Source organism: Homo sapiens, chromosome 16, assembly GCF_000001405.40.
Source record: "Homo sapiens chromosome 16, GRCh38.p14 Primary Assembly".
NCBI classification, from domain to species: domain Eukaryota; kingdom Metazoa; phylum Chordata; class Mammalia; order Primates; family Hominidae; genus Homo; species Homo sapiens.
Window position 1 is genome coordinate 32,365,250 of NC_000016.10, and position 144,179 is coordinate 32,509,428.

General features: G+C 38.6%; 4 pseudogenes; 1 reads left to right on the forward strand and 3 right to left on the reverse strand.

The window, feature by feature from the left end:
* Positions 13,378-15,218, reverse strand: ACTR3BP3 (ACTR3B pseudogene 3; annotated as a pseudogene).
* Positions 22,882-71,116, forward strand: SLC9B1P5 (solute carrier family 9 member B1 pseudogene 5; annotated as a pseudogene).
* On the reverse strand, positions 73,388-75,329 carry PABPC1P13 (poly(A) binding protein cytoplasmic 1 pseudogene 13; annotated as a pseudogene).
* Positions 109,574-110,558, reverse strand: ABCD1P3 (ATP binding cassette subfamily D member 1 pseudogene 3; annotated as a pseudogene).

The following is a 144,179-nucleotide window of genomic DNA, read 5'->3' on the forward strand; positions in this document are numbered from 1 at the left end:
ATCATTTGAAGCCAAGAGTGTGAGGCTAGCTTGGGCAACATAGTGAGATTTCATCTCTACAAAATAAAAACATTTTAAAATTAGCTAGGCATTGTGGTGTGTGCCTGTAGTCCCAGCTACTCAGGAGGCTAAGGCAGAGGTTCCCTAGAACCCAGGAGGTCAAGGATGCTGTGAGATATATGATCGTGCCACTATTCCAACCCAGGCAACAGGGCAAGACCTTGTCTCCTTAAAAATAATAAAATAAAATAAAAGCTGCTTGGGCAAACTGTTAAACGTTTGCTTCTATTCCTGAGATACCCAACTGGTCCAGAATTATTTTAGAATACATTACTAGATTTACTATTATTTTATTTTAGATGTTTGTATCTAAGCTTAGTTTGGCCTCCAATTTTCTTGGATTATAATGATCTTAAATATTTATATTGCATTTATGTTAGCCTCACAAAATGAATTGAAGGTGTTCCCTCTTTTTCCATACTCTGAAATTATTTTGATATGATAGTGCTTATTTATATGTTCTTTGAATGTTTGGTAGAACTTTCATATTAAAGTATCTCATACTAGTGGGTGTTTTCTATGAGAAAGTATTTACTGATTGAATTTTTAAAAATAGATACATGAATATTCATGTGTCCCATTTCTTCTTGACTAAGTGTTTATAAGTTATAGTAGCCAACGAAGTTGTTCATTTCACTTATGTTTTTAGACTGTTGTCATATAGTCATTTATAGTATTCACTTTATTATTTTTTCACTCATATTTTATCTTACACTTCATTTTTTATTCCTAATATTGCTTATTTACACCTTCTCTTTTTAATTAATCAATGTTACCAGAAGAGTGCCTATTTTATTATTCTTTTCAAAGAATCAGCATTTGGTTTTGTGAATCTTGCCTATTGTTTCTTTGTTTTATAGTTTATTAATGTCTATTTCTACTTTTAGCCTTATTTCCTTTAATTTATTTTATTTAGGTTTACTCCAATTTTTTTTTTTTTTTTTTTTTAGACAGAGTCTTGCTCTGTTGCCCAGGCTGCAATGCAGTGGCCCAATCTCGGCTCACTGCAACCTCTGCCTCCCTGGCTCAAGCAATTCTTCTGCCTCAGCCTCCCGAGTAGCTGGGATTATAGGCACCCACCACCACACCCAGCTAATTTTTGTATTTTCAGTAGAGACAGGGGTTTCACCATGTTGGCCAAGCTGGTCTTGAACTCCCGACCTCAGGTAATCCGCCCTCCTTGACCTCCCAAAGTGCTGGGATTACAGGCCTGAGCCACCATGCCCAATCTCTTTTTCTCTTTCTAAACTTCCTAAGGTGGACACTTAACTAATTTTCAGCCTATTTTTCAATATAAACATGTAAACATATAAATTACCCTTTCAGTACTGCCTCAGCTCTATCTCAGAAGTTTTGTTATGTAGTATTTCACATCCAAATATCTTCTGATTTTCATTTTCATGTCTTCTTTGACTGAAAAATTATTTAAGGTATGCCTTTAGTTTGAAGATGAAAGAAATTTACATTTTTTTCTCTAATAAATTGCATTTTGGTTACAGAGTATAGGCCACATGTTATAATGTTTGTTTATTTGTTGTGATTTGATTCATAGGCTAGCATAGGTTCAGTTCTCCTAAGACTTTATCAGGCTTCAAAGTATATATATATTCTCTAATTTGAGCATACAGCAGTCTATATATTTCCTTTACATTAAGCTTTTTAAATACAGTGGTAAAAATCTGAGATAATCTTACTACATTTTGATTATCATTGACTCAGAGGTTTAAGTTTCTTCAAAGTTGAGGATTTAGCCATTTTTCTTTGTAATTCTGCCAATTTGTGCTTCATATATTTTACGGTTGAATTGTTACATGCATACATGTCTTTACATAATGACTTTTATTCCTCAGAATGTTTTTTTGTCTTAAATTATAGTTTTTGATATGAAAATAGCTATATCAGCCATATATTGGTTAATATTTGTTTTATTTATCATTTACTCATCTCATACCTTCAGAATTTTGTGTCTTCATGTTTTTAACTATTACGGGTTATACCTGGATTTTCACATTTTTATCCAGTCTTCAAGTGTCTGTCTTTAACTAATTTAGATGATTTAAGTTTATTGTGGTTATGGATAAATTTATATTTACTTCTGTCATCATATATTGTGCTTTCTGTTAACCATATTATTTCTCCAATTCTTTTCCCCAATGCATTCTATTAGATTGATCAAGGTTTTTCCCCTTTATTTGTTTAAAAGTTGTATGTTCTAGTTCTATTCTATTCACAATTACCCTTGAAATGTAATATGTGTACTTGAATTAACAAGTAATTTAAAAAACTAATTGTAAAATTAAAATCACTAGTTTCATCTTGAAGGATGCATTAATTTTGATCACCCTCATTCATCCCCAACTTACTGTTTTCCAGTACTTTTGTTCCAATTTATATTTTATCAGCTTTTTTGAGGTATAATACACAGCGCACAAAATTTATTTATTCTAAATGCACATTTCGATGAGTTTTGGCAAATTTATAGAGTTGTACAACAATTACAAAAATTCAGTTTTTGAATACTTACATAATCTCAAAAAGTTTCCTCTGCTTATTTGCATTAAATCCTCACTCCCACCTACCCAAGTCCCAAGTAACAAATGATCTGCTTTCTTTATAGATTTGCCTTCCATGAAAAGTTACATAGATTGGCTGGGCACAGTGGCTCATGCCTGTAATCCTAGCATTTTGGGAGGCCAAGGCGAGCAGATCACCTGAGCCCAGGAGTTCAAGACTAACCTAGGCAACATGGTGAAACCCCATCTCTACTAAAAACACAAAAATTAGCTGGGCATGGTGGCGCACCTGATAGCTACTCGAAGGCTGAAGTGTGATGGATTACGTTAATTGATTTGCGTATATTGAACCAGGCTTGCATCCCAGGGATGAAGCTGACTTGATAGTGGTGGATAAGCTTTTTGATGTGCTGCTGGATTCGGTTTGCCAGTATTTTATTGAGGATTTTTGCATTGATATTGATATTGGTCATCAGGGATATTGGTCTAAAATTCTCTTTTTTTTGTTGTGTCTCTGCCAGGCTTTGGTATCAGGATGATGCTGGCCTCATAAAATGTGTTAGGGAGGATTCCCTCTTTTTCTATTCATTGGAATAGTTTCAGAAGGAATGGTACCAGCTCCTCTTTGTATCTCTGGTAGAATTCGGCTGTGAATCCATCTAGTCCTGGACTTTTTTTGGTTGGGAGGCTAATTAATTATTGCCTCAATTTCAGAGCCTGTTATTGTTCTATTCAGGGATTCGACTTCTTCCTGGTTTAGTCTTGGGATGGTGTATTTGTCCAGGAATTTATCCATTTCTTCTAGATTTTCTAGTTTATTTGTGTAGAGGGGTTTGTAGTATTCTCTGATGGTAGTTTGTATTTCCATGTGATCAGTGGTGAAATCCCCTTTATCATTTTTTATTGCATCCATTTGATTTTTCTCTCTTTTCTTCTTTATTAGTCTTGCTAGTGGTCTATCAATTTTGTTGATCTCTTCAAAAAACCAGCTCCTGGGTTCATTGATTTTTTGAAGGGTTTTTTGTGTCTCTATCTCCTTCAGTTCTGCTCTGATCTTAGTTATTTCTTGCCTTCTGCTAGATTTCGAATTTGTGTGCTCTTGCTTCTCTAGTTCTTTTAATTGTGATGTTAGGGTGTCAATTTTAGATCTTTCTTGTTTTCTCTTGTGGTTATTTAGTGCTACAAATTTCCATCTACACACTGCTTTAAATGTGTCCCAGAGATTCTGATATGTTGGGTCTTTGTTCTCGTTGATTTCAAAGAACATCTTTATTTCTGCCTTCATTTCGTTATTTACCCAATAGTCATTCAGGAGCAGGTTGTTCAGTTTCCATGTATTTGTGTGGTTTTGAGTGAGTTTCTTAATCCTGAGTTCTAATTTGATGGCACTGTGGTCTGGGAGACAGTTTGTTGTGATTTCTGTTCTTTTACATTTGCTGAGCAGTGTTTTACTTCTAACTATGTGGTCAATTTTGGAATAAGTGAGATGTGATGCTGAGAAGAATGTACATTCTGTTGATTTGGGGTGGAGGGTTCTGTAGATGTCTATTAGGTCTGCTTGTTGCAGAGCTGAGTTCAAGTCCTGGAAATCCTTGTTAACATTCTGTCTCATTGATCTGTCTAATATTGACATTGGGGTGTTAAAGTCTCTCATTATTACTGTGTGGATGTCTAAGTCTCTTTGTAGGTCTCTAAGGACTTGCTTTAAGAATATGGGTGCTCCTGTATTGGGTGCATGTATAGTTAGGATAGTTAGATCTTCTTGTTGCATTGATCCCTTTACCATTATATAAAGGCTTTCTTTGTCTCTTTAATCTTTGTTGGTTTAAAGCCTGTTTTATCAGAGACTAGGATTGCAATCCCTGCTATTTTTTTCTTTCCATTTGCTTCGTAGATCTTCTTCCATCCCTTTATTTTGAGCCTATGTGTGTCTCTGCACGTTAGATGGGTCTCCTGAATACAGCACACTGATGTGTCTTGACTCTTTATCCAGTTTACCAGTCTTTGTCTTTTAATTGGGGCATTTAGCCCATTTACATTTAAGGTTAATATTGTTATGTGTGAATTTGATCCTGTCATTATGATGTTAGCTGGTTATTTTGCTCATTAGTTGATGCAGTTTCTTCCTAGGATTGATGGTCTTTACAATTTGGCATGTTTTTGTGTGGCTGGTACTGGTTATTCCTTTCCATGTTTAGTGCTTCCTTCAGGAGCTCTTGTAAGGCAGGCCTGGTGGTGACAAAATCTCTCATCATTTGCTTGTCTATAAAGGAGTTTATTTCTCCTTCGCTTATGAAGCTTAGTTTGGCTGGATATGAAATTCTGAGTTGAAAATTCTTTTCTTTAAGAATGTTGAATATTGGCCCCCACTCTCTTCTGGTTTGTAGGGTTTCTGCCAAGAGACCTGCTGTTAGTCTGATGTGCTTCCCTTTGTGGCTAACCCGACCTTTCTCTCTGGTTGCTCTTAACGTTTTTCCTTTCATTTCAACCTTGGTGAGTCTGACAATTATGTGTCTTGGTGTTGCTCTTCTTGAGGAGTATCTTTGTGGTGTTTTCTGACCCTAACATCACAATTAAAAGAACTAGAAAACCAATAGCAAACACATTCAAAAGCTAGCAGAAGGCAAGAAATAACTAAGATCAGAGCAGAACTGAAGGAAATAGAGACACAAAAAACCCTTCAAAAAATTAATGAATCCAGGAGCTGGTTTTTTGAAAAGATCAACAAAATTGATAAACTGCTGGCAAGACTAATAAAGAAGAAAAGAGAGAAGAATCAAATAGACACAATAAAAAATGATAAAGGGTATATCACCACTGATGCCACAGAAATACAATCTACCATCAGAGAATACTACAAACACCTGTACACAAATAAACTAGAAAATCTAGAAGAAATGGATAAATTCCTCGACACGTACACCCTCCCAAGACTAAACCAGGAAGAAGTTGAATCTCTGAATAGACCAATATCAGGCTCTGAAATTGTGGCAATAATCAATAGCTTATCAACCAAAAACAGTCCAGGACCAGATGGATTCACAGCCGAATTCTACCAGAGGTACAAGGAGGAACTGGTACCATTCCTTCTGAAACTATTCCAATGAATAGAAAAAGAGGGAATCCTCCCTAACTCATCTTATGAGGCCAGCATCATCCTGATACCAAAGCCTGGTAGAGACACAACCAAAAAAGAGAATTTTAGACCAATATCCTTGATGAACATTGATGCAAAAATCCTCAATAAAATACTGGCAAACAGAATCCAGCAGCATAGCAAAAAGCTTATCCACCATGATCAAGTAGGCTTCATTCCTAGGATGTAAGCCTTGTTCAACATATGCAAATCAATAAATGTAATCCAGCATATAAACAGAACCAAAGACAAAAACCACATAACTATCTCAATAGATGCAGAAAAGGCCTTTGACAAAATTCAGCAACACTTCATGCTAAAAACTCTCAATAAATTAGGTATTGATGGGACATATCTCAAAATAATAAGAGCTATCTATTACAAACCCACAGCCAATATCATACTGAATGGGCAAAAACTGGAAGCATTCCCTTTGAAAACTGGCACAAGACAAGGATGCCCTCTCTCACCATTCCTATTCAACATAGTGTTGAAAGTTCTGGCCAGGGCAATTAGGCAGGAGAAGGAAATAAAGGGTATTCGATTAGGAAAAGAGGAAGTCAAATTGTCCCTGTTTGCAGATGACATGATTGTATATCTAGAAAACCCCAGTGTCTCAGCCCAAAATCTTCTTAAACTGATAAGCAACTTCAGCAAAGTCTCAGGATACAAAATCAATGTACAAAAATCACAAGCATTCTTGTACACCAATAACAGACCAACAGAGAGGCAAATCATGGGTGAACCCCCATTCACAATTGCTTCAAAGAGAATACAATACCTAGGAATCCAACTTACAAGGGACATGAAGGACCTCTTCAAGGAGAACTACAAACCACTGCTCAATGAAATAAAAGAAGATACAAACAAATGGAAGAACATTCCATGCTCATGGGTTGGAAGAATCAATATTGGAAAAAAACTACTTTAAAGTTCATATGGAACCAAAAAAGAGCCCACATCGCCAAGTCAATCCTAAGCCAAAAGAACAAAGCTGGAGGCATCACACTACCTGACTTCAAAGTATACTACAAGGCTACAGTAACCAAAACAGCATGGTACTGGTACCAAAACAGAGATATAGATCAATGGAACAGAACAGAGCCCTCAGAAATAATGCCGCATATTTACAACTATCTGATCTTTGACAAACCTGACAAAAACAAGCAATGGGGAAATGATTCCCTATTTAATAAATGGTGCTGGGAAAACTGGCTAGCCATATGTAGAAAGCTGAATCTGGATCCCTTCCTTACACCTTATACAAAAATTAATTCAAGATGGATTAAAGACTTACATGTTAGACCTAAAACCATAAAAACCCTAGAAGAAAACCTAGGCAATACCATTCAGGTTATAGTCATGGGCAAGGATTTCATGTCTAAAACATTCTCCCCATCACTTTCAAGTACACCAATCAAACTTAGATTTGGTCTTTTCACATAGTCCCATATTTCTTGGAGGCTTTGTTCATTTCTTTTTACTCTTTTTCTCTAAACTTCGCTTCTCACTTCATTTCATTTATTTGATCTTCCATCACTGATACCCTTTCTTCCACTTGATTGAATCAGCTACAGAAGCTTTTGCATGCATCATTTAGTTCTTGTGCCATGGTTTTCAGCTCCATCAGGTCATTTAAGGTCTTCTCTATGCTGTTTATTCTAGTTAGCCATTCATCTAATCTTTGTTCAAGGTTTTTAGCTTCCTTGCAATGGGTTCGAACATCCTCCTTTAGCTCAGAGAAGTTTGTTATTACTGACCTTCTAAAGCATACTTCTGTCAACTCATCAAAGTCATTCTCCATCCAGCTTTGTTCCATTGCTGGCAAGGAGCTGCAATCCTTTGGAGGAGAAGCGGCGCTCTGTTTTTTTGAATTTTCAGCTCGTCTGCTCTGGTTTCCCCCCATCTTTGTGGTTAGATCTACCTTTGGTCTTTAATGATGGTGACCTACAGATGTGGTTTTGGTGTGGATGTCCTTTTTGTTGATGTTGTTCCTTTCTGTTTGCTAGTTTTCCTTCTAACAATAAGGACCCTCAGCTGCAGGTCTGTTGGAGTTTGCTGGAGGTCCACTCCAGACCCTGTTTTCCTGAGTGTCACCAGTGGAGGCTGCAGAACAGCAAATATTGCTGCCTGATCCTTCTTCTGGAAGCTTCATCTCAGAGGGACACCTGGCTGTATGAGGTGTCAGTAAGTCCCTACTGGCAGCTCTGTCCATTCTCAGAGTTCAAACTCCATGCTGGAGAACCACTGTTCTCTTCAGAGCTGTCAGACAGGGATGTTTAAGTCTGCAGAAGTTTCTGCTGCCTTTTACTCAGCTATACCCTGCCCCGAGAGGTGGAGTCTACAGAGGCTGCCAGGCCTCATTGAGCTGCAGTGAGCTCCACCTAGTTCAGGCTTCCCAGCTGCTTTGTTTACCTACTCAAGCCTCAGCAATGGTGGACGTCCCTCCCCCAGCCCAGGCTGCCACCTTGCAGTTCGATCTCGGACTGCTGCACTAGCAGTAAGCAAGGCTGTGTGGGCATGGGACCTACCAAGCCATACATGGGATATAATCTCCTGTGTGCCGTTTGCTAAGACCACTGGAAAAGCACAGTATTAGGGTGGGAGTGTCCAGATTTTCCAGGTACCGTCTGTCACGGCTTCCCTTGGCTAGGAAGGGAAATCCCCGACCACTTGTGCTGCTTCCCAGATGAGGCAACGCCCTGCCCTGCTTTGGCTCACCCTCTGTGGGCCGCACCCACTGTCCGACCCGTCTCAGTGAGATGAACCAGGTACCTCAGTTGGAAATACAGAAATCACCTGTCTTCTATGTCAATTATCCTGAGAGCTGCAGACAGGAGCTGTTCCTATTCGGCCATCTTGGAACGATCCTCTCTTTTCATTTATTTAAGAAATATTTGAAAAGCAAAGATTTCATCATTTTGGTGAAGTCCAATTTATCTGTTTTTCTTTTATGGAACATGTTTTTGATATTATATCTAAGAAACCTTTTCTTAGTCTGAGGTCATAAATATTTTCTCCTATTTTTTTTTCCTAGAAGTTTTACAGTTTTAGCTCATACAATTAGGTCTATGATCCATTTTAGTTAATTTTCGTATATGACCTAAGGATCTAGGTTTAGTTTTTGTAAATGAATAACCAGTTCTTATAGAATCATTTGTTGAAAGAACATCTTTCTCCTATTGAATTGTCTTAGCATCTTTGATGAAAATTAATTGACTATTTATGTGGGTTGGATTCTGAACTCCACTTAGTTCCATTGATCTATCTATCTCTCTTAATGTGGATTCTACACTGTCTTAACTACTGTTGCTTTACACTGAATTTTAAAATAAGGCAGTATTAAGTACTCTAACTTCATTCTTACTTAGCAAGATTGTTTTGGCTATTCTAGGTATTTTTGTATTTCTATATAATTTTAAAATCAGCGTGTCAATTTTTCCAATCTTTCTAGACTTTTGGCAGGAATTTCAGTTAATTTGTAGATCAATTGACATCTAACAATATTGAGTCATCTAATCCATTAACATGATATATCTCTCCATTTATTTAGGCATTTATCTGAGTGATGTTTTTTAGTTTTCAGTGCAAAGGTTTCACACTTATTTTGTTAAATTTATTCCTAATTATTATTGCTATAGTTTGAGTGTCTCTACCAAAACGCATGTTGGAACGCTTAAGAGGTAGGGCCTATTGGGAAGTGTTTGGGTCTTGGGAGCTCTTCCTTTGTGGGAAGCTTGGTACTATTCTTACACTGGTGAGTGAGTTCTCACTCTTGTGAGATTAGTTCTCTCAGGAATGGATTAGTTACCATGAGAATGAATTGCTATACGGTGAGGTCAGGCTTCATGCTTGGCCTCCTGGTACTTGCCTACTCCCCTTTGACCTTATTCTAACATGTTGTGACACAACACTAAAGCTTTCACCAGAACCCAAGCAGATGCCAGTGTCATTCTTTCCAGCCTGCAGAACTGCAAGCCAAATATACCTCTTTATAAATTACTCAGTCTCCGGTATTCTGTTACAGCAACACAAAACGGACTAAGACAGAAAATTGGTACTGAAAGTGGGATGTTGCTATTTAGATTTTCAAAAATGCAGAAGCATCATTGGAACTGGGTAATGCGCAGAAGTTGGAAAAGTTTGAAGGAGCAGACTAGAAGAAGACTGTATTGCCATAAACAGAGCATTAAGGATAATTTCAGTGAGGGCTCAAAAGACAACAAAAAGATGAGAGAAAGTTTAGAATTTCTCAGAGATTGGTTAAGTAGTCATTACCACAATGCTGATAAAAATATGGACAGCAAAGGCCATTCTAATGAGATCTCAGATAGAAATGAGGAACAAGGTATTAGGAACTGGAGACCAAGTCATCCTTGTTAGACCATAGCAAAAATTTGGCTGTGTTGTTTCTAAGGCTTTGTGCCCTAAGGTTTTGTGGAAGGCCAAACTTAAGAGTGATGAACTAGGGTACCTGGCAGAAGAAATTTCTAAGCAAAATATAGAGCAGCTATGTAGTTACTCCTTACTACATTCAGTGAAATGCAAAATGACAATGGAAGCAAACACAAAAATTTGAAAATTAATAGCCTGGCCATGTGGAAGAGAATGAAAGAGCATTTTCAGGTGAAGAATCCAAGGGTGCAGCAGAACAACCAATACTAAAGAGATTAGCACTGAGAGAAGAAAACCAGTTGACAATTATTGAGACAATTTTTTTAAAGGCCCTGAAGACATTTCAGAAATTTTTGAGGTTGCCTCTCCAGAGGTCTAGGAGGACAGAATGGTTTTAAGAGACAGAACCCATGCATCACTGCCCTGTGCTGTTTTGAGATCCTGCTCCCCAAATTCTGGCACAGCCCTCAGCAGCCACCCAACCCATGGCACAATCATACTCAGGTGTGGCTCAGGCTGCCATTCCACAAGATACAAACCATAAACCTTGGTGACACACAGTCATGGATCAAGCAGCCTCAGATACAGCTCATGACAGCACTCTGGAGGGTGCAAGCGGTAAGCCTTGATGGCTTTTACAACCTTGTGGTACTATTTTTGCAGATGTGCAGAATACAAGAGAAGTGGAGGCATGGTGGCTGCCACCTAGATTTTAAGGAATGTACTGAAAAGACTGGGAGCTCAGGTGGAGACTTGTTGCAGGGCCAGAGCCACTGCAGTGTACCTCCCCTAGGGCAAAGCTGAGGAGAAATGTAGGGTTGGAGCTGCCACAAAGAGTCTGTACCAGGGCAATGCCCAGTGAATCCACGAAGTGGACCACCACTGGGACTCCAGAACTATAGAGCCATTGCCACCATGCAACCTCAGCCTGGAAAGGCCACAGGTATCCAACTCCAACCAGTGAGAGTAGCCATGTGGCTATGCCCAACAAAGCAATGGAGGTGGGGCTGCCCAAGGCTTTAGGGATAAAAACTCCCCACTGTGCCCAGGAGGTAGCACATAGAGTGGAGAATTATTCTGGAGCTTTAAGATTTAGTGTATGCCCTGCTGAGTTTTGCACTTGCTCGAGGTCTGTCACCTCTTTCTTCTTTTGGCTTATTTCTCCCTTTTGGAATGGGACTGTCTGCCATATGACTATTCCACCATTGTATCTTGGAAGTAAATAACTTGTGTTTTTTTATTTTTATTTTTATTTTACAGGCTCATAGCTAGAAGGAATTTGCTTTGAGTCTTATATGAGACTTTGGGCTTTGACCTTTAAATTGTTACTGGAATAAATTAACACTTTGGGGACCATTGAGATTGAATAATTACATTTTGTAGTGTAAGAGGGACATGAGTTTGGGGTTCCAAGGGTGAAATGCCATGGTTTCCGTGTTTCTGTCAAAAATCATGTTGGAACCTTTAAGAGGTAGGGCCTAATGGGAGATGCTTGGGTCATGCGGGCTCTGCCATTTTAAGCAGCTTCGTGCAGTCCTCATATAGTGAGTGAGTTCTTGCTCTCATGAAACTGGATTGGTTCCTGTGGAAATAGATTAGTTGCCCTGAGAATGGATTGTTATAAAGCAACCCATTGTACAAGGTTGTACCTTGTGTTTGGCCTCTTGGCACTTTCCCACTTCCTCTTTGGTCTTCTGCCATGTTGTGATGCACTGCTAAAGCCCTCACCAGAAGCTAAGCAGATACTGGTGCCATGCTTCTTGAACTTCCCAGTCTGGAGAAACATGAGCTAAATAAACCTCTTCGTACAGTCTCAGGTATTCTATTATAACAACATAAAACAAACTAAGACATTTATTTTTGATGCTATTGTGATTGGAATTGTTTTCTTTATTTCATCTTTGTATTGTTTGTTGCTACTATATATATAACCAATTTTTGTATATTGATCATATACTCTACAAACTTACTAAGCCCCCCTCTTAGTTCTAGTAAGTCTGGGAGGGGGTGTGGTATGTGGGTGTGTGTGTGGGTGTGTTCCTTAGGATTTTCTGCATACAAGGCTAACAATAAAAAGAGTTGTCTTTTTTCCATACCTTTTTTCCTTGACTATTGCACAAACTAAGACCTGTGGTGCATTGTTAAATAGAAGTGGTAAACACAGATATCTTTGCATGTTTCCTAATCTAGAGGGAAGCACATTCTTACCATTAAATATGTTGGCTATAGGCTTCTGGTAGATGCCTTGATCATTTGAAGAAGTTCCCTTCTATTCATAAGTTGATGAGATTTTTTTTAATGTATGATTGTTGAATTCTGTCAAATGCTTTTCTGCATCTATTGAGGTGATCATATGGTTTTGTCCTTTATTCTGTTAATATAGTTTATTACATTGATTTTCGGATGTTAAGTCAACCTCACATTCCTGAGATAAACTTCATTTGATTATGGTATAAAATCCTTTTCATATGTTGCTCAATTACATTTGCTAATATTTGGTTAAGAATTTTTATGTCTAGGTTCACAAGGGATATTGGTATATAGCTGTGTTTGCTTGTAATGTCTTTGTCTTGTTTTGATATCAGGGTAATATTGATATCAAATGAAATAAGGTTAGTTGGGAAGTTTCCTTCATCCTCTATTTGCTGAATAAAGTTTTTGTAACATTGGTATTATTTCCTCCCTTAGTAGTTTGATAGAATTCACCAGTGAAGTATATTTTTTCTCTATAGGAAGATTTGAAATTACTGATGCAATTTCTTTACTTGATATTGGTATTTGTTTTTTTTTCTTTTTCCTTGAGTCAGTTTTGGTAATTTGTGTCTTTCAAGGAATTGTTCTATTTTATCTAAGTTGTCAAATTTTTTGCCTTAAAGTTATTATGCTATTTTCTTAACATCCTTTTAAGGGTAGGGTCTGTGGTGATATTTCTCTTTGATTCTTGATTTTGGGATTAGTGTCTTCTTTCTTTTTTCTTGGTCAATTTAACTAAATATTATTTATCTTCTTGACTTTCTGAAATAAGCAATTTTGGGTTTCTTTGGTTGTTTTTAACGTTATCCTGTTCTGTATTTCTCGTTTTCCACTGTGACATTTTTATTTCATACATCCTACTTACTTTCGGCTTGGTTTACTCATCTTTTTCTAGAGTCTTAAGATGGAAGTTTTGATTATCAATTTTAGATTATTTTTTCTTTCTGTTTTTAAAGCTATACATTTTCCTCTATACTCTGCTTTAATTGCATCCTGTAAATATTGCTATGTTTTTGGTTTTTTGTATTTTAAGTTTATAACATTTTATTTATAAAAATAGGCTGGGGGAAAAGGATTTATACCACTGCATTCTTTCCTGGGGGAGAACTATTTTGGGCCATTTTTGAAATTTTTTTTCCTCTTAACAATTTTCAGAGTCACATTTGAATTCCTTCAGAATGGTATTTGTCAACAAAAAAGTTCAAGTGAAAAGGAGGAGGGAAACTGGGGAAGCATGAAGAAAGGGAGTGAGAGAAGAAGGAGTGGGCATACAACAGTCAACACATAAAGAAATGGTTTTTACTGAAATGACTCTGCCCTGTGCCTCATGCACTAGGTGATGCAAGCATGCTGCTCAGACATCAACACCAAATGTCATTTAGAAATGGTAGTCTTCTCTGGGTTCTGAAGGACACTCATTCCCCAACATGACACTATTAAATGATGCTTTCAAGGCAGACACTAAGACATTACTCCAAAGAGAAGGCTCTGGTGGCAGATGCTGGGGCCATATTCTTTATAGTCCTTCTTGGTGTGACAGACCTGAAATAACTCCAGAGTTGAGGCTAGCATTAAGCTTCCAAACCATAAGGCATAGTGCTGCATGTGACGGATTACCACCCGGACCTCTGTAAGCTTAGGTTTGATTATCCTGCCACTGAGCTCCTTACTGAGTTTTAATCTGGCATGTACCACTCTTCAAATCTCTCTGTAGTTGAGATTCATATCCCTGAATATGGCCAAACCCCTTGAAAGAACAACATTCTTATACAGTGGACAATGCACATCAATGGGACAGTTTTGTATTCATCAACAATATTCAAGATGGATTCCATAAAGTCTGGGTTGGCAAACTCTGGGTAAAAAAATATTTCAGGTTGCAGGAGCCTTTTGTAACCAACGTCTATTATGAACTTCTCCTGGTTGATCACATTGATACCTGTGTACTGTTTGATCCACTTCCAGGGATCCACATCATACTTAGCAAATTCCTTGACTATATCAGGGCAAAAGTAACAGTATTTCTCCTTAATGGCTTTTGTGGTCTCCAGTGACTGCTCAAGAGGGATTCCTACCTCCCTCTCCCTTAGCAGTTGTTGAATGAAATACACAGTATCACCTACAATCAGGATGTGATTGATGCAGCTCTCAATTACATAACCTTCTACAACTGGGAGAACAAGGGTGACTCCATCTCCTTTGTCAATGACTGTACTCATTAACATATATTCACCCACTTGTTGAGATGTCCAAGATACTTCCAAGGCTAGTACATCCTGAACTGCAATGTAGAATCCTGGTACATTAAATAGTTCAAACATAATTTCTGCAAAAATGCTCTGTATTTTCTAGTGTATTCAGTGGAAGTTCTGTCATTAAAAAATAATGGTCCTCAGATTCTGCTCAAAGATATTTAAAAACCACTTGCTCCATGAACCTTTCCATAATATCCCAGTCTTCAGTGATTCCATGTCATATTGACCACTTTGTAGCATACATATTTATCAATGGCTTCATCCTGTATGAAAAAGTCAAGGTCATCAACTCCCTTCAACATTCTCCCTTGGGCTTTGTCAACTACCTTTGCTGACTCTCTGATAGAAATGCATAAAAGAATAGTAAACTATGGCTCAGTGTTGCCTGCATAGCCAAGCTCAGAATATCTACTGAGGTGATCACAGGGCTGAGACCCAGAGCAGTGGGTACAACTCAATCTCCAGGTGTGGGCTGGATGTCAGGGGCTGAGAGCAAGGCAATGGAGGAGCCAGGGTGGGCACTGAGTGGCTCTTACCTGATGCCACAGTCTGCCACACAGGAAGGCAGGAACCCCGCCATGCTTGGAATACACAACACTTAGCCCCACTGGCCACCCTGGAGCACCCTGCCACCATCCACTTGGCAACCCACTCACCCCATACACCCTGTCTCCTGTGTGTTTCCACTTTTATTCATTTTAAGATATATTGTAGATAGGTGCAGCAAACCACATGGCACGTGTATACCTATGTAACAAACCTGCACGTTCTGCACATGTATCCCAGAACTTAAAGTACAATAAATTTTAAAAAAGGAATATTTTAAAGGATCAACCTACTATTTGGCAGTCATGGAAATAGTGAATGGGAATTAAAGGGAAAAAATAAGTAAGCAAAGGAAGGGAGGAGGAAAGGGAAAAAGAAAGGAAAGAAAAGGAAAAGGGAAATACAAGAAAAGGAGACAAATAAATAAATAAATAAACAAATAAGTGACTGAAAGTCTGAGAGTCGGCAAATACTATTCAGACAACACCGACAAAATAGGCCTCTTGCTAAAAATAGCAGAATGCACAAAGTACAGGAGCATCCTGTCTGTCCTGAGAGGCTGGGGAGGTTTAGGAAAAGAGGCTGGGGAGATTTGAGACAGGTCTGAAGTATGTAGTCAGTTTTTGCTTAGTGGAAAAAGTAATCATGGGTGATTCAGAAAAAGGAAGATACTTACATAATAATTGTTTTGTACCTTTTTTTAGTCTTCTATTACTTTCATAAAATTATCTTTGCATCAAAAATTATTAACACTTTCAGGACTCCTTGTATGCAAAATTCTTTGAATTGCATTTCTTAATTTGTGATCACACTGGTAATTTATCTAGCACAATGAACTGAATGTGTGTCTTTACGTTTAAAGGGAAAAATAAAATTCAAAACAGCATATTTGATATAATTTATGATTAGATAATAGAGAAATATAAATTTTAATATAATTTTTAGAAAGTAAAACTTAGACCAGTCACGATGGCTCCTGCCTGTAATCCCAGCACTTTGGGAGGTTGAGGCGGGTGGATCACCTGAGGTCAGGAGTTCAAGACCAGCCTGACCAACATGGAGAAACCCTGTCTCTACTAAAAATACCAAATTAGCCAGTACTAACGATTCATGAGAAATCTGCCCCCATGATCCATTCACCTCCCAGCAGGACCTATCTCCAACTTTGGGGATTACAATTCAACATGAGATTTGGGCAGGGACACATATCCAAACTATATCAACAGAGTTTCATTGTGTTGCTCGGGCTAGTCTCAAACTCCTAGCCTCAAGCAGTACTTCTATCTCAGCCTCCCAACTACCTTTGGGGATTATAATAATCAATCATCTTCACTTTTTACAATCTACTTTGGTTTAGTAATTTTTACTTAATTCCAGTGTTATATAGCAACTTTGATCAATGTATCTCTTATATGCTATGAACTCAGCAGTATTGTTATAGTTATTGCCTATAATAATCAGATGATTTTTTTAAAAAAAGAGATGAAATCAGAATACACACACACACACACATACAATCTTTTTTTTTTTTTTTAAGACGGAGTTTCGCTCTGTCGCCCAGGCTGGAGTGCAGTGGCGCGATCTCGACTCACTGCAAGCTCTGCCTCCCGGGTTCACGCCATTCTCCTGCCTCAGCCTCCCGTGTAGCTGGGACTACAGGCACGCGCCACCATGCCCGGCTAATTTTTGTATTTTTAGTAGAGACGGGGTTTCACCATGTTAGCCAGGATGGTCTCGATCTCCTGACCTCGTGATCCGCCCGTCTCGGCCTCCCAAAGTGCTGGGATTACAGGCGTGAGCCACTGCGCCCGGCCCACATACAATCTTTTATACTTACAAATTTATTTACCATTTCCCGTGCCATTTATTCCTTATAGGTTCAAGTTGCCATCTGGTGTCATATCCTTTTATCTTAAAAGCATTTTCTTTAGTGTTTCTTTAGCAAGGATAAGTTCTCTTTATTTTTATTTATCTGGAAATGTCTTTATTTCAGCTCCATTTTTGAAGGATCATTTAAATGGATACAGAATTTTTAATTGACAGTTATTTTTCCCTCCACTTTTGAAATGTCGCTTCATAAGGCCTCCATTTTTTTCAGATAAAAATGCCAGTATTGATAATATTATTGTTCCCCTGTATGTGATAAGTCATCCCTTGCTACTTTCATGATTTTCTTATTATCCTTGGTTTTCACCAATTTGACAAGGATGGCTCTAGGTGTGAATCTCTTTGTGTTTATCCTACTTGAGATTTGTTGGACTTCTTATATCTGAAGATTAATGTTTTTCGTAGCATTTTTGAAGTTTTCAGACATTATGTTTTCAAATATTTTTCTGTCCTCTTATCTCTCTCTTCTCCTGGAATTCCCATTATGCATATGGTAGTGCTCTTGATGGTATCCCATAAGTTTCTGAGGATCTCTTTATTATCCTTCATTCTTTTTTCTTTTTGTTCTTCAGATTGATTAACCTCTACTGGTCTATCTTCAAGTTCACTGATACTTTCTTTCACAAGGTCAAATATGCTATTGAACCTCGTTAGTGATTTTTTCACTTTAACTGTTGTACTTTTCAATTCTAGATTCTATTTTTAAACATATTCTGTCTCCTTATTCATATTCTCTATTAGACAGCACATTATCATATTTTTAATTTGAACATATTTATAATATATACTTTCAAAACTTTCTTTCTAAATCCAATATCTGAATTGAGACAGTTTCTATTCACTGCTTTTTTTCCAGAGTATGAGCCATATTTTCCTGTTTCCTTACATGTCTGATAATTTTTAATTGAAAACTAAACACTTTAATTACACATTATAGCAAATCTGGATTTGGTTTTTATTTGTTATTGTCTTTGTTGTTGTTATGTTTTGGTAATTGGCCTATACTTGTGCTGTGTAATCCTTCTGCCCAGTGGTTTTCAGCATTGATGTCTTTTATATTGTGTTGTTGTTGTTATTGTTGTTTTAGCCTGTCTTTCTAGGGATTTCCTTTGTGTCTGTTGCATAGCTTGATTTTTGAGAGACATTATATTAAAGCTAGTAAGGCTTCCACTCTCTGCCAAATAATCTGTGGGTGGGTGGGTGAATGCATTCAAAGTTGCAATTAATACTCAAGTCTTACTTCATTTTTACTTTTTGTCATACTATCTTGAGTCTTTCCTGCACTTCCATACTTTTCCAATCGGCAATACGTGTGGAGAACTTTTCTCAAACTTTTTATGATTCTCTCCTTTCCAGGATTTCTCTCTCTCTCTCTTTTTTTTTTTTTTTTTAGTAATACTCAGGTTTTTAATTTATTATAGTGAATGGATACAAAGCAAAATTAGCAAAGGGAAAAAGTTGTATGTGGTAAAGTCTGGAGGATACCAGGCATGAGCTTCCTGGAATCATCTCCTGTGGAGTTACAAGGATGTGTTTCTCTTTCCCAGCATGAAATTTTGACAGCACATGTGCAATGTCATCTACCAGGACCAGAGTCTCATTAGAGACTCAGTTCTCAGGATTTTACGGAGGTTACTCTCCTTCACATGTACCAGAATTCCAGACTCTCAGAGGAAAAGCAGCTGTTCAGAGTAAACCACATTGTTTGTATAAACAGTTTAGGCATAGTGAGCCACTCTTCTCAGTGAGAGAATTGGAACTTGGAACTGGAAAACTCTAGCCTAGCATGTGGGTCTTTCTTTTCTTTCTTTCTTTCTTTCTCTTTCTTTCTTTCTTTCTTTCTTTCTTTCTTTCTTTTTTCTTTCTTTCTTCTTTCTTTCTCTCTTTCTCTCTCTCTCTTTCTTCCTCTTTCTTTCTTTGTTTCTTTCTCTCTTTCTTTCTTTCTTTCTTTCTTTCTTTCTTTCTTTCTTTCTTTCTTTCTTTCTTTCTTTCTTTCACTTTGAGTTCCAGGATACATGTGCAGAACATTCAGGTTTGTTACACAGGTATACATGTGCCATGGTGGTTTGCTGCATCTATTGACCCTCAGGATCTCTCACTTAAATTTTTGTCTTGTCTTCCACTTCCCCAGTTGAAACTGCAACCTCAGACTAGCAAATCTGCAATTCTCTCTGTTCATTCCCAAACCACTCTGCTATATTTAACTGGCAAAACCATTGATTTCTTCCCTCTGCTCCATACCAAATCCACCCGTGCCCCCAGCCCTAACAGGAAAGCTGCTGGGTTTTACATCCAGCTTCAAACTGGTAAAACTACAGTTTTCCCCAACTGAGCTTGGGGGTGAGAAGAGAGATGGGAGTGTATTAGTCTGTTTTCATTCTGCTAATAAAGACATACCCAAGACTGGGAAGAAAAAGAGGTTTAACTGGACTTATAGTTCCAGGTGGCTGAGGAGACCTCAGAATCATGGCAGGAGGTGAAAGGCACTTCTTACATGGTGGTGGCAAGAGAAAATGAGGAAGTTGCAAAAGCGGAAACCCCTGATAAAGCCATCAGATCTTGTGAGACTTATTCACTACCACGAGAACAGTATGGGGGGGAACCACCCCCATGATTCAATTATCTCCCACGAGGTCCCTCCCACAACACATAGGAATTATGGGAGTATAATTCAAGATGAGATTTGGATGGGGACACAAAGCCAAACTATATCAGGGAGAAACCCCCGTCAGGAAGGGCTCAGACTTTTACCAATCCTACCCAAAACCCTAACACTTTTTTCAAGAATAAATGCTTCTTAAATTTGATAACTGCCTTTGATGAGTTTTCAGGGTCCTGAAATTATTGTTTTTGGTATTTCTGCAATTTTTGGGGGGAGTTTTGGTGTGGAAATAAATTGCCAACCTTTTCATGTCACTTCCCAACCTTATCTTTATATCCTCTGATTAACAATTTTCATTAGTAATGTGTTACACAACAAATACTTGTTTAGACTAACCTACATTTTACCAATTTCTTTGCACATTGTTCCATCTTTTCTGGTTCTATGTCATATTTCTAAAGCATATCTTTCAGTAGATTTTTCCCTGGTAAAAAATGGCATATGTTCTTAAATGTATTTGTTTGACAATATCTTTCATTTGTCTTTTGTTCGAGTGACAGTTAACTGGCTACAGAATTCAGCACTGAATGTTTTATTTATCTCTGTACTTTGAAGACTTTATTTAATTATCTTCCAACTTCTATTGTTGCTAAGAATTGAGAATCTGCTCTATTGTTTATTCAATTATGATTAATCTCTCTTTCTCTGTCTAGATTATTTAAGATTTTATTTTTGCCTTTGGTAGTCTATAGTTTCTCAACATTTTATCTAAGTATCTATTTTTACTTAATCATGATTAGAACTCATTTGACTTCCTGTGTCCAAATCAATAAAAACCCTAATCAATTCTGTAAAATTTGAAGCCAGTTTTCTTCTCAAATATTATATCTTCTTCATTCTTTCAATGGATGTTTCTGAAACTACCATTAGTTGTGTTTTAGATCTTTTCCATAATCTAAATCTCTCATTTTCCACCTCGTTTTTTTGTGTGTGTGCTATGCTCTTAAATAATTTCCTCATATCTACTACTTTGCTGTGTTCTCTCTTCAGCTTTGCCTAGATTGCTATTTGGGTACTTAGTGGGTTTTTTTCAGTTGAGTAAATTTTAAAGTTTTTTCTAGATGTTCTATTTAATTATTTTACAATACTTTCAAGTAATTTCTTCTTCTCATGTCTCCAATTTTTAAAAATTTTCTCTAGTCCCTTAGAAAATACATATTTTATAGTGTCTATCTAGTGGTTCTATTAGCTGAGGTTTTTAGACATCTAATCCCATTCTTTATTGTATCTGTTAACTTTTGCTCATGGGATATTTCTTCTTATTTTAAGTTCAGATTCACTTGGCTTTACCTTTGAGACTTTATGCAGTCTGGGATCAGGTGTGTCTATTAGAGATTTTTTGAATTAGCATCTACTAAGTTTTCTAGGGATACTTCAATGCAGGGACACTTTTATGGTAGGTTTAGAACTTTGGGATCCCTAACCTGTGCACGTAATGTAATTTGAGCCCTACGCATAAGTTGGATGAGGCCAGTTTTACATATGAATTCTCAAAAAAGACTTTGCCACCCAGAGACCAGCTAAGACAAACTGCCTTGTCTTCTCAATTTGTCAGTAGGATGACATTTTCTGGTCCGTGTTTTTTATTTTTGTTTTTTGTTTTGTTTTGTTTTCTTGAGATGGAGTTTTGCTCTTGTTACCCAGGCTGGAGTGAAGTGGCGCCATCTCAGCTCACTGCAATGTCCGCCTCCTGGGTTCAAGCAATTCTCCTACCTCAGCCTCCCAAGTAGCTGGGATTACAGGCATGCACCAACAGGCCAGGCTAATTGTCTCTATTTTTAATAGAGACGGCTTTTCACCGTGTTGGTCAGGCTCATCTTGAATTCCTGACCTCAGGTGATCCACCCGCCTCGGCCTCCCAAAGTCCCGGGATTACAGGCGCGAGCCACCATACCCAGCCTGGTCCATTATTTTAGTAAGAGTTTAGCTCTCCAAGGCTTCCAGTTTTGCAGGATGACAATAATCAGAGGGGAGGAGGAAAAAAACTTTGTTCTAACTTTCTGCCTGGAGTGAGTCAAAATCCTCCTCCTCTACCCTGGCAAATTCTATACAGCCAGAAAGGGTCCATAGCTAAAAAGTTCATGTAAGCTGTTTTAAGAATATTAAAAGCATTAGCAATTATGATTCATAGCAAATAAAGGTAGCCATTTAATTAGCAAATGGAAATTTACCATGTTATTGTCTGTCCTTTACAGAAACCTGTGGATTCCTCAGTGAGTAGCACCTAGTTGTCAGAAACAAGATGTCTAGTAACTTATACCTACTCATCTTAATCTACCTCTACCTCCTACACATAATCTAAAATACTTTATATTTATTCCCACAAAATCTAGGTTCATTTCTTCCAGCCATTTCCTCCTATAATACATTTATGCCAAATATCAGTTGAATTATCCTTTCAATAAAAAGATTTAGCAGGTTCCTGTTAAAAGATTTGGCACCTTGACACTGTGATCTTCAATAATGTTGTGAATTCTTATCACAGCCAATCATCCTCTTATTTTCCATCCTGATGAAAAAGCTATTTTAAAATATAAAATGAAGTAAATCTCATCATATTGCCATGATGTTTTTAACTATCATATATTATAAGTTAACATTTTCAAGAGTTCACATATAGGTTTTTTTAAATTTTTTTAATTTTTTTATTGAGACTGAGTCTCACTCTGTCACCCAGGCTGGAGTGCAGTGGCACAATCTTGGCTCACTGCAACCTCCACCTCCTGGGTTCAAGCAATTCTCCTGACTCAGCCTCCCATATAGCTGGGATTACAGGCACGCACCACCACGCCTGGCTAATTTTTGCATTTTTAGTAGAGACGGGATTTCACTGTGTTGGCCAGGCTGGTCTCAAACTCCTGACCTCATGTGATCCAGCCCACCTCAGCCTCCCAAAGTGCTGGGATTAAGGCGTGAGCCACTGCACCTGGCCCACATATAGTTTTTAAATATTTTTAAAGTGAAAACACTTTGTTTAAAACCTACTTCATAAATTGACAGGTTATTTGGAATATATGTTAAGCAGATATCTCTTTCACCAAACTAGTAAGCAATGTTGATCTATACCATGTATCATTTTATAGAACTGGCTATTAGTATATATGATAAAAGAGAATTGATCATTTGTTTGTATACATCTATGTGTATATAGATATATAGCTGTACACTTTTTTGTATTTCAGGAGTTACACTGTTTGTGATATGGTGTATGACCTGGTCAATCTTAGGCTCTGAAGCTCTCCCTAGTGGAAATTTATTTGGATTGTTAATTATTTTTTATAGTGCCATTATTGGGGGAAAAATTTTACAACTCATTAGAATACCTTTAGTGCCTCCACTTCCACCTCTTCTTGGTAAGTATATAATTAGCTCTCTTTTCTTTATTATTGATTATATGCAAATTTTGAACATTTTCTTGTTGAATTAGTTATAATTCAGAAATATTTCAATGTAGTATGTTTTATATAGTTTCTTCATGTGTGTATTTGCTGTATGTGTGTGTGTGTGTGTGTGTATAGCTCTTTTATAGGGGCATTTATTTCTCTCTCTGTCTACATATATACACACACAAGTTTTATCCAAAATTTATTTTAAAAATAAATTTAATATCCTTAGTACATTATTCCTGTTGCTTTATTGTTTAATAGAATCTTTAAAAATTTTAGATTCACGGAGTACATGTGCAGGTTTGGTACATGGATATGTTGCATAATGGTGAGATTTGGGCTCTAGTGAACCCATCATCAAACAGTGAATACTATACCCAATAGGAAATTTTTCAACCTTAACTCTCCAACCCTCTCTCCTTTTGGACTCCTCAGTGTCTATTATTTCCATCTTTATGTCCATATGTACCCATTGTTTAGCTACCACATATAAGTGAGAACATGTGGTATTTGAGTTTTCTGTTTCTGAGTTATTTCACTTAGGATAATGGTGTTCAGCTCTATCCATGTTGCTACAAAGGATATGATGCCATTCTTTTTTATGACTGCATAGTATTCCATGGTGTATATGTAACACATTTTCTTTATTTAGTCATTTAAGTTGATTCCATGTCTTTTTATTGTGAATAGTGCCACAATGAACATATGTGTGTATATGTCTTTATGGAAGAATGATTCACATGTTGAACCATCCTTGTATTTCTGGAGTAAAACCCACTTAACTATATTATCTCTTTGATGTACTATTGAATTGATTTTGCTAGTTGAGAATTTTTGCATCTCTGTTCATCAGGGATATTGACCAGTAGTGTGTGTGTGTGTGTGTGTGTGTGTGTGTGTGTGTGTGTGTGGCTTTGCCTGATTTGGGTATAATTGTGATACTAGATTCGTAGAATGTGTTAGGGAGGGAGTCCCTCCTTGATTTTTTTGGATTAAGTTTCAGTCACCTTTGACCCTGAACTAGTATTCTAGTGGATTGTACAATGACCCTGAACTAGTGGATTGTACAATGAATAAATGAATGAATATAAATTATTGCAAAATAAAATTTTGTTAAGTATATGATAACCATACAAATGCAAGACAATAAACAATGTGATGTGAAAACTCTCAGCCAGCCTACCATATTTGTGTTTGTTTTTGAACTGTATAGTGGGAGGAGGTGCTCCTTACAATTTTCACTTTGTAAACATTTATTCTTTGATTTTAACCATCACTGCTATAACCACCGTCACTCGTGGATTCATCAAAAATTAAGTAAAGAATTATCTTATTTATTTTATAAAACTTTGTAAAATGTATGTAGAGCTCAAATTTATTTCATTGTTTAATACTAGAAGTGTTTTGGATCTTTATTTAGAAGTTTGATGATGTTTTGTGACCAGAAATATGCTGTAGGAAATTGACTCTTGTTCATATCATTTAGACTATGCTAAAATTGGTTTTATTATATACCATTTTACTCAAAGTTGCCATTTCCAATCACCTATCGACGATGCTGAGTGAGAACTTACTGTATTCAAATATATCTAAATATTCAGTACAGTGGGCCAGGCATGGTGACTCATGCCCATAATCCCAGCAGTTTGGGAGGCCAAGGCAGGAGGATCACCTGATCCCAGGAGTTCAAAACCAGCCTGGGCAACATAGCAGACCTTGTCTTTACAAAATATTAAAAATTTTTCTGGGTCTCAGCTACTCAGGAGGCTAAGGCAAGAGGATCACTTGACCTCAGGAGGTTAAGCCTACAGTGAGCCATGTTTGCATCACTGCACTCACCTTGGGCAACAGAATGAGACCCTGTCCCCAAAAATAAATATATATTCAGTACACTGTCAGTAGAGATAATCTCTACATCTTATCCCTGCTGTCCCTTCTGTATCCACAGTTTTCTTGCAGCACCTTCTAAGTATTTATTGAATCATTTTCCTCCTCTCCAAACTTTCTCTTTTGCTCTAGCTTAGGCTATTTGTTTCCAACTTTTGCGTGGACTGTGACGGAGCCTTCAATTTGGTCTCTGTCTCCAGTTTTATCCCTAACTAATTCACCAAGACCCTCATATAAAAATCGCAAGACTCATTATATTACTTCCTGCCTAAAACCTTCCCATGGTGCCTTACTTTGCCAAAGTGGGGGGAGACCTTTCTATGATCTGGCCCACCAAGCTCATTCTCCTCCCTCCTTTCCTTGCCCTGTATGTTCCAGCAACACTAAATTACTTGTTGAACCCCATTTAGGTGTATTGTTTATCGCCATTCCTTTATTCATGCTGCCTTCTCTACTTGCTTGTAACCTGCCCTTTACCAAAATAATGAGAGACATAGTGCATTAGAAAATAAAGTAAACATTTCTGTTTTCTTTCTCAGAAAAATGAACTGTCATGTATGTTTATTTTCTTTCTTTTAAGGGATGTTACTGGCTGGATTTACAATTAGGAATGTTCCATTCATCAGTGAACACGTCCATGTTCCTAACGCATGGTCTTCAATTTTAAGAAGCATTGCCCTTAACATTATTCTAATACGAGCTGGGCTTGGACTCGATCCACAGGTAGATTTACAATTACAAATCGAGTAAGGTTATTTCAAATATTAGAGGATGGTGAGAAAGAAAAAGAAGCAAAAATTGTATTTACCTGTTCCAAGTGGAGTCTGTAAACAAACCTAAGATAAAGAAAAAAAGGCCGGGCATGATGGCTCATGCCTGTAATCTACAAAAATTAGCCGTGCATGGTGGCATTTACCTGGTAATCCCAGCTACTCGGGAGGCTGAGGCAAGAGAATCGCTTGAACCTGAGTGACAGAGGTTGCAGTGAGCTGAGATAGTGCCACTGCAATCCAGCCTGGGGGACAGAGTGAGACTCCGTCTCAAAAAAAAAACAAAACAAACGTTTTATAAGAAAAACTTTATACAATTCTTTTTCTTTTTTTAGGGAGATTAAGGATTTCAGTAATTTTTTATGACGTTTTCTCTACAGGATTATGTTCCTGATTATCTTTGCATTATTGTAAAATCTAATCTTTTAAAGCATTTCTTAAAATATTACATGCTAGGGATCATAAATCCCATCTATAAGAAGATGACTATTCATGAATGTGACAGCCACTCAAATAAATGTGGCAAATGTGGTTTAATAGAAATAGCTCAAGAGCATAAATAATTATAGCCAATGAGATTATATTCTCCAGCAGAAAGTATGAACCAAGGAGAAAATTGAAAAGTTCTCCCTTTTAAAATGAATTATGCAGTTTTTAAGTTATTTTCTTTGGCATGTTAGTGTTGTATTTATACTTATTAAGTTAATCAAAGAGTTCATATCAAAAAGTTAATGGGAAAACACTACAAGGACACTATTATTATACTATGTATTAGGAAAGTTCAGGAAGGTAGCATTAGCTATTTAATCACAGTAAAATTAATATTTTAATAATTAAAATACAATAATATTTTATAAAAGATGAAATTGTTTATAATCCAACATATGATGACTTATAAAATATAATAGAGATCAAAGTCCAGTGGGGCAATCTGTTGAAATGAGATTTTGTTTAGTGAAAGCTTCTTATGAAAAAAGACTTTATAGTCCAACATTTGTTAAAATAATTTTCTTGTTGGCCACTGTAAATGCATCAAATGTGACTGTTTTGTGTTTCAGGCTTTGAGACATTTGAAGGTGGTTTGTTTCAGATTGGCTGTAGGTCCATGCCTTATGGAGGCAAGTGCAGCTGCTGTTTTTTCCCACTTCATTATGAAATTTCCCTGGCAATGGGCAATTCTATTAGGGTAATTTCTTTCTCATTTTTTCTTATGAAAATATTCAATTAAGGATGCTTGTTTAAAACTGTTAAAACATTCAGAATATTGTATAGAAAATCTCTATTAAAATTCATTTCACAGTGTTAAAATCCTTGGAAAGCAGTTGATTAAAAGCAGAGAATGTCCCAAATTGCACGAAATTTTTTTAACAAACATTCATAGCCCCTAAATGTTTATCATAAAGAAAATTCACGTGATCAATTTATTCCTTTTCATCTGTATTATAACATATCTGTATGTTTTAGTCTATCTAATGGCCTCTTCCTCATAGCTATATGTAAATACAGTTGCACATTTCATATATATGTATGTGTGTATATATATATTTGAGAAACATTTTATATAGACATAGGTGTATAAATATAAACTCTCCCATTTTAAAGAAAGCAAGCAAACAAAATCTCTTGCCGTATATCCAATGCCCCATCCATCTTTATTTACCATCCATTTATCTTATGTTTGAATTCCTCAAAATAAGTCTATAACTACTGTCTCTAGATCCTAACTCCTTTTCATTTCTTAATTCATCAACTTTTGTCTCTGCTTATCCATTCCAATGACACTCATAGCAAAGTTCATCCATTACATAGTTACTACAAAATCCAGTGAATTTTTAAATTAATGTTTATGATTAAATACTCAAATGCACTTTTATTTTAAAAATTAGAACTTTATAAATAAAGGAGGAATGACCTTAAACTATGCCTTCAAATCATAATGCCTGTAACTCTACCCAAAGTGACAACTCTTAGGAGTTTTTTTCTTCTCCAATTTTTATTTTGGCTCAAGGGGTACATGAGCAGGCTTGTTATATGGATAAATTGCATGTCACAGGGATTTGGTATGCAGATTATTTTGTCACCCAGGTTGTAAGTATAATACCCAATAGGTAGTTTTTCTATTCTCCCCCTCCTTCCACCCTCCACCCTCAAATTCACCTAGTGACGATTGTTCCCTTCTTTCTGTCCATGTGTACTCAGTGTTTAGCTCCCACTTATAAGTGAGAATATGGGATATTTGGTTTCCTGTTCCTGTGTTAATTCACTTTGCGTATTGGCCTCAACTCCATCCACGTTGCTCCAAAGGACATGATCTCGTTCTTTCTTATGGCTGTGTATTATTCTATGGTGTATATGTGCCACATTTTCTTTATCTAGTTCACCATTGATGGGCATTTAGGTTGATCTCTTGTCTTTTTTATTTTTTTCATTAGTTTTTAAGGAACAGGTGGTGTTTGTTTACATGGAAAATATTTTTAGTGGTAATTTCTGAGATTTTGGTGCACCCATCACCAGAGCAGTGTACACTGCACCCAAGGTGTAGTCTTTTATCCCTCACCCTCCTCCTACTCTTCCCCCTAAGTCCCCAAAGTCCATTGTATCATTCTTATGCTTTTGCATCCTCATAGCATAACTCCCACTTATAAGTCAGAACATACAATGTTTGGTTTTTTCATTCCTGAATTACTTCACTTAGAATAATGGTGTCCAACTCCTTCCAGGCTGCTGTGAATGCCATTATTTCATTCCTTTTTATAGCTGAGTAGTATTCCGTCCATGGTCTGTGTGAGTATATATATACACACATACACACATATACACACATATATATGTGTATATACACATATATACATATATACACATATATGTGTGTGTGTATATACACATATATATATACACCACATTTTCTCTATGCATTCATTGATTGATGGGCATTTGAGCTAGTTCCATATCTTTCACAATTGCAAATTTTGCTGCCAAAAACGTGTGTGCAAGTGTTTTTTTCATATAATGACTTCTTTTCCTCTGGGTAGATACCCAGTAGTGGGATTGCTAGATCAAATGGTAGATCTACTTTTAATTATTTAAGAAATCTTCATACTCTTTTCCATAGTGGTTGTACTAGTTTACATTCCCCCCAGCAGTGTAAAAGTGTTCCCTTTTTACCACATCCATGGCAACATCAATTTTTTTTAATTTTTTGATTATGACTCTTCTTGGAGGAGTGAGATGGTATCGCATTTTGGTTTTGTTTGCATTTCCCTGATAATTAGTGATATTGAGGATTTTTTCATGTTTCTTGGCCATTTATATCTTCTTTTGGGAAGTGTCTATTCATGTCCTTAGCACACTTTTTGATAGGATAAATTGTTTTTTTCTTGCTGATTTGAGTTCCTTATAGATTTTGGATATTAGTACTTTGTTGGATGCATAGTTTGTAAAGATTTTCTCCCACTCTATAGGTTGTCTTTTTACTCTGCTGATTATTTCTTTTGCTGTGTAGAAGCTTCTTAGTTTAATTAAGTCCCATCTATTTATCTTTGTTTTTGTTGCCTTTGCTTTTGGGTTCTTGGTCATGAAGTCTTTGCCTAAGCAAATGTCTAGAAGGGTATTTCCAATGTTACCTTCTAGAATTTTTATAGTTTTAGGTGTTAGATTTAAGTCTTTGATCCATCTTGAGTTGATTTTTGTATAAGGTGAGAGATGAGGATGCAGTTTCATTCTTCTACATATGGCTTGCCAAATATCCCAGCACCGTTTGTTGAATATGGTGTCCTTTCCCAACTTTATGTTTTTGTTTCCTTTGTTAAAGATCAGTTGGCTTAAGTATTTGGCTTTATTTCTCGGTTCTCTATTCAGTTCCATTAGTCTATGTGCCTATTTTTATACCAGTATTATGCTGCTTTGGTGACTATAGCCTTATAATATAGCTTGAAGTCAAGCAATGTGATGCATCCACATTTGTTCTTTTTGCTTAGTCTTACTTTCATTATGCGGACTATTTTTGGCTTCCACATGAATTTTAGGATTGCTTTTTCTAGCTGAGGGAAGAGTGATGATGTAGATTGCTTTTGGCAGTATGGTCATTTTCACAATATTGATTCTACCTATCCATGAGCATGTGATGTGTTTTTATTTGTTTGTATCATCTATGATTTCTTTCTGCAGTGCTTTGTAGTTTTCACTGTAGAGGTCTTTCACCTCCTTGGTTAGGTATATTCCTAAGTTGGTTTGCTTGGGGTTTTTTTCTTTGGTTTTGTTTGTTTGTTTTGGTTTTTTTGTAGCTGTTTTAAAAGGGGTTGAGATCTTGATTTAATTCTCAGCTCAGTCACCGTCAGTGTATACCAGTGCTACTGATTTGTGTACATTGATGTTGTATCCTGAAACGTTACTGAACTCATTTATCAGATCTAGGAGCTTTTTGGATGAGTCTTTAGGGTTTTCTCATTATATGATCATATCATCAGGAACAGCAACAGTTTGACTTCCTCTTTACTGATTTAGATGCCCTTTATTTCTTTCTCTTGTCTGATTGCTCTGGCTAGGACTTCCAGTACTATGTTGAATAGAAGTGGTGAAAGTGGGCATCCTTGTCTTTTTCCAGTTCTCAGGGGAATGCTTTCAACTTTTCCCCGTTCAGTATAATGTTGGCTGTGGGTTTTTCTTTCTTTCTCTTTCTGTATTTTTTTTTTGAGATGGAGTCTTGCTCTGTTGCCCAGGCTAGAGTGCAATGGCCCAATCTCAGCTCACTGCAACCTCTGCCTCCCAGGTTCAAGCAATTCTCATGCCTCAGCCTTCCAAAGACCTGGGAGTAGCTCCCCAAACTCGCCAGCATCTATTACTTTTTGACTTTTTAATAATAGCCATTCTGCCTCCTGTGAGGTTGTATCTCATTGCACTTTTGTTTTGCATTTCTCCAATGATTAGTGATGTTGAATATTTTTTCGTATACTTGTTGACTACGTGTTTGTCTTCTTTTGAGAAGTGTCTTGTCCTGTCCTTTGCGCATTTAATGAGGTTGTTAGATTTTTGCTTGTTGATTTTTCTAAGTTCTTTTTGGATTCTGGATATCAGACTTTTGTCGAATGCATGGTTTGCAAATATTTTCTTCCATTCCATAGGTTGTTTGTTGATGATATCTTTTGCTGTGCAGAAGCCCTTTAGTTTAATTAGGTCCCATTTGTCAATTTTTGTTTTTGTTGCAATTGCTTTTGGCATCTTTGTCATAAAGTGTTTTCCAGAATTGAAATTTCCTAGGATATGTCCAGAATGGCCTGTATCCAGAATGGTATTTCTTAGGCTATCTTCCAGGGTTTTTATAGTTTTGGGTTTTACACTTAAGTCTTTAATCTACCTTGAGTTGATTTTTGTAAACAGTGAAACGTATGGAGTCCAGTTTCAATTTTCTGCATACGGCTAGCCAGTTATCCCACCACAATTTCCAAGTAGGGATTCCCTTCCCCATTGCTTGTTTTTGTCAAGTTTGTTGAAGAGTAGATGGCTATAGGTGTGTGGCTTTATTTCTGCGTTCTGTAACTTGTTCCACTGGTCTATGTCTGTTTTTGAGTTCCTTATAGATTCTGGATATTAGTACTTTGCTGGGTGCATAGTTTGTAAAGATTTTCTCCCACTCTATAGGTTGTCTTTTTACTCTGCTGATTATTTATTTTGCTGAGCATAACCATGCTGTTTTGCTTACTGTAGCATTGTAGTACAGTTCGAAGTCAGGTAGTGTGACGCTTTTGACTTTGTTCTTTTTGCTTAGGATTGCTTTGGCTATTTGGGCTTTTTTTTTTTTTTGGCTCCAAATGAATTTTAGAATGCTTTTTTTTTAATCCTGTGAAAAATGTCATTGGTGTTATGATAGGAATAGCATTGACTCTGTAAATAGCCTTAGACAGTATGGCCATTTTAACAATATTGCTTCTTCCTATCTGTGATCATGGAATGTTTTCCTTTTGTTTCTGTTGTCTCTGATTCTTTGAGCACTCGTTTGTAATTTTCATTTTAGAGATTTTTCACCTCCCTGCTTAGCTGTATTCCAAGGTATTTTGTAGTTTTTTTTGTGGCTACTGTGAATGGGATTGCATTCTTGATTTGGCTGTCAGCTTGGATGTTGTTGCTGTATAGAAATGCTACAGATTTGTGTACATTAATTTTTGTATCCTGAAACTTTGCTGAAGTCATTTGTCAGATCTGGGAGCTCTCGAGAGGCTACTATGGGGTTTTCTTGGTATAAAAGTGTTTCACCCAAGAAGAGGCATAGTTTGACTTCCATTCTTCGTATTTAGATGTCTGTGTTTCTTTCTCTTGCCTAATTGCACTGGCTAGGACATCCAGCACTATGTTGAATAGGAGTAGTGAGAGTGGGCATCCTTGTCTTGTTCCAGTTCTCAAAGGGAATATTCCAGCTTTTTCCCATTCAGTATGAAGTTGGCTGTGGGTTTGTCATAAATGGCTTCAATTATTTTGAGGTATGCTCCTTCAGTAACTCATTTGTTGAGGGTTTATATCAAGAAGGGATGTTTTTATTTTTAGTTCTATTTTATGATGAATCACATTTATTGGTTTGTATATCTTGAACCAAACTTGCATCCCAGCAATAAAGCTTACTTGATCATAGTGGACTAGCTTTTTGATATGCTGCTGGATTCAGTTGGCTTGTATTTTGTTGAGGATTTTTGCATCTATGATTATCAGTGATAACTGTCCTGAAGTTTTCTTTTTTGCTGTGTCTCTGCCAGGTTTTCATATCTGAATGATGCTGACCTCATAAAATGAGTTAGGGAGGGATCCTTCCTCCTCATTTTTTCAGAATAATTTCAGTAGCATTGGTACCAGCTCTTCTTTACACTTCTGGTAGAATTTGTCTGTGAATCTGTTGGGTCCTGGGCTTGCTTTTTTTTTTTTTTTTTTTTTTTTTTTTGGCTCAGAGACTTTTTATTACTCATTCAGTTTCAGAACTCATTTTTGGTTTGTTCAGGATTTCAATTTCTTCCTAGTTCAATCTTGGGAGGTTGTATGTTTCCAGAAATTTACCCATTTCTTGTAGGTGTTCTACTTTGTTTGCATAAACATGTTCATCTTAGTCTCTGAGAGTTTTTTGTATTTCTGTGTGGTTGGCGGTAATGTCCACTTTACCATTTCTGATTGTGTTTTTTGTATCTTCTCTTTTTTTTTCCTTATTGGTCTAGCTAGTGACCTATCAAATTTATTTATTCTTTCGAAGAACCAGCTTTTAGTTTCATTTATCTTTTGTATGGCTTTTCATGACTCAATTTCATTCCATTCTGCTCTGATTTTGGTTATTTATTTTCTTCTGCTAGCTTTGGGTTGGTTTCCTCTTGTTTTTCTGTTTCCTTTAGGTATGATATTAGGTTGTTAATTTAAGATCCTTCTAACTTTTCAATATGGGCATTTAGCACTATAAACTTTTCCCTTAACACTGCTTTGCCTGTGTCTTAGAGAGCCTAGAATATTGTATCTTTGTTTTAATTAGTTTCAAAAAATATATTGGTTTCTGCCTTAATTTCATTGTTTACCCAAAAGTCATTCAGGCACAGGTTGTTTAATTTCCATGTAATTTTATGGTTTTGAGAGTTCTTCTTAGTGTTGACTTCTATTTTTGCTACACTGAGCGGTCCAAGAGTGTGGTTGGCATGATTTCAGGGGCTTCTTTTAATTTATTGAAAATAATTTTAGACTGATAGTGTGATCAATTTTACAATATATGCCATGTACAGATGAGAAGAAGATATATTCTGTTGTTGTTGGGTGGAGTGTTCTGTAGATGGCTGTTAGGTCCATTTAGCCAAATGTTGACTTCAAGTCCTGAATATCTTTGTGCATTTTCTGTCTCTATGATCTGTCTAGTACCATCAGTGAGATGTTGAAGTCTCCCACTATTATTCTGTGGTTATCTAAGTCTCTCTATAGGTCTCTATGAACTTGTTTTACAAATGTGAATGCTCCAGTTTTGAGCACATTTATCTTTCAGACAGTTAAGTCTTCTTGTTGAATTGAACCCTTTATCATTACATAGTGCCCTTCTTTGTCTTTTTGATTGTTGTTGGTTTAAAGTCTATTTTGTCTGAATTAGAATAACAATGCTTACCCTTTTTTGTTTTGCATTTGCTTGGTAGATTTTTTTCCATCCTTTTACTTCAAGCCAATGGGTATTGTTGCATATGAGCTGGGTCTCTTGACAACAGATACAGTTGGGCTTTGCTTCTTTATCCAACTTGCCATTCTGTGAGTTTTAAGCAGGGCATTTATACTGTTTACATTCACAGTTAATATTGGTATTTATAGCTTTGGTCCTGCCATTATGTTGTTAGCTGGTTATTATGGAGACTTGATTGTGTAGTTACTTTACAACGTCAATGGTCTATGTACTTAAATGTATTTTTGTGGTGGCCATTAGCAGTCTTTCACTTCCACGCTTAGCACTCCCTTAAGGACCTCTTGTAAGGCATGTCTGGTGGTAACAGATTCCGTTAGCATTTGTTTGTCTGAAAAGGATCTTACTTCTCCTTCACATATGAAGTTTAGTTTGGCTGGATATTAAGTTCTTGGTTGAATTTTTTTTTTTTTTTTTTTTTTTTGCAACAGAGTCTTGCTCTGTCCCCAGGCTGGAGTGCAGTGGTGCTATCTTGGCTCACTGCAACCTCCACCTCCTGGGTTAAGTGATTCTCTTGCCTCAGCCTCCCGAGTAGCTGGGACTACAGACATGCACCACCATGCCCAGGTAATTTTTGTATTTTTATTAGAGATGAGGTTTCACCATGTTGGCCAGGATGGTCTTGATCTCTTGACCTTGTGTTCTGCCCCCCTCAGCCTCCCAAAGTGCTGGGATTACAGGCATGAGCCACCATACCCGGCCAAGTATTTTTTTTTTTTTAAGAATGCTGAAGGCTGGGCGTGGTGGCTCACACCTGTAATCTCAGCACTTTGAGAGGCTGAGGTGGGCAGATCACGAGGTCAGGAATTTGAGACCACCCTGGCCAATATGGTGAAATACTGTCTCTACTAAAATTACAAAAAATTGCCAGGTGTTGTGGTGTGCACCTGTAGTCCCAGCTACTTGGGAGGCTGAGGGAGAAGAATTGCTTGAACCCGGGAAGTGGAGGTTGCAGTGAGCTGAGATAGCACCAGTGCACTCCAGCCTGGGCAACAGAGTGAGACTCCGTCTCAAAAAAAAAAAAAGAATGTTGAATATAGGCTCCCAATTTCTTTTGGATTGTAGAGTATCTTATAGTTCCACTGTTAGTCTGATGGGATTCCCTTTGTATGTGACCTGCCCCTTCACTTTAGCTGCCTTTCATATTTTTTTATTTCATGTTGACCTTGGGGAATCTGATGACTCTCTGTCTTGGGGATGGTCATCTTGTATAGTATCTCACAGGATTCTCTGCATTTCCTGGATTTAAATGGTGACTTCTCTAGCAAGATTTGGGAAATTTTTGTGGGCAGTATCCTCAAATATGTTTTCCAACTTGCTTGTTCTTTCTCCCTTTCTTTGAGTGATGCCTTGAGTCATATGTTTGGTCTCTTTACATAATCTCAGATTTCTCAGAGGTTTTGTTCATTCTTTTTTGTTGTTTATTGCCATATGACTGAGTTGATTCAAAGAAGTGGTCTTTGAGATCTGGGATTCTTTCCTCAGCTTGGTCCGTTCTACTGTTAGTACTTGTTATTGTATTATGAAATTCTTGAGGTGCATTTTTCAGCTCTATCAGTTTAGTTTGGTTCTTTCTTAAAATGCCTATTTCATCTTTCAGCTCTTATGTCATCTTATTGGATTCCTTAGATTATTTGGATTGGATTTTGACTTTCTTCTGAATCTCAATGATCTTTGTTTCTATCCAGATTCTGAAATCTATGTCTGTCATTTAGTCCTGGTTAACAACCATTGTTGGAGAGTTAGTATGATTGCTTGAAGACAGGAAGACATTCTGGCTTTTTACATTGCCAGAGTTCTTGCACTGGTTCTTTCACATCTGTGTGGGCTAAGGTTCCTTTAATGTTTTGACTCACTGTCCTTTGGATGGAATTTTTTCCTTTTTTATATTCTTTAATGCCCTTGAGGGTTTGACTGTGGCACAAGGTAGTTTCAGTCAAATGGCTTCATTTCTGGAAGATTTCAGGGGGCAAAGGCTCAGCTCAGCACTCCTGAACTGCATGCTCTAACTTTGCAAGGCTGGTACCATACCCACAGATTTGTTGTCTGGCCCTTCAATGTTAAGCACTAAGGTGTTCCCAGTCCACTGGCAACAACACTCTGATGGGGTGTGCCAGCCAAAGTGCTTCACTGTAGTGATTGTAGCAAGGTCCCCACTCACACATATGTGCCAGCAGCAGCAGCACACAGCAGGTATGCATGTGTTGGCAGGGGTGCAGTGCCGACAGGAGTGGGATGGGGGTGTTCTGCATACTTGCACATGCCAGCCGGGGCAATGGTGCTGTGGGGTGCACTCATGTGCCGCTGGAGCCAGAGTGGCAGCATCTTCATGAGTTTTATGTTATCATTCCAGAGCTTTAAAAATAATGTTCTGGACTTCTAACAAATGTATTTGTGAACCCAGAGAAAAAGAGTATTATTTTGTGCATTTTTACGTAATCATACCCAAGAAAATTTTACTTTACAATTTGTTCTTTTCACTCAACAGTAGTCTCGAGGTTTATCCATCTCAAGATGGATACACATGTAGTTGATTCCTTTTAATTGTATAAGATTACATTGTATGTCAACAGCAGATTTTATTTACAATGTTATAACAAAAATGGCATTTTATTTGTCTCATTTTACATAAATATAAGTTTGTCTAGAATAGTTACCTGGGTTACATACATTTTTAGTTTGATGTATACAGCCAAAATCCTTTCGGTATGGCCACTTTAATTTGCCCTAATACCAGTAGCTTATGAGCATACCTGTTGTTCCTGAAAATCCTTGCAAATCCTTGATATTATTACATTTTATAATGTTTTCCAGTCTGATAATTGAAAAAATGGCATATTTTTGTTATTTTAATTTGCATTTCTGTGATTATTCACAAGCTTGAATATCTTTTATATATGTGTTGTCCTTCAGCTTTTCCTTATCTGTAACTAGCCTGTTCATATCTTTGTCCATTTTTTTGTTGAGTTGGTCTTCTGTATTAATTATATCTGTTATATGCATTTGTAAATTATATGTACTGCAAATATCAGTAGATATTTAATTTTGTTTGTGATGATTTTTTTCACTCTAAGAAGTGTATTTTGTTATTTTCAACAGACAGAATTGCGAATACACAACACCGTTCACTTGACTTTGAAAATGAAAAAGAGAAAAAGGGGGAGAAAGAGCAGAATTGCTTTTGAAGTAGTACTTTATTATAGTAGTTTTGAAGTTGCTTTTGAAGTACTACTTTAATATAATTGAATGTATCAAAATCTCTTTTTATGTCTAATGCCTTTGTATGTATCATTCAAAAGGTCCTTTTTACCTCATGATCACAAATATATTATTCTACATCTTTTTGTTGTTGTTGTTCAGAGTCTTGCTGTCACCCAGGCTGTAGTGCAGTGGCATGATCTCAGCTCACTGCAACCTCCACCTCCCAGGTTCAAGTGATTCTCCTGCCTCAACCTCCCAAGTGGCTGGGACTACAGGCATGCACCACTGCACCCAGCTATTGGTTTTGCCATGTTGGCCAGGCTGGTCTCAGATTCCTGATCTGTCCGCCTCAGCCTCCCAAAGTGCTGGGATTACAGGTGTGAGCCGTCACGCCTAGCCCACTACATTTTCTTATTACTACTTTTCCTTTTGAGCTTTTAACAGTTATTATGTGTAAGGATCTATCTATATTCCTTTCCACATAAATAGTTATCTCAACACCATTTGTGAAAGATTTCTTTCTTTCTCCCACTGATTTAAAATACCAATTTATGATGTAACAAATCCCATAGATTTGTTTCCACACTTTGTATTCTCTTTTCTTCCAATTTATTTTGTCTATTTATATGTCACTATTATTCAGTTTTAACTATTTCACCTTTACAAAAACAGTATCTGGTTTTCTTAAGTTTACTTGATCTTTCGTTCTAAGGTCTTATTCTTCCAAATGAATTTTATAATCAGCTTGTCAAGCTCAGTAACAATCCCTGCAAAGATTTTGATTGGTGTATCTCTGATTAATTCATTTGGGGGAGAGATTACATCTTTATATTATTGAGGCTTTGGCTGGGCATGGTGGCTCACACCTATAATCCCAGCACTTTGGGAGGCCAAGGCAGGCATATCACCTGAGGTCAGGAGTTCAAGACCAGCCTGGCCAAAATGGCGAAACACTGTATCTACTAAAAACACAAAAACTAGCCAGGCGTGGTGTTGGGCAATGGTAAAATTGGGGCTTTTTAGTTCACACTTGTGAAATGTCTCTCTAAGTATTCAGGTATTATCTTAATTATTATATTATTATATTCACAATTTTTATAAAAGTATAGACTGTCTTCACAGTTTTGTTCTTAGATACTTTATGTTTTTAATTGATGTTGTGGATTAAATTCTCTTTGATCACTTATTCCTGGGGAAGCCAGCTGCCATGTCCTGAGGCAGCCCTGTGGAGAAAACCCCATTGGAAAAAACTGAAGCCTGCAATGGCTACATGAGTAAACTTGGAAGCAGATCTTCTCCACCCCACCCTACCTCATGGGAAAACTTAAGTCAAGGCATACAGCTAAGCCATGCCCAGATTCCTGACCCACAGAAGCATAAGACAATAAATATTTGTTGTTTTAAGCTGCTATGTTTGGGGATGACTTGTTAAGCAAAATGAGAAAAATAATACAACAGGTGATTACAATGTGCAGCAGAGTTCAGGAACCACTGAACTAGACCAGTATGTGGTCTTAGAGAAGTCTAGTCTCTTCTTGAGCCCACAGGGAAATCTGTAGCATAAACTGTGCCATAGAGTTGTACAGCCGGAAGCAAATCTCACATCAGTCCGTCATTGGCAGATGCTGCCTGGAGGGAAAGTAGAGGGGTGCACAACCTCTCTAGTATTCCCAGGTAGGTGCTTGTCAGCAGGACAAGGGTTCTAGAAACCTGCAGATAATAGCAGCCAACAAGAAGCACTGGGAGATGTGTTCATTGACCTGGTAAATGGATTCTGGCAGGAGCACCAAAAGCATTTTTACACAGGATATACTTCACACTTTATAAAGTAAATGTAGAAGAGATGAGGTGAAATTCTGGATAAGATATGCCAATAGAAGGTATTCTGAGCAGGAGCCTCCCCATTCCTCATGGGTGTCATCAACCACTCCAGAAATGTTCTCATTTGCCTTTGTAACTTAGGTGGCCACACTTGTTTTTTTGGGCAGACAACTCTGTTCCTTCCTTCCTTACTTACTTATTTACTCAAGAGGTAGGAAATGTGTGGAAGGTAGATTTGTCTGACCATTCTTACAGTGCTACTCCAAATAATCAACTATTTGGTTTCCCCGGAGGTCTCTCCTGCTCCCAGCATCTGTCATTTCAGGGCTTGGACCACTTTTAGAAGCACATGTATCTTTTGAGGCAATCTTATTTACACACATTTTGGTTTATGGTTTCCTTTTTTCAATGCTAAATTGTCTGTCACTTATCTTTCTGGCATATACTTAGTTTCTTGTCCATTGATGATTCACCTTTTGCTTTCTAGTTAGGTTATGAATTTTTCTATGACTTTACATCTTCACTTCAAAGGATTTAGGAATGGAGGGAGAGGCTGCAACCTGTGCTCAGCCCAACATTTTAAACCACGTCTGTATAAAATTTTAGCCAGCACTAAACAATGCATGAAAAGTTTTATCACCATTAAATTGCATTCACTCAAATTTGAAATTCTTCTAAACAATGTTTGTTATACATTTATTATAAACTACTTGTACTTATAAAACACTACTTGATTAAAAAGATGCTTTTAAATTAATTTTCATTCTTTCTTTCAGTTTTGTTCTAGGTGCTGTCTCTCTTGCTGTTGTTGTCCTTTACACGATGGTGTTGCAAGAAAATGGATATGGTGCTGAGGAAGACATTCCAACCTTACTAATGGCTGCTAGCAGTATGGATGACATTCTGGTTATCACTGGATTCAATACATGCTTGAGCATAGTCTTCTCCTCGGGTAAACAAGAAAATATAACAACCACCAGATCATTCATGACCTTTTTTGTTAGTTCTTTAAACAGGGTTTCTGGCTTTGCTTCTTCATTTATTAACCAAGACTGTTCAATTTAACATCTTTTTAATCTCCATAGAAAGCTCATTCCAGACCAAGGAAGATATTTCAGTGGCTTAAGATACCACTACTTAACACACATGATCTCACTTTAATAATCATGTGACAATTAATTTGATAAACCATATTATTACTATTTATCTGCTTATGTTGCTTTTGAATTTTATCAGTTCTCACTAGAAAAAATTAAGCAGCAGTATTATTTGTACTACTAATATTTTAATAGGCATTTTTGAAATGTGCCTTTTTGGCCATCCTAATAAACAAATGGTTGCTCTATTATAAGACGACATAAACATACAGAGCTGGGACAACCATATGCCTTTTTAGTAGTGTTAGGACAAGATCCTGCACCAGTTCTGATTCCCAAGGTGATATCTGGTCTTGAATATCACTACAGAAATTGTGAAACTAAATATTTCCACATTAAGTAATGCTTTAATTATCTGCAATGTTTGAGTCTTCTGTATTATTGAAGCACTAAACTATTTTTAAGTTGAAAAGTAATATATATAGTTTTATAGTTTCTCTTAAAATAAGAAAATATAAATAAATAAGAAAAAGAGGAAAAGTTAAAAATCAAATCTGCAATAGTCACATCCAGAAGAAAAGAATCATTTCCTTCTGAACCTTTTGATATAAACCCACCCATATTCCCTTCCCTTCCCTTCTTCCCTTCATCCCTTCCCTTCCCTTCCCCTCTCCTCCCCCTTCCCTTCCCTTACCCCTCTTTCTCTGTCAAATATTCTTATAAAAATCAGTGAATATTGACCAATATGTTCTTTTATTTTTTTTTTTTTGAGGCGGAGTCTTGCTCTGTCACCCAGGTTGGAGTGCAGTGGCACAATCTCAGCTCACTGCATGCTCTGCCTCCCGGGTTCATGCCATTCTCCTGCCTCAACCTCCCAAGTAGTTGGGACTACAGGCGCCCACCACCACGCCCGGCTAATTTTTTGTGTGTTTTTAGTAGATCCAGGGCTTCACCGTGTTAGCCAGGATGGTCTTGATCTCCTGACCTCGTGATCCACCTGCCTCGGCCTCCCAAAGTGCTGGGATTACAGGTGTGAGCCATCACACCCAGCCTAATATGTTCTTATAACCTGAATTGTTTTACACTTAACTGTATATCACAAACATGTTTCTTTTCAGTAAATGTATTTGTATATCATTTTAAATAGTTGTTTAGCTTAATGAAAGAGTATTCAATGTGCTGCATCATGATTACTCATCCTGTTCAAAATTAAAGTTAACTCCAATATTTACTATTAAAATAATGCTTAGTTGTGCTGCTATAAAAATATTTTTTTAAATTAAAAAATTGGCCGGGCATGGTGGCTCACACCTATAATCCCAGCATTTTGGGAGGCCAAGAAGGGTGGATCACTTGAGGTCAGGAGTTCAAGACCAGCCTGGCCAACCAACATGGTGAAACCCCGTCTCCACTAAAAATACAAAACTTAGCCGGGCATGGTGGTGGGCATCTGTAATCCCAGCTACTCAGGAGGCTGAAGCAGAAGAATCACTTGAACCCAGGAGGCGGAGGCTGTAGTGAGCTATCCAGCCTGGGCAACAGAGTGAGACTCTGTCTCAAAAAGTTTTTTTTACTTAAAAAAATAATACTTAGTTGAACATATAGAGAAATATTTGTACCTAATCTTCATATTTTCTTAAGCTTAAAAGTGCAATTGTTGATCTAAAAGGTGTATATGTTTATGAGTGTTCTGAAACATATTGCCACAATATCATGTCCTACCAGGGTACATAAACTTGTCATTTCCTCTCACCTCTCTTCAAAACTTGGTATTACTAGCCTTTTTCATCTTTGCTAATTTGATAGGTGAAGGAGGGATCTCTGTAAATGAAGTACTTTGAATACTAGTGATGTTAAATATCCATGTTTATTAGTCATTGGCATTTTGTAAACTGCTTTTCTTGAAAGTTTTTTGCCTATTTCTTTTAGGTGGGTTCACCTTTTTTTCTTTTTGATTTGTCAAGATTCTGCATTAAATTGAGAATGAAAACCTTTGTTTTATATACTTTAGTTTTTTCAATTTGTAATTTGGCTTTTAATTTTCTCACTCTTTTTACCATTCAGAAGTTAAAGTTTTTTATTGTCATTTGTCAAAATCTTTTCCTTCATGATTGGTATCTGTCATTCTTTCAAAAAATATTGTTATCAGTCATGTTTCAAAAAAATATTTCCAGGCTGGGCCCAATGGCTCACGCCTATAATCCCAACACTTTGGGAGGCCAAAGCGGGTGGATCACTTGAGGACATGAGTTCAAGACCAGCCTGGCCAACATAGCAAAGCTCCATCTCCACTAAAAATACAAAAAGTTAGCTGGGTATGGTAGCACAGGCCTGTAATCCCAGCTACTCAGGGGGCTGAGGCACAAGAATCACTTGAACCCAAGAGGCAGAGGTTACAGTGAGCCAAGATCACACCATGGCACTCCAGCCTGGGTGACAGAGGGAGACTGTCTGAAAAAAATAAAAAAAAAAAAATCCTCTTCCTTTTGCTGGCTACTATGCCAAACACTGAGAATGAACAGTAGACAACAACATTAGCTTTTATTGAATACTTGCTTGGCTCTTGTTCTAAGTTCCATATATGTCACCACTCATTTACAGGTAAGGAAACTGAGAAAGATGTTAAGTAATTTACTCAAGGACAGAGATCCAATAAGTAGGGGAGCCAAGATGCAAATCTGACAGTCTCACTCCACACCCACACATTTAACTCTTCTCTTCTCCACTGCCTCCCAACACAACAGAGAGACAAGATCAAATGGTGCATGTTCTCAACGAGCTTGTATATTAAAGAAAAATTACAAATGGGATGAATATTACATTGTGAAGTTTAATATTAAGTAAGTGTCAACTTGATTGGATTGAAGGATCCAAATTATTGTTCCCGGTTGTGTCTGTGAGGGTGTTGCCAAAGGAGATTAACATTTATTTAGTGGACTGGGAAAGGCAGATCCACCCTCAATGTGGGTGGGCACCATAAAATCAGCTGCCAGCATGGCTCGAATAAAGCAGGCAGAAGAAGGTTAGGAGAAGCTGACTTGCTGAGCCTTCTGGCCCTCATCTTTCTCCCATGCTGGATGCTTCCTGCACTCAAATATCAGACTCCAGGTTCTTTGGCTTTTGGACTCTTGGACTTACTCCAGTTGTTTTCCAGGGGCTCTCAGGCCTTCATCCAGAGACTCAAAGCTGGCCTGTCGGTTTCCCTACTTTTGAGGTGTTGGGACTCGGACTAAGCCAATACTAGATTCCTTGCTCCTCAACTTGCAGACGGCCTGTTGTAGGACTTCACTTTGTGATGGTGTGATTCAATTCTCCTTAATAAACTCCCTTTCATATATATATATATATATATATATATATATATATATATATATATATATATATATATATATATATATATCTCCTACTAGTTCTATCCCTCTAGAGAACCATGACTAGTACAGATTTTGATACTGAGGTAATGGAGTATTGCTATAAGATACCTGAGAATGTGGAAGTGACTTTGGAACTGTGTAATGTGCAGAGTTTGGAACAGTTGAGAGGACTCAGAAGAAGACCAGAAGATGTGGGAAAGTTTGGAACTGCCTAGAGACTTGTTGAATGGCTTTGACCAAACTGCTGATAGTGACTTGGACAGTGAAGTCCAGGCTGAGGAGGTCAGAGATGGAGATGAACAACTTGTTGGGAACTGAAGTAAAGGTCACTCCTGCTATGCTTTAGCAAAGAGAATGGTGGCATTTTGCCCCTGCCCTACAGATTTATGGAACTTTGAAAATGAGAGAGATGACTGAGGACATCTGGTAGAAGAAATGTTTGTTGTTGTTGTTGTTGTTGTTATACCTTAAGTTCTAGGGTACATGTGCACAACGTGCAGGTTTGATACATAGGTACACATGTGCCATGTTGGTTTGCTGCACCCATCAACTCATCATTTACATTAAGTATTTCTCCTAATGCTCTCCCTCCCCCAGCCCTCCACCCCCCAACAGGCCCCAGTGTGTGATGTTCCCAGCCCTGTGTCTAAGTGATCTCATTGTTCAATTCCCATCTATGAGTGAGAACATGTGGTGTTTGGTTTTCTGTCCTTGTGATAGTTTTGCTGAGAATGATGGTTTCCAGCTTCATCTATCTCCCTGCAAAGGACATGAACTCATCCTTTTTTATGGCTGCATAGTATTCCATGGTGTATATGTGTCACATGTCTTAATCCAGTCCATCATTAATGGACATTTGGGTTGGTTCCAAGTCTTTGCTATTGTTAATAGTGCCACAATAAACATACATGTGCATATGTCTTTATAGTAGCATGATTTATAATCCTTTGGATATATATCCAGTAATGGGATTGCTGGGTCAAATGGTAATTCTAGTTCTAGATCCTCGAGGAATTGCCACAATGTCTTTCACAATGGTTGAACTAGTTTACACTCCCACCAACAGTGTAAAAGCATTCCTATTTCTCCATATCCTCTCCAGCATCTGTTGTTTCCTGACTTTTTAATGATTGACATTCTAACTGGGGTGGGATGGTATCTCATTGTGGTTTTGATTTGCATTTCTTTGATGACCAGTGATGATGAGCTTTTTTTCTTGTGTTTGTTAGCTGCATAGATGTCTTCTTTTGAGAATCGTCTATTCATATGTTTGCCCACTTTTTGATGGGGTTGTTTTTTTCTTGTAAATTTGTTTGAATTCTTTCTTTGTCAAATGGGTAGATTGCAATTTATCTCCCATTCTGTATGTTGCCTGGTTCATTCTGATGGCAGTTTCTTTTGCAGTACAGAAGCTCCTTAGTTTAATTAGATCCCATTTGTCAATTTTGGCTTTTGTTGCCATTGCTTTTGGTGTTTTAGTCATGAAGTCCTTGCTCATGCCTATGGCCTGAATGGTATTGCCTAGGTTTTCTTCTAGGGTTTTTATGGTTTTAGGTCTAACATTTAAGTCTTTTATCCATCTTGAATTAATTTTTGTATAAGATGTAAGGAAGGGATCCAGTTTCAGCTTTCTACATATGGCTAGCCAGTTTTCCCAGCATCATTTATTAAATAGGCAATCCTTTCCCCATTTCTTGTTTTTGTCAGGTTTGTCAAAGATCAGATGGCTGTAGATGTGTGGTCTTATTTCTGAGGCCTCTGTTCTGTTCCATTGGTCTATATATCTGTTTTGGCACCAGTACCATGCTGTTTTGGTTACTGTAGTCTTGTAGTATAGTTTGAAGTCAGGTAGTGTGATGCCTCCAGCTTTGTTCTTTTTGCTTAGGATTGTCTTGGCAATGCAGGCTCTTTTTTAGTTCCATATGAACTTTAAAGTAGTTTCTTTTTCCAATTCTGTGAAGAAAGTCATTAGAAGCTTGATGGGGATGGTATTGAATCTATAAATTACTTTGTGCAGTATGGTCTTTTTCATGATATTGATTCTTCCTATCCATGAGCGTGGAATATTCTTCCATTTGTTTGTGTCCTCTTTTAATTCATTGAGCAGTGGTTTGTAGTTCTCCTTGAAGAGGTCCTTCACAACCCTTGTGAGTTGGATTCCTAGGTATTTTATTCTCTTTGTAGCAATTGTGAATGGGAGTTCACTCATGATTTGGCTCTCTGTTTGTCTATTAATGGTGTATAGGAATGCTTGTGATTTTGGCACGTTGATTTTGTATCCTGAGACTTTGCTGAAGTTGCTTATCAGCTTAAGGAGACTTTGGGCTGAGATGATGGGGTTTTCTAAATATACAATCATGTCATCTGCAAATAGGGACAATTTGACTTCATCTTTTCCTAACTAAATACAATTTATTTCTTTCTCCTGCCTGATTCCACTTTTCAGAACTTCCAACACCATGTTGAATAAGAGTGGTGAGGGAGGGCATCCTTGTCTTGTGCCAGTTTTCAAAAGGAATGCTTCCAGTTTTTGCCCATTCAGTATGATATTGGCTGTGGGTTTGTCATAAATAGCTCTTATTATTTTGAGATACGTCCCATCAATACCTAGTTTATTGAGAGTTTTTAGCATGAAGGAGTGTTGAATTTTGTCAGAGGCCTTTTCTGCATCTATTGAGATAATCATGTGGTTTTTGTCTTTGGTTCTGTTTATGTAATGGATTACATTTATTGATTTGCATATGTTGAACCAGCCTTGCATCCCAGGGATGAAGCCCACTTGATCGTGGTGGATAAGCTTTTTGATGTGCTGCTGGATTTGGTTTGCCAGTATTTTACTGAGGATTTTCGCATCGATGTTCATCAGGGATATTGGTCTAAAATTCTCTTTTTTTGTTGTGTCTCTGCCAGGCTTTGGTACCAGGATGATGCTGGCCTCATAAAATGAGTTAGGGAGGATTCCATATCGTTCTTTTTTTTTTTTTTTGGATGAAGAAAGAACTGTTTAATTTTTTTGATGTTTTCAATGTTGATATTTTTTCCAAGAATTAGAGAAATATCTCTGGATGGTTATCTAAAATTTATAATTTTTGTACAGATATGGTATGTAGGAGAGTGTCATAGTTTTTCTATTATTATACTTTAAGTTCTAGGGTACATATGCACAATGTGCCGGTTTGTTACATATGTATACATGTGTCATGTTGGTGTGCTGCACCCATTAACTCGTCATTTACATTAGATATATCTCCTAATGCTATCCCCCCTCCCCCCACTCCATGACAGGCCCCAGTGTGTGATGCTCCCCACCCTGTGTCCAAGTGTTCTCATTGTTCAATTCCCACCTATGAGTAAGAACACATGGTGTTTAGTTTTCTGTCTTTGCGATAGTTTTCTCAGAATGATGGTTTCTAGCTTCATCCATGTCCTTACAAAGGACATGAACTCATCCTTTTTATGGCTGCATAGTATTCCTTGGTGTATATGTGCCACATTTTCTTAATCCAGTCTATCGTTGATGGACATTTAGGTTGGTTCCAAGTCTTTGCTATTGCGAATAGTGCCGCAATAAACATATGTGTGCATGTGTCTTTATAGCAGCATGATTCACAATCCTTTGGGTATATGCCCAGTAATGGGATGGCTGATTGAAATGGTATTTCTTGTTCTAGATCCTTGAGGAATTGACACACTGTCTTCTACAATGATTGAACTAGTTTACACTCCCACCAACAGTGTAAAAGCATTCCTATTTCTCCATATCCTCTCCAGCACCTGTTGTTTCCTGACTTTTTAATGATCGCCATTCTAATTGGTGTGAGATGGTATCTCATTGTGGTTTTGATTTGCATTTCTCTGATGGCGAGTGATGATGAGCATTTTTTCATGTGTCTGTTGGCTGCATAGATGTCTTCTTTTGAGAAGTGTCTGTTCATATCCTTTACCCAATTTTTGATGGGGTAGTTTGATTTTTTCATATAAATTTGTTTAAGTTCTTTGTAGATTCTGGATATTAGCCCTTTGTCAGATGGGTAGATTGTAAAAATTTTCTCCCATTCTGTAGGTTGTCTGTTCACTCTGATGGTAGTTTCTTTTGCTGTGCAGAAGCTCTTGAATTTAATTAGATCTCATTTGTCAATTTTGGCTTTTGTTGCCATTGCTATTGGTGTTTTAGTCATGAATTCCTTGCCCATGCCTATGTCCTGAATGGTATTGCCTAGGTATTCTTCTAGGGTTTTTATGGTTTTAGGTCTAACATTTAAGTCTTTAATCCATCTTGAATTAATTTTTATATAAGGTGTAAGGAAGGGATCCAGTTTCAGCTTTCCACATATGGCTAGCCAGTTTTCCCAGCACCATTTATTAAATAGGGTATCCTTTCCCCATTTCTTGTTTATGTCAGGTTTGTCAAAGATCAGATGGTTGTAGATGTGTGGTATTATTTCCGAGGGCTCTATTCTGTTCCATTGGTCTGTATCTCTGTTTTGGCACCAGTACCATGCTGTTTTGGTTACTGTAGCCTTGTAGTGTAGTTTGAAGTCAGGTAGCGTGATGCCTCCAGATTTGTTCTTTTTGCTTAGGATTGACTTGGCAATGCAGGTTCTTTTTTGGTTCCATATGAACTTTAAAGTTGTTTTTTTCCAATTCTGTGAAGAAAGTTATTGGTAGCTTGATGGGGATGGCATTGAATCTATAAATTACCTTTGGCTGTATGGCCATTTTCACGATATTGATTCTTCCTTTCCATGAGCATGGAATGTTCTTCCATTTGTTTGTGTCCTCTTATTTTGTTGAGCAGTGGTTTGTCGTTCTCCTTGAAGAGGCCCTTCACATCCCCTGTAAGTTGGATTCCTAGGTATTTTATTCTCTTTGAAGCAATTGTGGATGGGAGTTCACTCATGATTTGGCTCTCTGTTTGTCTGTTATTGGTGTATAAGAATGCTTGTGATTTTTGCACATTGATTTTGTATCCTGAGACTTTGCTGAATTTGCTTATCAGCTTAAGGAGATTTTGGGCTGAGATGATGGGGTTTTGTAAATATACAATCATGTCATCTGCAGACAGGGACAATTTGACTTCCTCTTTTCCTAGTTGAATACATTTTATTTCATTCTCTTGCCTGATTGCCCTGGCCAGAACTTCCAAGACTATGTTGAATAGGAGTGGTGAGAGAGGGAATCCTTGTCTTGTGCCAGGTTTCAAAGGGAATGCTTCCAGTTATTGTCCATTCAGTATGATATTGGCTGTGGGTTTGTCATAAATAGCTCTTATTATTTTGAGATACGTCCCATCAATACCTAGTTTATTGAGAGTTCTTAGCATGAAGGGCTGTTGAATTTTGTCAGAGGCCTTTTCTGCATCTATTAAGATAATCATGTGGTTTTTGTCTTTGGTTCTGTTTATATGATGGATTACGTTTATTGATTTGCATATGTTGAACCAGTCTTGCATCCTAGAGATGCCAACTTGATCATGGTGGATAAGCTTTTTGATGTGTTGCTGGATTCAGTTTGTTACTATCTTATTGAGGATATTTGCATCAATGTTCATCAGGGATATAGGTCTAAAATTCTCTTTTTTTGTTGTTGTGTCTCTGTCAGGCTTTGGTATCAGGATGATGTTGGCCTCATAAAATGAATTAGGGAGGATTCTGTCTTTTTCTATTGATTGGAAAAGTTTCAGAAAGAATGGTACCAGCTCCTCTTTGTACCTCTGGTAGAACTCAGCTGTGAATCCATCTGGTCCTGGACTTTTTTTTGGTTGGTAAGCTATTAATTATTGCCTCAATTTCAGAGCCTGTTATTGGTCTATTCAGAGATTCAACTTCTTCTTGGTTTAGTCTTGAAAGGGTGTATGTGTCCAAGAATTTATCCATTTCTTCTAGATGTTCAAGTTTATTTGTGTAGAGGTGTTTATAGTATTCTCTGATGGTAGTTTTTATTTCCCTGGGCTCAGTGGTGATATCCCCTTTGTCATTTTTATTGCATCTATTTGATTCCTCTCTCTTTTCTTCTTTATTAGTCTTGCTAGCAGTCTATCAATTTTGTTGATCTTTTCAAAAAACCAGCTCCTGGATTCATTGCTTTTTTGAAGGGTTTTTTGTGTCTCTGTCTCCTTCAGCTCTGCTCTGATCTTATTTTTTGCCTTCTGCTAGCTTTTGAATGTGTTTGCTCTTGCTTCTCTAGTTCTTTTAATTTTGATGTTAGGTGGTCAATTTCAGATCTTTCCTGCTTTCTCTTCTGGGCATTTAGTGCTATAAATTTCCCCCTACACACTGCTTTAAATGTGTCCCAGAGATTCTGGTACATTGTGTCTTTGTTCTCATTGGTTTCAAAGAACATCTTTATTTCTACCTTCATTTTGTTATTTACCCAGTAGTCATTCAGGAGCAAATTGTTCAGTTTCCATGTAGTTGTTCAGTTTTGAGTGAGCTTCTTAATCCTAAGTTTGAATTTGATTGCACTGTGGTCTGAGAGACAGTTTGTTGTGATTTCTGTTCTTTTACATTTGGTGAGGAGTGCTTTACTTCCAATTATGTGGTCAAATTTAGAATAAGTGAGATGTGGTGCTGAGAAGAATGTATACTCTGTTAATTTGGGGTGGAGAGTTCTGTGGATGTCTATTGGGTCTGTTTGTTGCAGAGCTGAGTTCAGGTCCTGGATATCTTTGTTAACCTTCTGTCTTGTTGATCTTTCTAATATTGACAGTTGGGTGTTAAAGTCTCCCATTATTATTGTGTGGGAGTCTAAGCCTCTTTGTAGGTCTCTAAGGACTTGCTTTATGAATCTGGGTGCTCTTGTATTGGGTGCATATATATTTAGGATAGTTAGCTCTTCTTGTTGCATTGATCCCTTTACCATTATGTAATGGCCTTCTTTGTCTCTTTTGATCTTTGTTGGTTTAAAGTCTGTTTTATCAGAGACAAGGATTGCAACCCCTGCCTTTTTTTGTTTTCCATTTTCTTGGTAGATCTTCCTCCATCCCTTTATTTTGAGCCTATGTGTGAATTTGCGCATGAGATGGGTCTCCTGAATACAGCACACTGATGGGTCTTGACCCTTTATCCAATTTGCCAGTCTGTGTCCTTTAATTGGGGCATTTAGCCCATTTACATTTACAGTTAATATTGTTATGTGTGAATTTGATCCTGTCATTATGATATTCGCTGGTTATTTGCCCATTAATTGATGCAGTTTCTTCCTAGCATTGATGGTCTTTACAACTTGGCATGTTTTTGCACTGGGTGGTACCAGGTGTTTCTTTCCATGTTTAGTGCTTCTTTCAGGAGCTCTTGTAAGGCAGGCCTGGTGGTGACAAAATCTCTCAGCATTTGCTTGTCAGTAAAGAATTTTATTTTCTCCTTCACTTATGAAGCTTAGTTTGGCTGGATATGAAACTCTGGATTGAAAATTATTTTCTTTAAGAATGTTGAATATTGGCCCCCACTCTCTTCTGGATTGTAGGGTTTCTGCCAAGAGATCAGCTGTTAGTCTGATGGGCTTCCCTTTGTGGCTAACCTGACCTTTCTCTCTGGCTGCCCTTAACACTTTTTCCTACACTTCAACCTTGGTGAATCTGACAATTATGTGTCTTGGAATCGCTCTTCTCAAAGAGTATCTTTGTGTTGTTCTCTGTATTTCCTGAAGTTGAATGTTGGCCTGCCTTGCTAGGTTGGGGAAATTCTCCTGGATAATATCCTGAAGAGTGTTTTCCAACTTGGTTCCATTCTCCTCATCACTTTCCGGTACACCAATCAAATATAGATTTGGTCTTTTCACATAGTCCCATATTTCTTGGAGGCTTTGTTCATTTCTTTTTACTCTTGTTTCTCTAACCTTGTCTTCTCACTTTATTTCATTTATTTGACTTCAATCACTGATACCCTTTCTTCCACTTGATTGAATCGGCTATTGAAGCTTGTGCATGAGTCATAAAGTTCTTGTGCCATGGTTTTCAGCTCCATTGGGTCACTTAAGGTCTTCTCTACACTGTTTATTCTTGTAAGCCATTCGTCTAATCTTTTTCAAGGTTTTTAACTTCCTTGCAATGGGTTCCAACATCCTCCTTTAGCTCGGAGAAGTTTGTTATTACCAACTTTCTGAAGCCTACTTCTGTCAACTCATCAAAGTCATTCTCTGTCCAGCTTTGTTCCATTGCTGACAAGGAGTGGTGATCCTTTGGAGGCGAAGAGGTGCTCTGATTTTTAGAATTTTCAGCTTTTCTGCTCTGGTTTATCCCCATCCTTTTGGTTTTATCTACCTTTGGTCTTTGATATTGTTGACCTACAGATGGGGTTTTGGTGTAGATGATCTTTTGTTAATGTTGACACTATTCCTTTCTGTTTTTTAGTTTTCCTTCTAACAGTCAGGACCCTCAGCTGCAGATCTGTTGGAGTTTGCTGGAGTTCCACTCCAGACACTGTTTGCCTGGGTATCACCAGTGGAGGCTGCAGAACAGCAAATATTGCAGAATAGCAAATAGTGCTGCCTGATCCTTCCTCTGGAAGCTTTGTCCAAGAGGGGCAGCTGCCTATATGAGGTGTCTGTCAGCCTCTACTGGGAGGTGTGTCCCAGTTAGGCTACACAGGGTTCAGGGACCCACTTGAGGAGGCAGTCTGTCCATTCTCAGAACTCAAACGCCATGCTGGAAAAACCACTGCTCTCTTCAGAGCTGTCAGACAGGGACGTTTAAGTCTGCAGAAGTTGCTGCCTTTTGTTCAGCTATCCCTGCCCACAGACGTGGAGTCTAGAGGCAATGGGCCTTGTTGAGCTGCGGTGGGCTCCACCCAGTTCAAGTTCCCTGGCCGCTTTGTTTACCTACTTAAGCCTCAGCAATGGTTGACGCCCCTCCCCCAACCAGACTGCCACCTCGCAGATGGATTTCAGACTGTTTCGCTAGCAGTGAGCAAGGCTCCATGGCTGTGGGACCTACTGAGTGAGGCACAGGAGAGAATCACCTTGCCTGCTAGTTGCTAAGACCTTGGGAAAAGTGCAGTATTTGGGCGGGAGTGCCCTGTTTTTCCAGGTAGTCTGTCACAGCTTCCCTTGGCTGGGAAAGGGAAATCCCCCAACCCCTTGTGCTTCCCGGGTGAGGCGACGCCCCACCTTGCTTCAGCTCACCCTCTGTGGGCCTGCACCCACTCTCCAACCAGTCCCAATGAGATGAACCAGGAACCTCAGTTGGAAGTGCAGAAATCACCCGTCTTCTGTGTCGATCATGCTGGGAGCTGCAGACCGGAACTCTTCCTATTTGGCCATCTTGGAACCCATCCAGAACATCTGGTAGAAGAAATTTGTAAGCAGCAAAGTGTTCAATTTATGACCTGAGTGTTCTTAAAAGTGTTCAGTTTTATGCATTCACAAAAATATGGTTTGGAATTAGAACCTATGTTTAAAAGGGAGCAGAGCATAAAAGTTTGGAAGATTTGCAACCTGATGATGTGATAGAAAAGAAAACCCATTTTCTGGGGAGAAATTCAAGCTTACTGCAGAAATTTGCAGAAGTAACAAGGAGCCAAATGTTAATTGACAAGATAATGGGGAAATTTTCTCCAGGGCATGTCAGAGTTCTTCACGACAGCCCCTCCTGTCACAGGGTTGGAGGCCTAGGAGGGAAAAAATGGTTATGTGGGCCAGGCCCAGAACTTTGCTGCTCTGTGCAGTCTTGGGACTTGGTGCCCTGTGTCCCAGCCATGGCTAAAAGGAGCCAACGTACAGCTCAGGCTATTGCTTCAGAGTTCAATCCCCAAGGCTTGGCAGCTTCCACGTAGTGTTGGGTTGATATGCTAGTTGGCCATTTGTATTTTTTTTTTTTTTTGGAAAAAATGTCTATTCAAGTCTATCTTAGTCCATTTCTGCTGCTATAACAAAATACCTTAGGCTGGTAATTTATAAACAACAGAAATTTATTTCTTGCATTCTGGAGTGTGAAAAGTCCAAGATTTAGGCTACAACAGACTCAGTGACCGGTGAGGTCACTACATTCACTATACATAGCACCTTCTCTGTGTCCTCACATGTTCAAAAGGGAAAACAAACTCCCTTAAGCCTCTTTTATAAAGGCCCTAGTCCCATTTCTGAGGGCTATGACTTCATGAACTAATCATATCCAAAATGCTCCACCTCTTAATATTATCACATTGAATATTAGGCTCCAGCATATGAATATTGGGAGAACATTTGGACCATAGCAAAGTCAACTGACCATTTCTCATTTAGGTTGTTTTGTTATTGAGTTGTTGTTCTGTATATATTTTAGATATTAACCCCTTATCAGGTATTTGGTTTGCTGGGAGGTTTTTGATTCCTGATTCACTACTAGTTATAGGTTTATTAAGATTTTTTATTTTGTGACTTAGTCTTGGTAACTTGCATGTTACTAGGAATCTGTTCATTTCTCCTAGGTTATCCAACTAGTCAGTATATAATAATTCATAGTAGACTCTTAGAATCGTTTTTATTTCTGTAAATATCTGTTGCAGTGTCTTCTCTTTTGTTCCTAAAAGAAGTTGAGTCTTCATTATTTTTTTTCTTAAATATTCTAGCTAATGATTTGTCAATTTTGTTGAACTTTGAAACGACTACTAGTTTCATTGGGTTTTTTCTATTCTCTAGCCTTTTTTTTTTTGAGATGGAGTTTCACTCTTATTGCCCACGCTGTAGTGCAATGGCGTGATCTCCGCTTGCTTCAACCTCCGCCTCCCAGTTCAAGTGACTCTCCTGCCTCAGCCTCCAGAGTAGCTGGGATTACAGGCATGCACCACCATGCCCGGCTAATTTTGTATTTTTTAGTAGAGACAGGTTTCTCCATGTTGCTGAGGCTGGTCTTGAACTCCCGACCTCAGGTGATCCACCTGCCTCAGCTTCCCAAAGTGCTGGGATTACAGTCATGAGCCACTGCACCCGGCCTTCTGCTCTAGACTTTATTATTTCCTTCCTTTTGCTAACATTGGGTTGAGTTCTTCTTTTTCCAGTTTCGTGAGGTGTAAAGTTAAGTTGCTGATTTCAGATCTTTCTTCTTTTTTAAGGTAGGTAGTTAGATATATAAACTGTCCTCTTCATATTCATTTTGCTGCATCCCACAAGCTTTGGAATGTTGTGTTTCCATTTTTATTTGTCTCAAGACATTTTCTAATTTTCCTTGTGACTTGTTCTTTGACTATGTATTAATCAGAGTTCTCCAGAGGGTCAGATCCAATAAGAAATAGATATAGATATAGATATAGATATAGATATAGATAATAGATAATAGAGATACATATACATGCATCTAAAAGAGAATATATTTACATGTATATGAAATATAATTTATTAAGGAGAATTGGCTCACATAATTACAAAGGCAAAGTCCCACAATAGGCCATCTATAAGCTGGAAAATGAGAGAAGCTTACAGCATGGCTCCCAAGGAAGCCAGTGACATGGCTCAGTCCAAATCTGAAAGTCTCAAAACCAGGGAAGCTGACAGTGCAGCCACTAGTCTGAGGCCCAAGGCCTGAGAGCTCCCAAAAGGCTGCTGATGCAAGTCCCAGGGTCCAAAGGCCAAAGAACCTAGAGTTTGATGTGCAAGGGCAAGAGGAGAAAAAGGCATACTGCTCTGGAAGAGAGAGAAAGTGCATAAAAAAGAAATCCAAGCAAGCTGAATGTTCCCATTCTTCTGCCTTTTTGTTCTAGTCACACTTGCAACCAATTGCATGATGCCTACCCACAGTGAGGATGGGTTTTTCTCTCTCAGTCCACTAACTCATCCATCATTCTCCTGTGGCAACACCCTCACAGATATACCCACACACAGTGCTTCATCAGGCATCTGAGCATCCCTCAATCAAATTGACAATTAATATTAACCACACAGACCAATTGGTAGAGAGTATATTTTTGTAATTTCCACATATTTATTACTTTTCCTTTTTCCTTCTGCTATGAATTTGTAATTTCATTTAATGTGGTCAGAAAAGATATTTGGTATGAGTTCAGTTTTCTTAAATTTTTAAAAACTTGTTTGTGGACTAGCATGCCATCTATCCTGGAAAAGTCTTGGTATGTACTTGAGAAGAAAGCATATTTTGCTATTATTGGGTGAAGTGTTCTGTATATGTCAGACAGGTCCAATTGGTCTACAATGTTGTTCAAGTTCTGTGTTTTCCAGTTGATCTTCTGTCTGGTTATTGTATCCATAATTGAAAGTGGAATATTGAAGTTTTTTGTTATTATGATGTTGTTATCTATGTTACCCCTCAATTCTGTCTACGTTAGCTTCATATATTTAGATGCTGTACTGTTAGTTGCATATACATTTATAATTGCTATATCTTCTTGGTCAATTGGCCCTTTTATTATTATGTAATATCCTTGTCTCTTGTGCTATTATTTGACTTAAACTCTATTTTGTCTAAGTATGGCCATCCTTGTTCTCTTTTGGTTACCAAATGCATTGAATATCTTTTTCCATCCTTTCACTTTCAACCTTTGTGTGTGTTTAGATCTAACATAAGTCTCTTGCATATAGTATATATTTAGATTTTTTTAATCCATTCGGCCAATTCTTTGTCTTTTGATTGGAAAATTAGCCTATTTGCATTTAAAGTAGTTACTGATAGGGAGGGGCTTACTATTGTCATTTTGTTCACTGTTTTATACATGTCTTGCAGGTATTTTTTTCCACTTTTCCTCTCTTTCTGCCTCCCTTTATGTTTCACCGATTTCTTTTTTTGGTAGGGACGTGCTTTGGTTCCTTTCTCATTTTTATTTGTGTATCTTCTGTAGGTCTTTTCTTTGTGGTTACTGTAGAATTACATGAAAACATCTTATAGTTATAATAATCTATTTTAAATTGACAACAACTTAACTTTAATAACATACAAAAACTCTACTTCTTTACACCTCCTTCTCACTTTGTTATCAATGTCACACAATATATATTTTATATTGTTTATTCACATAATTTAATACAGTAATATTATGCTTTTACCTTTTAAATTCTATGCTTCAATTAAAAGTGAATTACAGGCTGGGTGTGGTGTCTCACATCTGTAGTCCCAGCACTTTGAGAGGCCAAAATGTGAGCATCGCTTGAGCCTCGGAGTTTGAGACCAGCAAGGCCTTATCTCTGCTAAAAATTTAAAAATATTATCTGAGTGTTGTGGTGCATGTCTGTAGTCCCAGCCACTCGGGAGGCTGAGGTGGGAGGATTGCTTTAGCCTAGGACTGCAAGGCTGCAGTGAGCCATGATCAAACCGCTGCACTCCAGCCTGGGCAGCAGAGCAAGACTTTGTCTCAAAAAAAAAAAAAAAAAAAAAAGTAAAGGAAAAAAAGTGTTTTGCTTACCACCATTAGAGTATTAAAGGATTCTATGTTCACTCATATATTTACCTTTACCAAAGAAGTTTATATTTTGTATGCTTTTGTATTTCTATCCAATGCCTTTTCATTTCCACTTGGAGGACTCCCTTTAACGTTTTTTGTAAGGTAGGCCTAGTGGTGATCAACTCCCTCACCTTTTACTTCTCTGGGGAACTCTTTGTCCTTCATTTTTGAAGTACAGTTTTACTGGCTATACAGTTCTTGGTTGACAGTTTTTTTTCTTTCAGCCCTTTTAATATATCATCCCATTCTCTTCTGGCCTGTAGAGTTTTTGCTGAGAATTCCATTGATAACCATATGGCATCTCCCTTGTATGTGACAAGTTGCTTTGATCCTGTTCCTTTCAAAATTCTAATGTGTCTTATTGTAGGTCTTTTGCAAATTATCCAACTTGGAGTTCTTTGAGCCTCTTGGATTTGTATGTCCATTTCCTTCTTTAAGTTTGAGAAGTTTTTGGTCATTACTTTTTTAACTGGCTCTCTGCCCCTTTATTTTTCTCTTCTCCTTCTGGTACTTTCATAATGCATACATTGGTCTGCTTGATGGCATCCTGTAAGTCTCTTAGGCTGTCTTCACTCTTCACTCCTTTTCCCGTTTGCTCCTCTGACTCCATAATTTCAAATGACTAGTCTTCTGTTTCACTGATTCTTTCTTCTGCTTGATGTTATTGAAACTGCCTTTGCAAAAATTATAACTGAAGAAATTATGACAGCAAAAGATATCAGACTTAATCAACTCCATCTTGCTTCTAGCATTTAAACTGTCCTTGTTCATTCCTGGCAGTAGGATGAACTAATTTTGGTAAGGTATTCAGTTCATGGTTTGACTCTCAAACCAAGTTGATAATAGCCATTTCCCAAAAAGATCCCCTTCTTGCCTGGAACCAGTCTGCCTTTGCGGGATAAACAAATTAGCTATAACATTAGAAATTACAGTTGAGGGGTTATGCAGCCTCTGGCTCCAAGAGTCTGAACCTCTCCAAATTGCTCCTGGGGATAACATCACTATTGTAAAACCTAAAATCAGTGCTTGAGATATTTTGCAGACCCTGCACTGGATGAATCAGCTGACACCACCCAGACTGGTAATATGGCTCAACTGGTTCTGCCACCCCACCCACAAACAGAAGACAGCAAGAAAACGTCATCACTTCAACCCCGTATGATTTCATCTCCAACCTGATGAATAAGCAGTTCCCACTTCCCAAGCCCCTACCTGCCAAATTATCTTTAAAAGTTCTGATCCCCGAATGCTCAGGGAGACTGATTTGAGTAATAATAAAACTCTGATCTCCCGCACAGCCAGCTCTGCCTGAATTACTCTTTCTCCATTGCAATTCCCCTGTCTTGATAAATCAGCTCTGTCTAAGCAGGGCACGAGGTGAACCCATTGGGCAGTTACACAGTCTATTGGTGATTTCCGATAGTGAATTTTTCAATTGAGCTATTGTATTCCTTAGCTCCAGAGTTTCTGTATGGTTCCTTTTTGTTTTTTTAGTTTCTATCTCTGTTAATATTTTCATTTTGTTCATGAATTATTTCCTGCTTTCACTTAGTTGTCTATTTCTGTTGTCACTGGGCTTCATTAAGAGAGTTAATTTGGATTCTTTGTCAGGTAACTCATTTACCTATTTCTTTAGGGTTGGTTTCTGGAGATTTATTTTGCTCCTTTAATTTAGTCATCAGGTTTCTCTCTTTCTTCTTATGTCTTGTTATTTTTTATTTTTTATTTATTTTTGCCAATATTTGGGCGTTTGAAAAAACTGCCACTTCTCCCAGTTTTTATCAGCTGGCTTCATACGGAAGACCTTCATACCTGAATCAGCATGGCTATAGGTTCCAGCAGCCTCTCAAACTCTTTCTGGGAATGCATCTTCTTTGGGTTTATACATTGCAACATCCCAAGTAGAGGTTTGCCAGTTTCTTTTTCTGGAGCTGTTGCTCCTTCTGGTATCTGTCTGTGGTACTGCAGGTTCCCTGGTGCTGCATCATCTCTGACCTCTCCTTTATTCCCAGTGGCTCCCATGCATCCAAAGTATGCCAGTTGGGCGTCAAGTTAGAGAGAGTGAGAGAGCTTCAGGTAACCTCATAAAACTATTCCGTTTCAGTCTTCTCTTTCCCTGCTAACGGAGAAGCTGCAAGTTGAGTGCTTCCCAGCCAAACCAACCTGTTCGAGCTTGGGGAAGGGGTATCATCAGTATAATGCAACAGCTTTTCTTATCTGTTCAATGCCACTATTCTTGGCTTTGCACTTGTCTGTACTACTACAACTTCTTAATGGTTTATGGAACTCCATAAAGGCTTTTAGACCATATATTGTTTTTCAGTTGGTATCTTTATGGAGAATCAAGGTTTGGAGCTTCCCATTCCACCATCTGGCTGACATCACTCTGTTTATATTATTTTTTATTTTTATTATATTTTATTTTCTTGAGACAGGATCTTGCTCTGTCAGCCAGGCTAGAGTGCAGCCTCGAACTCCTGATCTCAAGGGACCTCCTCCCTCAGGCTACTGAGTACTTGGACTATAGGCACACACCACATACCAGGCTAATTTCTTATTTTCTTGTGAAGATGGGGTTTCACTCTGTTGCCCAAGTTGGTCTCAACTCTTGGGCTCAAGCAATCCTTCTGCCTTGGCCTCCCAAAGTGCTAGGATTAAAGGTGTGAGCCCACCATGTACTGCCTGTTATATTTAGTAGAAAATATATCTAAAAATATACTTACGTACTATATTGAATCCACTACCCAGAGCTTAACTGAACTATTTGTGTGACTCATTCTGTTTTTTTATTTTTTGCTTTTTACTTATTACAATGAACTACAAGTATGGATATATTAATATTAATTAATATAAAATATACTGGAATATTTTGTATTTTTTTTTCTTTTTTCTTCACCAAAAGCAGAAACTTAAATACACTGAAATCTTAAATGACCCTTGAATGTTTCTAGGACTGACCCTGGAACAAAATTTTTTATGTTGTTATTACATTGTTCTTTTCATGTTAAAATCATTTGTTTTTTTTCATATAGTACGTCAAAGAAGAATTGTTAATATAGCCCTTACCAGCCATATGCTAAGTGCCACAAGTGTTTCGGTCTCTCTCCATTCTTGTACCTCACTTAGTCTTTTTTTTTTTCTTTTGGAGGTGTAGCCTCAGTCTTTCACCCAGGCTGGAGTGTGGTGGCAAAATCTCAGCTCACTGCAACCTCTGCCTCCCGGGTTCAAGTGATTCTCCTCCCTCAGCCTCCTGAGTACCTGGGACCACAGTTGTGTGCCACCATGCCGACCTAATTTTTGTATTTTTAGTAGAGATGGGGTTTCATTATGTTGGCCAGGCTGGTCTTGAACTCCTGACCTCATGTAATCCACCCTCCTCAGCCTCCCAAAGCGCTGGGATTACAGACATGAACCACTGCGCCTGGACTACCTCAATCTGTCTTTTAAATTGGCTATGTAAGGGGAGCATCTTGTGCTTGTTAAGTCTTTGTTTTCTGGCCTATTTATATAATGAACATTTCTGAGTTGTGTGTATATATTAAATTATTTGAGAGTATATAGTTAATGTACTAAATAGATCTATGTGTTTTCATACATGTCACTATAAAAAGACCATTTGCACATATTTGTTCTATCAAATGCTTACTTTTCTTCATGAACCACCTAGATTTGCTTTTCTGATGTGTAGTGTATGTGAAAATATTTCTTTGTGAATTTTTTTTTATTGTGTGCCCCTACAGGTGGTATGCTTAATAATGCCATAGTCTCTATAAGGAACGTATGCATTAGTCTGCTGGCAGGAATTGTTTTGGGATTTTTTGTTCGATATTTTCCAAGTGAAGACCAAGTAAATACAAAATCTATTTTATAGAAGTATAGTATTAGACATTTTTTTCAAAATATTAAACTTTGGTAAGATCCATGAAATTTAATACTTAACTCTATTTTTCTAAAACTAGCCTCCAATGCCTACTCTGTATTTAAAACTGAGCACAGCAGTGATTGATACAGGTCAATGGCTTTGATTAAAGTCTCTGCTTCCTGATTTGGCAAATAAGGAATGTCAAAAAATATACTTGATGCAGAGTATCCCTCTGAATTATACTTTCCCTTTCTCTACTAAATTGCCTATTGATGTTTGATAATTTCCCCTTAAACATTTTAGGGGGAGATAGGTTCCCATTTATTTCTGCATATTTTCTGACTGAAATTCACTCCTGCTATCCTTTGACAAAGGCAACACTCAAACTTAGCCATTTCCTGCCTTAAAGGAAAACATGACATTACTTTTGTATTTCTGTAATTTCCATCCAAATTTAGCTGTAACATATTGACCAAAGAGTAATTCAAATATTTTTTAAGAATTCATTGGATATGTTATATGAAACTGGAGATTTTATGGGTCTCTTTTCTTCTTCACTTAAAGTAATACTTAAACCATTTTACTGATACTAGTATCAGAGATGTGGCAGAAGATGAAACGTTACTAATTGGAAATTTTGTTACTTGGTAGTAAGTCTACTAAAATGTATGGTGAGAAAGAAAATCAAAATTTTAGACATTTAATATAACATTTAAAGACATAATATCAAAAGGTCAAACATATATAATAGATAATGTCAAATCTTGTATTATATATTTAATATAAACTAATTTCTAAATATCTATCTAATTCTAGAAAAAACTTACATTGAAGAGAGGATTCCTTGTTTTGACTACGTGTGTTTCTGCTGTCTTAGGCAGCCAACGTATTGGTTTACATGGATCTGGAGGATTATGCACACTAGTGTTGAGTTTCATTGCAGGGACAAAATGGTCCCAAGAAAAGGTGAATATTTTTAATATGCTATATTTTAAAAGCTAAGACAACTGAATTTTTTACATATATTTAGGAAATCCCCTCATTCTGGTTGGAAAATATTCCAAAAGATTTGCTATCCTCAAGAAAGTGTATGAATCAATTGAGGAAATAAAATATTTAGGAAAAGCAGCTGGATATATACTAATATGGAATCAGAAGTTGCGTTAATCACATCAGGTTTCTCTTTTTCCCAAGTTTTATATAATATTATTATATTACTTATATCAATCTAATTATTTTATTCATTGAAATTTTAATTATACAATTAATCCATGAAGAATGTTTGTAAAAGGCCAGGCACGGTGGCTCATGCCTGTAATCCCAGAACTTTGGGAGGTCGAGGTGGACAGATCACCTGGGGTCAGGAGTTTGAGACCAGCGTGGCCAACATAGTGAAACCCCATCTCTACTAAAAATACAAAAATTAGCTGGGCATGGTGGCGTGGTGGTGGGCACCTATAATTCCAGCTACTCAGGAGGCTGAGGCAGGAGCATTGCTTGAACCCAGGAGGCGGAGGCTGCAGTGAGCTGAGATCATGCCATTGCACTCCAGCCTGGGCAACAAGTGCAAAACTCCATCACACACACACAAAATAATAATAAACAAACAAATAATAAAAATAGAAATGCTTGTAAAAGAATAAAACATATAGAATAAAATGTAAAAGATTTCTTTATTCCCCACCACTGTCAAATATCGAACCCCTTTACATTTTTTTAAGTAACCAGTATTCTATTTGTAGACATTAAGATCGTTTCCACTTTTTGTTATTTACAAACAGTGCTGTCATAAACAGTGTTGTTCATGTCTTTTTTTTTTTTGAGACACAGTTTCACTCTTGTCACCCAGGCTGGACTGCAGTAGCATAACCTTGGCTCACTGCAACCTCCACCTCCTGGATTCAAGTGATTCTTCTATTTCAGCCTCCCTACTAGCTGGGATTACAGGCACGCACCACCACGCCCAGCAAATTTTTGTATTTTTAGTAGAGACGGGATTTCACCATGTTGGCCAGGCAGGTCTTGAACTCCTGACCTCAGGTGATACTCCTGCCTCGGCCTCCCAAAGTGTTGGGATTACAGGTACATCTGTAGGAATAGAGTCCTAGAAATGATTTTTTTTTTTGAGACAGAGTCTCTATCTATGTTGCCCAGGCTGGTCTCAAAATCCTGAGCTCAAGGAATCCTCCCAACTTGACATTGCAAAGTGCTAGGATTACAAGCATGAGCTACCACACCTGGCTGGAAATGATCTGTGTTTTATTTTGATGGACACTGCTAAATTATCCCTTCAAAAATTTTGGTTATTTACACTCTGCCAACAGTGCACAACAATATCTAATACCTTAACTCATCAACAGCACTTGATATTATCACTAGTTCTATTCTTTTTACTATTAAATGACCTCACCATCCAATTCTTATAGTTTCTTACAATTATGTGGTGTTGTTATTCTTTATTTACATTTCTCTGATTAGTAGTATAGTAAGCTTCTCTTCATATATTCTTTTTAAAATACCTATGATCTTCTTTGACCATTTTTATTGGGTTATTTATTTTTTTGTTTCTAATTTATAGTTTCTCTTAGTGTTAGGGCTACTGATCCTTTGTTATGTATATATTGCATATATTTTTTGCTTATCTTCAACTTTGTTTATGGTGTCTGGTGTATGAAAGTAAAATTTCCTATGACCAAACCTATTGGGTTTTCCATTTTTGATTTTGGATTCTGCATCTCATTTAAGAAGGACTTTCTCACTGAAGATTATAACATATAAACATTACAAAGATATACTATTTTGTGTATTATCATTTAATATTTTGGTAGTTTTTGTTTGATTAATTTGTTCTTTCATTTAGTCTTTTAATCTATCTGGAATTTATCTTTGTGAATTCTGTGAGGTAAGGTTATACATATATACATATGTGTATCTTACAAACTATATATATATACACACACACACACATACAGTTTGTAAGTTAACTGAACAGAGATAGAACTACATCATGCCTGATGTGTGTGTGTGTATAGATATATATATATATACACACACACACATAAATATACATACATATTCAGACACACATATATACTTGCATGTGATGAATATGTACATACATATATATGCACATAATCTAGACAGTCATTTTTTGCCAAATTGTTTATTTATTGACCAATTCATTAATAATTCAGTTTTTTAACATGAACTAAATTCTCCCATATATATTAATTCTGAAGTCTATTTAATCCTACTTCTCTATTTCTATGCCAACACCACTGTTTTAAATCACTGCACTTTTATGTGTCAAAATCTAATATAGATTTTACTTCTTTTTAAAGTATTTTTTGGCTGTTCCTACACATATTCTTTCTTAGATAAATTTTAGAATCAGCTTGAGAAATTCCCTAATCAAAAATCATAGTGGCATTTTGCTTAGTATTCTTATATAATCATAATTATAAAAGAAATGAATGAAATGCAAATCAATAAATAAAATTAAAACTGCTAGAATTTTTTTAAATGGTAAAAGACACAGAACTAAAACAAGTTTTAAAGATTAAAAGTAACAAACAGGATAATTATGCTGTAAAGAGTAGTAACATCGTTTTTCTTTGTTTTTCTTTTTTTAAACTATAATAAGTGGGGATCAGAAAACACAGTCATAAGGGAAATAGTTATAAAGATAGTTTATGCCTCAAGGAAGAGACATCAAAGTTCTTATGTATCTTCTGTTTAAAAAAAAAATTAAACCCAGACTGAGACTGAAATCTCTTCATCCAAATTCCTGGAGAAGAGCCAGAGTAATGTAGGCCAATAGGGGGCCTTTCCTGTAACCTTTTAATTGGGGAAGTAGTACTGGGAGGCATTCGTTTTCAGAAAGGGAAGCCGGATAGGCAGCTAAATGAGAATCTAATATATGTTTTCTTTTGTTTTGAGGAAAAAGTAACTTTAAAGTATTCAACACGGGTTCTTTGGAAGCAGGCCTAGTAGACTTCCAAATTGTTTTTCCTAGTAGTATATGCTATATATATCAGGATTCACTTTAATGGGATTGAGTTCCAGGATGGTTGTTAGTGGAAGGCTTCCCAACCTCCTTCTGAGATCCCAAATGTTTGCATGAACTGGGTATGTTCTCATCAGGCATGAGGTAGTTCTATCTCTGTTCAGTTAACTTAGAGACAAAATCTGGAACTCATACGAAACATGGCTAGAACCCTAAGGACATCACTTATTCTGTGACAAAATGGCCAAATAGTATTGTTTTATTGCTTTGTAAGTTTCTTTTAATCAAATTCTACCTAAGTGTTTAAGTAAAACTATTGAAGTGCTCAGTTTTTATTAATTAAGTTTAACATTTTTATTAAAATAAAGTGTATTAAATTTATTAAATGTTAAGTGACTTTAGGCCAGGCATGGTGGCTCATGCCTATAATGCCAGTGCTTTGGGAGGCCACAGCCAGAGTCCACTTGAAGACAGGAGTTCTAGACCATCCTGGGCAATATAGCGAGACCCCGTCTCTATAAACAATTTAAAAATTAGCCCAGCATGGAGGTACACACCTGTAGTTCTACTTGGGAGACTGCGAGAGGATCACTTGAGCCCAGGAGTTCAAGGCTACAGTGAGCTAAGATTATGCCACTACACTCCAGCCTGGGCAACAGAACAAGACCCCATCTCTAAAATACTTAAAAAGTGAAAAAAAAAAAGGTGAGGGAGAACTTAACTTTCTGAAATATATTTATGTGCCAAAATAATTATAAATGTATTTCTCTTTTCTATAGATGAAAGTCCAAAAGATTATTACAAATGTATGGGATATTTTTCAACCACTTCTTTTTGGTTTAGTTGGAGCAGAAGTATCTGTTTCATCGCTTGAATCAAATATTGTTGGTAAGAATAAATAGAGCACAAAAAATATGAAATTCAAAAATATTTAAGAAAATTATAAATGCATTTATTTTTATTTACAATATATCTTTGAATGGCTACAAGGACCTTCTTCAGAAACACATGTTGATACAGTGTCATATTTTCATATTGCTCTTCCTTTACACTGTGTGCTCTTTCTTTTTTAAACCAGGGACAGCCCTGAATATCTTCCCTGAGTTATCTAAGGAAATAAATATAAGATTTCTTTCCTGAGGGAACATATTTGATACGATCAGCACTTTTTGAGTACTTTCATTTAAAACTATTGGCTGGGTATGGTGGCTCATGCCTGTAAACTTAGCACTTTGGGAGGCCGAAGCGGGCACACTTCTTGAAGTTAGGAGTTCAAGACCTGCCTGGCTAACATGGGGAACCCCATCTCTCCTAGAAATACAAAAATTAGCCAGGTGTGGTAGTGCGCGCCTATAATCCCAGCTACTCAGGAGGCTGAGGCAGGAGAATCACGTGAACCCGGGAGTCGGAAGTTGCAGTGAGCTGAGATTGTACCACTGCACTCCAGCCTGGGCGACAGAGCAAGAATCCTTCTCAAAAAGTAAATTATTATTAATAATAATAAAAGTATTCAAAAAAAGTCTATTAGTTCAGAATTGTATAAATGTCATCTGTCTTATTTTTCATGGAACCTCCACCATCAGATACTGTCTTGCACTTTACAGAGAATCCTCCATCATATTCATTTTTTATTATCATTATTTTATGTAAAAATTAAACACATGAAGAGACAATAGCCTTAAAATGCTTTCGAAAGTTTTAGAAATCATATTCCTGGGCATAAAGAACACTTCTTCACAAATATTTTGTTATTTATGTTTGTTTTCATCTGTTGTAGGCATATCTGTTGCCACTCTTGAGTTTGGCATTATGTGTTCGAATTTTAACCACATATCTATTGATGTGCTTTGCTGGTTTTAGTTTTAAGGAGAAAATATTTATTGCTTTAGCATGGATGCCCAAAGCTACAGTACAGGTAAGAACATATTAAGCCTATTGCTTAATGCTTTTGTTTTGATGCTTTTAAAATTTAAAATGAAAAATGTTACTCCAATCACAAAATATGAGCTATTGTCCTTACTTTTTAAATGTTTGATTGATCATAACTATTCATTAAAATTAACGTAACCAGTCCCAGCTACTCAGGAGGCTGAGATGGGAGAATCACTTGAACCCAGGAGGCGGAGGTTGCAGTAAGCTGAGATGGCACCACTGTACTCCAGTCTGGGTGACAGAGCAAGATTCAATCTCAAAAAAATAAATAAATAAACAAAAACAAACAAAGAAACTCAATGTAACCTTTTTCTATTTTTATTTTTATTTTCATTTTGAGACCAGGTCTCACTCTGTCACCCAAACTGTAGTGCAGTGGCATGATCACGGCTCACTGCAGCCTCAACCTCCTGGGCTCAAACAATCCTCTCACATCAGCCTCCTGAGTAGCTAGGATCACAGTCACCTGCCACCATACCCAACTGCTTTTTTTCAGATTTTTTTTTTTTTTTTGAGACAGTCTTACTCTGTTGCCCAGGCTGGAGTGCAGTGGCATGATCTCAGCTCAATGCAACCTCCACCTCCCAGGTTCAAGCGATTCTCCTGCCTCAGCCTCCTCAGTAGCTGGGATTACAGGTGCACACCACCACACCCAGCTAATTTTTGTATTTTTAGTAGATATGGGGTCTCATCATGTTGGCCAGGCTAGTCTCAAACTCCTGACGTCAAGTGATCTGCCCACCTCAGCCTCCCAAAGTGCTGGGATTACAGGCATGAGCCACTGCACCTGGCCTTTTCTTTCTGATTTTTTTGTAAAGAGGAGGTCTTGCTATGTTGCCCAGGCTGATCTTGAACTCCTAGGTTCAAGTGATCTTCCTGCCTCAGCCTCCTAAAGTTCTGGGATTACAAGCATAACCCACTGGGCCCAGCCAATGTAACCTTTTGAAATCTCAGTTTTAAAAGCAATTATTTTGAAATCAAAAAGTATTCTTTCAATAAGTACTTCCTAAGTTTATGAAAATATGTTTTTTATTTTCCTAAAATATATAATAAGAATATATCTGAAAATTGGAGTTTTTATATTTTGCTGAATATAACAAAGCTAAATGTTATGATTTTAAAAAGTAGAGACACAGGCCAGGCATGGTGGCTCATGCCTGTAATCCTAGCACTTCGGGAGGCTGAGGCAGGCAGATCACTTGAGCTCAGGAGTTCAAGACCAGCCTGGGCAACATGGTAAAACCCCCGTCTCTACAAAAAATACAAAAAAATTAGTCAGGTGTGGTGGCACGCACCTGTAGTCACAGCTACTTGGGGGCTGAGGAAGGAGGATTGCTTGAACTCAGGAGGTTGAGGCTGCAGTGAGCTGAGGTCACGCCATTTCACTCCAGCTTGGGTGACAAAGTGAGACCCTGTCACAAAAAAAAGTAAAGTAAAATAGAGACACATTGATTTTTTTAAAAAATACTTTTCCTACCTTGCCACTCACTCCATCACACAAATGCACATATATTTTTTTAATTACACATTTATTTGTATACTATTTGGTTAATGGCTAAATCCCTGCCCCCGCCCCCTTGATAGACTACGTAAGGACAGGGACAGTGTCTGGTTGTTGCCGTTGTTTTTCATTATTTCTCCCTGGCACTTAACACAGTGCCTGACATGCAGGAGGCAAATACGTATTGCATGCCTGCAAGGATGAATGAACGGAAAGGGAAACCTTGTAATTTTGCCCTGTTATTCAAGGATATTCTCCTCCTACTAAAATATATTGCTACTTCTTGTTAGACTGTTTAACTTGGCAGCATAATATACCTTAATTTCCTGTGACTCTTTTCTTAGTTGTTATTCCAAAACAGAAGCTCCTAAATTTTCATGCAAAAAAACCTCTATTATCATGTTAGAAAAGCAGGTTCATAGGGCCAGACTACCTGTTTTGAATACCATGTTACTTGCCTATAACCTCAGGAAAATTATTTTCTAGTCTCTCAGTCCTTCAGTGTTCTCATCTTACAATGAAGTCTATGACTGTATCTGTTTCTTAGCAGTGTTGTCAGGATTCAATGAGATAATCCATGTAAAGTGCTTAGCACTCTCTCTGGCATATGGTGGTGCTCAGTTAAAAAACAATGCTGTTATTTTATCTTACCTTCAAGAAATATAAATAATAACTTTTTATTTTTAATGTCTACTCTAGGGAATAATAAATCTGCAAAAGGAGTATCTGTTCTCTCTCCTTCCAACAATACTCTTGCAATTTTGTTTCATTATTTCATAATTTTCATAAAGCAGGGAAAAAAGAAAAGCTGGTATGAGGAAAGAGACCACTCACTCGAGTCCTGCAGTATTATTCTGCTTCTGCCTATTCCTGTCTGCTGGCTCCAGGCTAGCTTCTACAAAAAGAATATCAGGCTGGTTCCAGGAACTGGCAAGACATAAAAAATTAATTATTTATACAAGTAGAGTCACAACAGCAATAATAGATAACAATAATGTCACAAGTAAATACGATCAACAAATATTTAAATTTCAATTTTAAATTATTTTCACCTTTATCCTCTTCCGCCGTTCTCTGCTGCTAAAATAAAATTGGCTAAGGATCATCTTTCTCTTGTTCCTTAGTTTTGAGTTACTGATAAAAATTAGACTGGAAAAATAGAAGCTATTAGGAGAGTAAATAAATAATTTAATTTACAAATGTAAGATCAGCTTGGCAATTGGATTTTTTAAAAGAAATAATATTAAATCTCAGTCACTAGGAGGAAATCATTTATCATCTAATAAAAGTCCTCACATAATAAGGTTGTCATAAGAATTAAATGAATTGATAAATGGAAAGCTTTAAGAATGATACCTGACATATGATGAATGCCATATAACTATAAAAATATTATTTCTAGTTTCACCATTATCGTCATCATCTCTTAAAAGTCAATGGGTTTGGTTTTTGTTTTTGTTTTTTCTGTTGGCAGTTCTTTTATGTTCAAATCCTCTTCTAAACTGTAAGATTCTTTCAAGGTGGTTTTCTGCATGATTATTTTTTTCTCCCTAGCATCCTCCAGCATACTGGATCATGTTCAGTACATTGAAAGTTATGATATAAAAATAATACCATTTTAAATTATTGATTTAGGATATAGAAATTGATCTTAAATTGAGGGGTTCTTTTGCCATAATGTTCCATATCAGAGGTAATGTTTCTACTATTATGTTGTTACTTTGCAACTCCATCGAAAATATGTTATATATTGGTATTTAATTCCCCCAAATTTTAAGGCAATTTCATGCCTAGTTATTAAACACAAGGAAAGAGAGTTAGCAAGAAATTTGCTTTATGTTATTAAAAATAATGTGGTAGAAGGTAACTAGGGAAAAAAACCTGTGACCCAGTAGAGTCATTCTAAAACAAAAACTTCAAAGGAACTCAATCTCTGACCTGGCAGGGGATGAGGAGTGAAGGAGAAAGAAACTTACTACTATCTGAATACCTACTCTGTGCCAGGTATTCTTCACATCCTAATATTTAATTTTCACAACCGTCCAGTAAGATAAGTATTTTGTTCTTCGTTTTACACGTAAGTAAGTAGAAGGTTAGAGAGTGTGAGTCATTTGTACAAGGTCACTAGCCTGGTTGAAGCAAAAATAGAATTCAAACCCAGTTTGCTAGATTCCAAGCCTGCTGTCAGTTCTGCTATAACCCAGTGCCCCCTGAATAAGGACAACAATGAGAAGAAGGGCAACAAATCCTAGAGAACCAGAAGAAAACTTAATATTTTATTTTGTCTTCTTGTAGTCAAAATCCACTGGTACACGATAAAGGCAACTAAGCAAAACCAGTTTCGTTAGAACTCCTGGTGTTATGAGGGCAACACTCAAAAGAGATATTTGAATAGAGGAACACTGAGAGGACAAGAGTGCAAAATCAGCCGAAAAATGTTTGCATGCTGATTTGTCACTATTGTACTCTTCCTCCACATATATTTGCTAGGAAGAACATGGAACTGATGAGTAACTTATGAAAATTACTGAGTACTTTTTTTTTCTAATAGTCTAGTACTAGATTTTGTTTATTTTAACAGAGCCATTTACATTATATATTAACTCAGTTTAATATTTTTCTTTATGCCCCATTTTTACCCCTAAATGTAGGCTGTGTTAGGTCCTCTGGCTCTAGAAACAGCAACAGTCTCCGCACCCCACTTGGAACCATATGCAAAGGATGTGATGACAGTAGCATTTTTAGCCATCTTGATCACAGCTCCAAATGGAGCTCTACTTATGGGCATTCTGGGGCTTAAAATGCTCACACGCCATTATGATCCAAGCAAAATAATACTGCAATTGCCAGCATTAGAACATCATTAAAAAGTTTACCTGTCATCATCTGCCTACTTCTTTTAATGAATTATTTCACATGACAGAAGAATTTTAAAGTAGAAATATGTAGAAAATCCAGGATTTCGGTACAGGGCTTTTCTTGGACTTTTTACTCCAAAGTTAATTTAATAAAAATAATATTAAATGGAATGCTGTCTTGGTATTTACATACTGTAAGAACAAATTAAATCTGTAAATACCCTAGGAAAGTTTAAAGTAATCCCTCAGGCTGAATTTGATATCATAATGCAAACTGAGCTTAATATAAAATTAAACAAACTTAACGGCAGAAAGAAAAACTGAATGTTGAACTTGGTAAGATAGCCTAAGTTTCCAAATAGGAGGAGTAGAACTCCCTATGATATCCAGTAATTCAGTTAAAAAGATCACTACAAAAAGAAAAAAAAGGGAGTAAAACACATCAACTTTAAATGGGTTAACCGAATAGATTTTAAATTCTGGTTTTGGTGACTACCTGAATAAATAATATGTTAAGTAATAGAACCAAGTTAGTCTTTCCTTATTTCTGCCATGCCCTTAAAATGAAAGTCTGGTTTAGCGGTTTTTAGTTGAAACACTATCTATATTTTTATTTATAGAAATAAAATTAAATCACAAATGGAAGTAAACTATATTTTTTTCAATTAGTATTTTAAAATCTAGACATAAAAGGCAGCCTCCAAAAATGAAAGACTTGGAGACTACTGTCATGTGGCAGTTTCTTCTCCTTAGTAATATAAAATTACCTTTTAATTCTGGCTGATTAAATCTGCCATGTTAATGTAGAACCCATCACAAGCAAAGTGAGTTTTAGTTAACTTCAAGACTCTTTATTTTAAAGTTATAAGAGTCATATAAACACTTCTAAAATGGCCTTATTGAATGGCATTTTAGAAATTCTTTAGACTTCTTTGGCAAAAGCTCAATGCAAGGACTGAATATTACTTTCATTCCTCTTTTTCCTCTTCTCACAAGCAAGATATTAAAATACCACAGAATATGAAATTTACACATACATTTGCCAAGTGAAGCAATTAAAATTTAAGGCAATCAAAACTATGTGTTATCCCTATTAAGACTAAGGGCCTTTACAGAATATATCACCGAAACTGCCAAAAGTTCTAAAACCGTCTGGGAAACAACTCTTAGAAAATACACTCTGGGAGAATAACTCTGGGAAAAGATAAAATAGCTACTGTTTTAGTGACATTTTCTCTTTATAGTTTTACAACAAAGTACAGACTCCATTTTCAAATATTGTAATTCTAGTACTCAAATTCTAAAAATTTAAACTGTGCCAGTGTTTTGACTACTATTTAAATCATGAGGACATCTCATTGTCACTTATAAAAAAATAAAAATATAGGCAGGGTGTTGTGGCTCATGCCTGTAATCCCAGCACTTTGGGAGGCCAATGCGGGCAGATCACGAGGTCAGGAGTTCGAGACCAATCTGACCAACATAGTGAAAGCCCGTCTCTACTAAAAATACAAAAAATTTGTCAGATGTGGTGGCATGCACCTGTAATCCCAGCTACTCAGACGGCTGAGGCAGGAGAATCGCTTGAACCCAGGAGGCAGAGGTTGCAGTGAGCTGAGATCACACCACTGCACTCCAGCCTGGGAGACAGAGCAAGACTCTGTCTCAAAAAAAAAAAAATAATAAAATATATGTGTATATATATATATTTACAAGATAGTATTTTACATTCACAAGAGGATTAGATTTCAAAGTAGAAAGTTTATTTTAATAAAAGAGAGATAAGAAATAATTTTCAAAATGAGGAATTGTGTTTTTGATTAGGAGGAAAATTGTTGTACCTTTTCTTTTTATTCTTTATTTATTGAACTTTCTCTAAGTGTCTGTGATATATGTTTATAATACTGAAATAGTCGCCGTTTTAAGGTAGTGTGGCAGATGTTGTTATTTATTTGAAATTTTAAGTTTTTTATTTATAAAAAGTTTTTATAAAAATTTATTAATATAATTTAAAAATTACAACCAGTTAACCATGTGTATGATATTAGTGTTTATAGTATTTAAACAAATAAGGCTGGGCACAGTGGCTCACACCATCCCAGCACTTTGGGAGGCCAAGGCGGGTGGATCAGGAGGTCAGGAGAAGGAGACCATCCTGGCTAACATGGTGAAACTCTGTCTCTACTAAAAATACAAAAAACTAGCCAGGCATGGTGGTAGGTGTCTGTAGTCCCGGCTACTCGGGAGGCTGAGGCAGAAGAATCACTTGAACCTGGGAGGCAGAGGTTGCAGTGAGCCAAGATCACACCACTGCACTCCAGCCTGGGTGACAGAGTGAGACTCCATCTCAAAAAAATAAAATAAAATAAAATAAAATAAAAAACAAATAAATACAAGATTGTTGTTTCTTATAAACTTTTTTTGTATCTTTGCCTATTTTTTCACTGTTTAAGGAATTTTTATTAAAGCAAAATTTTATAATCCAAATTACCTTTCCTTGCTCAGTTATCAATTCTGTTACTTAAAACAGAAGTGACATTCTTAGCTATTCCACACTAATGAATTACAAAATTAAAGGAATGCTTTAAATTTTTATACTTTGCTGAAAATTATTTATCACAGAGTCTGAAAAGCATTACAGTGTTTCTATATTTTATTATTTTGGGAGGATTTTTTCTTTTCAAATCAATAAGTAATCTAGGACTATCATTGCATTTGTTAGATCTGACATCTGCTTGGTATGTAAAGTTCAAAGTTTCCTTTTTAAATTTATTTTATACTTTACAAATTTTTTCCATAGTATTTAAGGTTTTTGATATTGAGATATTTTTCTTCAGTGATGCTCAAGTTTCTTTCTGTGGTCCCTGATCAGTTTTAAACAATTGGAACACCAGTGGCACCATTAACTGCTTTCTGGGCAGCCTCTTTAGCTTGGTGGTCTTGTAGTACAGCTATACCTTTGTCAACCTTAGTATAGAGAGGCTCTGGAGATTCAAGCATATGAAGGAGTTCCAAATTACCAATCTCCAACAACATACCAATGATTTTACCAGCACGACTAGGGCATGGCTTGAAGAAGAGGAAACAGCCATTCACTCGTTTCCTTTTGCTTTTGAGGAGGAGCAGATGCCATCATGGAAGTCAAAGGTTCTTGACCTTCTACATGAACAGCAGGCTGCTTCAAGGTAACCTGGGGCTGTGCATGAAAATGCCATTGAGGATTGTGAGCTTCCATAGCATATTTATACTGTGAAATGGTACAAAAAGCAGGAGTATCTGTAGTAGCAGTAGCGGCAACTGCAGGATGTGCTCCTATTGTCTGTTTCGATGGGTTACAACAGCTGTGTTGACATGACTCATGGAAGCTATGAAGAAGCTGGTCTCTTACTACTAAATGTAGTGAGCTAGGAGCGGCTTGGGCATATTTTTCAATGGATGAGGTCTGGCACCCTGAGCAATTTAGGGAGGATTTGAACTTAGTTGAGCAGTTTGGCTAGGAGAATACTTTGCAGCATGGCTCTCAGTCTGTGGGATAACTGCCATGAAGTCAATTGAAGAAGGTGCTGGCTGATAGGAACTGATTCCCAGGTTGAGCATAGTTTTTACACTTGCCATTCTTTGCACATACTGCACTGGTTAATGAGCTGAGCCTGGTGCTCTTCATTGCTTTTCTTCCCATGGAGTTAACACTATATACAATGGCTCAGTGCCCTCAATGCTACCATTCATTTCTGAAAGTCCTTTAGTTGCTTCCTCTGGAGAGGAGAAACATACACAAATCAAACCCTTTGTTGTGACAACCATCCTTCATAACCTTTGCATTGGTGATTGTACCAAGTGGAGAAAGTTCTTTCCAGAGACATTCATCAATACCATCAAGATTTTTTGCATAAATGTTAACACTTTGTTATCTGGTGATCCTATACTGCTTGATCTTTTCAAATTTGCACACAAGTTCCATCTGCCATTCTACTTTTTTTCTGAGCTTGACCAACATCAATTTGTTTTCCATTGAGCTTCTTTCTGTTCATCTCATCTGCGCATCTTTATGCCTTTCAAAGCTGACAAATCCAAAACCTTTGGGTTTTCCACTTTCATTAACCACTACTATCACACTTAAGACAGATCCCAACTTGCCAAAGAGATCTTTAAGGCACCTACCATCCATGTCTTCTCCAAAAATCTTCCTGTAAACATTGGTGAACTTTTTAACTCTGAGTTCTGCTTCTCATTGTTTACAAGACTTAATCCAACAAAGACTTTGCTATCATTTAGAAGCATCCATTTCATTTTTGAATAGATCTTTCAGCTGCTTCTGTGTCTCAAAATGTACAATGCCATCACCCTTGAAACTGTTTTCACCACAAAGCACCTAATGTGAAAGTGATAGAGACAGGAGGCAGCCAAGGGTCCTCTGGTAAAACACCACCTTCAAGACTAAAACAGCCTGAAGGCTGATAAACTGGACTGCAGGTCCTGGTTGAAGCCGCCCTTTCCTCACTGATTCTGAATAATGCCCACCTGTGCACTGGGATTACGGGGTGGAGCCTTGGGAAGTTTGTGCGGTGTGCAGTGGAGAGGAGTCTGGCCTGTTCCCATGTAGTGACCTAGGATTTAATCTATGAGGCGGGAAACCTGCTAGCAGGACTCTTTCTCTCTTTGCTGAGAGTTATTTTTGCTTTTTCCTTTCCACCCAATAAACTCCGTTCCCCCTCACCCTTCAAGTGTTTGCGTGCCTTTTCCTGGTGGTATGACAAGAACCTGGTTTTTTCTGCAACAAAAAGATGTTACCAAAAGCAGATATATCATGCAATGCTTTATAATCAATAGATTTGTCCAATTTTTTTATGAACATGTTGCCCACTCCATTTTTGCGGAGTGATGGATCACACCGAGACCACTTAGTGTGTATTGGCTAGTCTTTTATAACATCAAAATTCATGGGGTCTTAACCACATTCCACATCCTGCGTTTCCCAAGGAGCGCCGGTGATCTGGTTCCTGTAGCCCGGGATAGAGAGGACCGGCCAGCAGGCCTGGTCATGTGCGGTGCGAGGACAGGGGATGGCTGGGACGCTGGGCTCACCTCTGCACCTGTCTGCCGGTAGGGCCACAGGCTGCGACCTTTCCGTGAAAGGAGAGTAAGGGCTGGGGCGGAAGCCTGGGCCAGCGCACAAACACAAAATCACCTGGAATCCCAAACTACTCCACGGCCGAGGAACTGCGACCCGCAGAGGGCTGGGACGAGGGTGGCGGTGTAGGGTCCAGCGTCCAGGCCTCGGGATCCTGTTCCTTCTTGAAGCTGCTTCGGAGCTGCGAGGGGGCGGGGGGGTCGCTCTCGGCTGCCTCACCGGGTAATCTTATACAAGAAGAAAAGGAAAATGTCTGTGGCAGTGAAGACAAGGATTTTTTTGTAAAGTGTTTTGCAGGGGTGACCGGTGTTAAAACAGAAACCTTTTTTTTTTTAAGTTTTTTTCATGGGATGTTTTTCGGGGGAATGGATTTTTCAAGATAATAAATATGTGCTGATCCTGGAGAACACACTCCACACTCTCAGCACTAACCGCTTGGGAGAAGGGACCCATTAATGTTTAATTGTACCTTCTCTTGTGGCCCCATTTTTTCCCTTTTAATTATGTAACATTGGAGCCTACAGAAAGGTAGAAAAAATGGGCACCCACATAACCACCACCTAAATCCCATTAATTGTTAATATTTTGTCAAGTTTTCTTTATGTAATTTTTCAATTTGAATTAAAAGTAAATTATAGGCATCATGCTAATTTGCCTCTGTATACTTAAGCCTGCATATTCAAAAACTAAAGCCATTTTCTTGCATAACCACAATTCCCTTATCCTTTCACACCAAGTTATCAGTAATTCCTTAAAATTATTCAACTCCCAAATATTTTCAAATATAAACAGTCATGCCCCATGTAACACATTTCAGTCAACTAGTCGACCATCTACACTGTGGTGGTCTCATAAGATTAAACTGGAACATATATAGAAACTTGATAAACAGTATATGGCCCTTGATATGGCATTGCAGCTCAAGTAGAGGAATGACTGATGCTCAGTAGTGGTGCTGGAACATTTGATTTTCCTTATAAAAAATAAATAAGTGAAAATATATAGGGCCAGATGTAGTGGTTCATGCCTGTAATCCCAGCGCTTTGGGAGGCCAAGGTGGGCAGATCATCTGAGGTCAGGAGTTTGAGACCAGCCTGGCCAACATGGTGAAACCCCGTCTCTACTGAAAATATAATTAGCCTGGTGCAGTGGCAGGTGCCTGTAATCCCAGCTACTCAGGAGGCTGAGGCACGAGAATTGCTTGAACCTGGGAGGCTGAGGTTGCAGTGAGCTGAGATCGCACCAGCACTCCAGCCTGGGTGACACAGTGAGACTCTGTCTCAAAAATATACGTATATACACCATCTAGGTTTGCATAATTACACCCTATGATTCACATTTTCTTAATTTTTTCCCAATTATAGCAATTTTTAAAAGCCAGGATCCAATCGAGAACTGGACACTACATTTTGTTTTTGTCTCTTATTTTGTAATCCAGTAGATTTCTCCATACTTAATCCCTTGCTAAATGGCATAGACTTTTTTTTTTTTTGAGACGGCATCTTGCTTTGTCACCAGGCTGGAGTGCAGTGGCGTGATCTTGGCTCACTGCAACCTCTGCCTCCTGGGTTCAAGAGATACTCTTGCCTCACCCTCCTGAGTAGCTGGGATTACAGGTGCCTGCCACCACGGCTGGATAATTTTTTGTATTTTTTTTTTTTTTTTGAGACGGAGTCTCGCTCTGTCGCCCAGGCTGGAGTGCAGTGGCGGGATCTCGGCTCACTGCAAGCTCCGCCTCCCGGGTTCACGCCATTCTCCTGCCTCAGCCTCCCAAGTAGCTGGGACTACAGGCGCCCGCCACTACGCCCGGCTAATTTTTTGTATTTTTAGTAGAGACGGGGTTTCACCATGTTAGCCAGGATGGTCTCGATCTCCTGACCTCATGATGCACCCTCCTCAGCCTCCCAAAGTGCTGGGATTACAGGTGCGAGCCACCGTGCCCAGCTGGTATTGACATTTTAAAGGAACCATGCTAGTTGTCACGTAGAATATCTCACATTCTGGATTTGTGGGACTGTTCATGGTTTCATTAAGTTTGTTTGTCTATCCCCTCAATTTTCTGAAGTTTGAAGTTAAATTTAAAGACTTGGTTACATTCAGGTTAAATTTTTTGGCCAGAATCATTCAAAGGTGATGTCGTATACTTCCAATAGTGGCACATTACGAAGTTTATGTCTGGTTGTCCCACTGCCAGTGATGCTAATTTTCATTCCTAAATTAAGGTGGTGATTGCCAGATGTCTATATTGTAATGGTATATTTTCCTCTGTAATTAGCCAGTGATCTCTGAGTTTATACCTTGGTACTACATGAATATTCATTTTTCATCAAATTTCTCAAAATTAGTAGACTTTGTTTTTTAGAGCAATTTTAGGTTTACAGAAACCAATGAGCAGAAAGTACACAGAGTTCCCATGTAACACTACCTTCCTATCCCACTCTCCACCCAATCCCTACCTCTGTACACAATTTACCCTATTATTAACACCATGTATTAATGTGGTATATTGGTTACAATTGATACATATTGATACATTATTATAACTGAAGTCCATAGTTTACATTAGCATTCACTCTTTGTGTTGTAAAGTTCTGTGAATTTTGACAACTGTATAATGACAGATATCCACCAGTATCATACAGAATAGTTTCATCACCATAAAAATCCTCTGTGTTCCACCTATGTATCCCTCTCTTACTTTCCTCAAATTGCTGGAAACCACTGATGTTTCTACATTATAGTATTGCCTTTTCCAGATAGTCATACACTTAGAACCATACAATATATAGCCTTCTCATGCTGGCTTCTTTTACTTAGCAATATACATTTAAGTCTTCTCCATGTCTTTTCTTAGCTTAATATCTGATTTCTTTTTAGTGCTGTATAATATTCCCTTGTCTGGAAGTACCACAGTTTGTGTAGCCATTAACTTACTGAAGGATATCTTGGTTGCTTCCAAGTTTTGGCAGTTATGAATACAACTGTTATAAACAGCCATGTGCAGGTTTTTAAGGTTTTAACAAACTCTCTCTGGCAGTTTCTGTTTTTCCTCACTTTTCAAGCCCATGGACTATCTCCCAGTGCTGTTCATTTTAATATTCTGCAGAGTACTTAAGCATTACAGAATATAGAAGCTGGAAGATACTTGGCAGTCATTTAGTCCCTCATGTTCTAGATGAGAAAACTGAAGCCCAGATACCTTATTATTTGTGCAGTCCCCCAATCTGAGTGTCAAATCCACCTCTCCCAGTTGTTTTCTGTTCAAATAACCCTGTGAACTTCAGTGAACCTCACTGACCACATCATTATTCACCAATAGTTCCCCAATAGATCCACTCTACATTAGCTCATTTCAAATGTTCTTTTTCCTTTCACGCACATACCATACAGTACTTAAAATTCTGTTGACAACAATCAATATGAATTCAAATTAAGTTCTTGCCCCAAGGATGTGACTTCTACTACACAGTTTCTTTTGGCCTGAGGGCAATTCCTAGGGCATGAACTTAGTCATATGCCCTCAACAGACAGCACTCTAAGGAAGCTGGGGAATGAGGGTCTCCATTCTGCAGGGAGGCCTGGACTACGCACCACAGAAGACACTACTCTGTCCATCCCTCATGTCATTTGGATCCATGACTTCATATAACTTCTCTCCATCTAGGAATAGCTCCTCCAGGATTTTGGTTGGTTTCTTTTGCTGGGGAAACGTGAAAGTAACATTCATGGAGGGAAAAATAGCTCCTTGGCTCTTCAACTGGTCTTTCACCCTAAACTGATCATCTGCCTTTCCTACTATACAGGTACTATCAGGTTTACATTCTTACCCTCAGCTAGCACCTCCACTGGTCTAGGTCACTTACCTGGTGATAGGAGAGGGGGGTGTAGTAGTCATGGCTACTAGACTTGTCCTTTTAAATTGAGCAATCAAAATTTAGTAAGGGACTACTTAAACATCCCTTGGCTGCCAAACACATTCCTGTCTACTTCCGTTGTGTAACAGCATTGAATTGCAGAGATAAGAAGCAGAAATTTCCCAAGTGAATCCCTGGGGGTGACGGTAAATAGTGCTACTCTTTCTTTAATCCATGGTCCTCTTTCTATTAGCGACATGGGACCATATAATGGTTACTGATCTAGGATATATGCTTGTATCCCATCCCTGCAGCTTCAAAGGGCTACTGGAGTCTGTTCCATCACTCCATCAGTTTGACAGCTTCTAGTTGTTGTGATTTCGTGATTTGTATTAGGATCACTGAAATGCATTTTCATGTGTCCACCACTGCAACTGCAGTGCTACAAAGTACATTCCCTTTATACAGTGCTATAAAGTACAATGCAAGGATGTGTAGGATTCCATATTGGAGGATTAAACATTCTGTCAATCCTTGGATAGTGGTGCTGGTTGAGGCCATGTAAGTAGGAAAGATAAATCCATACTCAGAATAAGTATCAGTTCCAGCCAAGATGAATCATTACCCTTCCTGTGATGGAAAGAATCCAGTGCATTCAGCTTGCCACCATGTGGCTACTTAGTGTCCTTGAGGGATGATGCTATCTTGAGGCCTCAGTGTTGCTCTGTCTTGATGACAACTTTGACATTCAGAAGCAGCAGTAGCTAGATAAGACTTAGTCAGTGGAGACTTCTGCTGTTTGGGCCTCTGCATAGCCTCCATCCTTGTCACTATATTTATTCACCAATTGTGCCAGTACTGAGCTGGCCAATGGAAGAGGTTGGCTAACATCATCTGGCTGAGTCACTTTTCTCCTTGGTTGTTGATAGATACCTCTTGTAGGTGTTAACATGTGAAACAAAGATCTTCATACTTTTTGTACATCCCCATAAGTCCACCCATATGTCCTTTTCTCAGATGTCTTTTTCTCCAGTCTTCCAAATTTTCTCCTTCCATCCCCCTGACCTGTAGCCAAGCCATTTGACCAAGAGTCAGTACATTCTTACTTTGAGTCTCTTCTCTTTCCATGCAAAGTGAATGACAAGGTGCGTAGTGCAAAGTTCTGCCTACTGATTTTTTTTTAATTTTTTTATTTTTTGAGACAGAGTCTTGCACTGTCACCAGGCTGGAGTACAGTGGCGTGATCTCAGCTCACTATAAGCTCTGCCTCCTGGGATCACGCCATTCTCCTGTCTCAGCCTCCCAAGTAGCTGGGACTACAGGCGCCCGCCACCATGCCCAGCTAATTTTTTTTGTATTTTTTTAGTAGAGATGTGTTTTCACCATGTTAGCCAGAATGGTCTCGATCTCCTGACCTCATGATCCACCACCTTGGCCTCCCAAAGTGCTGAGATTACAGGTGTGAGCCACTGTGCCTGGCCAAGAATTTATTTTTGAGTTGAATTTTTAAATATTAAAAAATTTTAAATATACAAACAAAAATTGTATATATTTGTAGTGTACAACCTGATGTTTTGAAATATGGATACACTGTGAAATGGCTAACTCAAGCTAATTAATACATGTGTTACCTCACATACTTATCATTTCTTTTGTGGTGAAAACACTTAAAATCTACTGTCCTAGCAATTTTCAAGTATGCAATACATTGTTATTAACTGTAGTCACCATGTTGTACAATAGGTCTCTTGAACTTGTTCTTCCTGCTTATCTTAATTTTTGTATCCTTTGACCAACATCTCCCCAGTTCTACCCTCCTTCCCCTCCCCTAATAACCATTATTCTCTTTTCTGCTTCTATGTGTTTGACTTTTTTAGATTCCACATATAAGCGAGATTACATGGCATTTATCTCTCTGTGCCTGGCTTATTTCACTTAATATAATGTCCTCCAGTTTCATCCATGTTATTACAAAAGACAGGATTTCTTTCTTTAAGGCTGAACAATATTTCATTATGTATATACACACCACATTTTCTTTAATCATTCATCTGTTAAAGGATACTTAGGTTGATTTCATATCTTGTCTATTGTGAATAATGTTGCAATGAACATGAGGTACAGATTTTTCTTTGACATATTGAATCATTTTCTTTGGGTATATAAATAGTACTAGGATTGTTGGATCATACGGTAGTTTTATTTTTAACTTTCTGAGAAACCTCTATATTATTTTTCATAATGGCTGTACTAATTTACTTTCCTGCCAACAGTATACAAAGGCTCCCTTTTCTCCACATCCTCGCCAACACATGTTATCTTTTGTCTTTTTCATAGTAGCCATTCTAAAAGGGATGTCTCATTGTGGTTTTGATTTGTGTTTCTCTGATGACTGGTGATGTTGGTTATTTTTTCATATTCCTGTTGGCCATTTGTATGTCTTCTTTGGAAAAATGTTTATTCAGATACTTTGCCTCCCTTTCATTAATCAGGTTATATGTTTTCATGCTATTGAGTTGTATGAATGCTTTATATATTCTGGATATTAATCCTTTATCAGATGTATGGCTTGCAAATATTTTCTCCCTTTTTGTAGGCTATCTCTTTACTCTATTGATTGCTCCCTTTGCTTGCACAGCTTTTTAGTTTGATATAATCCCGCTTGTCTATTTTTGCTTTTGTTGCCTGTGCTTTGGGGGTCATATCCAGAAAATCATTGCCCAGACCAGTCTCATGGAGCTTTTCCTGAATGTTTTCTTCTAGTAGATTTATGGTTTCAGGTTTTATATTTAAGTCTTTAGTCCATTTGTGTTTTTTTTTTTTTTTGTATATGGTATGAGATAAGGGTCTAATTTCATTTCTCTGCATGTGGAGTTCTCCCAACACCATTTATTGAAAAGATTGTCCTTTCCCCATTGTGTATTCTTGGCATATTTACTGAAAATCAATTGGCCTTAAACGTGGATGTATTTTGAGGCTCTCTATTCTATTCCATTGGTCTACCAGTCTGTTCGTATGCCAGTATCATGTTATATTTTTGATTACTATAGCATCATAGTATATTTTGAAACTGGATAATGTGATGCCTCCTACTTTGTTCTTTTTGCTCACAATTTGCTATTTGGAGTTTTTTGTGGTTTCACATGAATTTGGGGACTTTTTTCTGTTTACATAAAAAATATCATTGGAATTTTGATGGAGATTACATTGAATCTGTAGATCACTTTGGGTACTAAGAACATTTTAACAGCATGAATTCTTCTAATCCATGAAGATGGGATATATTTCCATTTATTTGTGTCTTCTTCAATTTCTTTCACCAATGTTTTATAGTTTTCAGTGTACAGGTCTTTCACCTCCTTCGTTAAATTAATTCCTAAGTATTTGTGTAGCCATTATAAATGAAATTGCTTTCTTGATTTCTTTTTCAGATAGTTCATTGTTAGTGTATACAGATGCTACTCATTTTTTTATGTTGATTTTGCATCCTGCAACTTTACTGAATTAATTTACTAGTTCCAACAGTTTTTTTTGGTGGACTCTTTAGGGTTTTCTACATTTAAGATCATGTTGTCTGCAGAGACAATTTCACTTCTTCCTTTCTGACTTTAATGCCTTTATTTCTTCTTCTTGGCTAATTGCTAGAACTTGAATAGAAGTGGTGAAAATGGGCATCCATCTTGTTTCTGATCTTAGAGAAAAAGCTTTCAACTTTTTACCATTGAGTATGATGTTAGCTGTGGGCCTATCATATATGCCTTTATTGTGTTATATGGATATTGATACCTAATTTGTTGAAAGTTTTTATTACAGAAAGATGTTGAATTTTGTCAAATGCTTTCTCTGCATCCATGGAGATATTCATATAGTTTTTGTCCTTCATTCTGTTAATGTGTATATCACATTTATTGATTCATATATGTTGAACCGTCGTTGGGAGGATTTAATCTACTGCTATCTTTCCATAGCTGAAGTAGGTTGCTATCATTTTTTACTTACATCCGCATCCTGAGTTGATCTTCCAATGAACAAGCTTAGCTTTTTCCCTCCTTTAGCAATATTGGAACTCCCACATAGGCAGAGTTGCCAGCTGAGGGAGAGAATCTATTGTCACAATTTGGATAATGTGGGGACCTGGATCACCTGATCATACTGCTTACTTGTGTCCTCTAGTCTTTCTCATGCCCAATCCTTGATGTGATATGGTTTGGCTCTGTGTCCCTACAAAATCTCATCTCAAATTATAATCCCCACATGTAGAGAGAGGAACCTGGTGGGAGGTGACTGGAACATGGGGACAGTTTCCCTCATGCTGTTCTCATGATATTGAGTGAGTTCTCATGAGAGTGGATAGTTTAAAAGTGTTTGGCACATCCCCCCTTGCTCTCTGTCTCTCCTGCTGCCTTCTGAAGAAGGTGCCTGCTTCACCTTTGCCTTTAGTCATAAGTGTAAGTTTCCTGAGACCTCTCCAGCCATATGGAACTGTGAGTCAATAAACCTCTTTTGTTTATTAATTACCCAGGCTTGGGTAGTTCTTTATAGCAATGTGAAAATGGACTAATTCAATGTGCTACTTCTATTTTATTATGATTTGTTGCTGGGCCAGCCTGTCCTTATGATCTGGTAGATCTAACAAAACCAAACCCATGGTGGGAACTTTTAGCCACATGGTCACTTAATATTTGTTGTCAGATAATCCATCTCTACCTAGGTGCAGTAGCATGCTAGGAGCTATTAAAGTACACAATTATGCTATATATTTATACAATATACAATTACTTGCAGAGAGCATGACCATGCTAGTGAACCCCACAAGACTATGTGTGAATCGTCTATTAGGGTTTGCTATAAACTCTACATGGTGCTTTTTCCAACTGCATATACTTCTAATACCATAGAGCCTACTAGAGTGTATGGCTCAAACAGTAGGGCTGCTTGCCCTGTATCCTGGACCTGCTGCAGAGGCCTTTTCTGCCCTAAGCTTTTGTCAAAGGTGGAAGCCTTCTGTGTCACTCAGCAAATGTGTCAGAACAGTATTCCTTAGTATAGGGGGACCAATGGGCCCCCTAAAATCTTCTGCGACTGATGTCACAGGTCCTTAAATCTTCAGATGATTTTCTCTCTCAGGGATGCATGTGTCTCACTAGGCCATCCAACATGCTATTTCTTACCCAGTCTATTTTAACTGGTAAATAAAATGGACAAATGTAACATGCTACAGAATGTCCAGACAGCTCACGTCTCTGGACTACATTAGGACAGAGAGTCAAAGAACTAATATACATCTTGGACAAGTCTCTAAATGCATGCTGTTGTCTTTCCCATGAATGTGAATTGCTTCTGGTAAATTTCACTCTAAGTACTGCTTCAGTTATTTTACATATATAATGATTGGTAATCTTTTCATTTTAATTCAATTTTAAGCATGTTCTAATTTTTGTTATAATTTCTTCTTGCTTCCATGAATCATTTGGAAGCTGTTTGTAGTTTCTAAAATTCATGGATTACTTTTGGACAAGTTTTTGTTATTGATTTCTAATAGTGCTATTACACATTTGTTATACCAATGTAAACATTTGATACTACCTTTAGGCCTAATATCTGGTCAATTTTTATAAATACTCCAAGTGTGCTTGAAAAGAATAGAAATTCTTTAACTGTTGATTAGCCTTACTAATTTTACGTTTATTTATTCAATTACCAAAGATGAAATGTTAAAATCTCTCACTGTGTAGATTTTTTTATTGCTCTTTCCAATTCTAATTTTGGCTTTATTTATTTTGAGACTACATTATTAGGTATCCACAATTTTATAAAAATTAAGAAAAAATTAGAAAAGTTTAGAAAAAAATTAGAAAAATATAGAAAATGATGTGACAGAAGCACACATGGGCTTTATCTGGATGATCTCTTGTCAGGTTTGTATCCTGGGGAAGGCCTTCACAGCAAGAGATGGACCAGAGGTTTGAGACAAGGGGGCCACCACTCAGAAGGGGAGGAGGGCAAAGGAACTCCTGAGGGAGGAAAGTATCAGAGAGGAGGCTTTCATGTCTCAGTGATATCACTCAGCAGCATGGCATGGAGTCTGTAGTTCACAGAGTTCCAAAGAGCAGAAGCAGCTTGGGGTCTTTACAGCCTAGAGTTTATCTGTGGCAAGCAGATTTTGGATGTAGTTTCCCAGGGCATGTAAATCAGGCAGGCTCTAAATGCCTACAAATCTGCATGTCTGGGCTATGTTTAACACAATTGGATGTTTAAAAATTTGAGTTTGGTGCCAGTTGGTTTTTGAGCTAATGGGTTTCAGCTTGCTGTGAAGAAATAACCTAGGCGCCAATACACAGAGGCCATCCTTGTCTCATTTACATTATATGCAGTGACTCTATCCTTTTTTGCTCACAATTGTTTTATTCATTTCTTTTAGATTTGTTTACTTTACTGAGATTATTTGGTAGGTAAGATTTCAGTTTATTGTAGTTTGCTAATTCATTATTCAAAGTGTTCTAATAAAAATTTTGTTCCATCCTTAATCCCCATTTAAACAAAGCTGCTGTGGGTAAGGTCATCAATGGCCTTTGTGTTATCAAATCCATTTTGTTAACAAAATTTTAATGTTTAAAATTTTCTTATGTGTACACATGTTTAATTTATGTAATTTCAAAACGGGGTATCATACATGGAATTTGGTAGTTTTCTTTCCTTTTTTTGTTCACTTACTCTGTTTTTTAATGCTTTACTGTAACCCACAATGCAGTGTCCCCAATATTTATTATGTATAACTGATATTCACATAAAACATATTTTGTCATTAAGTGTTATCTTTTTCCACATAGGTGTTCCTGTCTTTAGTCTTCTATTTTCTCTCTCTCCCGCTTCTCTCCCACCCTTCCTCTCTCCATTTATGTACGTATTTAAATCATTTTAAAAATCATTTTATGTATCAGTTCAAAGCCTTCAGTGTAAATTGAGGGTCCAATTTTGTTTTCTTTGAATTGTTTATTTTCATATATTAATTTTTCATCTACATGTAGATTCTCAATTTTTTACTACTCTTGCTTATTCTTAATTAATACAATTGTTTTTCTTAATTGATCAATTCCAATAGTTCTATAGTAGGTGCTGATATCTGGTGAGAAAAGTTCCTCTCAATAGTCTTTTTTTGGGTAAAATGTTCTGACTATTCTTCTACATGAACTTTAAGATAATTTAATCCAATTTTAAAATGCTTTTGTGATTCTAATGTGAATTTAATTGAATTTATATATAATTTTAGGAGATTTATGTTTTTACAAGAGTTTTGTTTGTGTTTTTGAGACAGGGTCTCACTTTGTCACCCAGGCAGGAGTGCAGTTGTGGTATCTCAGCTCACTGAAGCCCCAAACTCCCACCTCAGCCTCCCAAGTACCTGGTTCTATAAGCATGCGCCAAGCCCAAATAGTTTTTTGTTTTGTTTTGTTTTGTTTAGATATAGCGTTTCACAATTTGCCGAAGCTGGTCTTGAACTCCTGGGCTCAAGCAGTCCTCCTGCCTCAGCCTCCCAAAGTGCTGGGATTACAGGTATGAGCCACTGCACCTAGCCCCATGTGTTTCTTATTTAATAGCTTTTGTTAACATTTTTATAGTTTTTTTCTTGTAGATCTTCTTTCTTGGTAAATTTATTTTACCTTTATTATTTTTGTTATTGTGAATATTTTTACCATTAGCATTTCAAGGTGCTTATTGCTAATGTATTTTGTATTATGATCTTATTTCCAAATACCTTACCAATATTCCTCTTTAAAATATTTGAAAGTTCTGTTTTTCCTAATCTCTATGATTTGCTAGGCATATAATCATATCCACAAAAAGTTTTCTCTATATTTATACTGACTATTTCATTTAAAAATCTTGTTACATTCATGGATCCTCCAAGATAATCTTTAATAACAAATAATGACAGCAGCTATTCCTACTGGTTCCTTGTTTTAATTGAAATGTTCCTTTATGATTTAAAATACTTGTTTTGTAGGCATTTCATAAATAACGGCTATGTTTAGACACTTTCTTTCAATTTCTATTTTACTCAAGAATCTTCATTAGGAGTGGAAGTTTAATCTTAACAATAGCCCTCTCAGCATCTATTGATATAATCACATTTTCCTCTTCTTTGATGTCAATTATGTAATTGTGTTAATATACTTAACTGATATTGAAATACCCATGAATTCCTGAAATACAATGCTCTTTGCATACTGTATTACTCTTTTTTGTTGTTGCAATTATTGATAACAGTGCTGGGTTTTTATTTAGAATATTCATTCACATGTATAAGTCAGATTGGTCTATAGTTTTGGTTTTTTTGTTTGTTTTTTTTTGTTTTGAGATGGAGACTTGCTCTGTCACCCAGGCTGGAGTGCAGTGGCGTGATCTTGGCTCACTGCAACCTCTGCCTCCTGGGTTCAAGCTGGGATTACAGACATGCACCACCATGCTGGGCTAATTTTTGGATTTTTAGTAGAGACGGGGTTTCACCATATTGTTCAGGCTGGTCTTGAACTCCTGATCTTAAGTGATCCACCTGCCTTGGCTTCCCAAAGTGCTGGGATTACAGGTGTAAGCCATGGCACCTGGCCTATAGTTTTGTCTTATGTTTATCAGGTTTTCATATTAATGCTGCACTGCCTATGTGAAATGAATTGGTTTTTCTTTTTTAAAAAAAATTTGGGATACTTTAAATAACATTGGAATTATCCTTCTTGCAACCCTAGTACTTTTTAAATTATGGATTTAAAAAATCACTTTACATTCTCTTCTTTGTAACTGGTCTACTAACATTTTCAATTTCTTCTTGGATTAGTTTTGGTCATTTATATTTTTCCAGAAAATTACCCATTTTCTCTAGATTTTCCAATGTGTGGTCATATAGTTGCATGCAGCATTTCAAAGTGAATCTTTCTTTTTTCTTTTCTTTTTTTTTTTTTTTTGAGATGGAGTCTTGCTCTCTGGCCCAGGCTGGAATGCAATGGCATGACCTTGGCACACTGCAACCTCTGCCTCCTGGATTCAAGTGATTCTTCCACCTCAGCCTCCCGAGTAGCTGGGATTACAGACATCCGCCATCATGCCCAGTTAAGTTTTGTATTTTTGTAGAGCGAGTTTTCACAATGTTGGCCAGGCTGGTCTTGAACTCCTGACCTTAGGCAATCTGCCCACCTTGGCCTCTCAAAGTGCTGGAATTAATTACAGGTGTGAGCCACCGCACCTGGCCCTCAAAGAGAATCTTTCTACCTTCATCTTATTTTACTTCTTGGTAGCATTCTACAGAGTTGAAGATTGTACTTGTGAGTTTTGAGTTTCTTGATTTGTTGAATGGATGTGATTAATTTATATCTTTAGTGTGATCATGCAGAGAAATGTATGAGAGATAGTGATGGAAAATTACAGGAAATCTGAAAATTTAATAAATTGTTGGCATTTTTATTTTCTCACTAGTACAGGGTTCATCTCAGTAATTATGAAATGTACTACCCTTTTCTCCTTTTCTATCTTATTTTGGAAAATTACAGCCTTATAATAGAGATCAGAAACGTGTTAACATTATGGCTGATCTATCTGACAACAGTGTTCTAAGAAAACAGTATCACAAATATACTTTCTCACCATAATTGTTCAAAACAGAAATTTTGTAAGCAAAGAATCAAGCATTTAAACCAAAGGAAAGTTAGAGTGATGTCATCTCTGGTTGAAAAACACAGTCTTTCTGAACAGATTTTCAATGTCCTTCAAGACCACAACTAATATAAAATTACAGAATACATTTGCTAATAATATGAACTGTACACTTTTTATATGAAAATGATGCTTGCTACAACATGACTTAACTAAACTGGATTTCTGCAAAAGATAAAACACCAGGCATGGTTGCTCACACCTGCAATCCCAGCACTTTGGGAGTGCTGAGGCAGGGAGGATCACTTGAGTCCAGGACTTCGAGACCAGCCTGGGTAACATAGTGAGACTCTGTCTCTTAGGAAAGTAAAAAATTAGCCGGGCATGATGAAGCATGACTGTAGTCTCAGCTACTTGGGAGGCTGAGGTGGGAGGATCACTTCAGCACAAGAGGCTGAGGCTGTGGTGAGGTACGATTACGCCCCCGCACTCCAGCCTGGATGACAGGGCCAGACTTTGTCTCAAAATATATGAAAGTAGATAAAATTAGTTTACTTGCTGAACATAATCAAATATAGCAACTTTCCAGTAAAAGACTATTAGGACAAACTATGTTAACACAACCTCAGATGATGCAGCATAGTTAAAACAAAACAAAACAGCTTTGGGCATATTCTATACTCCAACCTCTGTGGTGCAAAGGGACTATATGGCCAACTAGGTGTTGAGGCAGTCACAGAACTGCTGCACATGTGGTTTTTAAACAAGATTTTTAATTCCCCCTAAAGTGGAAGAAGTCATCTAACAAAATTTATTATGACTTAAATTGCTACTTCTTTATTTAGTTTTTCTCAAACTTTAACAAAATAAATTATGTAGTAAATTATAGTCATTAAGCTTGAAAAATGTTTCAATTGAATGGGAAAACTTCCTGTGATAAAGCCTCCAATCATCAAGGAATAAGTCAATATATTTTACACATAAATTTTCCAACATGTTAAGCACTAAGCTTTTAACTAAATAGCTAAGGGGAAATTGTTGCCACTGAATGCAACACATATACTGCCTTTTTAAATAACACCTACTACTTATCTTGATTCCAATTCATCACTAAACATCACTTGTATAATTTGATCACAGTGATGTCCTCAGAGACGGTTGTATGCAGAATCCTATAAATTGTCTCAAGCTGCTATGTTTTTAATGTTCACCTTAAGTTTATTTTTGTTCCCATGCCTTGCTGTCAGCTGTCACATTTTATAGTTCACCCCTTCTGCAAGACCCTTTCGATACTTGTGATTTGTTAGGAAGCAGAAATCAGATAACCTAACTTGTTAGAATTCTATGTGAAGTAAGAATAAGTAGACTCTGGGTAGCTGCTGCCTCTACCATTAAAAATTTTTAAAAAGGAAGACTTTTCAATTACCACTTAATTTGAACTTGACTTACCTAGACTACTATTAGTCGATATTAGTTTAACAGAGGGAAAATTGTTAATAATGTAGATCTAATATGTAAACACATATATCATTCCCTTGTTCTGGATCTATCAATGATTTCATACTTTGACTATATCTAAATTATCTGCTTTTCCTGGCCTTCAAAGTGGTCTTTAATTCAGTCCTGCTTTCCATGGGTTAAATTTCCTACAATGCTGAGATGTTTATATTGGTTTCCTCCTGTCCTATGAACTTTGTACTGATTTCTGCCCCAATAAATTTGATTATATGAAGAAAAAAATACTTTTTTTTTAAGATAGGGTTTCACTCCTGTTGCCCAGGCTGGAGTGCAGTGGCACAATCTTGGCTCACTGCAACCTTGGCCTCCTCAACTCAAGAGATTCTTGTGCCTCAGCCTCCCGAGTAACTGGGACTATGGGTGCGCCATTGGTGCCCGGTTAATTTTTGTATTTTTTTGTAGAGATGAGATCTCACCATGTTGCCCAGGCTGGTATGGAACTCCTGAGATCAAGTACTCCACCCACCTCAGCCTCCCAAAGTGCTGAGATTACAGGTGTGTAGTTACTGCACCAAGACAATGAGGCAATCACTTCTGAATAAAGTACAAGCATTAGTAACATCTCCCCTGGTCTCTCCAGATTGGTTATGCTGCCACAACTGAATTCTAAATGGGTTAAGTGTTATACAATTAGTTAAGTTTCTTTGGTAGGTATCAAATAAAACATCCACCTAAATTCTTAAGAACCTTGTTAAATAGTGCAATTTACAAACTCTTTATACAGATTCTGATAGCACATTTCTATTGGAAGACTATGGAATCACAATGAGGAAGGTAGTACTATATAGATCAGCAGCTGGCTTAATTGGCTTCCTGTAACTTATTAACAAATTAGGTTACAAAATACAAAGGCAACTTAATGAATCATCATATTTGGCATTGAACTCAAAGCTGAATTGTGTGAATTGTGAGATGCTTTCCATAATTCAACTTGCTTAATTACCCATATGAATTAATCATTCATACCTCAAGCCTGCTAACACTTTTGGATACCTGATGTTTATGTAATGGTGGTGCTCATTTGCTGAGTAAGGCATGAGTAGTTTCCTAGGTAAGCAGAAGTAGCCGTCAAAACAATCATAATGTGACACAGTAACAACAAGGCTGTATTTTGAAGGCTCTAGAAACCCAAGACGTATTTCAAGAGTCAAGTTACTTTTTTTTTCCTTTACCACTTATCCTCAAGTTCTACAAGTTACTTATACTGTATCAATTCAAATACATTTGGTTATTAGATATCTATTTTTTAAAGATGGACAAGATAAAATTGTGTAAATTTACAAGAAGTAATGGAAACTGCTAATAATGCTTATTTAAAAGAGTTATTAAAGCAACAGCTTACTACCAACTGTAGGCTTCTGAAAAATTTGCACAGGTGGGAAAAGATATGGGCATAGCATATTTTAACAACTGAAAATGTGGCAGGGAAAAAGTCTTTATTCTGAGAGTATAACCATCTTACTTTTGGGGTATTAAAATTACCTTTTATGAGATAATTCATTTTCAATGTTATTTGACAAAATTCAAAGTTGGTCATTCATTTTAGTCGCCTCATTTTTAGTAAATTTGCCTCCTGTAAAATCTAAGTTATGGGAACGACTAGAACATGTGTGAAAGCAAGTTGCTGTGAGACACAGTGACAGATTTTACAAAAAGAAAAGCATTTCATGACCACAGACCAGGATATCCAAAATTTTGGTGAGCTGGATTTTTTCCAAAGTCTGGTGACCAACTGTGGAAAAATAATTGGTTAATCTGACAGTGAGGTCCCTTAACAGTGTTGAAGAAAATGTATCTAAAAAAGTGCCCAGAGTCAAAGAAGTGAGAGCAATGCTGTATTTATCCCCCACTGACATGTGAGGAAAGAGCAATAATTTTGGACATACACCTTGTAAAACTTCTCAGAAACCAGACTACATTTCTAACTCTAAAATACATGCTGCTGGTCATGAAGATGTTCTGATCATATAATTGAACCTACTGACATTACATGTAATAAATTAAAAACACAAGTACCATGCTTAGTGTACTGTCTGGTACATACGAGTTCTCAATAACAATTAGTTTTATTTCTAGAAGGATTACCTCTGCCTCTTGTACCTTCTTATAAAAAGAAAGCAAAGTGAACTGAATAAATTGTATCTTAAATAGACTAAAGAAAAGCTTTTGTATTTGTCTTTTCTCAACTAAGCAGTTTCCATAGTGCCTAGCAAGGTCTCAGAAATGTACTCAGTGAAGAGGGTTAAATGGTAACTCTTTCAGAACAGAAAGGATTCCCTACAGAGTCCAGCAGAGGCAGAGCACTATTTTGCCCAGCCTGGCCTTGAACTCCTGGGCTCCGGCACTGCAGCCATCCTCCCACCTCAATCTTCCCAGCAGTTGGGACTACAGGCCTGTGCCATGGCACCTGGCTAAGGATAGCTATTATGAGAGTAGTAATGTAAGATGAAACTAAAAAGACTCATAATAGTAGGATTAAAAAGCACAAAAATTTTAAAGATTCTCCGGTACATTTATTTCACAAACTTTTTTGTACAGTTGACCCTTACACATGGGTTTGAACTGGGTGGGTACACTTATGCGCATACTTTTTTCAATCAAATGCAGGTGAGGTCACACAGATCAGCATTTGTGCGTGGGATGTGAAACTCATGTGTATGGAGGGTCAATTGGAGGGCCAACTTTTCTACATATGGGTTCTGCAAGACTTTCTGTGAGACTTGAGTATGGGCAGATTTTGGTATATGTGTGGCCCTGGAACTAGTCCCCAGTGTATACAAGGGATGACTGTATTTTAATGGTTTATAGTGTTAAAAAGAGAAAAATGTCCACGTAACCACAATTTTGAACACTGAACTATTTTAATATGAATTAATATGTCTTATATTTATTACCAATTGATCTTCAAATTGCAGCAGCCCATGAGTTAGGTTGTAAGTGTTCTTGCCATTCCACCCCAGCTCTCACTGAGTCAGTTTAAAATATACACACATAGAAGCAGACACAAGCCTTTTGTAAAGTAAACAAATCTTTTTTACTGTAAATAACTGTTCCTCAATGGAACTTTTTGTATCCAGTTTACTCTTTTCTAAAGCTGGGATATTCATATTAAATACCCAACAACCTCTATAAAGCAAAGAGTCTATCTCTGTGAAAACACAAGTAATTCTTGATGGCAATATTTTTCTTTTTTTTTTTTTTTTTTTTTGAGACGGAGTCTCGCTGTCGCCCAGGCTGGAGCTCACTGCACACTCCGCCCCCCGGGGTTCACGCCATTCTCCTGCCTCAGCCTCCCGAGTAGCTGGGACTACAGGCGCCCGCCACCTCGCCCGGCTAATTTTTTGTATTTTTAGTAGAGACGGGGTTTCACCGTGTTAGCCAGGATGGTCTTGATCTCCTGACCTTATGATCCGCCCGCCTCGGCCTCCCAAAGTGCTGGGATTACAGGCGTGAGCCACAGCGCCCGGCCCAATATTTTTCTTAATTCACCTAAACAAATGCAGTTTGGAAGGCCAAAAGGAGAAAAAAACACTTCAGATTATCAAAACCAAAAGAGATATGAAAAAATAACATATTTAACAATGTAGGTGGGAATTTTAAATACAAGATCCTGTTGAAAATATTGATATTCAAAGAAACAAACAGCTTTGGATCCATAGCCACAATTTAGGTTTTCCTAGATTAAAATCAGAAGTGATTTTATTGTTGGAAGATACATTAATTCTTTGACATCAGAATAAGAGGCTTGACAATTTAATTTCTAATTAAGAGACTGAATAGACAAAGGATCAAATACAAACAGTAGTGCAGGAAGAAAATAAATTGGAAGAAATATTTGTTCAACCAGTAGTAATAATTAAGACCACCATTTTAAAATTTTCTATACACAAAGAATGAGAAAATATTGTTATAATATTATTATTATACTTCTTTCTTTTTCAGTATTAGTGGACCCACATTATCTCCTGTCAGTTCATTGTGTTTATTATGTGAATCATCATGGGCAGGAAACTAAAAAGAAAAAAGAATTACAAGTGTTAATTTTAAAATATGATTCATTAGGTAGAAACATTTGTGAAATGCTCTCAGAAAGAAAGAATATCACTTGCTAAAAAAAAATCAGATCGTTTTCCTGAGTAATAGTTACATTTTACATCCAACTGAACCATATTCAAAATCTAACAATTTAAACAGTTACTTCATTATTTGGTTTAGATTTTAAGTAAAAACATATGAATGATTCCATATGAGTGATTAAAACAGACAACAGGTTTAAAAGGGAATCAAATAAGTTATTGGTCATTTGTGGAGCTTAAAATTCCAGCTCACCTATTGCTTAATTTTAAAACAATGGAATTTAATTCAAAATAAATTATAATTTTTTCTTGCTATAAAACTCATGCACACCACACAATTTTTGAAAATAAAAATATATTTTAGGCTGTGTGCAGTAGCTTATGCCTGTAATCCCAACACTTTCAGAGGCAGAGATGGACAAATCACTTGACATCAGGAGTTCAAGACTAGTCTGGCCAACATGGCAAAACCGCATCTCTAACTAAAAACACAAAAGTTAGCTGGGCGTGGTGGCATACGCCTGTGTCTAGGGTACTTGGGAGGCTGAGGTGGGAGAATTCCTTGAACCCAGGAGGTGGAGGTTGCAGTAAGCTGAGATCATGCCATCGCACTCTAGCCTGAGTGACAGAGCAAGACTCTGTCCCCGCAAAAATAAATAAAGAATAAATAAAAATAAATTTAAAAAAATTCACTCATAACCCATCCAGATATAGGTAATAATAATTAACAGTTTGTTTATCAAACTCCCGCTTGGGGGAGTGGGCGTGGCCCAGCAGCAGGCGTGCCTTACTAGTGAAAAAGCTGGGGTTGGAGCTGGCACGGGGGGAGGTGTGGGGGGCCTAGGGGGCTCTGCTTGGACCTTCTGGGTGTCCTCCTGTGACCTCAGGTTCCTCACCTGTCTCAGAGGACTGATGGGCTGCTATGGCAGGGTTGTTTGGAGGATTAAGACAGATAGTCCCGGTAAAGCCCCATTAGCCACACCCCCCCACTCCCCGCCCTCTGGATTTTTTTTTTTATTATTATTTTTCTGTCTTTCTGAGGAAACTTTCCAGAATGTGTCCAGGTGTTGAAGCGGGAAGGCTGGACACCCTCCCTTGGCGTCGCGGTTCCTTCCAGACGCCCCCTCTTCTTAGGCTTTTTTCAAGCGCACACCAGGCAACATGTGCTCTACCCAAGTGCGCTTCACAGATCTTCCTGTGGGTCTAAAACCAGAACGCTTTCTTCCCTGACCCCTGCCCTCATATCACCTCAACCCCAAGTCTTTTGGCAGAGCCGGCTATGGACTCGAGTGTCAGTTTAATGCTTGTCCCCTAAGGTCTCTCCAGGGCTCTTAGGACGGTGTTAGGGTTAGGATTCGGGTTCAGGTGCGCCTCTCGGTGCCCTGCGCTGGCGCTGTGTGCCTTTGCGAGGGCGGAGCTGCGTTCTCCTCAGCACAGGATGAGGTGTGTTCTGCTCAGCACAGACCCGGGGGGCCACCGCGAAGGCAGAGCAGCGTTCTCCTCAGCACAGACCTTGGGGGCACTGCCTCGCTTTGGGACAACTCGGGACCACATTGACGGTGAATAAAATCCTTCCTGTTTGCAGCGCTGAATAATCAGGGTCAGAGACCAGTTAGAAGGGTTCAGTGTGGAAAACGGGAAACCAAAAGCCCTTCTGAATCCTGCCCACCGAGGTTCTCTCCTGCCAAGGCGAGGCGGCTGCAGTGCGAGATCCACACCGCAGTCTCGGAAGACAAATGCAGGCCGGGCGCGGTGGCTCACGCCTGTAATCCCAGCACTTTGGGAGGCCGAGGCAGGCAGATCACGAGGTCAGGAGATCGAGACCATCCCGGCTAAAACGGTGAAACCCCGTCTCTACTAAAAATACAAAAAATTAGCCGGGCGTAGTGGCGGGCGCCTGTAGTCCCAGCTACTTGGGAGGCTGAGGCAGGAGAATGGCGTGAACCCGGGAGGTGGAGCTTGCAGTGAGCCGAGATCCCGCCACTGCACTCCAGCCTGGGCGACAGAGCGAGACTCCGTCTCAAAAAAAAAAAAAAAAAAGACAAATGCAGCATTCCTAATGCAGACATGACACGCAAAATATGACACCCCCATTGCTCATGTAACAAGCACCTGTAGTGCTAATGCACTGCCTCAATACAAAAACATTAATATAAGATCCAAAATCCCCTCACTGCCGTGCAGCCCTAAGACAGTGATCATAATAATCAACATAGTCATAGTCAATACAAATTTAGTAACGAACCTAGGGTTAAGGTTGGTGTTAGGATTAGGGGTTAGGGGTTAGGGGTTAAGTTTAGGGTTAGGGGTTGGAGATAGGAGTTGGGGTCAGAGTTAGGGGTTAGGAGTCAACGTTTAGAGTTAGGGGTTAAGAGAGGTTAGGGGTTAGGTATTTGGGGTTAGGGTTGGGTTAGGGTGAGGGTTGGGGTTAGGGGTTAGGGTTAGGGTTAAGGGTTAGAGATTAGGGTTATGGTCAGGGGTTAGGGGTCAGGGGTCAGGGTCAGGGTCAGGAGTTAGGGGTCAGGGTCAGGGTTCCCACTCTGTTCCCTTTGCCATGCAAAAGCTATTTAGTTTAATTAAGTCGCAGCTATTTAGCTTTGTTTTTATTGCATTTGCATTTGGGTTCTTGGTCATGAAATCCTTGCCTATGCCAGTGTCTAGAAGGGTTTATCCAGTGTTACCTTCTAGAATTTTTATAGTTCAGGAATTAGGTTTAAGTTCTTAATCCATCTTGAGTAGATTTTTGTGTAAGGTGAGAGATGAGAATCCAGTTTTATTCCCCTACATGTGGCTCGCCAATTATCCCAACATCATGTGTTGAAAAGGGTGTCCTTTCCCCACTTTATGTTTTTGTTTACTTTGTCAAAGATCAGTTGGCTGTAAGTATTTGGGTTAATTTCTGGGTTCTCTTTTCTGTTCCATTGGTTTATGTGCCTATTTTTAAACCAGTACCATGCTGTTTTGGTAACTATGGCCTTACTGTACAGTTTGAAATCAAGTAGTGTGATGCCTCCAGGTTTGCTCTTTTTGCTTAGCCTTGGTTTGGCTACATGGCTCTCTTTTGGTTCCATATTAATTTTAGAATTGTTTTTGTAGTTCTCTGAAGAATGATGATGGTATTCAGATGGGGATTGCATTGAATTTGTAGATTGCCTTTAACAGAATGGTAATTTTCACAGTATTGGTTCTACCCATCCTTGAGCATGGGGATGCATTTCCATTTGTTTCTGTCATCTATGATTTCTTTTCTTTCTTGGTCTTTTTTTTTTTCAGAGGGAGTTTCGCTCTTGTCGCTGAGGTGGGAGTGCAATGGTGTGATCTCAGCTCACTACAACTTCTGCCTCCTGGGTTCAAGCGATTCTCCTGCCTCAGCTTCCCGAGTAGCTGGGATTATAGGCATGCGCCACTGTGCTTGGCTCCATCTGTGATTTCTTTCAGCAGTGTTTTGTAATTTTCATTGTAGAGGTCTTTTGATTCCTTTGTTAGGTATATTACTAAGTTTTTTTTGTTTGTTTTTTTTGTTTTTTGCAGCTATTGCAAAAGGGGTTGAGTTCTTGATGTGATTCTCTGCTTGGTAGCTGTTGATGTATAGAAGAGCTACTGATTTGTGTACAATAATCTTGTATCTGGAAACTGCAGAATTATTTTATCATTTCTAGGAGCTTTCTAGAAGAGTCCATAGGGTTTTCAAGGCAAAAGATCATATCGTCAGCAACCAGTGACAGTTTGACTTCCTCTTTACCGATTTGGATTTCCTCTATTTCCTTCTTTTGTCTGATTGCTCTGGCTAGGACTTCCAGTACTATGTTGAAGAGGAGTGGTGAGAGTAGGCTCCTCATCTTGTTGCAGTTCTCAAGGCAATGCTTTCACCTTTTCCCCATTCAGTATTATGTTGGCTGTGGGTTTGTCACAGATGGCTTTTATTACATTAAAGTATGTCCCTTGTATGCCTATTTTGCTGAGAGCTTTAATCATAAAGCAATGTTAGATTTTGTCAAATGCTTTTTCTGCATCTGTTGATATAATCATGTGAGTTTTTTTTTTAATTCTGTTTATTTGGTGTATCACATTTATTGACTTGCGTATGTTAAACCATTCCTGTATCACTGGTATGAAACCCAATTGATCATGGTGGATTATCTTTTTGATATGTTGTTGGATTCAGTTAGATAGTATTTTGTTAAGGATTTTGGCATCTGCGTTCATCAAGGATGTTGTTCTGTAGTTTTCATTTTTGGTTATGTCCTTTCATGGTTTTGGTATTAGGGTAATGCTGGCTTCATAGAATGAATCAGGGAGGGTTTCTTCTTTCTCTGTCTTGTGGAATAGTGTGAAAGGATTGGTATCATTTCTTCTTTGAATGAAAGAAGACATTCTTTGAATGTCTGGTAGAATTCTGCTGTGAATCTGTCTAGTCCTCGGCTTTTTTTGTTGGTAATTTTAATATTACCATTTCGATCTTGCTGCTTGCTTTATTGGTCTGCTTGGGGTATCTAATTCTTCCTGATTTAAGCTAGGAGGGTTTTATTTTTCCAGGAATTTGTCCAACTCTTCTAGGTTTTCTAGTTCATGTGCCAAAGGTGTTCATAGTACCCTTGAATAATCTTTAATATTTCAGTGGTGTCAGTTGTAATATCCCCTGTTTCCTTCCTTAGTGAGGTTATTTGGATTTTCTCTCTTCTTTTCTTGGTTAATCTTGCTAATGGTCTATCGATTTTATTTATCTTTTCGAATAACCAACTTTTTGTTTTATTTATGGTTTGTATTTGTTGTTGTTGTTGTTGTTGTTGTTGTGTCAATTTCATTTAGTTCTGCTCTGATCTTGGTTATTTCCTTTGTTTTCTGGGATTGGGTTTGGCTTGTTCCTGCTTCTCTAGTTCCCTGAGATGTGAACTTAGATTGTCTGTTTGTGCTCTTTCAGACTTTTTGACATAGGTGTTTAGGGCTACAAACTTTCCTCTTAGCACTGCCTTTGCTGTATCCCAGAGGTCTTGATAGGTTTTGTCATCCAGTTCGAAGAAATTTTTTACATTTCCATCTTGATTTCATTTTTCACCCAATGCTCATTCAGGAGCAGGTTATTTAATTTCCATGTATTTGCATGGTTTTGAAGATTCCTTTTGGAGTTGATTTTCAGTTTTATTCCACTGTGATCTGAGAGAGTGCGTGATACAATTTCAATTTTCTTAAATTTATTGAGACTTGTTTTATGGCCTATCATATGGTCTATCTTGGAGAAAATTCCATGTGCTGTGGAATAGAATGTGTATTCTGTGGTTGTTGGATGAAATGTTCTGTATATATCTGTTAAGTCCATTTGTTCCAAAGTATAGTTTAAATCCAGTGTTTCTTTGTGGACTTTCTGTCTTGATGAACTGTCTAGTGCTGTCAGTGGAGTATTGAAGGCCCCCACTATTATTGTGTTGCTGTCTATCTCATTTCTTATGTCTACTAGTAATTGTTTTATAAATTTGGGAGCTCCAGTGTTAGGTTCATGTTTGTTTAGGATTGTCATATTTTTCTGTTGGATGAGGCCTTTACCATTATATACTGTCTGTCTTTGTCTCTTTTAGCTACTGTTGCTTTAAAGTTTGTTTTTTCTCATATGAGAATAGCTACCGCTGTTCACTTTTGGTGTCCATTTGCATGAAATGCCTTTTTCTACCACTTTCCTTAAGTTTATGTAAGTTGTTATGTGTTAGGTGAGTCTCCTGAAGGCAGCAGATAGTTAGTTGGTGAGTTCTTATCCATTCTGTGGTTCTGTATCTTGTAAGCGGAGCATTTAAGCCATTTACAACCAACATTACTATTAAAAAGTGGGGTACCATTGCTTTCATCATGCTGTTTGTTGCCTCTGTACATTGTTTTTGTTTTCTGTTTTTGCTTTTTCACTTGTATTTTTGTTTTATAGGTCTTGTGTGATTTATGCTTTAATGAAGTTCTGTTTTGATGTGTTTCCAGGATTTGTTTCATGATTTAGAGCCCCTTTTAGCAGTTTTTACAGTGCTGGTTTGGTAATAGCAAATTCTGTCAGCATTTGTTTGTCTGAAAATGACTGTATCTTTCCTTCATATATGATGTTTAGTTTTGCTGGATTCAAAATTCTTGGCTGATAATTGTTTTGTTTGAGGAGGCTGAAGAAAGGACCCCAATCCCATCTAGCTTGTAAGGTTTCTGCTGCAAAATCTGCTGTTAGTTTGATAGGTCTTCCTTTATAGGTTACCTAGTGCTTCTGTCTCACAGCTCTTAAGATTCTTTCCTTTGTCTTAACTTTGGATAACCTAATGACAATGTGCCTAGGCTAAGATCTTTTTGTGATGAATTTCCCAGGTGTTATTTGTGCTTCTTGTATTTGGATGTCTAGGTCTCTCACAAGGCCATGGAAATTTTCATTGATTATTCCCCCAAATATGTTTTCCTGGCTTTTAGAATTCACTTATTCCTCAGGTACACCAATTAGTCTTAGGTTTCATCGTTTAACAGAATGCCAGACTCCTTGGAGGCTTTGCTCATATTTTCTTATTCTTTTTTCTTTGTCTTTATTGGATTGGGTTAAATCAAAGACCTTGTCTTCGAATTCTGAATTTCTTTCTTCTACTTGTTCAATTCTATTGCTGAGACTTTCCAGAGCATTTCACATTTCTAAAAGTGCGTCCAAAGTTTCCTGATTTTTTTTTATTTAAGTTATCTATTTCCTTGAATGTTTCTCCCTTCACTTATTGTATTATTTTTTGGATTTTCTTGCATTGGGCTTCACTTTTCTCTGGCCCCTCCCTGATTAGTTTAATAACTAACCTGAATTCTTTTTCAGATAAATCAGTGATTTCTTCTTTGTCTGGTTCCATTGGTGATGAACTGGTGTGATTCTTTGGGGGTGTTGAAGAGTCTTGTTTTGTCAGATTACCAGGGTTGGTTTTCTGGTTCCTTCTCATTTTGGTAGACTCTGTCAGAGGAAAGGTCTAGGGCTGAAGACTGTTGTTCAGACTCTTTGGTCGCATGGAGTGTTCCCTTGACGTAGTACTCTCCCCCTTTTCCTATGGGCATGGCTTCCTGTGAGCCGAAGTGCATTGATTGTTGTCTCTCTTCTGGGTCTAGCCACCCAGCAGGTCTACCTGGCTTTCGGCTGGTACTAGGGGTTGTCTGCATAGAGCCCTGTGATGTGAACCATCTATGGGTCTCTCAGCCATGGATACCAGAGCCTGTTCCAGTGGATGTGGTGAAGGGTGCAGTAGATTCTGTGAGGGTCCTTAGCTTTAGTGGTTTAATGCTCTATATTTGTGCTGGTTGGCCTACTGCTAGGAGGTGGTGCTTTCCAGAAAGCATCAGCTGTAGTAGTGTGGAGGCACTGGCAGTGGGCAGGGACCTAGGACTCCCAAGATTATATGTCCTTTGTCTTCCACTACCAACTTAAACATTTGTGACAATTTCAATATCAGAAATTGATGTGTAATCGAATTTATTCTGGTAGCCTAAATTCTGGTAGCTTATTTTCTTATATCTTCAATCTTTATAATTTAGTTCTCACATGAGGGAGATCTAATATTGGAAATATTTTCAATCTGTATGTTTATGTATTTATTCTAGTTGTCCTGGCACAAGGTTATCAATGTTGCTGTGTGACCAGCCATTGGCTTTTCACATTTACAACTCCTCTGAATTTTTTCTTGCCTCATTTCTGGCACTGGGAAATTCTGATATTTTCTCCTCATCTCCATTGTACATTTTAGGGATTCTTGAAACTTTTGATGCACAAACATCCACACTTTCTGCATAAGTAAAATATTTTACTTAGATATTTTCTAGCGGACACTGAGTTCTCATGAGAAATCCTGTCTCTTTATTTGGAACACCCCCTCCCCAATATTCCATATGGAGTAGTTTTGTGTAGAAAGTGATTACTTCATTAATATGTCAAAGTATGGATACATTTTGAACACATTTCTGAAGTTGTAATACCTTTATTGATGAATAGTACCTGCGCATGACCAGAATTGTGTTTTTAGTAGATACGGGGTTTCACCCTGTTAGCCAGGATAGCCTCGATCTCCTGACCTCGTGATCCGCCTGCCTCAGCCTCCCAAAGTGCTGGGATTACAGGCGTGAGCCACCGTGCCTGGCCAATCACATCATTCTTGTATTCACCTAGTGGTCGCTGTGTACCTCCCACGTCAGGCACTGTACTACCAGACACTGAGGATCCGGTGGGGAGCGAGAGGGACTTTAAGGACTGAGTCAGTAGGACATGGGCTGGTGGGATAGGGAAGGATGAGGGAGACAGAGGGTCAGATGATCCCCATGTTTCTGCCTGGGGCACCTGAAGGGAAGTCAGAAAGGAAGCCAGGTTGAAGAGTGATGACAATGAGTTTTGTGTTTGGTCTGCAGGACAGAGATGCCGGGCTGCAGGGAGGACAGGTAGGAGGTGTGTGTCACAGGTAAAGGCAATTGCTCTGTGGGCCTGGGGTTTGATGGGAAGAGACGCTAAATCATGGTTCATGATTCTTTCTCAAAATTGTAATGCAAAGAGCCCTCATTGAATCTGCATTTTATAGCATGTACTGTGCAAGTTTCGGGGGTATCAGGAAGAAGAAACATGCTCCTTTGTCTCCTGAAGCTCACAGGCTAGTGGACATGGCAGACATGTAAGAGAAGGGAGAAGAGGTCAGTCCACAGAGAACAGCTTTGGGTTTACCTCTGATGCTGGCCCTGACCCAGATCAACCAAACCTAATGGAAACAGAGAGCTGAGAAAGCAGGAGAGTTGAGCTCACTGATGCTCGGATTTTACAGATGAATCTGGAGGCGGTTTCTCCCAGTGCTGACATCCAGGCACTGCGGGTGCCACAGAGAAACATGGAAGGGCCTTCTGGAGAACACCACACCCGGCATCCTTCCCCCTTTTAGAACTGGAGCGAGACAACCATGTGTGTCATCACTACTTTCTTTACAGTGTCGGTCTAACACCGTAATGGTCTGACAGTCCTGCAGGCTGGAAGCCCAGGATCACGGTGCCAGCAAGGTTGGTTTCTTCCAAGGCCTCTCTTCTGGGTGGTGGCCTCACGTGGCCTTTTCTCTGTGGGCACGTGCCCTTGGTGCTTCCCACCACTTTTTTCCAAGTTCACGCTGATCCCTTGAATCAGTTATCACTCCCCCACTTGTTTTCCAGCTTCTGTGATGTTCCTGGCAGGCGCTCCTCTCACTCTCTGCTGTGAACTCTTCCCTTTTACATCTGCAATCCCTTTGCATTCCTTTCAGTGGTGTTTGGAGGAGAAGCAAGGGCTGAAGTTGTTCCCACTCATGTCTTTCGCCCCCCAGGTGCCCCTGATGTTTCAGCTCCCAGTGGTGCCTGCAGGGAGATCCCTCTGTATTTCATAATATTATTTCTATTTTTTATACTTTTTTTTTTGAGATGCAGTTTCACTCTTCTCGCCCAGGCTGGAGTGCAGCGGTACGATCTCGGCTCAATGCGACCTCCACCTTCCAGTTTCAAGCAATTCTCCTGCCTCAGCCTCCCAGGTAGCTGGGATTACAGGTGCTCACCACGACGCCCAGCTAATTTTTGTATTTTTAGTAGAGATAGGGTTTCATCATGTTGGCCAGGATGGTCTCTAGCTCCTGACCTCAGGTGATCCACTAGCCTTAGCCTCCCGAGGTGCTGGAATTACAGGCGTGAGCCACTGCACCTGGCCACACTTTTTTTTTTTTAGTTTCCTTGTAGTACTGCTTGGGCTACATGGCTTAAGCTTTTGTACATAGTTTTCATTGTTTGGTTCTAAATGCTTTTAGATTTTCATTCTAATTCTTCTCGGACCAGTGCATTTTTTTTTAATTTAAAAAATAATTTAATTTAGTTTTATAGAGATGGGGGGTCTCACTGTGTTGCCCAGGCTGGTCTTGAACTCCTGGGCTCAAGGGATCCTCCTGCCTTGGCCTCCCGAAGCTCTGGGATTATAGGTGTGAGCCACCGTGCCTGGCCAGTAGTGTATCTTTAAATTTCCAAACCTAGGGGAGCCCTTAATTTTAGTTTGGTTGCCAATTTATGCCTTTATTCTGTTGCATCAAGAACATGGCTGGTGTGATGCAAGTTCTTTTGCTATTTGTTGAGTCTTGTTTTGCAGCCTAGGACATGGTGAGTGTTAGTAAATGTCCAAGGTGAACTTGAAAACAATGTGTAGTCTGTAGTTTTTGGGTGTCCACTAAATCAAGTTTGTTCAACTTTTCCATATTCTTTTTTTTTATTTTTATTTTTTGACAGAGTCTCACTCTGTTGCCCAGGCTGGAGTGCAGGGGCACGATCTCAGCTCACTGAAACCTCAAGTTCAAGTGATTCTCCTGCCTCAGCCACCCAAGTAGCTGGGATTACAGGCATGAGCCACCACATCTGGCTCATTTTTGTATTTTTTTATTTTAGTTTCAGCATGTTGGCCAAGCTGGTCCCAAACTCCCGACCTCAAGTAATCTGCCTGCCTTCGCCTCCCAAAGTGTTGGGATTACAAGCATGAAACACTATGCCTGGCCTAATTTTTCTATATTCTTCCTAATTGAGTCTGCTTAAACGAGCAGTTCCAGTGAGAAGTGGTATAATTTCCTGCGTAGAGAATGTGCTCATTTATTAATTTTTCCTTTTCTTGACACTTTTTTGTTTTGTAGTCATTTGAGGCTCTATTGTTATGCAGGCACACACAAGATCAGAATGGCTAATGCTTCCATTTTTTTTTTTTTTTCCTGTCGCCCAGGCTGGAGTGTAATGGCATGATCCTGGCTCACTGCAACCTTCGCCTCCCAGGTTCAAGCAGTTCTGCCTCAGCCTCTCTAGTAGCTGGGACTACAGGCATGAGCCACCATGCCTGGCTAATTTTGTACTTCAGTAGAGATGGGGTTTCACCATGTTGTTCAGGCTGGTCTCGAACTCCTGACCTCAGGTGATCTGCCTGCCTTGGCCTCCCAAAATGCTGGGATTACAGGCGTGAGCCACCATGCCTGGCCACTAATACTTCTTTTAAAATAATTAAATTATTTATGTATTTATTCTTTTTCCCCCACCCCTCCCCCACCAGTGAATGCTTTGGAATGAATACTCATCAGTATGCTGCAACCACTTTTAATCCTAATAATGATTTTGCCCTGGAGCCTACTTTGTGCGATATGAGCTTCTCTCCACTAGCTTCCTTTTGGATGGTCTTTGCCAGATGTGTCTCCTTCTATCTGTAGTAATTAGAGCCATTCCAACTATGTGTCAAAAATAAACAAAAGGGGCTTATGACCAAGCATGGGCGACTTACACAATCGTCAAAAGAAATGGAAGAACAACTCCCAGCCCTCCGAATCAGCCACCTCCTGGGATCAGGAATAAATCCTAATCTCAAAATACAGGTAAACAGTCTACCTCCTGTCCCCTAAATGAGATGCCAAGCATGCCCCTCCCCTCAGCCAGGCTGTCTCCATCCAAACTTCAATGACCACTGGCCTCCCTGCTGACCCATGTCCCACTGAGGAGCCCCAAGCTCTGAACCAACTGCCTACGCACCATCCCCTCGGGCTGCACCTGCTCCCCAGGCCTGCCCCTCCTTTGGAGCTGCCTCTGTCCACCAAGGGTGCTGTCGCTCACCTAACCTTCCAACCAGAACCCAGTGGTACCTTGCTGCCCCCTCCACTCCCTGAAGAAGCTGCCCCCATGCCTGTCAAGTTCTTCCAACTGCTCAAACCTTCTGGAACTCCAGGCCTCAGCATGTCTTGTCTGGGTGGCTGCAATGGCTAAGCTTGCTTCTCTGTCTCTCTCCATCAGTCAGTCACCCAATCAATCGATCAGTCATCTATCAATCAGCTATCCACCTATTAATCTATAATCAGTAATCTATTAATCTATATAATTTACTTCTATAATCAATCATTGATCTATCCCATGTATCTTCCTATCTATCCTTTATCATGTTTATCCATCTATCTATCATTTATGCCTCTATCATGTCTATCTTTCAATAATTTATCTATCACCAGGCACAGTAGCATGTGCCTGTAGTCCCAGTAACTCAGGAGGCTGAGGCAGGAGGACTGCTTGATGCTAGCAGATCAAGTCCAGACTGGGCAAGATAGTGAGATCTCATCTCTAAAAAAAATTTTTAAATCATCTATCATCGCTCTCTATTCATCTATCTATCCATGTATCTATCATGTATTTTATCTGTCACTTAGCACCTATGAATCATCCATCATCTATCAATCAATTATCTATATCATGTCTATATATCTATATATCTATGTATCAATTTATCCATCAATCATCTATCTGTCTGTTTTTGAGGCGATATTCACAAAATATACAATCAATCCCTTTAAAGTGCACAATTCAGTGGCATTTAGTATGCTCTATAGTTCCAGAACATTTTCTTCGAAATAAAAAGAAACGCGAGGCTGAGTGTGGTGGCTCATGCCTGTAATCCAGCACTGTGGGAGGCTGAGGCAGGACGATCACTTGAGCTCAGCAGTTTGAGACCAGCCTGGGCAACATAGTGAGATCCTGTCTACAAAAAAAAAAAATCACAAAATTAGTAGGGTATGGTGGCACACGCCTGTGGTTCCAGCTACTCAGGAGGCTGGGGCAGGATTGCTTGAGCCCGGGAGATCAAGGCTGCAGTGAGTTATGACTGCACCGCTGCATTCCAGCCTGGGTGACACGGTGAGGCCCTGTCTGTCTCATTAAAAAATAAAAAATAAATACAAAATTTTTTAAAAAGGACTGCCCCTGCCCCATTTTCCTTCCCCTGCCCCAGCCTCTGACACCCACTCATCTGCTTTCTGTCCCGATGAGCCTATTCTGGACATTTGTGTCTGGCTTCTTTCACCCAGCACGAACTCTTTGAGGTCTATCCGTCGTGTTATGGTGGAATGGCACCACGCCTTATGGACAGGCTGTTTGTCCATTTGTCTGTTGATGAATACTCAGGCTGTCCCACCTTTGGGAGGCTATGGCCATCCATGCATAAAGGTATGGCCGCACAGCTGTTCTCAGTTCTCATGCCTCTGAGGCCAGATGGGCTGCCACACCCTATTCCCACCAGCCACCCTCACATGCAGCCAAGTGGCCTGCAGTACTCGACACTGCTTCCCTGTTGCTGAAAGCTCCTCGGTGGCCTCTGGGCTAAGTCCTGTCTCTGTAGTGTGGCCTCCAAGGCCCGCCAGCTGCAGCCCTCCCTTCCCCTGCCCTCCCTTCCCCTGCATGCAGCACGAACACCCTGCAATGTGCTCCCAGTTCCCCCCAGGCCCCTGCACAAGTGGCCTCCTCTCCCTAGAAGGGCCAGCAGCACCCTGTGTGGCAGCTTAGACATCCTTTCTCTTGCCTTCGTGCTCCTCCCACAGGGACCAGCATGATCCCGTCCCCTAGTCCTATTTGGGCTCAGCCAGTATTTCTGTGCAATGTTGTTGCAGGTTCTGCCCCGCCACCGTCACAGGAATCCTAAGAACATTGGCGTGAGGCTCGGTGGAGGGCATGTTGGGCCATGTCTTCTGGTGACTTTCCCCCACGGAAGGGCTTGGGGATCAGGCCCACTCCTTTCCCAAACTCACTCTTTCCCCCACAGGCAACCCACTCCCTCTCCTCCATCTCACCCCAAGACCCGCAGCAGACACCACCAGACTCTGAGGCAGGGAGGAAGGACTGCATTTGCCAATGGAGGCTTTTACTGGGGGGGACTCGGGATGGCGCCCGGCCTGAGGGCTGAGGGCCCGGGAAAGGCACACGGTGGCGGTGGGGTCTCTCTCAGGAAGGCGCTGGCTCTGCAGACAGCTCCGCCTGGTGACCCCTCTTTGGCACTGAGCTGGGAACATGGTGTCCGCACTCCCGGCTAGCAAGCAGAGGCCCGTGTGGTCAGGTGGCGGCTGGCAGTGTAGGCTGGCGGGGTGACGGCCACAGGGGCTGGGTTTGACACCAGTGGGAGCCGGGGCCCTAGGGGACTCAGAGGCTGGGCAGCCCCCGCTGCTGGCAGGGTAGTCACATTGGCCACGGAGATGGCTACGAATAGGGAATCCAATAAATTAGGCTGTAGAAAGAGGAGGTGAGGGGCCGAGGGGGCGGGGCCTACATTCTCGCTCGGCAGGCAGTGCTGTGCGTCCCTCTCCCGTGGGATCTTCGGGGCTCTTGTGGGGGAGAGGATGCCGGTGAGGCGCTCTGTGTGACCGTGGGTACCACTGGGTGGCTTTTATGGCATCGCATGGGATGGGAGCCTTGGCTGGCCACCCTCAGGGGATGGATCGTGGGGTCTTTGAGAGACTGACGAGGAGGGATGCCACCTGCAGCGCCAGGGGCTGTGGCCTGAGGGGCTCCTGGGGCTCGGCTGCGCTGCTGTGCGGCCAGCACTGGGCCCCTTGCACTCCAGCTTCCTCCACGGAGCAAAGTAGAGGACTCACTGCCCTGGACAGGGCCCAGTAACTGTGGAACAGCCCCCCCCCCAGGGAGTGGGAGGGACAGGGCGAGGGTTACGCAGGGCGCCACCCTCCTCATCTACTTTCCCGAGGTCGGGAAGGGTCTTCTAGGAGGAGGGGCCAGGCATGCAGGGGCGGGGTGCGTGCGCAGGTGGGTGCTGCTATCTCCTTCATGTGATCCGAGCTTGGGGGCGGGGCAGGGGCTGGGGAGAGTGGTGTCAGGTGGAGGCACCCTGGAGGCCACCAGGGCCTTGTGGGCTAGGTGCCGGCACGTGCGCTGGGGCCGCGGCCTCGCCCAGGATTTGGCAGAGCTCCTGGAGGTGCTGCTGCATCTTGGGAATGCCCACCAGCTGCTGCTCCAGCCGCTGCTTCTCCTCTGTCAGGCTCAGGCGGGAAGCCGAGCCCAGCTTCTCAAACTTCCAGCCGCCCTCCCCATCGAACTGTAGCAAGTGTGTGTGGTACTTCCTGGCCAGGAGAGGGACAGGGTCAGGGGCATGGCACGAGGGCTGCTGATGACAGCCGCCTGCTGCTGCCGCCGGGCCCAACAGGCCACCTCCTCCCCTCAGGCAGCCACTCCCACTGACCCCAGGCAGGGAGACAGGACACCTACCACAGGGAGGGCCGGTGGGTGATGGAGAGCAGGGCAATGCCTGCGTCCTTGGCCGCCTGGAAGATCTTGCCTTCCACGTTGATTCTCATGGCGGCACTGGTGCATTCATCCAGGAGGGTGTACTTGGGCCTGGGGGTCTGGGCCGAGAGGAGAGTCTGTGCATCCTCCAGGGCCCAACACCCCAGCCTGGCTCAGGCTTCACTGAGCCCAGGCCTCCCCACAGCTGCTACTTCTCCTTCCAGGGGACCCCAGGGAGCCTGCCGGCCTGGAGTGCTCACCTGTGGTAGAACATGCGGGCCATGCCGATTCTCTGCTTCTCGCCACCCGGCGGGACGTCCTTCCAGTCACACATAGCCTCCTAACCTAGGCAGGGGCAATGGTCTTGGCTCAGTTCCACCAGTACCCAGACCTGGGGGCCAGCCGGGGAGCTGGGGCAGCTGTGGGAATGAGCTAGCTGTGACGACAGGGCCCCTGTGCCTCTGCGCCCTTGTCTGTCTGACAGACATTAATTATGGAGGAGTGGGGACTGGAATTGTGCCTTCCCCTAGAAGAGATATGGTGGAGTCCAAGCCCCAACACTTCAGTGTGACCTTATTTGGAGACAGGGCCTTCGCAGAGGTGATCACACTAAGATGAGGTCATCAGAGCAGACCCTAATTCAATATGACTATGTCCTCATAAAAAGGGGGTGTGCGGGCAGAGGACGTGCACAGGGGAACACGAGGTGAAGATACACAGGGAGAAGTGGACCATCTGCGAGCCAAGGACAGAGGCCTGGAACACATCCTTCTGTCATGGCACCTGGAAGGAACCCACCCTGCTAGTACCAGGATCTCGGGCTGCTGGATCCAGGAGATGATCCACCCCTGTGGTTTATGGCAGCCCCAGGACACCCATACAGTTTCTTGGCACAGAGCTCCAGAGCGGCCTGAGTGCTCTCCCCAGACCGGGGGCTTGTCACCCACAGGGGTTGGGCCTCCTGTCACTGCCCCGTGCCAGCACTTTGGCAAGGCTCGAGTGGGCTGCTTGAACGAGCAGGTGAGCTGGCTGCTCCATTAGGCCGGGGCGCTGTGTCAGAAGTAGCCCCTCCTGTCTTCTCACCCATGCTGCCTTCCCCAGCAGCCCAGGGCTAGAAGTGGCGACAGGGTATATGGCCACCCAGAGTAGAGGTTACACTTCCCAGGTGGCCTTGTGGTGAGGTGTAAGCATGAGACTAAGTTGTGGCCAATGAGATATAACCGTAACTATTCAATATGGCGGCTTCTGGAACCTTCCTTAAAAGATAGAAGGCACATACCTTTTGCCCCTTCCCTTCTACTTCCTCCATCCTATAGCCTGGGACATGATGTGAGGGCTGCAGCAGCCCTCTTGGATCATGAGGTGACTTTGGGAATGGAGGCCACACACAGCAGAGTGACATGGTAGAAAATCCTAGAGCCTTGGGGCCTTCACAGAGCAGGGCCAGCCCTGGCAACTGTGGCCTGGCTCTCTTGGGACCTAACAGCTCAGTAGGATAAACTCACAGATGATCTTAGCCACTACTGCAGGGAGGCCGGTTCTGTTCCTCGCAGCTCAACTCCATCCTAACGGCTCATGCTGGCCGGCCACAGGCCCTGGGCATTCAGGCTGCCACAGAGGCGGGAGGGGCCATGTGCTCCCAGGCCGAAGGCAGCAGGAGCAAGAGGCAGGGCCGGGCCAGGGGCTGTTCCACCACCATCGCCACCTGTGTTCCCGCTTCCTCCACAGGCAGGTGACAACACCCTGGTCATTTCCTGCAGGAGCCACTTCTTCTCATGTTGCCACCGAGGGAGGGCTTGGTGCCCATGCCCTTGAACCATGAAGGGGAGCCCCAGCAAGGCGAGGTCCTTGCCCAGGGCCATCTCGCACCCAGCAGTGGGGGCTGGAAGCAGAACCCAGAGGCTCAGAATTCAAAGACAGAACTGAACGCTCCATCTACTGTGTCCCTGTAGCTGCACCCCCCTCTCCTCCTCCGTTCTCCCGGCCCGACAGACACTGTGGACAAGCAGTATTCCTTGATAAGCCCAGGACAAGAAAACAGCTCAGGCTGGCCTCCTTTTCAGTGAACTCATCTCTGAATCCACCCGACTCTGCTGGCCCCAGCCCCCTCCAAGCTTCTGCACAGACCTCCTGACGGTAGCCATCACTGCACACATGTGCCTACCCCTCCCAAGCTGCCCCTGCCCACCGCCCCATGGTCTTTCCAAGAGCGTCTGATCCCGCTCAGGGAAAGCCTAGGCTCCCGCCTGGTCCGGAGGGCCCTCTGTGAGCCAGCCTCTCACACCACCAAGGCTGCGGGCCGCACTCTGCCCTGCTGCCCCTGGCTCCTGGACGGGGTAACCACTCAGCATTCTGCAGGGCTCAGCTCAGACCCCTTTTCTCTGGGAGAGGGTATCCTGGGTCCCCCAATGAGGTGCGCATCCCTGCTAGGTGCCCCCTTCCCTAGAGCACCCATGCCAGCTGGGGCCATCTGTGTGGTGTTGGTCCTCCCTGGTAGGCGGGCCTCAGAGGTAGCACCCTCTGCCCTGCCCCTGTGGCACCTGGCACTTTAGACTCCTGGATGTTGAGATAATCTTCACTGCCTGGAGGCCAAGGGAGAGGCCAGGGTGGGACAAAGGGCGGCTGCCAGCCCCAGGCCTCCTACCTCCCTCCCGCTGCAGGATGTGGTGCAGGTGCATGATGTCCAGGATGGCTTCCAGGTCCTGCTCTGAGTAGCCCTTCCTTCGCATGTCCTCCACTGAGTCCGGGTAGGTCACCTGGTCACGCAGGGAACCCACAGACATGTAGGGCCTGTGGGAAAGCTGGGTGTCCACGGAGGGAAGGGCCAGCCCTGCCTCCCCCAAGATACTCTGCGCCTCCCAGGCAGTGTAGATTCTGTCTGCTGTAGACAAAATAGTGGCCCCCCAAAAATGTTCATGTCCTAATTCCCAGAGTCTAACATACAAATATGTTAGATGGCATGGCAGTGGGAAATTAGATTTCAAGTGAAATTAAGGTTGCAAAGGTGGCGGGAGCAAAAAGCCGCAGCAGCAAAAATCCGCGGCGGCAGGGGCAAAAATCCGCGGCGGCGGGAGCAAAAAGCCGCGGCGGGCAAAAAGCCGCGGCGGCAAAAAGCCGCGTCGGCGGGGTGGGGGGCAAAAAGCCGCAGCGAGGCAAAAAGCCTTGGCGGGCAAAAAGCTGAGGCGGGGTGGAGGCAAAAAGCTGCGGCGGGTAAAGAGCCGCGGCGGTGTGGGGGGCCAAAAGCCGCGGCGGCGGGTGGGAGCAAAAAGCCAGGGCGGGCAAAAAGCCGCGGCAGCGGAGGGCAAAATAGTGGAGATGGGGTAGAAGGCCGGCACAGCTTGGCGTTGCTGGAGTGTGATGTGATAGGAAATGTGCAGCCAAAGACAAAAAAAGATGTAAGTAGGCTTGACTCATTGCAGCTAAGAACCCAGATGTTATCTTGAGGGTATTAACTAATAAGCAGTTTAAATCAGAATGGCACATTCTGATTTGTTGTTTGTATGTTCACATTTGGCAGGCATAGATACTGTTTGAAGAGAGAAAATTCAGTAGATAGAGGTAACAAACTTAAATATGTGCCAAGTCTAGAAACAAGAGACCAGGGGGATAAGGACCTTTCAAAATAAAATGCAAGATTTGAAAACTGATTGGCTGGGGGATGAGGAAAAGGCAGGTCTTTAAGGTCCATCCCTGTTTTGCTTTAAGGTATTAGGGGGTGGTTTTATCACATATTGTAGAATATGTCATTTCAGTTTTGAACATCTTGAGTTAAATTGTCCTAACATATCTTATGAATTTGATTTTCTTCCCTGGGAAGCTAATATTTCAAAAACTTAAAGAGTATAGGTTTCCAACTTGTATCCAATTTATAAAACTATCTCTAGGCTGCTGGCTTCAGGAGGAGGCTCATGAATATTCTCTTTGCAGAGAATATATCAGGAGTTAACAACAGCTTCAATATTTGTGGACGACGAGTTAACTAAGCCACCTCTTAGTGTATTTAAAGGGAAATCTTAGCTGAAGATATTCAATAATGAACCAACAGTGACTAAAAAATTCAATATTTAAGTATATTTCATTGTAATTAATTTGAATTGAAGTAGCCATATACAGCTAGTATTTACTACATTGAACAATGCAAATAAGAGGAAAAAATTAATAACCATCTCTAATACCACATGCCAAAATCCTCATCAATTTATTCTAGCTAAAGGAGTTTATCAGAAGCAGCAGTTGAAAGCACCAACTAAACCAGCTGGGGTTAGTTCACTGTCATTCTCTCAGAACCATCTCTTCTCTGAACAAAACAAGTACAAGAGTTCATTGTGAATCTGCATTCTCCTTGCCTATTTTAAGGTTTTGATGTTGACACTAATTTGTGAAATCCCTCCTGTGGTGTGATATTTCATTTTCCTTGCTTTCTGTTAGGACAAGAATGCTTCAGCTCTTAATTTAAAATTATGCTTCTCCCTCCTAGGTTGAGTGAACTTAGAATGCATTCTCTGACATATCCAAGTTTTTGTTAATATGAATTTGGGGAAAAAAGCATACTTAATTAGCTAAGACTTCTTATTCTAGGCTTGACCCTGTGTTTGACGTCTTTTGAATTTCTAGTTGCATGGGCTGCTCTCTGACACTGGTTAGTGACCTGGAAGCTATATTAATGTTAGGGGAGGTGGTGTATGAGCATTAGAGGTATCCTTGCAAGGAAAGACTTGTCTTATCTCAATACGTCTTTTTTTTGCCCACAAGAAAGTCAATGTTTGAGTCTTCTAAAATCTTCCTATTTCCAAGTTGCAGAGTACCATTGATTCCTAAACAAAGACCTAATTTTTGACTCAGAGACGTGACAAGGTAGTGAATCGCCATTATAATTTAACAATCTTCAAGATAAAATTATCTCTGATATTTAGATTTTACCCAATTATTAAGATATTAGGGTGTTTCATTAAGAATGGAAGACTCTAGTCTCTTGAGCAGAGACTATAAAGGCCTCAGATGATCATTTTTAATTTTATGCTCTTTTCTTTAACACCTTCAACACAGTTGGAAGCAGCTGATATTCCCCAGAGTTGTTGTGTTTTTTAAACCAAATGCATGGTTCAGTGGTAGAAAACTGGGCTGATCCAAGCTGTTTTCAGTAAACACTTCATTTCAGGTGACCTATTTCATATTAAATAATCTCTAGATCCTGTCTTCGAAACTAACTAGATCAGATAACCTACCCTGGATTTTCTCCTTTTAGGGTCTGTGAGCTGCAGTCACTTTTGTGAAAATGATTGCAATGACAAGATAGAGTTGTAGATGGGGAAAATGTTTTGACTAATTTAAGCATAGTGGTATTTCATATGAGAATTTAAGTTACACACATTTGAAAATTATAATGGAGTCTCTTGGCTGAGCTTTAAAAAAAATAGCGTTTAGGCTAAAAAGGGAACTGCTACCTCTCCTAAAATCAGAAAGATGTTACAGTAATTCTCCATTCTCTAGAATTATCAGGAAGCACCTTTATGATGATTTACTTTTGCTCTTGGGAGTGTGAGCCTGTGCAGTCGTGGAACCATCAATTAGAATGGTGGCTTTCTGATCCCAAAGTCATTCGTTCTGAAAACAATATTTTTCATAAATTTGAAAGTGAGAAATTTTGATCTTGCCATTCCCAAGTAACTCTCTTAATCAGAGGCATCAGCATGCTTCAGTGACAGCTGTCACCTTCCACTGCTGAGAGCCGTCTTTGAGTTCTCCATTTCACTCCCTACACTCCAATTTAGCTGCAGTTCTCTTGGCCAGTCCTATGAAATACATCCATGGCCTAACGACTCCTCACCACTACTACCACTCATCCTGACAGCATTCTCACCTAAGTCACTACCTTTTTTCTTGGGATTATGGTAGCCTCCCAATTTATTTGCTCACATAACCTATTTATTCTACACAGTGCACCAGATACACCCCTTTGAAATGCAAACACAATCATGTTATTCTCTGGTGAAATTGTCTCATATATTCCTATCGCATTTAAAATTAATTCAGAATCATCCCATGATTATCAAAACCCTACATGCTCTTCCACAACATGGTTTACTTCCAAGATATCTCTTCAACTTTTTTTTCACTGTACTGAATTGGTGACTAATAGTCATATTTTTGTTTTTGCTCAAAAACTCTTGACTTGTGAATTTTTCAGTTTCTCCTTTATCCACAGGTAACTCTTTCCTCATAAGGCTAATTGCTTGCTTCAATGGCCTATTCAGAGAAAGGACATTTGGGAACTTTTCGAGGACAATGACAAAAAGGCAAATAGCCCAGGATAAAAAGTAGAAAGAAACCAACTGAAAAACTGCTCTGTGATGTGTCCATTCATCTTGCAGTGTTATACCTTTCTTGTAACACAGCAGTTTGGAAACACTTTTGTTGTAGAATGTGTGAAGGGATATTTGGGAGCGCCTTGATGCCTATGTGAAAAAGAAAATATCTTCAGATAAAAAGTAGAAAGAAGCTCTCTGAGAAACTGCTTTGTGATGTGTGCATTCACCTGACAAAGTTAAACCTTACTTTTGATTTAGCACTTTCAAAACACTGTTTTTCTGCATTCTGCGAATAGACATTTGGGAGATCATTGAGACCAATGGCAAAAAAGCAAATATCCAAGGATGAAAACTAGAAGGAAGCTATCTGAGAAACCACTTTGTGATGTGTGCATTCAACTCACAGAGTGAAACCTTTATTTTCATACAGCAGTTTGGAAACACTGTTTTTGTAGAATCTGCAAATTGATATTTGAGAGCACATTGAGGCCTAAGGGGTAAAAGTAAGTATCTTCAGATTAAAACTAGAAAGAAACTTTTTGAGAAACTGCTTTGTGATGTGTGTATTCATCTCGCAGACTGAAACCTTTCTTTTGATTCAGCAGTTTGGAAACACTGTTTTTGTCCATTCTGCAAATGAACATTTTGGAGCTCATTGAGGCCAATGGTGAAAAAGAGAATATCCCAGTGTAAAAATTAGAATGAAACTATCTGAGAAATGGTTTTGTGATGTGTGCATTCATCACACAAATTTAAACATTTCTTTTCATTCAGCAGTTTGGAAACTCTGATTTTGTAGATTCTCTGAAGGGCTATTTGGAAGTGCACTGAGATCTACTGTGAAAAAGAAAATATCTTTAGATAAAAACTAGAAAGAATCTTTCTGAGAAACTGCTTTGTGATGTGTGCATTCATCTCGAAATGTTAAAACTTTATTTAGATTCAGCAGTTTGAGAGCACTGTTTATGTCCATTCTGCGAATGGACATTTGAGAGCTCATTAAGGGCAAAGGCAAAAAAAAAAAAATCCCAGGATAAATACTAGAAGGAAGCTATCTGCAAAACCGCTTTGCTATGAGTGCATTCATCTGTCAGAGTTAAAACTTTGCTTTCATTCAGGGGTTTAAAACAGTGTTTTTGTCCATTTTGCAAATGGACATTTGGGAGCTCATTGTGGTCAATGGCAAAAAAGCAATTATCCCAGGATAAATACAAGAAACAAGGTATCTGAGAAACCGCTTTGTGATGTGTGCATTCATCTCACAGAGTTAAACCCTTCTTTTCATTCAGCAGTATAGAAACACTTTTCTTGTAGAATCTGCAAAGGGATATTTGGGAGTGCATTGAGGCCTATGGTGAAAAAGAAAATATCTTCAGATAAAAGCTAGAAAGAAGCTTTTGGAGAAGCTGCTTTGTGACGTGTGCATTCATCTCACAGAGTTAAACCTTTCTTTTGATTCCGGATTTTGGAAACACTGTGTTTGTCCATTCTGGAAATAGCCATTTTTGAGCTCATTGAGGCCAATGGTGAAAAATAAAATACCCCAGCATAAAAACTAGAAGGAAGCTATCTGAGAAACTGCTTTGTGATGTGTGCATTCATCTCACTGATTTAAACCCTTCTTTTATTCAGCAGTTTGGAAACACTGCTTTTGTTCTTCCTGTGAAAGGACATTTTGGAGCTCATTGGGGCCAATGGCAAAAAAGCGAATATCCCAGGATAAAAACAAGAGTGAAGCTGTCTGAGAAACCGCTTTTCGATGTGTGCATTCACCTGGCAGAGGTAAACTTTCCTTTTCAGTCAGCAGTTTGGGAATGCTGTTTTTGTAGAATCTGTGAAGGGATATTTGCGAGTGCATTGAGGCCTGTGGTGAAAAAGGAAATATCTTCAGATAAAAATTAGAAAGAAGTTTCCTGAGAAACTGCTTAAAGAGGTGTGCATTCCTCTCACAGGGTTAAACCTTTCCTTTGATTCAGCAGTTTGGAAACACTGTTTTTGTACATTCTGGGAATGGACATTAGGGAACTCACTGATGCCATTTGTGAAAAACTGTATACCCCAGGAAGAAAACTGGAAGGATATTATCTGAGAAACCCCTTTGTGAAGTCAGCATTCGTCTCTCAGAGTTAAATCTTTCTTTTCATTCAGGAGTTTGGAAACACTGTTTTTGTTGAATCTGCCAAGTAATATTAGGGTGTACGTTGAGGCCTAGGGTGAAAAAGAAAATATATTCAGATAAAAACGAAAAGAAGCTTTCTGAGAAACTGCTTTGTGATGTGTGCATTCATCTCACTGAGTGAAAACTTACTCTTGATTCAGCAGTTTGGAGACACTTTTTTGTGCATTCTGTGAATGGACATTTAGGAGCTCATTGAGTCCAAAGGTGAAAAAGTGAATATCTGAGGATAAAAACTACTACGAAGCTATTGTGAAACCGTTATGTGATGTCTGCATTTATCTCACGGAATTAAACCTTTCTTTTCATTCATCAGTTTGGAAACACTGTTTTTGTGGAAACTGCCAAGGAATATTAGGGAGTTCATTGAGGCTTAGGGTGAAAAAGAAAATATCTTCAAATAAAAACTAGAAAGATGGTTTCTGAGAAATTGCTTTGTTATATGTGCATTCATCTCACAGAGTTACACCTTTCTTTACCTTCAGCAGTTTGTAAACACTGTTGTTGTCCATTCTGACTACAGACATTTGGGAGGTCTTTGAGGCCAAAGGTGAAAAAGTGAACATAACAGGATAAAAATTAGGAGGAAGCTATCTGAGAAACTGCTCTGTGTTGTCTGCTTTTATCTCATAGAGTAAAACCTTTCTTTTCATTTGTCAGTTTTGAAATACGTTTTTCTGGAATCTGCCAAGTAATATTAGGTAGTGCATTGAGGTCTATGGTGAAAAAGAAAATATATTCAGATTAAAACTTGAAAGAAGCTGAGAAACTGCTTTGTGATGTGTGCATTCATCTCTCAGAGTTAAGCTTTTCTTTTGATTCAGCAGTTTGGAAACACTGTTTTTGTCCATTATGCGAGTGGACATTTGGGAGCTCTTTGAGGCCAATGGTGAAAAAGTGAATATCCCAGGATAAAAACTAGAAGGAAGCTATCTGAGAAACCACTTTATGATGTGTGCATTCATATCACAGAGTTAAATTCTTCTTTTCATTCAGCAGTTTGGAAAAATTTTTTGTTTGAATCTGCCAAGGTATATTTGGGAGTGTGTTGAGGACTATGTTGAAAAAGAAAATATGTTGAGATAAAAACTAGAAAGAAGCTTTCTGAGAAAATGCTTTGTCATGTGTACATTCCTCTCAGAGTTAAACCTTTCTTTTGATTCAGCAATTTGGAAACACTGTTTTTGTCCATTCTACAAATGGACATTTGGGAGCTTGATGAGGGCAAAGGCAAGAAAGCCAATATTGAAGGATAAAAACTAGAAGGAAGCTATCTGGAAAATATCTTTGTGATGTGTGCATTCATCTCACAGAGTTAAACCTTTCTTTTGATTCAATTGTTTGGAAACACTGTTTTTGTCCATTCTCTGAATGGACATTTTGAAACTCATTGAGGCCAATAGTGAAAAAGTGAATATCTCAGAATAAAAACTAGAAGGAAGTTATCTGAAAAACCACCTGGTTTGGTGTTCATTCAACTCTCAGAGTTATAACATACTTTTCATTCAGCAGTTCTGAAAAACTGATTTTGTAGAATCTGTGAAGGGATATTTGGGAGCGCATTGAGGCCTATGGTGAAAAAGAAAATGTCTTCAGATAAAAACAAGAAAGAAGCTTTCTGAGAAACTGCTTCATGAGGTGTGCTCTCATCTCAAACAGATAAACCTTTCTTTTGATTCAGCAGTTTGGAAACACTGTTTTTGCCCTTATGCGAATGGACACTTGCGAGCTCCTTGAGGCCAATGCCATAAAACTGAATATCACAGGACAAAAACTATAAGGAAGCTATCTGAGAAACTGCTTCGTGATGTGTACATTCACCTCATAGAGTTAAACGTTTATTTTCACTCAGCAGTTGCTAAACAAAGTTTGTGTAGAAACTGCAAAGGTATATTTGGGAGCACATAGAGGCCTATGGTGAAAATGAAAATGTCTTCAGATATAAATTATAAAGAACCTTTCTGAGAAACTGCTTTGTGATGTGTGCTTTTATTTCACAGAATTAAACCCTCCTCTTGACTCACCTGTTTGGAAACACTGTTTTTGTCTATTGTAAGAGTGGACATTTGGGAGCTCATTGTGGCCAATGGAGAAAAAGCAAATATCCCAAGATAAAAACTAGAAGGAAGCTATCTGAGAAACTGCTTTGTGATGTGGGCATTCATCTCACAGAGTTAAACCTTTCTTTTCATTCAGCATTTTGGAAACACTGTTTTGTAGGATCTGTGAAGGGACATTTTCGACCACATATAGGCCTATGTTGAAAAAAAATTTTTCAGATACTAACTAGAAAGTATGTTACTGAGAAACCAGTTTGTGACATGTGCATTTTCTCACAGAGTTAAACCCTTCTTTTCATTCAGTAGTTTGGAAACACTGTTTTTGTACATTCTGTGAATGGACATTTAGGAGCTCACTGAGGCCAATGGCAAAAAAGGAGTATCCCAGAAAAAAAACAGGAAGGAAGCTGTCTGAGAATCCACTTTGTGATGTGCATTCACCTCACAGAGTTAAACCTTTCTTTTCATTCAGCAGTTTGGAAACACTGTTTTTGTAGAATCTGCAAAGAGATATTTGGGAGGGCATTGAGAGCTAAGGCAAAAAAGCAAACATCCGAGGAAAAAAACTAGAAAGAAATTATCTGAGAAATGGCATTATGAAGTGTGCATTCATTTTACAGTGTTAAACCTTTATTTTCATTCAGTAGTTTGGAAATGCTGTTTTTGTCAAATCAGCAAAGGGATATTTTGGAGTGCATTGAGGCCAATGGTGAAAAAGAAAATATCTTCAGATAAAAAGTAGAAGGAAGCTTTCTGAGAAACTGCTTTTTGATATGTGCATTCATCTCACAGAGATAAACTTTCCATTGATGCAGCAGTTTGGAAACACCAGTTTGTCTTTTCTGTGAGTGGACATTTGGGAGATCATAGAGGCCACTGGAGAAAAAGCAAATATCCAGACACAAAAACTAGAAGGAAACTATCTGAGAAAATACTTTGTTACGTATGCATTCACCTCGAAAAGTTAAACCTTTTTTTCATTAAGCAGTTTGGAAACAATGATTTTGTAGAATATGTGAAGGCATATTTGGGAGAATTTTGAGACTATGGTGAAAAAGAAAATACAGATAAAAACTAGAAAGAAGCTTTCTGAGAAACTGCTTTGACAGGTGTACATTCCTCTCACAGCTAAACCTCTCTTTTGATAGAGTAGTTTGGAAACACTGTTTTTGTCCATTCTGTGAATGTACATTTGGAATCTCATTGAGACCAATTGTGAAAAAGTGAATATCCCTGGATAAAAACTAAAAAAAATCTATCTGAGAAACTGCTTTGTGATGTGTGCAATCATCTTGCAAAGTTAAATCTTTCTTTTAAATCAGCAGTTATCTGCAAATGGATATTTGGGAGCACTTTGAGGCCTATGGTGAAACAGAAATCATCTTCACATAAAAACTAGAAAGAAGCTTTCTGAGAAACTGCTTTGTGACGTGTGCATTCATCTTACAGACTTTACCTTTCCTTTTCATACAGCAGTTTGGAAACACTGTTTTTGTCCATTCTGGGAATGGAAATTTGCAAGCTCATTGAAGCCCGTGGTGGAAAAGCGAATATCCCAGGATATAAACTAGAAGGAAACTACCTGATAAATAACTTTGTGATGTGTACATTCAGGTCAGAGTTAAACCATACTTTTGATTCAGCAGTTTGGGAACACATTTTTTGTCCAATGTGCAAATGGACAATTGGGAGCTCATTGAGGAAAATGGAAAAAGGGGAATATCCCAGGTTAAAAACTACAAGAAAGCTATCTGAGAAACTATTTTGTCATGTGTGCATTCACCTCACAAAGTTAAACCTTTCTTTTCATTCAGCATTTTGGAAACACTGTGTTTGTACGATTGGTGAAGGGATATTTGAGAGTATGTTGCACCCTATGGTGAAAAAGAAAATATCTTCAGATAAAAACTAGAAGGAACCTTTCTGAGAAACCACTTTGTGATGTGTGCATTCGTCTCACAGAGTTAAACCTTTCTTTTGATTCAGCACTTTGGAAACACTGTTTTCATCCTTTCTATGAATGGTCATTTGGAAGCTCATTGAGGCCAGTGGTGAAAAAGCTAATATCCCAGGATAAAAACTAGAATAAATCTATCTGAGAAACCACATTGTGATGTGTGCATTTGTCCCACAGATTTAAACCTTTGTTTTTCATGCTGCAGTTTTGAAACACTGTTGTAGAATCTGTGCAGGACTATTTGTGTGTACATTGAGGCCTAAGGTGAAGAAGAAAATATCTTCAGATAAAAACTGGAAAGAAGCTTTCGGAGAAACTGCTTTGTGATGTGTGCATTCATCTCACAGAGTTAAAACTTTCTGTTGATTCAGCAGTTTGGAATAACTGTTTTTGTCAATTCTGCAAATGGACGTTTGGGAGCTCATTCAGGCCAAAAGCAAAAAAAAGTGAATATCCCAGAATAAAAATTAGAAGAAAGCTGTCTGAGAAACTGCATTGTGATGTGTGCATTCAACATGCAGCGTTAAACCTTTCTTTTCTTTGAGCAGTTTGGAAACGCTGTTTTAAAGAATCTGCGAAGGGATATTTGGGAGCCCATATAGACCTAGGTTGAAAATATCTTCAGATAGAAACTAGAAAGAAGCTTTCTGAGAAGCAGCATTTTGATGCATGCATTCATCTCACGGAGTTACCACTTTCTTTTGATTCAGTGGTTTCAAAACACAGTTTTTGTCCATTCTGCAAATTGACATTTGGGAGTTCGAGGCCAGTGGTGAAAAAGCATATCCTAGGATAAAAACTAGAAGGAAGCTGTCTCAGAAACGGTTTTTTGATGTGTGCATTCATCTCGCAGATTTAAACCTTTCTTTTCCTTCAGGAGTTTGGAAACACTGTTTTTGTCCATTCTGTGAATGAACATTTGGGAGCTCATGGAGGCCAATAGCAGAAAAGTGAATACCCCTGGATAAAAACAAGAAAGAAGATATCAGAGAAAAGGCATTGTGATGTGTGCCTTCATTTTGCAGAGATAAACCTTTCTTTTCATTCAGCATTTTAAAAACCCTATTTTTGAAGAATCAGGAAAGGGATATTTGGGAGCACATTGAGGCCTATGGTGAAAAGGAAAATATCTTCAGATAAAAATTAGAAAGAAGCTTTATGAGAAACTGCTTGGTGATGTGTGCATTCATCTCATAGAGTTTCACTTTCTTTCAGTTCAGCAGTTTAAAAATTCTGTTTTTGTCCATTCTGTGAATGGACATTTTGAATCTCATTGAAGCCAGTGGTGAAAAACTGAATATCTCAGGAAAAAAATTAGAATGAAGCTGTCTAAAAACCCACTTTGTGTTGTGTGCATTAACCTCAAAGAGTTAAACTTTTCTTTTCATTCAGCAGTTTGGAAACACTGTTTATGTAGAATATGCCAAAGAATATATGGGAGCATATTGAGGCCTATGTTGCAAAGGAAAATATCTTCAGATAAAAACTAGAAGGAAGCTATCTGAGAAACTGCTTTGTGATGTGTGCATTCATCTCACAGAGTTAAAACTTCCTTTTTACTGAGCAATTGGGAAACCCTGTTTTTGCCCATTCTTTGAATGGACATTTTGGAGATCTTTGAGGCCACTGGTGAAAAAACGAATATCCCAGGATAAAAAATAGAATGAAGCTATCTGAGAAACCCCTTTGTGGTGTGCACATTCATCTCACACAGATAAACCTTTCTTTTCATTCAGCAGTTTTGAAAGGCTGTTTTGTAGAATCTTCAAAGTGATACTTGGGAGGGCATACAGGCCTATGTTGAAAAAGAAAATATCTTCACACAACAAAAATAAAGAAAGTTTCTGAGAAACTCCTTTGTGATGTGTGTATTTGCCTCACAGATTTTAACTTTTCTTTTCATTCAGGAGTTTGGAAAAACTGTTTTTGAAGAATCTGCAAAGGGTTACTTGGGAGTGCATTGAGGCTATGGTGAAAAAGAGACTGTATTCATATAAATAGTAGAAAGAAGCTTTCTGAGAAACTGCTTTGTGATTTGTCCATTCAACTCACAGAGTTAGACATTTCTTTTGACTTAGCAATTTGTAACACTGTTTTTTTGTCCATTCTGTGAATGGGTATTTGAGAGCTCATTGAGGTCAATGGCAAAAAAAGCAAATATCCCAAGATAGAAATTAGAAGAAAACTATCTGAGAAACCACTTTGAGATGTGTGCATTCATCTCTCAGAGTTAAACTTTCTTTTCATTCAGCAGTTGGCAAACACTGTTTTTGTAAAACTTGCACAGGTATATTTGGGAGCCTATGATGAAAAAGAAAATACCTTTATGTAAAAACTAGAAAGAAGCTTTCTGAGAAACTGATTTTTGATGTGTGCCTTCATCTCACAGAGTTAAACCTTTCTTTTCATTCAGCATTATGGAAACACTGTTTATCTAGAATCTGTGAAGGGATATTTGGGAGCACATTGAGGCCTATGGTGAAAAAGAAAATATCTTCAGGTAAAAACTGGAACTAAACTTCCTGAGAAACTCCTCTGTGATGTGTGCATTCATCTCACAGAGTTAAACCATTCTCACTCAGCAGTTTAGAAACACTATTTTTGCATATTCTTTGAATGGACTTTTTGGAGCTTATTGAGGCTAATGACAAAAAAGCAAATATCCCTAAATAAAAAATTGAAGGAAGCTATCTGAGAAACCACATTGCAATGTTTGGATTCATCTCACAGAGTTAAACTTTCATTTTCATTCAGCTGTTTGGAAACACTGTTTTTGTAGTAACTGCAAAGGGACATTTGGGAGCACATTCAAGCCTATGGTGAAAAAGAAAATAAATTCAGATTAAAAACTAGAAAGAGGATTTCTGAGAAACTGCTTTCTGATGTGTGCACATAAATTGTCTTACAGAGTTAAACCTTTCATTTGATTCAGCAGTTTGGAAACACTGTTTTTCTCCATTCTGCAAATGGACATTTGGGTGCTCATGGAGGCCGATGGCAAATAAGAAAATATCCCCAGAAAAAACTAGAAGGAAACTATCTTAGAATCCTCTTTGTGATGTATGCAGTCATCTCACAAAATTAAACTTTTTTTCATTCAGCAGTTTGGAAACACCACTTTTTCCTTTCTGTCAATGGACATTTGGGAGCGCATTGAAGCCAATGGCAAAAAAGCACATATCAAAGGATACACACTAGAAGGAAGATGTCTGAGAAACCACTTTGAGATGTGTGCATTCATCTCAGAGAATTAAACCTTTCTGTTCTCTTTTTAAATTTTACTTTAAGATCTAGGGCACAAGTGCACAATGTGCAGGTTTGTTACATATGTATACATGTGCCATGTTGGTGTGTGCACCCGTTAAATCATCATTTATATTAAGTATATCTCCTAATGCTATCCCTGCCCCCTCCACCGTCCCCATGACAGGCCCTGGTGTGTGATGTTCCCCTTCCTGTGTCCAAGCGTTCTCATGGTTCAATTCGCACCTATGAGTGAGAACATGCAGTGTTTGGTTTTCTGTCCTTGTGATAGTTGGCTGAGAATGATGGTTTCTGCACGAGAATGGTGGAATCTGCACAGGGATATTTGGGGTTGCATTGAAGCCTACGTTGAAAAAAGTGAACATCCCAGAATGAAAACTAGAAGGAAGCTATCTGAGAAACCACTTTGTGATTGGTTCATTCATCTCACAGAATTAAACCATTATTTTCATTCAACAATTTGGAAACAATGCTTTTCTGGATCTGCAAAGGGCTATTTGGGAGAGCATTGAGTCCTATGGTGAAAAATAAAATATCTTCACATAAAAACAATAAAGAAGATTTCTGAGAAACTGCTTTGTCATGTGTGCATTCAACTCTCAGAAATAAAAATTTCTTTTGATTCAGCAGTTTGGAAATACTGTTTTTGTTCCTTCTGTGAATGGATATTTGGGAGCTTTTTGATGCCAATGGTGAAAAAGAAAATATCCCAGGATAAAAACTAGAAGGAAGCTATCTAGAAACCACCTTGTGATATGTGCATTCATCCCTCAGAGTTAAACCTTTCTTTTCAGTGAGCAGTTTTGAAACAGTATATTTTAGAATCTGCAAAGGGACTTTTAGGAGTGCATTGAGGACTATGGTGAAAAAAGAAATATCTTCAGATAAAAACCAGAAAGAAGCTTTCTGAGAAACTGCTTTGTTATGTATAAATTCCTCTCACACAGTTACACCTCTCTTTACATACAAAAATTTGTAAACACTGTTTTTGTCCATTTCTGTGAATGTATATTTGGGAGCTCATTGAGGCCAATGGAAAAAATGAATATGCTTGGATCAAAACTACAAGGAAGCTATCTCAGAAACTGCTTTGTGATGTCTGCATTAGTCTCACAGAGTGAAGCCATTCTTTTCATTCAGCAGTTTGGAAACACTGTTTCTGTAGAATCTGTGAAGGGATATTTGGGAGCGTATTGAGGCCTATGGTGAAAAAGAAAATATCTTCAGATGAAAACTAGAAAGAAGCTTTCTGAAAAACTGCTTTGGGAGGTGCGCATTCATCTCACAAATTTAAACCTTTCTTTTGATTCGGCAGTTTGGAAACTGTATTTCTCCGTTGGATAAATGGACATTTGGGAGCTCATTGAGGCCAATTGTGAAAAAGCAAATATCCCAGGATAAAATCTCGAAGGAAGCTGTCTGAGAATCTGCTTTGTCATGTGTACCTTCATCTCACAGAGTTAAACCTTTCTATTCTTTCAACAGTTGGAACACTATTTTTAAAAAGTCTGTGATGGGATATTTGGGAGTGCATTGAGACCTATTGTGAAAAAGAAAATGTCTTCAGAAAAAAACCAGAAAGAAGTTTTCTGAGAAACTGCTTTGTGATGTGTGCATTCCTCTCAGAGAGCTAAACCTTTCTTTTGATTCAGTAGTTTGGAAAAACTGATTTTGTCCATTCTGTGAATGGACATTTGGGAGATCATTGAAGCCAATGGTCAGAAATAAAATCTCCCATGATAAAAAATAGAAGGAAGCTATCTGAGAATCCACTTTGTCATGTGTGGATTCACCTCGCAGAGTTAAACCTTTCTATTCATTCAGCAGTTTGGAAACACTGTTTTTAAAGAATATGCAATTTGATATTTGGAAGCTCATTGAGGACTATGGTGAAAAAGAAAATATCTTCAGATAAAAACTAGAAGGAAGCTTTCTGAGAAACTGCTTTGTGAAGTTTGCATTCATCTCATAGAGTTAAACCATTCTTTTGATTCAGCAGTTTGGAAACACTCTTTTTGTCAATTCTGCATATGAACACTGGGATCTCGGTGAGGCCAATGGCAAAAAAGTGAACATTCCAGGAAAAAAACTAGAAGAAATATATCTGAGACACCGCTTCACAAAGGGTACGTTCATCCCACAGAGTTAAACCTTTTTTATTTTCCATTCAGCAGTTTGGAAACACTGTTTTTGTATAATCTGCAAAGGGATATTTGGGAGCACCTTGAGGTCTATGGTGAAAATAAAGTAAATTCAGATAAAAACTAGAAGAAGCTTTCTGAGAAACTGCTTTCTGATATGTGCATTCATCTCACAGAGTTAAACTTTCTTTGATTCAGCTGTTTTGAAACACTGTTTTTGTCCATTCTGTGAACGGACATTTGGGAGCTCATTGAGGCCAACATCAAAATATTGAATATCCCATGATAAAAACTACAATAAAGCAGTCTGAGAAACCGTTTTGTGATGTGTGCATTCATCTAACAGAGAAAAACCTTTCTTTTGATTCAGCTGTTTGGAAACACCGTGATTGTCCATTGTGCGAATGGATATCTGAGTGCTCATTCAGTCCAATAGCGAAAAAGCAATTATCCCAGGATAAATAGTGGAAGGAAGCTGTCTTAGAAACCACTTTGTGATGTGTCCATTCATCTCCCACAGTTAAACCTTTCTTTTGATACATCACTTTGGAAACACTGTTTTTGTACAATCTGGGAAGGGGTATTTTGGAGTGCGTTGAGGTCTATGGTGAAAAAGAAAATACGTTCAGTTGAAAACTAGAAAGAAGTTTTCTGAGAAACTGCTTTGTGAGGTGTGCATTCATCTCACAGTGTAAAACCTTTCTTTAGATTCAGCAGTTTGGAAACACTGTTTTTGTCCATTCTGCCAATGGACATTTGGGAGCACATTGAGGCCAATAGCAAAAAAGTGAGTATCCCACAGTAAAAACTAGAAGGAAGCAAACTGAGAAACCAGTTTGCGTTGTGTGCAAACTGCCTCCCACAGTTAAACTTTTCTTTTGATTCAGCAGTTGGAGACACTGTGTTTGTCCATTCTGTGAATGCACTTTTGGGAGCTCATTGAGGCCAATGGTGAAAAAAGCAAATATCCCAGGATGAAAACTGGAAGGAAGCTATCTGAGAAACTGCTTCATGATGTGTGCATTCATAAGTCAGTGTTAAACATTTCTTTACATTTAGCAGTTTGGAAACACTGTTTTTGTAGAATCTGTGTAAGGATATTTGGAAATGCATTGAGGTATATGGTGAAAAAGAACATATCTTCAAATAAACTTAGAAAGAAACTTTCTGAGAAACTGCTTTGTGACATGTGGATTTATCTCACAGAGTTAAAACTTTTTCTCATACAGCTCTTTTCAAACACTGTTTTTGTCCATTCTGCAAATGGACATTTGGGAGCTCATTGAGGACAATGGCGAAAAAGTGAATATCCCAGAATAAAAACAAGAAGGAAGCTGCCTTAGAAACCATAATGTGATGTGTGCATTCATCTCACATAGTTAAACCTTTCTTTTGATACAGCAGTTCAGAAACACTTTTTGTCCATTCTGCAAATGGACATTTGGGAGCTCTTTGAGGTCCATGGCAAAAAAGTGAATATCCAAGGTTAAAAACTGGAAGGAATCTATCTGAGAGCCTGCTTTATGATGTGAACATTCATCTTGCAGAGTTAAACTATTTTTGATTGAGCAGTTTGTAAACTCTGTTTTTGTCCATTCTGTGAATGAACACTTGGGAGCTCATTGAGGCCAATGGTGAAAAAGTTAATATCCCAGGATAAAAACCAGTAGGAAGATATCTGAGAAATAACTTAGTGATGTACACATTCGTTTGGCAGAATTAAACCTTTATATTTATTCAGTAGTTTGGAAGCACGGTTTTTGTAGAATCTGTGAAGGGATCTTAGGGAGCACATTCAGGCCTTCAGTGAAAAAGAAAATATATTCAGATAAAAACCAGAAAGAAGATTTCAGTGAAACAGCTTAGTGATGTGTGAATTCATCTCACAGAGTTAAAAAAATTCTATCATTCAGCAATTTGGAAACACTGTTTTTGTAGAACCTTCAAAGGGATATTTGGGAACACATTGAGGCCTATAGTGAAAAACAAAGTATATTCAGATGAAAATTAGAAAGAAGCTCTCTAAGAAACTGCTTTGTGATGTGTGCATTCATCTCACAGAGTTAAACTTTTCTTTTGATTCAGCAGTTTGGAAAAACTGTTATTGTCCATTTTGTGAATGGACATTTTGGAGCTCACTGATGTCAATGATGAAAAAGCAAATATCACAAGATAAAATCTAGAAAGAAGCTATCTGGAAACTGCTTTGTGATGTGTGCATTCACATCACAGAGACAAACGTTTCCTTTCATTCAGTAATTTGGAAACACTGTTTTTGTCCATTCTGGAAATGAACTATTGTAAGCTCATTGAGGCCAAAGGTGAAAAAGCGAATATTCCAGGATAAAACCTTGAAGGAAGCTATCTGAGAAACCACTTTGTGATGTGTGCATTCATCTCACAGAGTTAACCTTTCTATATGTTTAGCAGTTTCAAAACACTATTTTGTAGAATATGCAAAGGGATATGTGGGAGCGCATCAAAGCCTCTGGTGAAAAAAAAATCCTCAGAAAGGAACCAGAAAAAAGCTTTCTGAGAAACTGGTTTTTGATGTGGGTATTCATCTTAAAGAGTTAAACCTTTCTTTTGATTCAGCAGTTTGCAAGCACTGTTTTTCTCCTTTCCACGAATGGACATTTTGGGGCTCATTGAGGCCAATGGCGAAAAAGCAAATATCCCAGTATAAAAAGGAGAAGGACACAGATTTGTGATGTGTGAATTCATCTCACAGATTTAAATTTTCTTTTGAATCAGCAATTTGGAAACACTATTTTTGTAAAACCTGTGAAGGGATATTTGGAAGTGCATGGAGGCCTATGGTGAAAAAAACTATTTTCAGATAAAAACTAGAAAGAAACTTTCTGAGAAACTGCTTTTTGATATGTGCATTCATCTCACAGATTTAAAATTTTCTTTTGATTCAGCAGTTTGGAAACACTGTTTCTGTCCATTCTATGAAAGGACATTTGAAAGCTCATCAAGGCCAACAAAGACAAAGAGACTATCCCAGGAAAACAACTAGAAAGAAGCTATCTGAGAAACTGCTTTGTTATGTGTGCATTCATCTCACAGGTCTACATCTTTCTTTGGTTCAGCAGTTTGGAAACACTGTTTCCGTCCATTCTGCAAAAGGATATATGAAGGCTCATTGAGGCCAATGGTGAAAAAGCTAATATCCAAGGATAAAAACTGGAAGGAATCTATCTGAAAAAATGCTTTGTGATGTCTGCATTCATCTTGCAGAGTTAAACTTTTCTTTTGATTGAGTAGTTTGGAAACTCTGTTTTTGTCCATTCTGCAAGTGGACACTTAGAAACTCATTGAGGCCAATTGCAGAAAAGTGAATATCCCATTATAAAAGCTAGTATGAAGCTATCTGAAACACGGCTTTGTGATGTGTGCACTCATCTTGCAGAATTAAACTTGCCTTTTCATTCAGCAGTTTGGAAGCACTGTTTTTGTAGAATCTTCAAAGGTATATTTGGGAGTGCATTGAGGCCTACATTGAAAAAGAAAATATCTTCAGATAAAAACTGGAAGGAATATCCCAGGAAAAAACCTAGAAGAACCTATCTGAGAAACTGCTTTACAAAGTGTGCATTCATCTACCAGAATTAAATCTTTTTTTCATTCAACAATATGGAAACACTGCTTTTGTAGAATCTGTGAAGGGATATTTTGGAGTGTCTTGAAGTCTATGGTGAAAAAGAAAGTAAATTCAGATAAAAACTAGAAGAAGTTTTCAGATAAACTGCTTTCTGATGTGTGCATTCATTCCACAGAGTTAAATATTTATTTGATTCAGCAGTTTTGAAACACTGTTTTTGTCCATTCTGTGAATGGACATTTGGAAGCTTATTGAGGCCAATGTTGAAACAGCAAATATCCCAAGATTAAAACTACAATAAAGCAGTGTGAGAAACTGCTTGGTGATATGTGCATTCATCTAGCAGAGATAAATCTTTCTTTTTGATTCAGCTGTTTGGAAACACTGTGATTGTCAATTCTCTGAATGGACACTTGGTATGTCATTGAGGCCAATGGAGAACAAATGAATATCACAGGATAAAAACTAGTAGGAAAATATCTGAGAAAACCCTTTGTGATGTACGCATTCATCTGGCAAAATTAATCCTTTATTTCATTCAGCAGTTTGGAAGCACGGTTTTTGGAGAATCTGCAAAGGGATCTTAGGGAGCACATTCAGGCCTACAGTGGAAAAGAAAATATCTTCAGGTAAAAACTAGAAAGAAGGTTTTGGTGAAACAGCTTTGTGATGTGTGCTTTCATCTCACAGAGTTAACCATTTTATCATTCAGCAGTGTGGAAACACTGTGTTTGGAGAATCTTTGAGGTTATATTTGGGAGCACATTGAAGCTAATTGTGAAAAAGAAAGTATATTCAGGTAAAAACTAGAAAGAAGCTCTATAAGAAACTGCTTTGTGATGTTTGCATTCATCTCACGGAATTAAACTTTTCTTTTGATTCAGCACTTTGGAAACACTGTTTCTGTCCATTCTGCAAACGGACATTTTGGAGCTCATTGAGGCCAGTGTTGAAAAAGTAAATAACCCAGGATAAAATCTGGAATGAAGCTATCTGGAAACCGCTTTCTGGTGTGTGCATTCATCGCACAAAGATAAAATTGTTTTTTCATTCAGCAATTAGGAAACATTGTTTTTGTCCATTCTGTGAATGGACATTTGGGAGCTTATTGAGGCCAATGGCAAAAAGGTGAATTTTCCAGGATAAAAACTAGAAGGAAGCTATAGAAGAAACCACTTTGTGACGCGTGCATTTATCTCACAGAATTAACTTTCCTATACATTCAGCAGTTTGGAAACACTATTTTTGTAGAATCTACAAAGGGATATGTTGTACTGCATCGAAGGCTCTGGTGAAAAAAAAATATCCTCAGACAAAAACTAGAGAAAAGCTTTCTGAGAAACTGGTTTTTTAGGTTGGCATTTATCTCATAGAGTTAAGCCTTTCTTTTGATTCAGCAGTTTGCAAACACTGTTTTTGTCTATTCTGCAAATGGACATTTGGGAGCTCATTGAGGCCAATTGAGAAAAAGCAAATATTCCAGGATTAAAACTAGAAGGAAGCTCTCTGAGAAACTGCTTTGTGATGTGTGCATTCATCCCTTTTCATTCAGCTGCTTGGAAACACTGTGTTTTTAGAATCTGCAAAGGGATATTTGGGAGGGCAATGAGGCCTATGGTGAAAAAGAAAATATCTTCAGATAAAAACTAGAAAGAAGCATTCTGCTTTGTGTTGTGTGCATTAATCTCACAGAGTTAAACTTTTCCTTGATTCACCAGTTTGGAAACACTCTTTCAGTCCATTCCGTGAAGGGACGCTGGGGAGCTGATTGAGGCCAATGGCAAAAAGGCGAGTATCCCAGGACAAAAACAAGAAAGAAACTATCTGACAAACGGCTTTGTGATGTGTGCTTCATCTCACAGAGATAAACCATCCTCTCATTCAGCAGTCTGAAAACTCTATTTTTCTAGAATCTGCAAAGGGATATTTGGGAGTACATTTTGTCCTATTGTGAAAAAGAAAATATCTTCAGGTAAAAGCCAGAAAGAAGCTTTTTGTGAAACTGCTTTCTGATGTGTGCATTGATCTCATGGAGTGAAAACTTTCTTTTGATTCAGGAGTTTGGAAACACTGTTTCTGTCCATTCTGTGAATGGACTTTTGAAAAGTCATTGAGGTCAATCATGAAAAAGTGAATATCCCAGGATAAAAACAAAAGGAAGCTATCTGAGAAACCGCTTTGTGATATATGCATTCATCTCACAGAATTAAAATTTGCTTTTCCTTCATTAGTTTGGAAACACTGTTTTTGCAGAATCTGTGAAGGCAAATTTAGGAGCATGTTGAGGCCTATGGTGGAAAAGAAAGTAAATTCAGATAAAAACGAGAAAGAAGCTGTCTGAGAAACTGCTTTGTAATGTGTGCATTCGTTTCACAGTGTTGAACTTTTCTTTTAATTCACCAGTTTGGAAACACTGTTTTTGTCCATTCTGCAAATGGATATTTGGCAGCTCAGTGAGGCCAAAGGAGAAAGAGTGAATATCCCATGATAAAAACTACAATGAAGTTATCTGGGAGACTGCCCTGTGATATGTGCATTCATCTCTCATTGTTAAAGGTTTCTTTTGATTCAGCAGTTTGGAAACACTGTTTTTTTAGTATCTTTGAAAGGCTATGTGGGAGAGCATTGAGGCCTGTGGTGAAAACAAAATATCTTCAGATAAAAACTGGAAAGAAGCTTTCTGAGAAACTCCTTTTGATGTTTGCATTCATCTCACAGAGTTAAAACTTTCTTTTCATTCAGCAGTTTGGAAACACTCTTTTTCTCCATCCTGCTATTGGACATTTCAGAGCTCAATGAGGCCGATGGCAAAAAAGTGAATATCCCAGGACAAAAACAAGAAGAAAGCTATCTGAGAAACCGCTTTGTCACATGTGCATCCATTTAGCAGAGTTAAGCTTTTCTTTTGCATTCAGATGTTTGGAAATAATGTTTTTCTAGAATCTGTGATGGGATTTTTGTGAGCTCATTAAGGCCTATGGTGAAAAAGGGAATATCACAGAACAAAAACTAGAAGGAAGCTATCTGAGAAACTACTTTGTGATGTGTAAAACTGTCGTTTCATTCAGCACTTTGGAAACACTGTTTTTGTAGAATCTGAGAAGTGATATTTGGGAGTGCATTGGGGCATGTGGTGGAAAAGAAAATATCTTCAGATAAAAACTAGAAAGAAACTTTTTGAGAAACTACTTTGCAATGTGTGCATTCATCTCACAGAGGTAAAACCTTCTTTGGATTCAGCAATTTGGAAACACATTTTTTGTACATACTGTGAATGGATATTTGGGAGCTCTTTGAGGCCAATGTTGAAAAAGTAAATATTCCTAGATAAAAATTAGCAGGAAGGTAACTGAGAAATAACTTTGTGATAGGTGCATTCATGTCACAGACTTAAAACTTACTTTTGAGTCAGCCTTTTGGAAAAAGAGTTTATGTCCATTCTGAGAATGGAAATTTGCATGCCCATTGAGGCCATTGCAAAAAACTGAATATCCCAGGATAAAAAGTAGAATTAACCTATCTGGAAACCGCTTTGTGATGTATGCATTCACCTGGCAGTGTTAAAACATTCTTTTGATTTAGCAGTTTGGAAACACTGTTTTCATTCATTCTGTGAATGGACATTTGGTTGCTCATTGATGCCAATTTCAAAAAAGTGAATAACCCAAAACAGAAACAACAAAGAAGCTATCTGAGAACCCACTTTGTGATGTGTGTATTCATCTCACAGTTAAACCTTTCTTTTCATTTAGAAGTTTGAAAACATTGTTTTTGTAGAATCTGCGAAGTGATAATTTGCAGTGCATTGAGGCCTGTGGTGAAAAAGGAAATATCTTCAGAAAGAAGCTTTCTGAGAAACTGCTTTTTGATGTGTGCATTTATCTCACAGAGTTAAACCTTTCTTTTGATTCAGCAGTTTGGAAACTGATGCCTATATTGAAAAGAATATGTTTACATAAAAACTGGAAAGAAACTTTCTGAGCAACTACTTTGTGACGTATGAATGAGGTATGAATTCATCTCACAGAATTAAACCTTTCTTTTGATTTAATAGTATTGAAACACTGTTTTTGCCAATTCTGCAAAAGCAGATTTTGGAGCTCATTGAGGGCAATGATGAAAAAGTGGATATAACAGCATAAAAACTAGAAGGAAGCCATGTGAGACACAGCTTTGGGCTGCATGCATTCATATCCCAGAGATAAAACTGTCTTTCATTAAGTAGTTTGGAAACACTGTTTTTGTAGAAACTGTGAAGAGATATTTAGGAGCACAATGAGATCTATGGTAAAAAAGAAAATATCTTCAGATAAGAATTAGAAAGTAGTTTTATAAGAAACTGCTTTATGATGTGTTCATTCATCTTACAGAGTTCAACCTTTCTTTTGATTCACTAGTTTGGAAACACTTTTTGTCCATTCTGAAAATAAACATTTGTAGTCTCCCTGAGGCCAAAGGTGAAAAAGGAAACATCCCAGAATAAAAACTAGAAGGAAGCAATCCTACAAACTGCTCTGTGATGTGTGCATTGATTACAGAGAGTTAAACCTCTCTTTGGATTAAGCAGTCCGGAAACACTGTTTTTGTCCATTCTGCTAATGTACATTTGGGAGCTCGTTGAGGACAGTGGTGAAAAAGGAATAACCCCGGATGACAATTAGGAGGAAGCTATCTGAGAAACTGCTTTGTGATGGATGTGGGCATTCATCTCACAGAGTTAAACCTTTCTTTTCATTCAGCAGTTGGAAACACTGTTTTTGTCCATTCTGTGAATGGACATTTGGGAGCTCATGGAGGCCAAAGTTAAGTAGCAAATGTTCCCTGATAAAACTGGAAGGAACCTATATGAGAAACTGCTTCGGTTATGTGCATACCTCACACAGAATTAAACCTTATTGAGGAGTTTGGAAACACTGTTTTGCAGAATCTGCAAAGGGATATTTTGCAGTGCATTGAGGCCTGTGGTGAAAAAGGAAACACCTTCAGATAAAAACTAGAAAGAAGCTTTCTGAGAAACTGCATTTTTATGTGTGCATTTATCTCACAGTGTTAAACATTTCTTTTGATTCAGCATTTTGGAAACACTGTTTTTTTTTTTTTTTTTACATTCTGTGAATGGACGTTTTAGGACTCATTGAGGCCAATAGCGAAAAAGTGAATATCCGTGGCTATTCACTAGAAGGAAGCTATCTGAGAAACTGCTTTGTGATGTGTGCATTCACCTCACAGAGTTAAACCTTTGTTTTGATTCTGCTGTTTGGTAACACTGTTTTTGTAGAAACTGCAAAGGAATATTTGGATGTGCATTGAAGTCTATGGTGAAAATGAAAATATCTTCAGATAAAATCTAGAAAGAAGCTTTCTGAGAAACTGCTTTGTAATGTGTGCATTTATCTCATGAAGTTAATATTTTCTTTTGATTCAATAGTTTGGAAACACTGTTTATTTCCATTCTGTGAATGGATGGAGCTCATTGAGTCAAATGGCAAAAATGGGAATATCCCAGGATAAAAACTACAAGGAAGCTAACGGTGAAACCACTTTTTGATGTGTGCATTCATCTCGCAGATTTAAACCTTTATTTCTTTCAGAAGTTAGGAAATACTGTTTTTGTAGAATCTGCAAAGGGATATTTGGGATCCTGCTGAGGCCTATTTTGAAAAAGAAAATAACCTCAGATGAAAACTAAAAAGAAGCATTGTGAAACTGCTTTGAGATGTGTGCATTCATCTGACAGAGTTAATCCATTCTTTTCACTCAGAAGTTTGGAAACAGTGTTTTTGTAGAATGTGTGAGAGTATATTTTGAAGTGCATTGAGGCGTATGGTGGAAAAGGAAATATCTTAAGATAAGAACAAGACAGAAGCTTTCTGAGAAACTGCTTTTTGATATGTGCATTCATCTCACAGAGTTGAACATTTGTTTTGATTTAGCAATTTGGAAACCCTCTTTTTGTCCATTCTATGAATGGAAATTTGGGAACTCATTGAAAACAATGGGGAAAGTGAATATCCCAGGGTAAATATAGAATAAGAATATCTGAGAAACTGCTTTGTGATGGATGTGGGCATTCATCTCACAGAGTTAAACCTTTCTTTTCATTCAGCAGTTGGAAACAGTGTTTTTGTCCATTCTGTGAATGGACATTTGGGAGTTCATGGAGGCCAAAGGTTAAGTAGCAAATGTTCCCTGATAAAACTGGAAGGAACCTATATGAGAAACTGCTTTGGTTATGTGCATACATCACACAGAATTAAACCTTATTTTCTTTCAGCAATATGGAAACACTGTTTTTGTGGAATCTGCAAGGGGATATTTTAGAGCATATTAAGGCATATGGTGAAAAATAAAATATCTTCAGATAAAAAGTAGAAAAAAGCTTTCTGAGAAGCTGCTTTGTTATGTGCGCTTTCAACACACAGAGTTAAACCTTTCTTTTGATTCAGCAATTTGGAAACACCATTTTTATCTATTTGGAGAATGGACATTTAGGAACTCTTTGCAGCCAATGGCGAAAAAGTGAATATCCCAGGATAAAAACTACAAGAAAGTTTTCTGAGAACCAGCTTTGTGATGTGAGCATTCATCTCACAAAGTTAAACCTTTCTTTTGATTCAGCAGTTTGGAAACACCGTTTTTATCTATTCAGAGAATGGACATTTCAGATCTCTTTGAACCCCAAAGTGAAAAAGCGAATCTCCCATGATAAAAAACAGAAGGAATCTATCTGATAAACTGCCTTGTGATGTGTACATTCACCTCAAAGAGTTAAACTTTTCATTCAGCAGTTTGGAAAAACTGTTTTGGTAGAATCTGCAAAGGTGTACTTGGGAGTGCATTGGGGCCAAACTAGAAGTTTCCTTTTAGTTTTTATCTGATGATACTTTCTTTTTCACCAGAGGTCTCAATGTGCTCCCACCTATCCCTTCGCAGAGACTACAAAAACAGTGATTCCAAACTGCTGAATGAAAATAAAGGTTTCAGTCTGTGGGATGAATGCACATATCACAAAGCCATTTCTCATATAGCTTCTTTCTAGTTTTCATCCTGGGATATTCACTTTTTCACCTTTGGCATCAATATGCTCCCAAATATCCCTCTGCAGACACTACTAGAAGGAAGATAGCTTCCTTCTAGTTTTTATCCTGGGATATTCCCTTTTTCTCCATTGCTCTCAATGAGCTCCCAAATGTCCAATCACAGAATGGGCAACAACAGTGTTTCCAAACTGCTGAACGAAAAGAAAAGAAAGTTTTAACTCTGCAAGATGAATATACACATCAGAAAGCGGTTTCTCATATAGCTTCCTCTCAGTTTTAATCCTGAGACATTCACCTTATCACCATTGGCCTCACAGTGCCCCCAAATATCCATTCGCAGAATGGACTGAAACAGTGTTCCAAGGTGCTGAATCATAAGACAATTTTAACTCTGTGACATGAATGCATACATCTCAAAGCACTTTCTCAGAAAGATACATTCTAGTTATTACCTGAAGACATTTTCTTTGCCATAATAGGCCTCAGTCAGCTGTGAAATGTCAATTCGCAGATTCTACCAAAAAATGTTTTCCAACTGCTGCATGAAAATAAAGATTTAACTCCTCAATTGAATGCACACATCACAAAGCGGTTTCTCAGATAGCTTCTTTCTAGTTTTTATGCTGGGATATTTGCTTTTTAGCCATTCACCTCAATCATCCCTCAAATGTCCATTCACAAAATGGACAAAAAAACCGTTTCCAAAGTGCTAAATGAAAAGAAAAGTTTAACTCTGTGAGATGAATGCACATATCACAAAGCGGTTTCTTGGATAGCTTATTTCTAATTTTTATCCTTGGGTATTTGCTTTTTCAACATTGGACTCAGTGAGCTCCCAAAGGTCCATTCACAGAATGGACAGAACACTTTTTCCAAACTGCCAAGTGAAAAGAACTGTTTGACACTGCAAGATGAATGCACACATCACAAAGAGTTTCCTCAGATAACTTCTCTCTAATTTCCTTTTTTGCCATAGGCCTCAATGAGCTCCCAAATATCCCTTTGCAGATGCTACAAAAAAAGTGTTTCTAAACTACTGAATGACAAGAAAGGTTTCACTTTGTGGGATGAATGCACACACCACAAAGCGGTTTCACAGATGGATTCCTTCTACTTTTTATCTTGGGATTTTCAAGTTTTTCCTTTTGGCCCCAGTGAGATCCCAAATGTCCACTCACAGAATGGACAAAAGCAGTGTTTCCACACTGCCGAGTCAAAGGAATGCTTTAACTAAGTGAGATAAATGCACACATCACAAAGGAGTATCTCAGAAAGTTTCCTTCTACTTTTTATGTGAAGATATTTTCTTTTTCACAATAGGCTTCAATGTGCACCCAAATATCCATTTGCAGTTTCCTCAAAAACAGTGTTTCTAAACTGCTGAATGAAAAGTATGGCTTTACTCTGTGAGATGAAAGCACAAGTCACAAAACGGTTTCTCAGATAGCTTCTTCTAGTTTTTATAATAGGATATTCACTTTTTTGCCTTGGGCCTCAAATAGCTCCAAAATGTCCACTCACAGAGTGGACAAAAAGAGTGTTTTCAAACTGCTAAATAAAAAGAAATGTTTATCTCTGTGAAGTGAATGCAAACATCACCAAGCAGTTTCTCAGAAAACTTCTTTCTCGTTTTTATCTGAAGATATTTTCTTTTTCACCATAGGCCTCATTAGGCTCCCAAATATCCCTTCGCAGATTCTACAAAAAGAGTGTTTCCAAACTGCTGGATAAAAAAAAAGTTTAACTCTGTGAGATGAATGCACACATCACAAAGCGGTTTTTCAGATAATTTCTTTTAGTTTTTATCCTGGGTTATTTGCTTTTTCACCATTCGCCTCAATGAGCTCCCAAATATTCACTCACAGAATGGACAAAAACAGTTTTTCCAAACTCCTAAATGAAAAGAAAGGTTTAACTCTGCAAGGTGAATGCACATATCACAAAGCAGTATCTCAGATAACTTTCTTTGCATTATTATCCTGGGAGAGTCGCTTTTTTGCCTTTGGCCTCAATGAACTCCCAAATGTCCATTCAGAGTAGACAATCACAGTCTTTCCAAACTGCTGAATCAAAAGAAAGGTTTAATGCTCTGAAATGAATGCACTCATCATGAAGTGGTTTCTCAGACTGCTTCCTTCTGGTTTTTATCCTGGGATGTTCACTCTTTCACCCTTGGCCTCAATGAGCTCCCAAATGTCCATTTGCAGAATGGACAAAAACAGTGATTCCAAACTGCTGAATCAAAAGAAAGGTTTAACTCTGTGGGATGAAGGCAAACATCACAAAAAGTTTCTCAGATAGCTTCCTTCTAGTTTTTATCCTGGGATATACCCCTTTTCACCATGGGACTTAATGAGTTCCAAAATGTCCATTCACAGAATGGACTAAAACAGGGTTTCCAAATTGGTGAGTCAAGAGTAAGGTTTAACTCTGTGAGATGAATGCACACATCACAAAGCAGTTTCTCAGAAAGATTCTTTCTAGTTTTTATCTGAAGTTATTTTCTTTGTCAATATAGGCATCAATGCGCTCCCAAGTATCCCTTTACTATTCTAAAAAAACAGTGTTTCCAAATTGCTGAAGAAAAAGAAGGGTTTAATTCTGGTGATGAATGCACACTTCTTAAAGTGGTTCCTCAGATAGCTTCCTTCTAGTTTTTATCCTGTGATATTCGCTTTTTCACCATTGGCCTCAATGAGCTCCATAATGTCCTTTCACAGAATGGGCAAGAACAATGTTTCCAAACTGCTGCATCAAAAGAATGGTTTAACGCTGTGAGATGAATGCACACATCACAAAGAAGTTTCTCAGAAAGCTTCTTTCTAGTTTTTATCTGAAGACATTTTCTTTTTCAGCATAGGCCTCAATTTGCTCCAAAATATCTCTTCCCAGGTTATCCAAAAACAGTGTTTGCAAACTGATGAATGAAAAGAAAGTTTTAACTCTGTGAGATGAATGCACACATCACAAACCGGTTTCTAAGATAGCTATCCTCCAGTTTATATCTTGAGATATCGACTTTTCCGCCATTGTCCTCAATGAGCTCCTGAATACCACTTCAGAGATTCTACAAAAAAAGTGTTTCTAAACTGCTGAATGAAAAGTTATGTTTCACTCTGTGATATCAATGCACACATCACAAAGCAGAGTCTCAGATAGCTTCCTTCTAGTTTTTATCCTGCAGTATTCCCTTTTTCAGCATAGGCCTCAATGAGCTCAGAAGTGTCCATTCACAGAATGGACAAAACAGTGTTTCCAAACTGCTAAATCAAAAGGAAGGTTTAACTCAGTGAGATGAATGTACACATCACAAAGCACTTTCTCAGAAAGCTTCTTTCTGGTTTTTATCTGAGCTTATTTTTTTTCACCATAGGCCTCAATGTGCCCCGAAATATCCCTTCTCAGATTCTAAAAAAGAGTGTTTCAACACTGCTGAAAGAAATGAAAGATTTAACTCTGTGAGATGAATGAACAGAACACAACGTGGTTTCTCAGATAGCTTCCTTCTAGTTTTTACACTGGGATATTCTCTTTTGCACCATTGGTCTCAATGAGTTCCCAAATGTGCATTCACAGAATGGGCAAAAACAGGGTTTCCAAACTGCTGAATCACAAGAAAGATTTAACTATATGAGATCCATGCACACATCACAAAGCAGTTTCTCAGAATGCTTCTTTCTATTTTTTATCTGTAGCTATTTTCTTTTTCACCATAGGCTTCACTGTGATCCCAAATATCCCTTCACAGATTCTATAAAAACAGCGTTTCCAATCTGCTGAATGAAAAGAAAGATTTAACTCTGCAGGATCAATGCACACATCACAGAGTGGAGTTTCAGATAGCTTCCTTCCAGTTTTTATCCTGGGGCATTCGCTTTTTCACCATAGGCTTCAATGAGCTCAAAAATGTCCATTCACAGAATGGACAAAACAGTGTTTCCAAACTGCTAAATCAAAAGAAAGGTTTAACTCAGTGAGACGAATGTACACATCACAAAACACTTTCTCAGAAAGCTTCTTTCTCGTTTTTATCTGAGCATATTTCCTTTTCACCATAGGCCTCAATGTGCCCCCAAATATCCCCTCTCAGATTCTAAAAAAGAGTGTTTCAACACTGCTGAAAGAAATGGAAGATTTTGAATGAACAGACCACAACGTGGTTTCTCAGATACCTTCCTTCTAGTTTTTACACTGGGATATTCCCTTTTGCACCATTGGTCTCAATGAGCTCCCAAATGTGCACTCACAAAATGGGCAAAAACAGTGTTTCCAAACTGCTGAATCACAAGAAAGATTTAACTATATGAGATCTATTAATACAGCACAAAGCAGTTTCTCAGGACGCTTCTTTCTATTCTTTATCTGTAGCTATTTTCTTTTTCACCATAGGCTTCACTGTGATCCCAAATATCCCTTCGCAATTCTATAAAAACAGCATTTCCAATCTGCTGAATGAAAAGAAAGATTTAACTCTGCAGGATCAATGCACACATCACAGAGCGGAGTCTCAGATAGCTTCCTTCCAGTTTTTATCCTGGGGTATTTGCTTTTTCACCGTAGTCTTCAATGAGCTCACAAATGTCCATTTGCAGAATGGACAAAACAGTGTTTCCAAACTGCTAAATCAAAAGGAAGGTTTAACTCAGTGAGACGAATGTACACATCACAAAACACTTTCTCAGAAAGCTTCTTTCTCGTTTTTATCTGATCATATTTCCTTTTCACCATAGGCCTCAATGTGCCCCCAAATATCCCTTCTCAGATTCTAAAAAAGAGTGTTTCAACACTGCTGAAAGAAAAGAAAGATTTAACTCTGTGAGATGAATGAACAGAACACAACGTGGTTTCTCAGATAGCTTTCTTCTAGTTTTTATCCTGGGATATTCCCTTTTGCACTATTGGTCTCAATGAGCTCCCAAATGTCCATTTGCATAATGGGCAAAAACAGTGTTTCCAAACTGCTGAATCAAAAGAAAGATTTAACTATGTGAGATCTATGCACACATCACAAAGCAGTTTCTTAGAACGCTTCTTTCTGGATTTTATCTATAGATATTTTCTTTTTCACCATAGGCCTCACTGTGATCCCAAATATCCCTTCACAGATTCTATAAAAACAGCGTTTCCAATCTGCTGAATGAAAAGAAAGGTTTAACACTGCAGGATCAATGCACCCATCGCAGAGTAGTTTCTCAGATATCTTCCTTCTAGTTTTTATCCTGGGATATTAGCTTTTTCACCACTGACCTCAATGAGCTCCCAAATGTCCATTTGCAGAATGGACCAAAACAGTGTTTCTAAACTGCTGAATCAAAACAAAGTTTTAGCTTTGTGAGATGAATGCACACATCACAAAGCAGTTTCTCAGAAAGCTTCTTTCTAGTTTTTATCTGAAGATATTTTCCTTTTCACCAT